Source organism: Asterias rubens, chromosome 6 (genome assembly GCF_902459465.1).
Source record: "Asterias rubens chromosome 6, eAstRub1.3, whole genome shotgun sequence".
Taxonomy (NCBI): Eukaryota; Metazoa; Echinodermata; class Asteroidea; order Forcipulatida; family Asteriidae; genus Asterias; species Asterias rubens.
In genome coordinates this window covers 14,260,733-14,393,767 of record NC_047067.1, presented here as the reverse complement: position 1 = coordinate 14,393,767, position 133,035 = coordinate 14,260,733, and the positions used below count along the sequence as shown (strand labels likewise).

At 38.7% G+C, this 133,035-nt stretch overlaps 4 protein-coding genes across 13 annotated transcripts; 2 read left to right on the top strand and 2 right to left on the bottom strand.

Annotated features, from left to right (window-relative positions):
* Positions 1 to 56,459: 56,459 nt before the first annotated feature.
* On the bottom strand, positions 56,460 to 77,639 carry LOC117291146. 4 transcript variants are annotated; one of them, XM_033772696.1, is made up of 12 exons: positions 77,626 to 77,639; positions 76,203 to 76,272; positions 74,156 to 74,211; positions 72,303 to 72,469; positions 71,002 to 71,307; positions 68,126 to 69,352; positions 66,936 to 67,079; positions 65,445 to 65,678; positions 63,967 to 64,124; positions 63,392 to 63,585; positions 61,284 to 61,397; positions 56,460 to 57,397 (listed from the first exon to the last, which is right to left on the bottom strand). In XM_033772696.1, exons 2-12 carry the CDS (start codon positions 76,260 to 76,262, stop codon positions 56,542 to 56,544), a joined length of 3,516 nt encoding a protein of 1,171 aa, XP_033628587.1. In that variant the 5' UTR covers positions 76,263 to 76,272; positions 77,626 to 77,639; the 3' UTR covers positions 56,460 to 56,541. The 4 variants fall into 4 exon arrangements, with proteins under 4 accessions (XP_033628587.1, XP_033628586.1, XP_033628584.1 ...); XM_033772695.1 differs by lacking the exon at positions 77,626 to 77,639 and adding an exon at positions 77,243 to 77,281; XM_033772693.1 differs by lacking the exon at positions 77,626 to 77,639 and having other exon boundaries at positions 76,203 to 76,398.
* Positions 77,640 to 77,691: 52 nt separating this feature from the next.
* LOC117291737 (RWD domain-containing protein 3-like) lies at positions 77,692 to 80,622 on the top strand. Of its 2 annotated transcripts, none has more exons than XM_033773609.1 (5): positions 77,692 to 77,881; positions 78,165 to 78,497; positions 79,086 to 79,252; positions 79,647 to 79,750; positions 80,243 to 80,622. In XM_033773609.1, exons 1-5 carry the CDS (start codon positions 77,800 to 77,802, stop codon positions 80,370 to 80,372), a joined length of 816 nt encoding a protein of 271 aa, XP_033629500.1. In that variant the 5' UTR covers positions 77,692 to 77,799; the 3' UTR covers positions 80,373 to 80,622. The 2 variants fall into 2 exon arrangements, with proteins under 2 accessions (XP_033629500.1, XP_033629498.1); XM_033773607.1 differs by having other exon boundaries at positions 79,620 to 79,750.
* A 472-nt stretch (positions 80,623 to 81,094) lies between these two features.
* Positions 81,095 to 88,304, top strand: LOC117291956. Of its 2 annotated transcripts, none has more exons than XM_033773974.1 (7): positions 81,095 to 81,246; positions 82,904 to 83,070; positions 84,750 to 85,019; positions 86,034 to 86,173; positions 86,532 to 86,606; positions 87,269 to 87,390; positions 88,100 to 88,304. In XM_033773974.1, exons 2-7 carry the CDS (start codon positions 82,968 to 82,970, stop codon positions 88,293 to 88,295), a joined length of 906 nt encoding a protein of 301 aa, XP_033629865.1. In that variant the 5' UTR covers positions 81,095 to 81,246; positions 82,904 to 82,967; the 3' UTR covers positions 88,296 to 88,304. The 2 variants fall into 2 exon arrangements, with proteins under 2 accessions (XP_033629865.1, XP_033629866.1); XM_033773975.1 differs by having other exon boundaries at positions 81,112 to 81,182.
* A 3,775-nt stretch (positions 88,305 to 92,079) lies between these two features.
* LOC117291580 lies at positions 92,080 to 106,681 on the bottom strand. 5 transcript variants are annotated; one of them, XR_004519164.1, is made up of 12 exons: positions 106,620 to 106,681; positions 103,692 to 103,916; positions 102,129 to 102,271; positions 100,847 to 101,029; positions 99,715 to 99,871; positions 98,984 to 99,058; positions 97,780 to 97,994; positions 95,916 to 96,118; positions 95,033 to 95,211; positions 94,160 to 94,423; positions 92,881 to 93,610; positions 92,080 to 92,791 (listed from the first exon to the last, which is right to left on the bottom strand). XR_004519164.1 is itself a non-coding variant. In XM_033773392.1 (11 exons), the coding sequence occupies exons 2-11, from the start codon at positions 103,810 to 103,812 to the stop codon at positions 93,357 to 93,359; spliced, it is 1,794 nt and encodes a 597-aa protein (XP_033629283.1). In that variant the 5' UTR covers positions 103,813 to 103,916; positions 106,620 to 106,681; the 3' UTR covers positions 92,080 to 93,356. The 5 variants fall into 5 exon arrangements, 2 of the variants coding, with proteins under 2 accessions (XP_033629283.1, XP_033629284.1); XR_004519166.1 differs by having other exon boundaries at positions 92,080 to 92,923; positions 93,012 to 93,610; XR_004519165.1 differs by having other exon boundaries at positions 92,080 to 93,187; positions 93,232 to 93,610.
* Positions 106,682 to 133,035: the final 26,354 nt, after the last annotated feature.

The window sequence follows — 133,035 nt, the reverse complement described above, 5'->3', positions numbered from 1 at the left end:
CGAATATGTTTGAGTTGTCGAAAATTTTATTATACTTTGTCGCATATGTTTAATTAAAATTTCTAATATATATCTGTGGATTTTTAGCATCCAGTCTGATCACGACATCATACTTATTCGCGAATAATTTCTTGACACCGCATACGTATGCGCAAACATTTGCGAATAAATTTGTGACATCGCAAACGTATGCAATCAAAAAGGTACGGTGGCCCAAAAGCACATCGCATAACTGTAAACTTGTCGGCATACGTACATGTATGTCGTGAAAATATTTGGGAATATGTGCGCATGCTTACGTATGCGCTTGCGTATGGTCGGATTTCGTATTCGCGAGTAACGTATGCGAATATTGTTCTGTATCACCCCCAAAACACACACAATTTTCATTTCTCCAAGTGCAACATAAACCATGCAGAATATTATGCTCCACCCCCCGCCGGGCAGAGATACCCGTATTTGCTCAAATACAGCTACCGTGCTTTCTAGTTCTTCTTCTTCTTCTTCTTCTCCTTCTTCTTCTTCTTCAGCTTGCATTTGCAAAACCGTGGCCACATATTGGGCTTGGGCTTAGGCTCCGTCAGTTATTTAGAAAACATGTGCTTTTCTAACGGGGCTTCAAACAGGCAGACGAAGCCCAAGCCGAAGCCCAAGTGACATCCCAAGCTAAAGCCGCGGTTTCGTAAAAAACGGAACCAAAAATTCCAACCTCGTACCTAAAGCTTGTAAGCCGATCAGAATTGCAACGTAAAAATATAACGAGGTTGTTTTATTTACGTGATGAGTGAATCCTCTACGCTGCGCTGCGAGACGATCACCACCGAAGCTTTTCCCCACGTTATTGCAATGGGGGATTTTCCGGTCGCAGTGTGACCTGCACCGTGAACGTTAAAAACACTCTGCCGTGGTCTGGAGCTTATTCACGGCATACGGGTTCGGTGAAAACCCGGAGAGCCAACGGATGTTAACCGTGCTAACCGTGTATGGTTGTTAGTTACATGAGCTTTAGTTTGAGTGAGGAAACTTCGCAATCGTCACCGTTAATCCATAAGTCAATAGTCATTCAATAACGGAGCATTTTTATAGAAAAATTGTTTTAAATTAGCTTATTAGCTTTTACAAATTATTCTTTTCACAGTGCATCTTAAGAAAAGGTTTTGAATGTTTTTGGAATTTATGTGAGATTCATTACCTTGCCAAATGTCTTTGCAATGAAATATGTTGTAAAACAACTGCATGATACTGTTGGTAACAGTACCAAACTTAAGTGTTTCTTAGTAAAAGTTGGACACTTGATATTAATAGTGTTATCACTTGTCCATGTAATAATAGGCAGCTGACTTTTACCTAATCAAAAAGGTACGGTGGCCCAAAAGGACATCGCATAACTGTAAACTTGTCGGCATACGTATGCCGTGAAAATATTTGGGAATATGTGCGCATGCTTACGTATGCGCTTGCGTATGGTGGGATTTCGTTAAGATATTCGCGAGTAACGTATGCGAATATGTTTGAGTTGTCGAAAATTTTATTATACTTTGTCGCATATGTTTAAGTAAAATTTCTAATATATATCTGTGGATTTTTAGCATCCAGTCTGATCGCGACATCATACTTATTCGCGAATAATTTCTTGACACCGCATACGTATGCGCAAACATTTGCGAATAAATTTGTGACATCGCAAACGTATGCAATCAAAAAGGTACGGTGGCCCAAAAGCACATCGCATAACTGTAAACTTGTCGGCATACGTACATGTATGTCGTGCGCAGCTGACTTTTACCTAATCAAATAGGTACGGTAACTGTAAACTTGTCGGCATACGTATGCCGTGAAAATATTTGGGAATATGTGCACATGCTTAGGTATGCGCTTGCGTATGGTGGGATTTCGTTAAGATATTCGCGAGTAACGTATGCGAATATGTTTGAGTTGTCGAAAATTTTATTATACTTTGTCGCATATGTTTAATTAAAATTTCTAATATATATCTGTGGATTTTTAGCATCCAGTCTGATCGCGACATCATACTTATTCGCGAATAATTTCTTGACACCGCATACGTATGCGCAAACATTTGCGAATAAATTTGTGACATCGCAAACGTATGCAATCAAAAAGGTACGGTGGCCCAAAAGCACATCGCATAACTGTAAACTTGTCGGCATACGTACATGTATGTCGTGAAAATATTTGGGAATATGTGCGCATGCTTACGTATGCGCTTGCGTATGGTCGGATTTCGTATTCGCGAGTAACGTATGCGAATATTGTTCTGTATCACCCCCAAAACACACACAATTTTCATTTCTCCAAGTGCAACATAAACCATGCAGAATATTATGCTCCACCCCCCGCCGGGCAGAGATACCCGTATTTGCTCAAATACAGCTACCGTGCTTTCTAGTTCTTCTTCTTCTTCTTCTTCTCCTTCTTCTTCTTCTTCAGCTTGCATTTGCAAAACCGTGGCCACATATTGGGCTTGGGCTTAGGCTCCGTCAGTTATTTAGAAAACATGTGCTTTTCTAACGGGGCTTCAAACAGGCAGACGAAGCCCAAGCCGAAGCCCAAGTGACATCCCAAGCTAAAGCCGCGGTTTCGTAAAAAACGGAACCAAAAATTCCAACCTCGTACCTAAAGCTTGTAAGCCGATCAGAATTGCAACGTAAAAATATAACGAGGTTGTTTTATTTACGTGATGAGTGAATCCTCTACGCTGCGCTGCGAGACGATCACCACCGAAGCTTTTCCCCACGTTATTGCAATGGGGGATTTTCCGGTCGCAGTGTGACCTGCACCGTGAACGTTAAAAACACTCTGCCGTGGTCTGGAGCTTATTCACGGCATACGGGTTCGGTGAAAACCCGGAGAGCCAACGGATGTTAACCGTGCTAACCGTGTATGGTTGTTAGTTACATGAGCTTTAGTTTGAGTGAGGAAACTTCGCAATCGTCACCGTTAATCCATAAGTCAATAGTCATTCAATAACGGAGCATTTTTATAGAAAAATTGTTTTAAATTAGCTTATTAGCTTTTACAAATTATTCTTTTCACAGTGCATCTTAAAAAAAGGTTTTGAATGTTTTTGGAATTTATGTGAGATTCATTACCTTGCCAAATGTCTTTGCAATGAAATATGTTGTAAAACAACTGCATGATACTGTTGGTAACAGTACCAAACTTAAGTGTTTCTTAGTAAAAGTTGGACACTTGATATTAATAGTGTTATCACTTGTCCATGTAATAATAGGCAGCTGACTTTTACCTAATCAAAAAGGTACGGTGGCCCAAAAGGACATCGCATAACTGTAAACTTGTCGGCATACGTATGCCGTGAAAATATTTGGGAATATGTGCGCATGCTTACGTATGCGCTTGCGTATGGTGGGATTTCGTTAAGATATTCGCGAGTAACGTATGCGAATATGTTTGAGTTGTCGAAAATTTTATTATACTTTGTCGCATATGTTTAAGTAAAATTTCTAATATATATCTGTGGATTTTTAGCATCCAGTCTGATCGCGACATCATACTTATTCGCGAATAATTTCTTGACACCGCATACGTATGCGCAAACATTTGCGAATAAATTTGTGACATCGCAAACGTATGCAATCAAAAAGGTACGGTGGCCCAAAAGCACATCGCATAACTGTAAACTTGTCGGCATACGTACATGTATGTCGTGCGCAGCTGACTTTTACCTAATCAAATAGGTACGGTAACTGTAAACTTGTCGGCATACGTATGCCGTGAAAATATTTGGGAATATGTGCACATGCTTAGGTATGCGCTTGCGTATGGTGGGATTTCGTTAAGATATTCGCGAGTAACGTATGCGAATATGTTTGAGTTGTCGAAAATTTTATTATACTTTGTCGCATATGTTTAATTAAAATTTCTAATATATATCTGTGGATTTTTAGCATCCAGTCTGATCACGACATCATACTTATTCGCGAATAATTTCTTGACACCGCATACGTATGCGCAAACATTTGCGAATAAATTTGTGACATCGCAAACGTATGCAATCAAAAAGGTACGGTGGCCCAAAAGCACATCGCATAACTGTAAACTTGTCGGCATACGTACATGTATGTCGTGAAAATATTTGGGAATATGTGCGCATGCTTACGTATGCGCTTGCGTATGGTCGGATTTCGTATTCGCGAGTAACGTATGCGAATATTGTTCTGTATCACCCCCAAAACACACACAATTTTCATTTCTCCAAGTGCAACATAAACCATGCAGAATGTTATGCTCCACCCCCCGCCGGGCAGAGATACCCGTATTTGCTCAAATACAGCTACCGTGCTTTCTAGTTCTTATCTCTGCCCGTGCAACGGCAGAGATATCTTCTTCTTCTTCTCCTTCTTCTTCTTCTTCAGCTTGCATTTGCAAAACCGTGGCCACATATTGGGCTTGGGCTTAGGCTCCGTCAGTTATTTAGAAAACATGTGCTTTTCTAACGGGGCTTCAAACAGGCAGACGAAGCCCAAGCCGAAGCCCAAGTGACATCCCAAGCTAAAGCCGCGGTTTCGTAAAAAACGGAACCAAAAATTCCAACCTCGTACCTAAAGCTTGTAAGCCGATCAGAATTGCAACGTAAAAATATAACGAGGTTGTTTTATTTACGTGATGAGTGAATCCTCTACGCTGCGCTGCGAGACGATCACCACCGAAGCTTTTCCCCACGTTATTGCAATGGGGGATTTTCCGGTCGCAGTGTGACCTGCACCGTGAACGTTAAAAACACTCTGCCGTGGTCTGGAGCTTATTCACGGCATACGGGTTCGGTGAAAACCCGGAGAGCCAACGGATGTTAACCGTGCTAACCGTGTATGGTTGTTAGTTACATGAGCTTTAGTTTGAGTGAGGAAACTTCGCAATCGTCACCGTTAATCCATAAGTCAATAGTCATTCAATAACGGAGCATTTTTATAGAAAAATTGTTTTAAATTAGCTTATTAGCTTTTACAAATTATTCTTTTCACAGTGCATCTTAAAAAAAGGTTTTGAATGTTTTTGGAATTTATGTGAGATTCATTACCTTGCCAAATGTCTTTGCAATGAAATATGTTGTAAAACAACTGCATGATACTGTTGGTAACAGTACCAAACTTAAGTGTTTCTTAGTAAAAGTTGGACACTTGATATTAATAGTGTTATCACTTGTCCATGTAATAATAGGCAGCTGACTTTTACCTAATCAAAAAGGTACGGTGGCCCAAAAGGACATCGCATAACTGTAAACTTGTCGGCATACGTATGCCGTGAAAATATTTGGGAATATGTGCGCATGCTTACGTATGCGCTTGCGTATGGTGGGATTTCGTTAAGATATTCGCGAGTAACGTATGCGAATATGTTTGAGTTGTCGAAAATTTTATTATACTTTGTCGCATATGTTTAAGTAAAATTTCTAATATATATCTGTGGATTTTTAGCATCCAGTCTGATCGCGACATCATACTTATTCGCGAATAATTTCTTGACACCGCATACGTATGCGCAAACATTTGCGAATAAATTTGTGACATCGCAAACGTATGCAATCAAAAAGGTACGGTGGCCCAAAAGCACATCGCATAACTGTAAACTTGTCGGCATACGTACATGTATGTCGTGCGCAGCTGACTTTTACCTAATCAAATAGGTACGGTAACTGTAAACTTGTCGGCATACGTATGCCGTGAAAATATTTGGGAATATGTGCACATGCTTAGGTATGCGCTTGCGTATGGTGGGATTTCGTTAAGATATTCGCGAGTAACGTATGCGAATATGTTTGAGTTGTCGAAAATTTTATTATACTTTGTCGCATATGTTTAATTAAAATTTCTAATATATATCTGTGGATTTTTAGCATCCAGTCTGATCACGACATCATACTTATTCGCGAATAATTTCTTGACACCGCATACGTATGCGCAAACATTTGCGAATAAATTTGTGACATCGCAAACGTATGCAATCAAAAAGGTACGGTGGCCCAAAAGCACATCGCATAACTGTAAACTTGTCGGCATACGTACATGTATGTCGTGAAAATATTTGGGAATATGTGCGCATGCTTACGTATGCGCTTGCGTATGGTCGGATTTCGTATTCGCGAGTAACGTATGCGAATATTGTTCTGTATCACCCCCAAAACACACACAATTTTCATTTCTCCAAGTGCAACATAAACCATGCAGAATGTTATGCTCCACCCCCCGCCGGGCAGAGATACCCGTATTTGCTCAAATACAGCTACCGTGCTTTCTAGTTCTTCTTCTTCTTCTTCTCCTTCTTCTTCTTCTTCAGCTTGCATTTGCAAAACCGTGGCCACATATTGGGCTTGGGCTTAGGCTCCGTCAGTTATTTAGAAAACATGTGCTTTTCTAACGGGGCTTCAAACAGGCAGACGAAGCCCAAGCCGAAGCCCAAGTGACATCCCAAGCTAAAGCCGCGGTTTCGTAAAAAACGGAACCAAAAATTCCAACCTCGTACCTAAAGCTTGTAAGCCGATCAGAATTGCAACGTAAAAATATAACGAGGTTGTTTTATTTACGTGATGAGTGAATCCTCTACGCTGCGCTGCGAGACGATCACCACCGAAGCTTTTCCCCACGTTATTGCAATGGGGGATTTTCCGGTCGCAGTGTGACCTGCACCGTGAACGTTAAAAACACTCTGCCGTGGTCTGGAGCTTATTCACGGCATACGGGTTCGGTGAAAACCCGGAGAGCCAACGGATGTTAACCGTGCTAACCGTGTATGGTTGTTAGTTACATGAGCTTTAGTTTGAGTGAGGAAACTTCGCAATCGTCACCGTTAATCCATAAGTCAATAGTCATTCAATAACGGAGCATTTTTATAGAAAAATTGTTTTAAATTAGCTTATTAGCTTTTACAAATTATTCTTTTCACAGTGCATCTTAAAAAAAGGTTTTGAATGTTTTTGGAATTTATGTGAGATTCATTACCTTGCCAAATGTCTTTGCAATGAAATATGTTGTAAAACAACTGCATGATACTGTTGGTAACAGTACCAAACTTAAGTGTTTCTTAGTAAAAGTTGGACACTTGATATTAATAGTGTTATCACTTGTCCATGTAATAATAGGCAGCTGACTTTTACCTAATCAAAAAGGTACGGTGGCCCAAAAGGACATCGCATAACTGTAAACTTGTCGGCATACGTATGCCGTGAAAATATTTGGGAATATGTGCGCATGCTTACGTATGCGCTTGCGTATGGTGGGATTTCGTTAAGATATTCGCGAGTAACGTATGCGAATATGTTTGAGTTGTCGAAAATTTTATTATACTTTGTCGCATATGTTTAAGTAAAATTTCTAATATATATCTGTGGATTTTTAGCATCCAGTCTGATCGCGACATCATACTTATTCGCGAATAATTTCTTGACACCGCATACGTATGCGCAAACATTTGCGAATAAATTTGTGACATCGCAAACGTATGCAATCAAAAAGGTACGGTGGCCCAAAAGCACATCGCATAACTGTAAACTTGTCGGCATACGTACATGTATGTCGTGCGCAGCTGACTTTTACCTAATCAAATAGGTACGGTAACTGTAAACTTGTCGGCATACGTATGCCGTGAAAATATTTGGGAATATGTGCACATGCTTAGGTATGCGCTTGCGTATGGTGGGATTTCGTTAAGATATTCGCGAGTAACGTATGCGAATATGTTTGAGTTGTCGAAAATTTTATTATACTTTGTCGCATATGTTTAATTAAAATTTCTAATATATATCTGTGGATTTTTAGCATCCAGTCTGATCACGACATCATACTTATTCGCGAATAATTTCTTGACACCGCATACGTATGCGCAAACATTTGCGAATAAATTTGTGACATCGCAAACGTATGCAATCAAAAAGGTACGGTGGCCCAAAAGCACATCGCATAACTGTAAACTTGTCGGCATACGTACATGTATGTCGTGAAAATATTTGGGAATATGTGCGCATGCTTACGTATGCGCTTGCGTATGGTCGGATTTCGTATTCGCGAGTAACGTATGCGAATATTGTTCTGTATCACCCCCAAAACACACACAATTTTCATTTCTCCAAGTGCAACATAAACCATGCAGAATGTTATGCTCCACCCCCCGCCGGGCAGAGATACCCGTATTTGCTCAAATACAGCTACCGTGCTTTCTAGTTCTTCTTCTTCTTCTTCTCCTTCTTCTTCTTCTTCAGCTTGCATTTGCAAAACCGTGGCCACATATTGGGCTTGGGCTTAGGCTCCGTCAGTTATTTAGAAAACATGTGCTTTTCTAACGGGGCTTCAAACAGGCAGACGAAGCCCAAGCCGAAGCCCAAGTGACATCCCAAGCTAAAGCCGCGGTTTCGTAAAAAACGGAACCAAAAATTCCAACCTCGTACCTAAAGCTTGTAAGCCGATCAGAATTGCAACGTAAAAATATAACGAGGTTGTTTTATTTACGTGATGAGTGAATCCTCTACGCTGCGCTGCGAGACGATCACCACCGAAGCTTTTCCCCACGTTATTGCAATGGGGGATTTTCCGGTCGCAGTGTGACCTGCACCGTGAACGTTAAAAACACTCTGCCGTGGTCTGGAGCTTATTCACGGCATACGGGTTCGGTGAAAACCCGGAGAGCCAACGGATGTTAACCGTGCTAACCGTGTATGGTTGTTAGTTACATGAGCTTTAGTTTGAGTGAGGAAACTTCGCAATCGTCACCGTTAATCCATAAGTCAATAGTCATTCAATAACGGAGCATTTTTATAGAAAAATTGTTTTAAATTAGCTTATTAGCTTTTACAAATTATTCTTTTCACAGTGCATCTTAAGAAAAGGTTTTGAATGTTTTTGGAATTTATGTGAGATTCATTACCTTGCCAAATGTCTTTGCAATGAAATATGTTGTAAAACAACTGCATGATACTGTTGGTAACAGTACCAAACTTAAGTGTTTCTTAGTAAAAGTTGGACACTTGATATTAATAGTGTTATCACTTGTCCATGTAATAATAGGCAGCTGACTTTTACCTAATCAAAAAGGTACGGTGGCCCAAAAGGACATCGCATAACTGTAAACTTGTCGGCATACGTATGCCGTGAAAATATTTGGGAATATGTGCGCATGCTTACGTATGCGCTTGCGTATGGTGGGATTTCGTTAAGATATTCGCGAGTAACGTATGCGAATATGTTTGAGTTGTCGAAAATTTTATTATACTTTGTCGCATATGTTTAATTAAAATTTCTAATATATATCTGTGGATTTTTAGCATCCAGTCTGATCGCGACATCATACTTATTCGCGAATAATTTCTTGACACCGCATACGTATGCGCAAACATTTGCGAATAAATTTGTGACATCGCAAACGTATGCAATCAAAAAGGTACGGTGGCCCAAAAGCACATCGCATAACTGTAAACTTGTCGGCATACGTACATGTATGTCGTGCGCAGCTGACTTTTACCTAATCAAATAGGTACGGTAACTGTAAACTTGTCGGCATACGTATGCCGTGAAAATATTTGGGAATATGTGCGCATGCTTACGTATGCGCTTGCGTATGGTGGGATTTCGTTAAGATATTCGCGAGTAACGTATGCGAATATGTTTGAGTTGTCGAAAATTTTATTATACTTTGTCGCATATGTTTAATTAAAATTTCTAATATATATCTGTGGATTTTTAGCATCCAGTCTGATCGCGACATCATACTTATTCGCGAATAATTTCTTGACACCGCATACGTATGCGCAAACATTTGCGAATAAATTTGTGACATCGCAAACGTATGCAATCAAAAAGGTACGGTGGCCCAAAAGCACATCGCATAACTGTAAACTTGTCGGCATACGTACATGTATGTCGTGAAAATATTTGGGAATATGTGCGCATGCTTACGTATGCGCTTGCGTATGGTCGGATTTCGTATTCGCGAGTAACGTATGCGAATATGTTTGAGTTGTCGAAAATTTTATTGCATACTTTGTCGCATACGTTTAAATAAAATTTCTAATATATATCTGTGGATTTTTAGCATCCAGTCTGATCGCGACATCGTACTTATTCGCGAATAATTTCACGACACCGCATACGTATGCGCAAACATTTGCAAATAAATTTGTGACATCGCAATTGTATGCGCACCTGTTAGCGATATGTCCCTTCAGGGCCCCCATACAAAGGTGAAGTTGGAGCACCAATAAATTAAAATAGTGGGCGTTTGTGGTGCATGGAGGAAGGACTTTTTTTTCCTTCCTCCATGGTTGGTGTCAAAGAGAACTTATCGTGCAATATTCTAATAATTTAAATACACAGAATCAGGTGCAGTATTTTAAATGTGTCAGGTCGTTAAGATTAATATTAATGGAAACTTCTTAATGTGTAACAAGAATATGGAGCATCAACATACAATAGTGAACAACGCAACACATTTTGATAACTGCACCAAATGCGTATGGACCAAAAGCAAAGGGGCTACCAATATGAAAACACCAATAGCAATTCTGTGCATTTCTAGGTTTTAATTGTTTACACGCTGTCCTGCCGGGAGTGTAGGTTTATCATAGCGGAGACAGAGCAGCCCAAGCCAGGGGCGGCCCAAGCTCAAACCTGGGTTTCGTACACATTTTAATTTAGCACTCCAAACTAATGCTAAAAATAGAAGCAAGTTCCCGGATCTCAGACAAAGTGTCAAAAATTTCACTGGTAATACGCGCGCGTACAAAACCTAAACTGCCTTATCTGACAACAATACGTTTATACTTAAACACACAACCGATATTTGAAGACAAAAACTAGCTCTGTTAAAACACGTCGCCCTCATAACAAATACCTTATGTACCCACTAAACAAACCCCAAAAATTGTATACTGGTATATTTTAATATGTATCTCAATTTTAAACAAAACTTTTCCCTGATAAGACAAGAATTAACATGATTTTGTTTCATCCATCTGTGGCAAGGACCTACCTCGAATTCAAAGAATCTATCTCGACATAAAGAAAATGTGTGAACTTGAAAAAAAAATGTAATAAAGTTACTATTTTCCGAACTCTTGACTTATTTTCATGTAGTTATTCTATTGATGGTTGTGTGTACTTTCATATAAATATATTGCTATTGTTACACGCTGTGCCTGCCGGAGTTATAAGCTTCATGTTACAGATTGTTCTGTATCACCCCCAAAACACACACAATTTTCATTTCTCCAAGTGCAACATAAACCATGCAGAATATTATGCTCCACCCCCCGCCGGGCAGAGATACCCGTATTTGCTCAAATACAGCTACCGTGCTTTCTAGTTCTTCTTATCTCTGCCCGTGCAACGGCAGAGATATTGTCCTTGTGGTGGATATTCTTCTTCTTCTTCTTCTTCTTCTTCTTCTTCTCCTTCTCCTTCTTCTTCAGCTTGCATTTGCAAAACCGTGGCCACATATTGGGCTTGGGCTTAGGCTCCGTCAGTTATTTAGAAAACATGTGCTTTTCTAACGGGGCTTCAAACAGGCAGACGAAGCCCAAGCCGAAGCCCAAGTGACATCCCAAGCTAAAGCCGCGGTTTCGTAAAAAACGGAACCAAAAATTCCAACCTCGTACCTAAAGCTTGTAAGCCGATCAGAATTGCAACGTAAAAATATAACGAGGTTGTTTTATTTACGTGATGAGTGACTCCTCTACGCTGCGCTGCGAGACGATCACCACCGAAGCTTTTCCCCACGTTATTGCAATGGGGGATTTTCCGGTCGCAGTGTGACCTGCACCGTGAACGTTAAAAACACTCTGCCGTGGTCTGGAGCTTATTCACGGCATACGGGTTCGGTGAAAACCCGGAGAGCCAACGGATGTTAACCGTGCTAACCGTGTATGGTTGTTAGTTACATGAGCTTTAGTTTGAGTGAGGAAACTTCGCAATCGTCACCGTTAATCCATAAGTCAATAGTCATTCAATAACGGAGCATTTTTATAGAAAAATTGTTTTAAATTAGCTTATTAGCTTTTACAAATTATTCTTTTCACAGTGCATCTTAAGAAAAGGTTTTGAATGTTTTTGGAATTTATGTGAGATTCATTACCTTGCCAAATGTCTTTGCAATGAAATATGTTGTAAAACAACTGCATGATACTGTTGGTAACAGTACCAAACTTAAGTGTTTCTTAGTAAAAGTTGGACACTTGATATTAATAGTGTTATCACTTGTCCATGTAATAATAGGCAGCTGACTTTTACCTAATCAAAAAGGTACGGTGGCCCAAAAGGACATCGCATAACTGTAAACTTGTCGGCATACGTATGCCGTGAAAATATTTGGGAATATGTGCGCATGCTTACGTATGCGCTTGCGTATGGTGGGATTTCGTTAAGATATTCGCGAGTAACGTATGCGAATATGTTTGAGTTGTCGAAAATTTTATTATACTTTGTCGCATATGTTTAATTAAAATTTCTAATATATATCTGTGGATTTTTAGCATCCAGTCTGATCGTGACATCATACTTATTCGCGAATAATTTCTTGACACCGCATACGTATGCGCAAACATTTGCGAATAAATTTGTGACATCGCAAACGTATGCAATCAAAAAGGTACGGTGGCCCAAAAGCACATCGCATAACTGTAAACTTGTCGGCATACGTACATGTATGTCGTGAAAATATTTGGGAATATGTGCGCATGCTTACGTATGCGCTTGCGTATGGTCGGATTTCGTATTCGCGAGTAACGTATGCGAATATTGTTCTGTATCACCCCCAAAACACACACAATTTTCATTTCTCCAAGTGCAACATAAACCATGCAGAATATTATGCTCCACCCCCCGCCGGGCAGAGATACCCGTATTTGCTCAAATACAGCTACCGTGCTTTCTAGTTCTTCTTCTCCTTCTTCTTCAGCTTGCATTTGCAAAACCGTGGCCACATATTGGGCTTGGGCTTAGGCTCCGTCAGTTATTTAGAAAACATGTGCTTTTCTAACGGGGCTTCAAACAGGCAGACGAAGCCCAAGCCGAAGCCCAAGTGACATCCCAAGCTAAAGCCGCGGTTTCGTAAAAAACGGAACCAAAAATTCCAACCTCGTACCTAAAGCTTGTAAGCCGATCAGAATTGCAACGTAAAAATATAACGAGGTTGTTTTATTTACGTGATGAGTGAATCCTCTACGCTGCGCTGCGAGACGATCACCACCGAAGCTTTTCCCCACGTTATTGCAATGGGGAATTTTCCGGTCGCAGTGTGACCTGCACCGTGAACGTTAAAAACACTCTGCCGTGGTCTGGAGCTTATTCACGGCATACGGGTTCGGTGAAAACCCGGAGAGCCAACGGATGTTAACCGTGCTAACCGTGTATGGTTGTTAGTTACATGAGCTTTAGTTTGAGTGAGGAAACTTCGCAATCGTCACCGTTAATCCGTAAGTCAATAGTCATTCAATAACGGAGCATTTTTATAGAAAAATTGTTTTAAATTAGCTTATTAGCTTTTACAAATTATTCTTTTCACAGTGCATCTTAAGAAAAGGTTTTGAATGTTTTTGGAATTTATGTGAGATTCATTACCTTGCCAAATGTCTTTGCAATGAAATATGTTGTAAAACAACTGCATGATACTGTTGGTAACAGTACCAAACTTAAGTGTTTCTTAGTAAAAGTTGGACACTTGATATTAATAGTGTTATCACTTGTCCATGTAATAATAGGCAGCTGACTTTTACCTAATCAAAAAGGTACGGTAACTGTAAACTTGTCGGCATACGTATGCCGTGAAAATATTTGGGAATATGTGCGCATGCTTACGTATGCGCTTGCGTATGGTGGGATTTCGTTAAGATATTCGCGAGTAACGTATGCGAATATGTTTGAGTTGTCGAAAATTTTATTATACTTTGTCGCATATGTTTAATTAAAATTTCTAATATATATCTGTGGATTTTTAGCATCCAGTCTGATCGCGACATCATACTTATTCGCGAATAATTTCTTGACACCGCATACGTATGCGCAAACATTTGCGAATAAATTTGTGACATCGCAAACGTATGCAATCAAAAAGGTACGGTGGCCCAAAAGCACATCGCATAACTGTAAACTTGTCGGCATACGTACATGTATGTCGTGAAAATATTTGGGAATATGTGCGCATGCTTACGTATGCGCTTGCGTATGGTCGGATTTCGTATTCGCGAGTAACGTATGCGAATATTGTTCTGTATCACCCCCAAAACACACACAATTTTCATTTCTCCAAGTGCAACATAAACCATGCAGAATATTATGCTCCACCCCCCGCCGGGCAGAGATACCCGTATTTGCTCAAATACAGCTACCGTGCTTTCTAGTTCTTCTTCTTCTTCTTCTTCTCCTTCTCCTTCTTCTTCAGCTTGCATTTGCAAAACCGTGGCCACATATTGGGCTTGGGCTTAGGCTCCGTCAGTTATTTAGAAAACATGTGCTTTTCTAACGGGGCTTCAAACAGGCAGACGAAGCCCAAGCCGAAGCCCAAGTGACATCCCAAGCTAAAGCCGCGGTTTCGTAAAAAACGGAACCAAAAATTCCAACCTCGTACCTAAAGCTTGTAAGCCGATCAGAATTGCAACGTAAAAATATAACGAGGTTGTTTTATTTACGTGATGAGTGAATCCTCTACGCTGCGCTGCGAGACGATCACCACCGAAGCTTTTCCCCACGTTATTGCAATGGGGGATTTTCCGGTCGCAGTGTGACCTGCACCGTGAACGTTAAAAACACTCTGCCGTGGTCTGGAGCTTATTCACGGCATACGGGTTCGGTGAAAACCCGGAGAGCCAACGGATGTTAACCGTGCTAACCGTGTATGGTTGTTAGTTACATGAGCTTTAGTTTGAGTGAGGAAACTTCGCAATCGTCACCGTTAATCCATAAGTCAATAGTCATTCAATAACGGAGCATTTTTATAGAAAAATTGTTTTAAATTAGCTTATTAGCTTTTACAAATTATTCTTTTCACAGTGCATCTTAAGAAAAGGTTTTGAATGTTTTTGGAATTTATGTGAGATTCATTACCTTGCCAATGTCTTTGCAATGAAATATGTTGTAAAACAACTGCATGATACTGTTGGTAACAGTACCAAACTTAAGTGTTTCTTAGTAAAAGTTGGACACTTGATATTAATAGTGTTATAACTTGTCCATGTAATAATAGGCAGCTGACTTTTACCTAATCAAAAAGGTACGGTGGCCCAAAAGGACATCGCATAACTGTAACCTTGTCGGCATACGTATGCCGTGAAAATATTTGGGAATATGTGCGCATGCTTACGTATGCGCTTGCGTATGGTGGGATTTCGTTAAGATATTCGCGAGTAACGTATGCGAATATGTTTGAGTTGTCGAAAATTTTATTATACTTTGTCGCATATGTTTAATTAAAATTTCTAATATATATCTGTGGATTTTTAGCATCCAGTCTGATCGCGACATCATACTTATTCGCGAATAATTTCTTGACACCGCATACGTATGCGCAAACATTTGCGAATAAATTTGTGACATCGCAAACGTATGCAATCAAAAGGTACGGTGGCCCAAAAGCACATCGCATAACTGTAAACTTGTCGGCATACGTACATGTATGTCGTGAAAATATTTGGGAATATGTGCGCATGCTTACGTATGCGCTTGCGTATGGTCGGATTTCGTATTCGCGAGTAACGTATGCGAATATTGTTCTGTATCACCCCCAAAACACACACAATTTTCATTTCTCCAAGTGCAACATAAACCATGCAGAATTATTGCTCCACCCCCCGCCGGGCAGGAGATACCCGTATTTGCTCAAATACAGCTACCGTGCTTCTAGTTATCTCTGCCCGTGCAACGGCAGAGATATTGTCCTTGTGGTGGATATTCTTCTTCTTCTTCTTCTTCTTCTTCTCATTCTTCTTCTTCTTCAGCTTGCATTTGCAAAACCGTGGCCACATATTGGGCTTGGGCTTAGGCTCCGTCAGTTATTTAGAAAACATGTGCTTTTCTAACGGGGCTTCAAACAGGCAGACGAAGCCCAAGCCGAAGCCAAGTGACATCCCAAGCTAAAGCCCGCGGTTTCGTAAAAAACGGAACCAAAAATTCCAACCTCGTACCTAAAGCTTGTAAGCCGATCAGAATTGCAACGTAAAAATATAACGAGGTTGTTTTATTTACGTGATGAGTGAATCCTCTACGCTGCGCTGCGAGGACGATCACCACCGACGCTTTTCCCCACGTTATTGCAATGGGGGATTTTCGGTCGCAGTGTGACCTGCACCGTGAACGTTAAAAACACTCTGCCGTGGTCTGGAGCTTATTCACGGCATACGGGTTCGGTGAAAACCCGGAGAGCCAACGGATGTTAACCGTTGCTAACCGTGTATGGTTGTTAGTTACATGAGCTTTAGTTGAGTGAGGAAACTTCGCAATCGTCACCGTTAATCCATAAGTCAATAGTCATTCAATAACGGAGCATTTTTATAGAAAAATTGTTTTAAATTAGCTTATTAGCTTTTACAAATTATTCTTTTCACAGTGCATCTTAAAAAAGGTTTTGAATGTTTTTGGAATTTATGTGAGATTCATTACCTTGCCAAATGTCTTTGCAATGAAATATGTTGTAAACAACTGCATGATACTGTTGGTAACAGTACCAAACTTAAGTGTTTCTTAGTAAAAGTTGGACACTTGATATTAATAGTGTTATCACTTGTCCATGTAATAATAGGCAGCTGACTTTTACCTAATCAAAAAGGTACGGTGGCCCAAAAGGACATCGCATAACTGTAAACTTGTCGGCATACGTATGCCGTGAAAATATTTGGGAATATGTGCGCATGCTTACGTATGCGCTTGCGTATGGTGGGATTTCGTTAAGATATTCGCGAGTAACGTATGCGAATATGTTTGAGTTGTCGAAAATTTTATTATACTTTGTCGCATATGTTTAAGTAAAATTTCTAATATATATCTGGGATTTTTAGCATCCAGTCTGATCGCGACATCATACTTATTCGCGAATAATTTCTTGACACCGCATACGTATGCGCAAACATTTGCGAATAAATTTGTGACATCGCAAACGTATGCAATCAAAAGGTACGGTTGGCCCAAAAGCACATCGCATAACTGTAAACTTGTCGGCATACGTACATGTATGTCGTGCGCAGCTGACTTTTACCTAATCAAATAGGTACGGTAACTGTAAACTTGTCGGCATTACGTATGCCGTGAAAATATTTGGGAATATGTGCACATGCTTAGGTATGCGCTTGCGTATGGTGGGATTTCGTTAAGATATTCGCGAGTAACGTATGCGAATATGTTTGAGTTGTCGAAAATTTTATTATACTTTGTCGCATATGTTTAATTAAAATTTCTAATATATATCTGTGGATTTTTAGCATCCAGTCTGATCACGACATCATACTTATTCGCGAATAATTTCTTGACACCGCATACGTATGCGCAAACATTTGCGAATAAATTTGTGACATCGCAAACGTATGCAATTAAAAAGGTACGGTGGCCCAAAAGCACATCGCATAACTGTAAACTTGTCGGCATACGTACATGTATGTCGTGAAAATATTTGGGAATATGTGCGCATGCTTACGTATGCGCTTGCGTATGGTCGGATTTCGTATTCGCGAGTAACGTATGCGAATATTGTTCTGTATCACCCCCAAAACACACACAATTTTCATTTCTCCAAGTGCAACATAAACCATGCAGAATATTATGCTCCACCCCCCGCCGGGCAGAGATACCCGTATTTGCTCAAATACAGCTACCGTGCTTTCTAGTTCTTCTTCTTCTTCTTCTTCTTCTTCTTCTTCTTCAGCTTGCATTTGCAAAACCGTGGCCACATATTGGGCTTGGGCTTAGGCTCCGTCAGTTATTTAGAAAACATGTGCTTTTCTAACGGGGCTTCAAACAGGCAGACGAAGCCCAAGCCGAAGCCCAAGTGACATCCCAAGCTAAAGCCGCGGTTTCGTAAAAAACGGAACCAAAAATTCCAACCTCGTACCTAAAGCTTGTAAGCCGATCAGAATTGCAACGTAAAAATATAACGAGGTTGTTTTATTTACGTGATGAGTGAATCCTCTACGCTGCGCTGCGAGACGATCACCACCGAAGCTTTTCCCCACGTTATTGCAATGGGGGATTTTCCGGTCGCAGTGTGACCTGCACCGTGAACGTTAAAAACCTCTGCCGTGGTCTGGAGCTTATTCACGGCATACGGGTTCGGTGAAAACCGGAGAGCCAACGGATGTTAACCGTGCTAACCGTGTATGGTTGTTAGTTACATGAGCTTTAGTTTGAGTGAGGAAACTTCGCAATCGTCACCGTTAATCCATAAGTCAATAGTCATTCAATAACGGAGCATTTTTATAGAAAAATTGTTTTAAATTAGCTTATTAGCTTTTACAAATTATTCTTTTCACAGTGCATCTTAAGAAAAGGTTTTGAATGTTTTTGGAATTTATGTGAGATTCATTACCTTGCCAAATGTCTTTGCAATGAAATATGTTGTAAAACAACTGCATGATACTGTTGGTAACAGTACCAAACTTAAGTGTTTCTTAGTAAAAGTTGGACACTTGATATTAATAGTGTTATCACTTGTCCATGTAATAATAGGCAGCTGACTTTTACCTAATCAAAAAGGTACGGTGCTAACTGTAAACTTGTCGGCATACGTATGCCGTGAAAATATTTGGGAATATGTGCGCATGCTTACGTATGCGCTTGCGTATGGTGGGATTTCGTTAAGATATTTGCGGAGTAACGTATGCGAATATGTTTGAGTTGTCGAAAATTTTATTATACTTTGTCGCATATGTTTAATTAAAATTTCTAATATATATCTGTGGATTTTTAGCATCCAGTCTGATCGCGACATCATACTTATTCGCGAATAATTTCTTGACACCGCATACGTATGCGCAAACATTTGCGAATAAATTTGTGACATCGCAAACGTATGCAATCAAAAAGGTACGGTGGCCCAAAAGCACATCGCATAACTGTAAACTTGTCGGCATACGTACATGTATGTCGTGCGCAGCTGACTTTTACCTAATCAAAAAGGTTACGGTAACTGTAAACTTGTCGGCATACGTATGCCGTGAAAATATTTGGGAATATGTGCGCATGCTTACGTATGCGCTTGCGTATGGTGGGATTTCGTTAAGATATTCGCGAGTAACGTATGCGAATATGTTTGAGTTGTCGAAAATTTTATTATACTTTGTCGCATATGTTTAATTAAAATTTCTAATATATATCTGTGGATTTTTAGCATCCAGTCTGATCGCGACATCATACTTATTCGCGAATAATTTCTTGACACCGCATACGTATGCGCAAACATTTGCGAATAAATTTGTGACATCGCAAACGTATGCAATCAAAAAGGTACGGTGGCCCAAAAGCACATCGCATAACTGTAAACTTGTCGGCATACGTACATGTATGTCGTAAAATATTTGGGAATATGTGCGCATGCTTACGTATGCGCTTGCGTATGGTCGGATTTCGTATTCGCGAGTAACGTATGCGAATATGTTTGAGTTGTCGAAAATTTTATTGCATACTTTGTCGCATACGTTTAAATAAAATTTCTAATATATATCTGTGGATTTTTAGCATCCAGTCTGATCGCGACATCGTACTTATTCGCGAATAATTTCACGACACCGCATACGTATGCGCAAACATTTGCAAATAAATTTGTGACATCGCATTGTATGCGCACCTGTTAGCGATATGTCCCTTCAGGGCCCCCATACAAAGGTGAAGTTGGAGCACCAATAAATTAAAATAGTGGGCGTTTGTGGTGCATGGAGGAAGGACTTTTTTTTCCTTCCTCCATGGTTGGTGTCAAAGAGAACTTATCGTGCAATATTCTAATAATTTAAATACACAGAATCAGGTGCAGTATTTTAAATGTGTCAGGTCGTTAAGATTAATATTAATGGAACTTCTTAATGTGTAACAAGAATATGGAGCATCAACATACAATAGTGAACAACGCAACACATTTTGATAACTGCACCAAATGCGTATGGACCAAAAGCAAAGGGGCTACCAATATGAAAACACCAATAGCAATTCTGTGCATTTCTAGGTTTTAATTGTTTACACGCTGTCCTGCCGGGAGTGTAGGTTTATCATAGCGGAGACAGAGCAGCCCAAGCCAGGGGCGGCCCAAGCTCAAACCTGGGTTTCGTACACATTTTAATTTAGCACTCCAAACTAATGCTAAAAATAGAAGCAAGTTCCCGGATCTCAGACAAAGTGTCAAAAATTTCACTGGTAATACGCGCGCGTACAAAACCTAAACTGCCTTATCTGACAACAATACGTTTATACTTAAACACACAACCGATATTTGAAGACAAAAACTAGCTCTGTTAAAACACGTCGCCCTCATAACAAATACCTTATGTACCCACTAAACAAACCCCAAAAATTGTATACTGGTATATTTTAATATGTATCTCAATTTTAAACAAAACTTTTCCCTGATAAGACAAGAATTAACATGATTTTGTTTCATCCATCTGTGGCAAGGACCTACCTCGAATTCAAAGAATCTATCTCGACATAAAGAAAATGTGTGAACTTGAAAAAAAAATGTAATAAAGTTACTATTTTCCGAACTCTTGACTTATTTTCATGTAGTTATTCTATTGATGGTTGTGTGTACTTTCATATAAATATATTGCTATTGTTACACGCTGTGCCTGCCGGAGTTATAAGCTTCATGTTACAGATTGTTCTGTATCACCCCCAAAACACACACAATTTTCATTTCTCCAAGTGCAACATAAACCATGCAGAATATTATGCTCCACCCCCCGCCGGGCAGAGATACCCGTATTTGCTCAATACAGCTACCGTGCTTTCTAGTTCTTCTTATCTCTGCCCGTGCAACGGCAGAGATATTGTCCTTGTGGTGGATATTCTTCTTCTTCTTCTTCTTCTTCTTCTTCTCCTTCTCCTTCTTCTTCAGCTTGCATTTGCAAAACCGTGGCCACATATTGGGCTTGGGCTTAGGCTCCGTCAGTTATTTAGAAAACATGTGCTTTTCTAACGGGGCTTCAAACAGGCAGACGAAGCCCAAGCCGAAGCCCAAGTGACATCCCAAGCTAAAGCCGCGGTTTCGTAAAAAACGGAACCAAAAATTCCAACCTCGTACCTAAAGCTTGTAAGCCGATCAGAATTGCAACGTAAAAATATAACGAGGTTGTTTTATTTACGTGATGAGTGACTCCTCTACGCTGCGCTGCGAGACGATCACCACCGAAGCTTTTCCCCACGTTATTGCAATGGGGGATTTTCCGGTCGCAGTGTGACCTGCACCGTGAACGTTAAAAACACTCTGCCGTGGTCTGGAGCTTATTCACGGCATACGGGTTCGGTGAAAACCCGGAGAGCCAACGGATGTTAACCGTGCTAACCGTGTATGGTTGTTAGTTACATGAGCTTTAGTTTGAGTGAGGAAACTTCGCAATCGTCACCGTTAATCCATAAGTCAATAGTCATTCAATAACGGAGCATTTTTATAGAAAAATTGTTTTAAATTAGCTTATTAGCTTTTACAAATTATTCTTTTCACAGTGCATCTTAAGAAAAGGTTTTGAATGTTTTTGGAATTTATGTGAGATTCATTACCTTGCCAAATGTCTTTGCAATGAAATATGTTGTAAAACAACTGCATGATACTGTTGGTAACAGTACCAAACTTAAGTGTTTCTTAGTAAAAGTTGGACACTTGATATTAATAGTGTTATCACTTGTCCATGTAATAATAGGCAGCTGACTTTTACCTAATCAAAAAGGTACGGTGGCCCAAAAGGACATCGCATAACTGTAAACTTGTCGGCATACGTATGCCGTGAAAATATTTGGGAATATGTGCGCATGCTTACGTATGCGCTTGCGTATGGTGGGATTTCGTTAAGATATTCGCGAGTAACGTATGCGAATATGTTTGAGTTGTCGAAAATTTTATTATACTTTGTCGCATATGTTTAATTAAAATTTCTAATATATATCTGTGGATTTTTAGCATCCAGTCTGATCGTGACATCATACTTATTCGCGAATAATTTCTTGACACCGCATACGTATGCGCAAACATTTGCGAATAAATTTGTGACATCGCAAACGTATGCAATCAAAAAGGTACGGTGGCCCAAAAGCACATCGCATAACTGTAAACTTGTCGGCATACGTACATGTATGTCGTGAAAATATTTGGGAATATGTGCGCATGCTTACGTATGCGCTTGCGTATGGTCGGATTTCGTATTCGCGAGTAACGTATGCGAATATTGTTCTGTATCACCCCCAAAACACACACAATTTTCATTTCTCCAAGTGCAACATAAACCATGCAGAATATTATGCTCCACCCCCCGCCGGGCAGAGATACCCGTATTTGCTCAAATACAGCTACCGTGCTTTCTAGTTCTTCTTCTCCTTCTTCTTCAGCTTGCATTTGCAAAACCGTGGCCACATATTGGGCTTGGGCTTAGGCTCCGTCAGTTATTTAGAAAACATGTGCTTTTCTAACGGGGCTTCAAACAGGCAGACGAAGCCCAAGCCGAAGCCCAAGTGACATCCCAAGCTAAAGCCGCGGTTTCGTAAAAAACGGAACCAAAAATTCCAACCTCGTACCTAAAGCTTGTAAGCCGATCAGAATTGCAACGTAAAAATATAACGAGGTTGTTTTATTTACGTGATGAGTGAATCCTCTACGCTGCGCTGCGAGACGATCACCACCGAAGCTTTTCCCCACGTTATTGCAATGGGGAATTTTCCGGTCGCAGTGTGACCTGCACCGTGAACGTTAAAAACACTCTGCCGTGGTCTGGAGCTTATTCACGGCATACGGGTTCGGTGAAAACCCGGAGAGCCAACGGATGTTAACCGTGCTAACCGTGTATTGTTGTTAGTTACATGAGCTTTAGTTTGAGTGAGGAAACTTCGCAATCGTCACCGTTAATCCGTAAGTCAATAGTCATTCAATAACGGAGCATTTTTATAGAAAAATTGTTTTAAATTAGCTTATTAGCTTTTACAGATTATTCTTTTCACAGTGCATCTTAAGAAAAGGTTTTGAATGTTTTTGGAATTTATGTGAGATTCATTACCTTGCCAAATGTCTTTGCAATGAAATATGTTGTAAAACAACTGCATGATACTGTTGGTAACAGTACCAAACTTAAGTGTTTCTTAGTAAAAGTTGGACACTTGATATTAATAGTGTTATCACTTGTCCATGTAATAATAGGCAGCTGACTTTTACCTAATCAAAAAGGTACGGTGGCCCAAAAGGACATCGCATAACTGTAAACTTGTCGGCATACGTATGCCGTGAAAATATTTGGGAATATGTGCGCATGCTTACGTATGCGCTTGCGTATGGTGGGATTTCGTTAAGATATTCGCGAGTAACGTATGCGAATATGTTTGAGTTGTCGAAAATTTTATTATACTTTGTCGCATATGTTTAATTAAAATTTATAATATATATCTGTGGATTTTTAGCATCCAGTCTGATCGCGACATCATACTTATTCGCGAATAATTTCTTGACACCGCATACGTATGCGCAAACATTTGCGAATAAATTTGTGACATCGCAAACGTATGCAATCAAAAAGGTACGGTGGCCCAAAAGCACATCGCATAACTGTAAACTTGTCGGCATACGTACATGTATGTCGTGAAAATATTTGGGAATATGTGCGCATGCTTACGTATGCGCTTGCGTATGGTCGGATTTCGTATTCGCGAGTAACGTATGCGAATATTGTTCTGTATCACCCCCAAAACACACACAATTTTCATTTCTCCAAGTGCAACATAAACCATGCAGAATATTATGCTCCACCCCCCGCCGGGCAGAGATACCCGTATTTGCTCAAATACAGCTACCGTGCTTTCTAGTTCTTCTTCTTCTTCTCCTTCTCCTTCTTCTTCAGCTTGCATTTGCAAAACCGTGGCCACATATTGGGCTTGGGCTTAGGCTCCGTCAGTTATTTAGAAAACATGTGCTTTTCTAACGGGGCTTCAAACAGGCAGACGAAGCCCAAGCCGAAGCCCAAGTGACATCCCAAGCTAAAGCCGCGGTTTCGTAAAAAACGGAACCAAAAATTCCAACCTCGTACCTAAAGCTTGTAAGCCGATCAGAATTGCAACGTAAAAATATAACGAGGTTGTTTTATTTACGTGATGAGTGAATCCTCTACGCTGCGCTGCGAGACGATCACCACCGAAGCTTTTCCCCACGTTATTGCAATGGGGGATTTTCCGGTCGCAGTGTGACCTGCACCGTGAACGTTAAAAACACTCTGCCGTGGTCTGGAGCTTATTCACGGCATACGGGTTCGGTGAAAACCCGGAGAGCCAACGGATGTTAACCGTGCTAACCGTGTATGGTTGTTAGTTACATGAGCTTTAGTTTGAGTGAGGAAACTTCGCAATCGTCACCGTTAATCCGTAAGTCAATAGTCATTCAATAACGGAGCATTTTTATAGAAAAATTGTTTTAAATTAGCTTATTAGCTTTTACAAATTATTCTTTTCACAGTGCATCTTAAGAAAAGGTTTTGAATGTTTTTGGAATTTATGTGAGATTCATTACCTTGCCAAATGTCTTTGCAATGAAATATGTTGTAAAACAACTGCATGATACTGTTGGTAACAGTACCAAACTTAAGTGTTTCTTAGTAAAAGTTGGACACTTGATATTAATAGTGTTATCACTTTTACCTAATCAAAAAGGTACGGTAACTGTAAACTTGTCGGCATACGTATGCCGTGAAAATATTTGGGAATATGTGCGCATGCTTACGTATGCGCTTGCGTATGGTGGGATTTCGTTAAGATATTCGCGAGTAACGTATGCGAATATGTTTGAGTTGTCGAAAATTTTATTATACTTTGTCGCATATGTTTAATTAAAATTTCTAATATATATCTGTGGATTTTTAGCATCCAGTCTGATCGCGACATCATACTTATTCGCGAATAATTTCTTGACACCGCATACGTATGCGCAAACATTTGCGAATAAATTTGTGACATCGCAAACGTATGCAATCAAAAAGGTACGGTGGCCCAAAAGCACATCGCATAAATGTAAACTTGTCGGCATACGTACATGTATGTCGTGAAAATATTTGGGAATATGTGCGCATGCTTACGTATGCGCTTGCGTATGGTCGGATTTCGTATTCGCGAGTAACGTATGCGAATATTGTTCTGTATCACCCCCAAAACACACACAATTTTCATTTCTCCAAGTGCAACATAAACCATGCAGAATATTATGCTCCACCCCCCGCCGGGCAGAGATACCCGTATTTGCTCAAATACAGCTACCGTGCTTTCTAGTTGTCCTTGTGGTGGATATTCTTCTTATCTCTGCCCGTGCAACGGCAGAGATATTGTCCTTGTGGTGGATATTCTTCTTATCTCTGCCCGTGCAACGGCAGAGATATTGTCCTTGTGGTGGATATTCTTCTTCTTCTTCTTCTTCTTCTCCTTCTTCTTCTTCTTCAGCTTGCATTTGCAAAACCGTGGCCACATATTGGGCTTGGGCTTAGGCTCCGTCAGTTATTTAGAAAACATGTGCTTTTCTAACGGGGCTTCAAACAGGCAGACGAAGCCCAAGCCGAAGCCCAAGTGACATCCCAAGCTAAAGCCGCGGTTTCGTAAAAAACGGAACCAAAAATTCCAACCTCGTACCTAAAGCTTGTAAGCCGATCAGAATTGCAACGTAAAAATATAACGAGGTTGTTTTATTTACGTGATGAGTGAATCCTCTACGCTGCGCTGCGAGACGATCACCACCGAAGCTTTTCCCCACGTTATTGCAATGGGGGATTTTCCGGTCGCAGTGTGACCTGCACCGTGAACGTTAAAAACACTCTGCCGTGGTCTGGAGCTTATTCACGGCATACGGGTTCGGTGAAAACCCGGAGAGCCAACGGATGTTAACCGTGCTAACCGTGTATGGTTGTTAGTTACATGAGCTTTAGTTTGAGTGAGGAAACTTCGCAATCGTCACCGTTAATCCATAAGTCAATAGTCATTCAATAACGGAGCATTTTTATAGAAAAATTGTTTTAAATTAGCTTATTAGCTTTTACAAATTATTCTTTTCACAGTGCATCTTAAAAAAAGGTTTTGAATGTTTTTGGAATTTATGTGAGATTCATTACCTTGCCAAATGTCTTTGCAATGAAATATGTTGTAAAACAACTGCATGATACTGTTGGTAACAGTACCAAACTTAAGTGTTTCTTAGTAAAAGTTGGACACTTGATATTAATAGTGTTATCACTTGTCCATGTAATAATAGGCAGCTGACTTTTACCTAATCAAAAAGGTACGGTGGCCCAAAAGGACATCGCATAACTGTAAACTTGTCGGCATACGTATGCCGTGAAAATATTTGGGAATATGTGCGCATGCTTACGTATGCGCTTGCGTATGGTGGGATTTCGTTAAGATATTCGCGAGTAACGTATGCGAATATGTTTGAGTTGTCGAAAATTTTATTATACTTTGTCGCATATGTTTAAGTAAAATTTCTAATATATATCTGTGGATTTTTAGCATCCAGTCTGATCGCGACATCATACTTATTCGCGAATAATTTCTTGACACCGCATACGTATGCGCAAACATTTGCGAATAAATTTGTGACATCGCAAACGTATGCAATCAAAAAGGTACGGTGGCCCAAAAGCACATCGCATAACTGTAAACTTGTCGGCATACGTACATGTATGTCGTGCGCAGCTGACTTTTACCTAATCAAATAGGTACGGTAACTGTAAACTTGTCGGCATACGTATGCCGTGAAAATATTTGGGAATATGTGCACATGCTTAGGTATGCGCTTGCGTATGGTGGGATTTCGTTAAGATATTCGCGAGTAACGTATGCGAATATGTTTGAGTTGTCGAAAATTTTATTATACTTTGTCGCATATGTTTAATTAAAATTTCTAATATATATCTGTGGATTTTTAGCATCCAGTCTGATCACGACATCATACTTATTCGCGAATAATTTCTTGACACCGCATACGTATGCGCAAACATTTGCGAATAAATTTGTGACATCGCAAACGTATGCAATCAAAAAGGTACGGTGGCCCAAAAGCACATCGCATAACTGTAAACTTGTCGGCATACGTACATGTATGTCGTGAAAATATTTGGGAATATGTGCGCATGCTTACGTATGCGCTTGCGTATGGTCGGATTTCGTATTCGCGAGTAACGTATGCGAATATTGTTCTGTATCACCCCCAAAACACACACAATTTTCATTTCTCCAAGTGCAACATAAACCATGCAGAATGTTATGCTCCACCCCCCGCCGGGCAGAGATACCCGTATTTGCTCAAATACAGCTACCGTGCTTTCTAGTTCTTCTTCTTCTTCTTCTCCTTCTTCTTCTTCTTCAGCTTGCATTTGCAAAACCGTGGCCACATATTGGGCTTGGGCTTAGGCTCCGTCAGTTATTTAGAAAACATGTGCTTTTCTAACGGGGCTTCAAACAGGCAGACGAAGCCCAAGCCGAAGCCCAAGTGACATCCCAAGCTAAAGCCGCGGTTTCGTAAAAAACGGAACCAAAAATTCCAACCTTGTACCTAAAGCTTGTAAGCCGATCAGAATTGCAACGTAAAAATATAACGAGGTTGTTTTATTTACGTGATGAGTGAATCCTCTACGCTGCGCTGCGAGACGATCACCACCGAAGCTTTTCCCCACGTTATTGCAATGGGGGATTTTCCGGTCGCAGTGTGACCTGCACCGTGAACGTTAAAAACACTCTGCCGTGGTCTGGAGCTTATTCACGGCATACGGGTTCGGTGAAAACCCGGAGAGCCAACGGATGTTAACCGTGCTAACCGTGTATGGTTGTTAGTTACATGAGCTTTAGTTTGAGTGAGGAAACTTCGCAATCGTCACCGTTAATCCATAAGTCAATAGTCATTCAATAACGGAGCATTTTTATAGAAAAATTGTTTTAAATTAGCTTATTAGCTTTTACAAATTATTCTTTTCACAGTGCATCTTAAGAAAAGGTTTTGAATGTTTTTGGAATTTATGTGAGATTCATTACCTTGCCAAATGTCTTTGCAATGAAATATGTTGTAAAACAACTGCATGATACTGTTGGTAACAGTACCAAACTTAAGTGTTTCTTAGTAAAAGTTGGACACTTGATATTAATAGTGTTATCACTTGTCCATGTAATAATAGGCAGCTGACTTTTACCTAATCAAAAAGGTACGGTAACTGTAAACTTGTCGGCATACGTATGCCGTGAAAATATTTGGGAATATGTGCGCATGCTTACGTATGCGCTTGCGTATGGTGGGATTTCGTTAAGATATTTGCGAGTAACGTATGCGAATATGTTTGAGTTGTCGAAAATTTTATTATACTTTGTCGCATATGTTTAATTAAAATTTCTAATATATATCTGTGGATTTTTAGCATCCAGTCTGATCGCGACATCATACTTATTCGCGAATAATTTCTTGACACCGCATACGTATGCGCAAACATTTGCGAATAAATTTGTGACATCGCAAACGTATGCAATCAAAAAGGTACGGTGGCCCAAAAGCACATCGCATAACTGTAAACTTGTCGGCATACGTACATGTATGTCGTGCGCAGCTGACTTTTACCTAATCAAAAAGGTACGGTAACTGTAAACTTGTCGGCATACGTATGCCGTGAAAATATTTGGGAATATGTGCGCATGCTTACGTATGCGCTTGCGTATGGTGGGATTTCGTTAAGATATTCGCGAGTAACGTATGCGAATATGTTTGAGTTGTCGAAAATTTTATTATACTTTGTCGCATATGTTTAATTAAAATTTCTAATATATATCTGTGGATTTTTAGCATCCAGTCTGATCGCGACATCATACTTATTCGCGAATAATTTCTTGACACCGCATACGTATGCGCAAACATTTGCGAATAAATTTGTGACATCGCAAACGTATGCAATCAAAAAGGTACGGTGGCCCAAAAGCACATCGCATAACTGTAAACTTGTCGGCATACGTACATGTATGTCGTAAAAATATTTGGGAATATGTGCGCATGCTTACGTATGCGCTTGCGTATGGTCGGATTTCGTATTCGCGAGTAACGTATGCGAATATGTTTGAGTTGTCGAAAATTTTATTGCATACTTTGTCGCATACGTTTAAATAAAATTTCTAATATATATCTGTGGATTTTTAGCATCCAGTCTGATCGCGACATCGTACTTATTCGCGAATAATTTCACGACACCGCATACGTATGCGCAAACATTTGCAAATAAATTTGTGACATCGCAATTGTATGCGCACCTGTTAGCGATATGTCCCTTCAGGGCCCCCATACAAAGGTGAAGTTGGAGCACCAATAAATTAAAATAGTGGGCGTTTGTGGTGCATGGAGGAAGGACTTTTTTTTCCTTCCTCCATGGTTGGTGTCAAAGAGAACTTATCGTGCAATATTCTAATAATTTAAATACACAGAATCAGGTGCAGTATTTTAAATGTGTCAGGTCGTTAAGATTAATATTAATGGAAACTTCTTAATGTGTAACAAGAATATGGAGCATCAACATACAATAGTGAACAACGCAACACATTTTGATAACTGCACCAAATGCGTATGGACCAAAAGCAAAGGGGCTACCAATATGAAAACACCAATAGCAATTCTGTGCATTTCTAGGTTTTAATTGTTTACACGCTGTCCTGCCGGGAGTGTAGGTTTATCATAGCGGAGACAGAGCAGCCCAAGCCAGGGGCGGCCCAAGCTCAAACCTGGGTTTCGTACACATTTTAATTTAGCACTCCAAACTAATGCTAAAAATAGAAGCAAGTTCCCGGATCTCAGACAAAGTGTCAAAAATTTCACTGGTAATACGCGCGCGTACAAAACCTAAACTGCCTTATCTGACAACAATACGTTTATACTTAAACACACAACCGATATTTGAAGACAAAAACTAGCTCTGTTAAAACACGTCGCCCTCATAACAAATACCTTATGTACCCACTAAACAAACCCCAAAAATTGTATACTGGTATATTTTAATATGTATCTCAATTTTAAACAAAACTTTTCCCTGATAAGACAAGAATTAACATGATTTTGTTTCATCCATCTGTGGCAAGGACCTACCTCGAATTCAAAGAATCTATCTCGACATAAAGAAAATGTGTGAACTTGAAAAAAAAATGTAATAAAGTTACTATTTTCCGAACTCTTGACTTATTTTCATGTAGTTATTCTATTGATGGTTGTGTGTACTTTCATATAAATATATTGCTATTGTTACACGCTGTGCCTGCCGGAGTTATAAGCTTCATGTTACAGATTGTTCTGTATCACCCCCAAAACACACACAATTTTCATTTCTCCAAGTGCAACATAAACCATGCAGAATATTATGCTCCACCCCCCGCCGGGCAGAGATACCCGTATTTGCTCAAATACAGCTACCGTGCTTTCTAGTTATCTCTGCCCGTGCAACGGCAGAGATATTGTCCTTGTGGTGGATATTCTTCTTCTTCTTCTTCTCCTTCTTCTTCAGCTTGCATTTGCAAAACCGTGGCCACATATTGGGCTTGGGCTTAGGCTCCGTCAGTTATTTAGAAAACATGTGCTTTTCTAACGGGGCTTCAAACAGGCAGACGAAGCCCAAGCCGAAGCCCAAAGTGACATCCCAAGCTAAAGCCGCGGTTTCGTAAAAAACGGAACCAAAAATTCCAACCTCGTACCTAAAGCTTGTAAGCCGATCAGAATTGCAACGTAAAAATATAACGAGGTTGTTTTATTTACGTGATGAGTGAATCCTCTACGCTGCGCTGCGAGACGATCACCACCGAAGCTTTTCCCCACGTTATTGCAATGGGGGATTTTCCGGTCGCAGTGTGACCTGCACCGTGAACGTTAAAAACACTCTGCCGTGGTCTGGAGCTTATTCACGGCATACGGGTTCGGTGAAAACCCGGAGAGCCAACGGATGTTAACCGTGCTAACCGTGTATGGTAAGTTACATGAGCTTTAGTTTGAGCATGGAGGTAGGGAGGAAACTTCGCAATCGTCACCGTTAATCCATAAGTCAATAGTCATTCAATAACGGAGCATTTTTATAGAAAAATTGTTTTAAATTAGCTTATTAGCTTTTACAAATTATTCTTTTCACAGTGCATCTTAAGAAAAGGTTTTGAATGTTTTTGGAATTTATGTGAGATTCATTACCTTGCCAAATGTCTTTGCAATGAAATATGTTGTAAAACAACTGCATGATACTGTTGGTAACAGTACCAAACTTAAGTGTTTCTTAGTAAAAGTTGGACACTTGATATTAATAGTGTTATCACTTGTCCATGTAATAATAGGCAGCTGACTTTTACCTAATCAAAAAGGTACGGTAACTGTAAACTTGTCGGCATACATATGCCGTGAAAATATTTGGGAATATGTGCGCATGCTTACGTATGCGCTTGCGTATGGTGGGATTTCGTTAAGATATTCGCGAGTAACGTATGCGAATATGTTTGAGTTGTCGAAAATTTTATTATACTTTGTCGCATATGTTTAATTAAAATTTCTAATATATATCTGTGGATTTTTAGCATCCAGTCTGATCGCGACATCATACTTATTCGCGAATAATTTCTTGACACCGCATACGTATGCGCAAACATTTGCGAATAAATTTGTGACATCGCAAACGTATGCAATCAAAAAGGTACGGTGGCCCAAAAGCACATCGCATAACTGTAAACTTGTCGGCATACGTACATGTATGTCGTGCGCAGCTGACTTTTACCTAATCAAAAAGGTACGGTAACTGTAAACTTGTCGGCATACGTATGCCGTGAAAATATTTGGGAATATGTGCGCATGCTTACGTATGCGCTTGCGTATGGTGGGATTTCGTTAAGATATTCGCGAGTAACGTATGCGAATATGTTTGAGTTGTCGAAAATTTTATTATACTTTGTCGCATATGTTTAATTAAAATTTCTAATATATATCTGTGGATTTTTAGCATCCAGTCTGATCGCGACATCATACTTATTCGCGAATAATTTCTTGACACCGCATACGTATGCGCAAACATTTGCGAATAAATTTGTGACATCGCAAACGTATGCAATCAAAAAGGTACGGTGGCCCAAAAGCACATCGCATAACTGTAAACTTGTCGGCATACGTACATGTATGTCGTGAAAATATTTGGGAATATGTGCGCATGCTTACGTATGCGCTTGCGTATGGTCGGATTTCGTATTCGCGAGTAACGTATGCGAATATTGTTCTGTATCACCCCCAAAACACACACAATTTTCATTTCTCCAAGTGCAACATAAACCATGCAGAATATTATGCTCCACCCCCCGCCGGGCAGAGATACCCGTATTTGCTCAAATACAGCTACCGTGCTTTCTAGTTCTTCTTCTCCTTCTTCTTCAGCTTGCATTTGCAAAACCGTGGCCACATATTGGGCTTGGGCTTAGGCTCCGTCAGTTATTTAGAAAACATGTGCTTTTCTAACGGGGCTTCAAACAGGCAGACGAAGCCCAAGCCGAAGCCCAAGTGACATCCCAAGCTAAAGCCGCGGTTTCGTAAAAAACGGAACCAAAAATTCCAACCTCGTACCTAAAGCTTGTAAGCCGATCAGAATTGCAACGTAAAAATATAACGAGGTTGTTTTATTTACGTGATGAGTGAATCCTCTACGCTGCGCTGCGAGACGATCACCACCGAAGCTTTTCCCCACGTTATTGCAATGGGGAATTTTCCGGTCGCAGTGTGACCTGCACCGTGAACGTTAAAAACACTCTGCCGTGGTCTGGAGCTTATTCACGGCATACGGGTTCGGTGAAAACCCGGAGAGCCAACGGATGTTAACCGTGCTAACCGTGTATGGTTGTTAGTTACATGAGCTTTAGTTTGAGTGAGGAAACTTCGCAATCGTCACCGTTAATCCGTAAGTCAATAGTCATTCAATAACGGAGCATTTTTATAGAAAAATTGTTTTAAATTAGCTTATTAGCTTTTACAGATTATTCTTTTCACAGTGCATCTTAAGAAAAGGTTTTGAATGTTTTTGGAATTTATGTGAGATTCATTACCTTGCCAAATGTCTTTGCAATGAAATATGTTGTAAAACAACTGCATGATACTGTTGGTAACAGTACCAAACTTAAGTGTTTCTTAGTAAAAGTTGGACACTTGATATTAATAGTGTTATCACTTGTCCATGTAATAATAGGCAGCTGACTTTTACCTAATCAAAAAGGTACGGTGACCCAAAAGGACATCGCATAACTGTAAACTTGTCGGCATACGTATGCCGTGAAAATATTTGGGAATATGTGCGCATGCTTACGTATGCGCTTGCGTATGGTGGGATTTCGTTAAGATATTCGCGAGTAACGTATGCGAATATGTTTGAGTTGTCGAAAATTTTATTATACTTTGTCGCATATGTTTAATTAAAATTTCTAATATATATCTGTGGATTTTTAGCATCCAGTCTGATCGCGACATCATACTTATTCGCGAATAATTTCTTGACACCGCATACGTATGCGCAAACATTTGCGAATAAATTTGTGACATCGCAAACGTATGCAATCAAAAAGGTACGGTGGCCCAAAAGCACATCGCATAACTGTAAACTTGTCGGCATACGTACATGTATGTCGTGAAATTATTTGGGAATATGTGCGCATGCTTACGTATGCGCTTGCGTATGGTCGGATTTCGTATTCGCGAGTAACGTATGCGAATATGTTTATTTTATTTATTTATTTACATGTATTCATTTTTTGAAAACAAAAGCTTCCTCCCTTGCTAACAATAAGCATGTGTATTTTATTTTCTTAGTTTATGAGCAACAGATTTTAGAAGAAAATACTCTCCATTTATTCAGAACCAGACATGTATCTGCCTGTTTGTTCACAAGTACATTTCCCTTATGAGTCTAGTCGTATCTGAGTTTTTCTTTGATTTATGTACAACTAAGTGTTGAAGAAACAAACTGTTTACTTCACCTCATACCCCCATGATGATTTGTTCAAAACCTAAACTGCCTTATCTGACAACAATACGTTTATACTTAAACACACAACCGATATTTGAAGACAAAAACTAGCTCTGTTAAAACACGTCGCCCTCATAACAAATACCTTATGTACCCACTAAACAAACCCCAAAAATTGTATACTGGTATATTTTAATATGTATCTCAATTTTAAATAAAACTTTTCCCTGATAAGACAAGAATTAACATGATTTTGTTTCATCCATCTGTGGCAAGGACCTACCTCGAATTCAAAGAATCTATCTCAAGAAAATGTGTGAACTTGAAAAAAACATGTAATAAAGTTACTATTTTCCGAACTCTTGACTTATTTTCATGTAGTTATTCTATTGATGGTTGTGTGTACTTTCATATAAATATATTGCTATTGTTACACGCTGTGCCTGCCGGAGTTATAAGCTTCATGTTACAGATTGTTCTGTATCACCCCCAAAACACACACAATTTTCATTTCTCCAAGTGCAACATAAATCATGCAGAATATTATGCTCCACCCCCCGCCGGGCAGAGATACCCGTATTTGCTCAAATACAGCTACCGTGCTTTCTAGTTCTTCTTCTTCTTCTTCTCCTTCTTCTTCTTCTTCAGCTTGCATTTGCAAAACCGTGGCCACATATTGGGCTTGGGCTTAGGCTCCGTCAGTTATTTAGAAAACATGTGCTTTTCTAACGGGGCTTCAAACAGGCAGACGAAGCCCAAGCCGAAGCCCAAGTGACATCCCAAGCTAAAGCCGCGGTTTCGTAAAAAACGGAACCAAAAATTCCAACCTCGTACCTAAAGCTTGTAAGCCGATCAGAATTGCAACGTAAAAATATAACGAGGTTGTTTTATTTACGTGATGAGTGAATCCTCTACGCTGCGCTGCGAGACGATCACCACCGAAGCTTTTCCCCACGTTATTGCAATGGGGGATTTTCCGGTCGCAGTGTGACCTGCACCGTGAACGTTAAAAACACTCTGCCGTGGTCTGGAGCTTATTCACGGCATACGGGTTCGGTGAAAACCCTGAGAGCCAACGGATGTTAAGTGTGCTAACCGTGTATGGTTGTTAGTTACATGAGCTTTAGTTTGAGTGAGGAAACTTCGCAATCGTCACCGTTAATCCATAAGTCAATAGTCATTCAATAACGGAGCATTTTTATAGAAAAATTGTTTTAAATTAGCTTATTAGCTTTTACAAATTATTCTTTTCACAGTGCATCTTAAGAAAAGGTTTTGAATGTTTTTGGAATTTATGTGAGATTCATTACCTTGCCAAATGTCTTTGCAATGAAATATGTTGTAAAACAACTGCATGATACTGTTGGTAACAGTACCAAACTTAAGTGTTTCTTAGTAAAAGTTGGACACTTGATATTAATAGTGTTATCACTTGTCCATGTAATAATAGGCAGCTGACTTTTACCTAATCAAAAAGGTACGGTGACCCAAAAGGACATCGCATAACTGTAAACTTGTCGGCATACGTATGCCGTGAAAATATTTGGGAATATGTGCGCATGCTTACGTATGCGCTTGCGTATGGTGGGATTTCGTTAAGATATTCGCGAGTAACGTATGCGAATATGTTTGAGTTGTCGAAAATTTTATTATACTTTGTCGCATATGTTTAATTAAAATTTCTAATATATATCTGTGGATTTTTAGCATCCAGTCTGATCGCGACATCATACTTATTCGCGAATAATTTCTTGACACCGCATACGTATGCGCAAACATTTGCGAATAAATTTGTGACATCGCAAACGTATGCAATCAAAAAGGTACGGTGGCCCAAAAGCACATCGCATAACTGTAAACTTGTCGGCATACGTACATGTATGTCGTGAAAATATTTGGGAATATGTGCGCATGCTTACGTATGCGCTTGCGTATGGTCGGATTTCGTATTCGCGAGTAACGTATGCGAATATGTTTGAGTTGTCGAAAATTTTATTGCATACTTTGTCGCATACGTTTAAATAAAATTTCTAATATATATCTGTGGATTTTTAGCATCCAGTCTGATCGCGACATCGTACTTATTCGCGAATAATTTCACGACACCGCATACGTATGCGCAAACATTTGCAAATAAATTTGTGACATCGCAATTGTATGCGCACCTGTTAGCGATATGTCCCTTCAGGGCCCCCATGCCTGCCGGAGTTATAAGCTTCATGTTACAGATTGTTCTGTATCACCCCCAAAACACACACAATTTTCATTTCTCCAAGTGCAACATAAACCATGCAGAATATTATGCTCCACCCCCCGCCGGGCAGAGATACCCGTATTTGCTCAAATACAGCTACCGTGCTTTCTAGTTCTTCTTCTTCTTCTTCTTCTCCTTCTTCTTCTTCTTCAGCTTGCATTTGCAAAACCGTGGCCACATATTGGGCTTGGGCTTAGGCTCCGTCAGTTATTTAGAAAACATGTGCTTTTCTAACGGGGCTTCAAACAGGCAGACGAAGCCCAAGCCGAAGCCCAAGTGACATCCCAAGCTAAAGCCGCGGTTTCGTAAAAAACGGAACCAAAAATTCCAACCTCGTACCTAAAGCTTGTAAGCCGATCAGAATTGCAACGTAAAAATATAACGAGGTTGTTTTATTTACGTGATGAGTGAATCCTCTACGCTGCGCTGCGAGACGATCACCACCGAAGCTTTTCCCCACGTTATTGCAATGGGGAATTTTCCGGTCGCAGTGTGACCTGCACCGTGAACGTTAAAAACACTCTGCCGTGGTCTGGAGCTTATTCACGGCATACGGGTTCGGTGAAAACCCGGAGAGCCAACGGATGTTAACCGTGCTAACCGTGTATTGTTGTTAGTTACATGAGCTTTAGTTTGAGTGAGGAAACTTCGCAATCGTCACCGTTAATCCGTAAGTCAATAGTCATTCAATAACGGAGCATTTTTATAGAAAAATTGTTTTAAATTAGCTTATTAGCTTTTACAGATTATTCTTTTCACAGTGCATCTTAAGAAAAGGTTTTGAATGTTTTTGGAATTTATGTGAGATTCATTACCTTGCCAAATGTCTTTGCAATGAAATATGTTGTAAAACAACTGCATGATACTGTTGGTAACAGTACCAAACTTAAGTGTTTCTTAGTAAAAGTTGGACACTTGATATTAATAGTGTTATCACTTGTCCATGTAATAATAGGCAGCTGACTTTTACCTAATCAAAAAGGTACGGTGGCCCAAAAGGACATCGCATAACTGTAAACTTGTCGGCATACGTATGCCGTGAAAATATTTGGGAATATGTGCGCATGCTTACGTATGCGCTTGCGTATGGTGGGATTTCGTTAAGATATTCGCGAGTAACGTATGCGAATATGTTTGAGTTGTCGAAAATTTTATTATACTTTGTCGCATATGTTTAATTAAAATTTCTAATATATATCTGTGGATTTTTAGCATCCAGTCTGATCGCGACATCATACTTATTCGCGAATAATTTCTTGACACCGCATACGTATGCGCAAACATTTGCGAATAAATTTGTGACATCGCAAACGTATGCAATCAAAAAGGTACGGTGGCCCAAAAGCACATCGCATAACTGTAAACTTGTCGGCATACGTACATGTATGTCGTGAAAATATTTGGGAATATGTGCGCATGCTTACGTATGCGCTTGCGTATGGTCGGATTTCGTATTCGCGAGTAACGTATGCGAATATTGTTCTGTATCACCCCCAAAACACACACAATTTTCATTTCTCCAAGTGCAACATAAACCATGCAGAATATTATGCTCCACCCCCCGCCGGGCAGAGATACCCGTATTTGCTCAAATACAGCTACCGTGCTTTCTAGTTCTTCTTCTTCTTCTTCTTCTTCTTCTCCTTCTCCTTCTTCTTCAGCTTGCATTTGCAAAACCGTGGCCACATATTGGGCTTGGGCTTAGGCTCCGTCAGTTATTTAGAAAACATGTGCTTTTCTAACGGGGCTTCAAACAGGCAGACGAAGCCCAAGCCGAAGCCCAAGTGACATCCCAAGCTAAAGCCGCGGTTTCGTAAAAAACGGAACCAAAAATTCCAACCTCGTACCTAAAGCTTGTAAGCCGATCAGAATTGCAACGTAAAAATATAACGAGGTTGTTTTATTTACGTGATGAGTGACTCCTCTACGCTGCGCTGCGAGACGATCACCACCGAAGCTTTTCCCCACGTTATTGCAATGGGGGATTTTCCGGTCGCAGTGTGACCTGCACCGTGAACGTTAAAAACACTCTGCCGTGGTCTGGAGCTTATTCACGGCATACGGGTTCGGTGAAAACCCGGAGAGCCAACGGATGTTAACCGTGCTAACCGTGTATGGTTGTTAGTTACATGAGCTTTAGTTTGAGTGAGGAAACTTCGCAATCGTCACCGTTAATCCATAAGTCAATAGTCATTCAATAACGGAGCATTTTTATAGAAAAATTGTTTTAAATTAGCTTATTAGCTTTTACAAATTATTCTTTTCACAGTGCATCTTAAGAAAAGGTTTTGAATGTTTTTGGAATTTATGTGAGATTCATTACCTTGCCAAATGTCTTTGCAATGAAATATGTTGTAAAACAACTGCATGATACTGTTGGTAACAGTACCAAACTTAAGTGTTTCTTAGTAAAAGTTGGACACTTGATATTAATAGTGTTATCACTTGTCCATGTAATAATAGGCAGCTGACTTTTACCTAATCAAAAAGGTACGGTAACTGTAAACTTGTCGGCATACGTATGCCGTGAAAATATTTGGGAATATGTGCGCATGCTTACGTATGCGCTTGCGTATGGTGGGATTTCGTTAAGATATTCGCGAGTAACGTATGCGAATATGTTTGAGTTGTCGAAAATTTTATTATACTTTGTCGCATATGTTTAATTAAAATTTCTAATATATATCTGTGGATTTTTAGCATCCAGTCTGATCGCGACATCATACTTATTCGCGAATAATTTCTTGACACCGCATACGTATGCGCAAACATTTGCGAATAAATTTGTGACATCGCAAACGTATGCAATCAAAAAGGTACGGTGGCCCAAAAGCACATCGCATAACTGTAAACTTGTCGGCATATGTACATGTATGTCGTGCGCAGCTGACTTTTACCTAATCAAAAAGGTACGGTAACTGTAAACTTGTCGGCATACGTATGCCGTGAAAATATTTGGGAATATGTGCGCATGCTTACGTATGCGCTTGCGTATGGTGGGATTTCGTTAAGATATTCGCGAGTAACGTATGCGAATATGTTTGAGTTGTCGAAAATTTTATTATACTTTGTCGCATATGTTTAATTAAAATTTCTAATATATATCTGTGGATTTTTAGCATCCAGTCTGATCGCGACATCATACTTATTCGCGAATAATTTCTTGACACCGCATACGTATGCGCAAACATTTGCGAATAAATTTGTGACATCGCAAACGTATGCAATCAAAAAGGTACGGTGGCCCAAAAGCACATCGCATAACTGTAAACTTGTCGGCATACGTACATGTATGTCGTGCGCAGCTGACTTTTACCTAATCAAAAAGGTACGGTAACTGTAAACTTGTCGGCATACGTATGCCGTGAAAATATTTGGGAATATGTGCGCATGCTTACGTATGCGCTTGCGTATGGTGGGATTTCGTTAAGATATTCGCGAGTAACGTATGCGAATATGTTTGAGTTGTCGAAAATTTTATTATACTTTGTCGCATATGTTTAATTAAAATTTCTAATATATATCTGTGGATTTTTAGCATCCAGTCTGATCGCGACATCATACTTATTCGCGAATAATTTCTTGACACCGCATACGTATGCGCAAACATTTGCGAATAAATTTGTGACATCGCAAACGTATGCAATCAAAAAGGTACGGTGGCCCAAAAGCACATCGCATAACTGTAAACTTGTCGGCATACGTACATGTATGTCGTGAAAATATTTGGGAATATGTGCGCATGCTTACGTATGCGCTTGCGTATGGTCGGATTTCGTATTCGCGAGTAACGTATGCGAATATTGTTCTGTATCACCCCCAAAACACACACAATTTTCATTTCTCCAAGTGCAACATAAACCATGCAGAATATTATGCTCCACCCCCCGCCGGGCAGAGATACCCGTATTTGCTCAAATACAGCTACCGTGCTTTCTAGTTCTTCTTCTTCTTCTCCTTCTTCTTCTTCTTCAGCTTGCATTTGCAAAACCGTGGCCACATATTGGGCTTGGGCTTAGGCTCCGTCAGTTATTTAGAAAACATGTGCTTTTCTAACGGGGCTTCAAACAGGCAGACGAAGCCCAAGCCGAAGCCCAAGTGACATCCCAAGCTAAAGCCGCGGTTTCGTAAAAAACGGAACCAAAAATTCCAACCTCGTACCTAAAGCTTGTAAGCCGATCAGAATTGCAACGTAAAAATATAACGAGGTTGTTTTATTTACGTGATGAGTGAATCCTCTACGCTGCGCTGCGAGACGATCACCACCGAAGCTTTTCCCCACGTTATTGCAATGGGGAATTTTCCGGTCGCAGTGTGACCTGCACCGTGAACGTTAAAAACACTCTGCCGTGGTCTGGAGCTTATTCACGGCATACGGGTTCGGTGAAAACCCGGAGAGCCAACGGATGTTAACCGTGCTAACCGTGTATTGTTGTTAGTTACATGAGCTTTAGTTTGAGTGAGGAAACTTCGCAATCGTCACCGTTAATCCGTAAGTCAATAGTCATTCAATAACGGAGCATTTTTATAGAAAAATTGTTTTAAATTAGCTTATTAGCTTTTACAGATTATTCTTTTCACAGTGCATCTTAAGAAAAGGTTTTGAATGTTTTTGGAATTTATGTGAGATTCATTACCTTGCCAAATGTCTTTGCAATGAAATATGTTGTAAAACAACTGCATGATACTGTTGGTAACAGTACCAAACTTAAGTGTTTCTTAGTAAAAGTTGGACACTTGATATTAATAGTGTTATCACTTGTCCATGTAATAATAGGCAGCTGACTTTTACCTAATCAAAAAGGTACGGTGGCCCAAAAGGACATCGCATAACTGTAAACTTGTCGGCATACGTATGCCGTGAAAATATTTGGGAATATGTGCGCATGCTTACGTATGCGCTTGCGTATGGTGGGATTTCGTTAAGATATTCGCGAGTAACGTATGCGAATATGTTTGAGTTGTCGAAAATTTTATTATACTTTGTCGCATATGTTTAATTAAAATTTCTAATATATATCTGTGGATTTTTAGCATCCAGTCTGATCGCGACATCATACTTATTCGCGAATAATTTCTTGACACCGCATACGTATGCGCAAACATTTGCGAATAAATTTGTGACATCGCAAACGTATGCAATCAAAAAGGTACGGTGGCCCAAAAGCACATCGCATAACTGTAAACTTGTCGGCATACGTACATGTATGTCGTGAAAATATTTGGGAATATGTGCGCATGCTTACGTATGCGCTTGCGTATGGTCGGATTTCGTATTCGCGAGTAACGTATGCGAATATTGTTCTGTATCACCCCCAAAACACACACAATTTTCATTTCTCCAAGTGCAACATAAACCATGCAGAATATTATGCTCCACCCCCCGCCGGGCAGAGATACCCGTATTTGCTCAAATACAGCTACCGTGCTTTCTAGTTATCTCTGCCCGTGCAACGGCAGAGATATTGTCCTTGTGGTGGATATTCTTCTTCTTCTTCTTCTTCTCCTTCTTCTTCTTCTTCAGCTTGCATTTGCAAAACCGTGGCCACATATTGGGCTTGGGCTTAGGCTCCGTCAGTTATTTAGAAAACATGTGCTTTTCTAACGGGGCTTCAAACAGGCAGACGAAGCCCAAGCCGAAGCCCAAGTGACATCCCAAGCTAAAGCCGCGGTTTCGTAAAAAACGGAACCAAAAATTCCAACCTCGTACCTAAAGCTTGTAAGCCGATCAGAATTGCAACGTAAAAATATAACGAGGTTGTTTTATTTACGTGATGAGTGAATCCTCTACGCTGCGCTGCGAGACGATCACCACCGAAGCTTTTCCCCACGTTATTGCAATGGGGGATTTTCCGGTCGCAGTGTGACCTGCACCGTGAACGTTAAAAACACTCTGCCGTGGTCTGGAGCTTATTCACGGCATACGGGTTCGGTGAAAACCCTGAGAGCCAACGGATGTTAAGTGTGCTAACCGTGTATGGTTGTTAGTTACATGAGCTTTAGTTTGAGTGAGGAAACTTCGCAATCGTCACCGTTAATCCATAAGTCAATAGTCATTCAATAACGGAGCATTTTTATAGAAAAATTGTTTTAAATTAGCTTATTAGCTTTTACAAATTATTCTTTTCACAGTGCATCTTAAGAAAAGGTTTTGAATGTTTTTGGAATTTATGTGAGATTCATTACCTTGCCAAATGTCTTTGCAATGAAATATGTTGTAAAACAACTGCATGATACTGTTGGTAACAGTACCAAACTTAAGTGTTTCTTAGTAAAAGTTGGACACTTGATATTAATAGTGTTATCACTTGTCCATGTAATAATAGGCAGCTGACTTTTACCTAATCAAAAAGGTACGGTGACCCAAAAGGACATCGCATAACTGTAAACTTGTCGGCATACGTATGCCGTGAAAATATTTGGGAATATGTGCGCATGCTTACGTATGCGCTTGCGTATGGTGGGATTTCGTTAAGATATTCGCGAGTAACGTATGCGAATATGTTTGAGTTGTCGAAAATTTTATTATACTTTGTCGCATATGTTTAATTAAAATTTCTAATATATATCTGTGGATTTTTAGCATCCAGTCTGATCGCGACATCATACTTATTCGCGAATAATTTCTTGACACCGCATACGTATGCGCAAACATTTGCGAATAAATTTGTGACATCGCAAACGTATGCAATCAAAAAGGTACGGTGGCCCAAAAGCACATCGCATAACTGTAAACTTGTCGGCATACGTACATGTATGTCGTGAAAATATTTGGGAATATGTGCGCATGCTTACGTATGCGCTTGCGTATGGTCGGATTTCGTATTCGCGAGTAACGTATGCGAATATGTTTGAGTTGTCGAAAATTTTATTGCATACTTTGTCGCATACGTTTAAATAAAATTTCTAATTTATTATATATCTGTGGATTTTTAGCATCCAGTCTGATCGCGACATCGTACTTATTCGCGAATAATTTCACGACACCGCATACGTATGCGCAAACATTTGCAAATAAATTTGTGACATCGCAATTGTATGCGCACCTGTTAGCGATATGTCCCTTCAGGGCCCCCATGCCTGCCGGAGTTATAAGCTTCATGTTACAGATTGTTCTGTATCACCCCCAAAACACACACAATTTTCATTTCTCCAAGTGCAACATAAACCATGCAGAATATTATGCTCCACCCCCCGCCGGGCAGAGATACCCGTATTTGCTCAAATACAGCTACCGTGCTTTCTAGTTATCTCTGCCCGTGCAACGGCAGAGATATTGTCCTTGTGGTGGATATTATCTCTGCCCGTGCAACGGCAGAGATATTGTCCTTGTGGTGGATATTCTTCTTATCTCTGCCCGTGCAACGGCAGAGATATTGTCCTTGTGGTGGATATTCTTCTTCTTCTTCTTCTTCTTCTCCTTCTTCTTCTTCTTCAGCTTGCATTTGCAAAACCGTGGCCACATATTGGGCTTGGGCTTAGGCTCCGTCAGTTATTTAGAAAACATGTGCTTTTCTAACGGGGCTTCAAACAGGCAGACGAAGCCCAAGCCGAAGCCCAAGTGACATCCCAAGCTAAAGCCGCGGTTTCGTAAAAAACGGAACCAAAAATTCCAACCTCGTACCTAAAGCTTGTAAGCCGATCAGAATTGCAACGTAAAAATATAACGAGGTTGTTTTATTTACGTGATGAGTGAATCCTCTACGCTGCGCTGCGAGACGATCACCACCGAAGCTTTTCCCCACGTTATTGCAATGGGGGATTTTCCGGTCGCAGTGTGACCTGCACCGTGAACGTTAAAAACACTCTGCCGTGGTCTGGAGCTTATTCACGGCATACGGGTTCGGTGAAAACCCGGAGAGCCAACGGATGTTAACCGTGCTAACCGTGTATGGTTGTTAGTTACATGAGCTTTAGTTTGAGTGAGGAAACTTCGCAATCGTCACCGTTAATCCATAAGTCAATAGTCATTCAATAACGGAGCATTTTTATAGAAAAATTGTTTTAAATTAGCTTATTAGCTTTTACAAATTATTCTTTTCACAGTGCATCTTAAGAAAAGGTTTTGAATGTTTTTGGAATTTATGTGAGATTCATTACCTTGCCAAATGTCTTTGCAATGAAATATGTTGTAAAACAACTGCATGATACTGTTGGTAACAGTACCAAACTTAAGTGTTTCTTAGTAAAAGTTGGACACTTGATATTAATAGTGTTATCACTTGTCCATGTAATAATAGGCAGCTGACTTTTACCTAATCAAAAAGGTACGGTAACTGTAAACTTGTCGGCATACGTATGCCGTGAAAATATTTGGGAATATGTGCGCATGCTTACGTATGCGCTTGCGTATGGTGGGATTTCGTTAAGATATTTGCGAGTAACGTATGCGAATATGTTTGAGTTGTCGAAAATTTTATTATACTTTGTCGCATATGTTTAATTAAAATTTCTAATATATATCTGTGGATTTTTAGCATCCAGTCTGATCGCGACATCATACTTATTCGCGAATAATTTCTTGACACCGCATACGTATGCGCAAACATTTGCGAATAAATTTGTGACATCGCAAACGTATGCAATCAAAAAGGTACGGTGGCCCAAAAGCACATCGCATAACTGTAAACTTGTCGGCATACGTACATGTATGTCGTGCGCAGCTGACTTTTACCTAATCAAAAAGGTACGGTAACTGTAAACTTGTCGGCATACGTATGCCGTGAAAATATTTGGGAATATGTGCGCATGCTTACGTATGCGCTTGCGTATGGTGGGATTTCGTTAAGATATTCGCGAGTAACGTATGCGAATATGTTTGAGTTGTCGAAAATTTTATTATACTTTGTCGCATATGTTTAATTAAAATTTCTAATATATATCTGTGGATTTTTAGCATCCAGTCTGATCGCGACATCATACTTATTCGCGAATAATTTCTTGACACCGCATACGTATGCGCAAACATTTGCGAATAAATTTGTGACATCGCAAACGTATGCAATCAAAAAGGTACGGTGGCCCAAAAGCACATCGCATAACTGTAAACTTGTCGGCATACGTACATGTATGTCGTAAAAATATTTGGGAATATGTGCGCATGCTTACGTATGCGCTTGCGTATGGTCGGATTTCGTATTCGCGAGTAACGTATGCGAATATGTTTGAGTTGTCGAAAATTTTATTGCATACTTTGTCGCATACGTTTAAATAAAATTTCTAATATATATCTGTGGATTTTTAGCATCCAGTCTGATCGCGACATCGTACTTATTCGCGAATAATTTCACGACACCGCATACGTATGCGCAAACATTTGCAAATAAATTTGTGACATCGCAATTGTATGCGCACCTGTTAGCGATATGTCCCTTCAGGGCCCCCATACAAAGGTGAAGTTGGAGCACCAATAAATTAAAATAGTGGGCGTTTGTGGTGCATGGAGGAAGGACTTTTTTTTCCTTCCTCCATGGTTGGTGTCAAAGAGAACTTATCGTGCAATATTCTAATAATTTAAATACACAGAATCAGGTGCAGTATTTTAAATGTGTCAGGTCGTTAAGATTAATATTAATGGAAACTTCTTAATGTGTAACAAGAATATGGAGCATCAACATACAATAGTGAACAACGCAACACATTTTGATAACTGCACCAAATGCGTATGGACCAAAAGCAAAGGGGCTACCAATATGAAAACACCAATAGCAATTCTGTGCATTTCTAGGTTTTAATTGTTTACACGCTGTCCTGCCGGGAGTGTAGGTTTATCATAGCGGAGACAGAGCAGCCCAAGCCAGGGGCGGCCCAAGCTCAAACCTGGGTTTCGTACACATTTTAATTTAGCACTCCAAACTAATGCTAAAAATAGAAGCAAGTTCCCGGATCTCAGACAAAGTGTCAAAAATTTCACTGGTAATACGCGCGCGTACAAAACCTAAACTGCCTTATCTGACAACAATACGTTTATACTTAAACACACAACCGATATTTGAAGACAAAAACTAGCTCTGTTAAAACACGTCGCCCTCATAACAAATACCTTATGTACCCACTAAACAAACCCCAAAAATTGTATACTGGTATATTTTAATATGTATCTCAATTTTAAACAAAACTTTTCCCTGATAAGACAAGAATTAACATGATTTTGTTTCATCCATCTGTGGCAAGGACCTACCTCGAATTCAAAGAATCTATCTCGACATAAAGAAAATGTGTGAACTTGAAAAAAAAATGTAATAAAGTTACTATTTTCCGAACTCTTGACTTATTTTCATGTAGTTATTCTATTGATGGTTGTGTGTACTTTCATATAAATATATTGCTATTGTTACACGCTGTGCCTGCCGGAGTTATAAGCTTCATGTTACAGATTGTTCTGTATCACCCCCAAAACACACACAATTTTCATTTCTCCAAGTGCAACATAAACCATGCAGAATATTATGCTCCACCCCCCGCCGGGCAGAGATACCCGTATTTGCTCAAATACAGCTACCGTGCTTTCTAGTTCTTCTTCTTCTTCTTCTCCTTCTTCTTCTTCTTCAGCTTGCATTTGCAAAACCGTGGCCACATATTGGGCTTGGGCTTAGGCTCCGTCAGTTATTTAGAAAACATGTGCTTTTCTAACGGGGCTTCAAACAGGCAGACGAAGCCCAAGCCGAAGCCCAAGTGACATCCCAAGCTAAAGCCGCGGTTTCGTAAAAAACGGAACCAAAAATTCCAACCTCGTACCTAAAGCTTGTAAGCCGATCAGAATTGCAACGTAAAAATATAACGAGGTTGTTTTATTTACGTGATGAGTGAATCCTCTACGCTGCGCTGCGAGACGATCACCACCGAAGCTTTTCCCCACGTTATTGCAATGGGGGATTTTCCGGTCGCAGTGTGACCTGCACCGTGAACGTTAAAAACACTCTGCCGTGGTCTGGAGCTTATTCACGGCATACGGGTTCGGTGAAAACCCGGAGAGCCAACGGATGTTAACCGTGCTAACCGTGTATGGTTGTTAGTTACATGAGCTTTAGTTTGAGTGAGGAAACTTCGCAATCGTCACCGTTAATCCATAAGTCAATAGTCATTCAATAACGGAGCATTTTTATAGAAAAATTGTTTTAAATTAGCTTATTAGCTTTTACAAATTATTCTTTTCACAGTGCATCTTAAAAAAAGGTTTTGAATGTTTTTGGAATTTATGTGAGATTCATTACCTTGCCAAATGTCTTTGCAATGAAATATGTTGTAAAACAACTGCATGATACTGTTGGTAACAGTACCAAACTTAAGTGTTTCTTAGTAAAAGTTGGACACTTGATATTAATAGTGTTATCACTTGTCCATGTAATAATAGGCAGCTGACTTTTACCTAATCAAAAAGGTACGGTGGCCCAAAAGGACATCGCATAACTGTAAACTTGTCGGCATACGTATGCCGTGAAAATATTTGGGAATATGTGCGCATGCTTACGTATGCGCTTGCGTATGGTGGGATTTCGTTAAGATATTCGCGAGTAACGTATGCGAATATGTTTGAGTTGTCGAAAATTTTATTATACTTTGTCGCATATGTTTAAGTAAAATTTCTAATATATATCTGTGGATTTTTAGCATCCAGTCTGATCGCGACATCATACTTATTCGCGAATAATTTCTTGACACCGCATACGTATGCGCAAACATTTGCGAATAAATTTGTGACATCGCAAACGTATGCAATCAAAAAGGTACGGTGGCCCAAAAGCACATCGCATAACTGTAAACTTGTCGGCATACGTACATGTATGTCGTGCGCAGCTGACTTTTACCTAATCAAATAGGTACGGTAACTGTAAACTTGTCGGCATACGTATGCCGTGAAAATATTTGGGAATATGTGCACATGCTTAGGTATGCGCTTGCGTATGGTGGGATTTCGTTAAGATATTCGCGAGTAACGTATGCGAATATGTTTGAGTTGTCGAAAATTTTATTATACTTTGTCGCATATGTTTAATTAAAATTTCTAATATATATCTGTGGATTTTTAGCATCCAGTCTGATCACGACATCATACTTATTCGCGAATAATTTCTTGACACCGCATACGTATGCGCAAACATTTGCGAATAAATTTGTGACATCGCAAACGTATGCAATCAAAAAGGTACGGTGGCCCAAAAGCACATCGCATAACTGTAAACTTGTCGGCATACGTACATGTATGTCGTGAAAATATTTGGGAATATGTGCGCATGCTTACGTATGCGCTTGCGTATGGTCGGATTTCGTATTCGCGAGTAACGTATGCGAATATTGTTCTGTATCACCCCCAAAACACACACAATTTTCATTTCTCCAAGTGCAACATAAACCATGCAGAATGTTATGCTCCACCCCCCGCCGGGCAGAGATACCCGTATTTGCTCAAATACAGCTACCGTGCTTTCTAGTTCTTCTTCTTCTTCTTCTTCTTCTCCTTCTTCTTCTTCTTCAGCTTGCATTTGCAAAACCGTGGCCACATATTGGGCTTGGGCTTAGGCTCCGTCAGTTATTTAGAAAACATGTGCTTTTCTAACGGGGCTTCAAACAGGCAGACGAAGCCCAAGCCGAAGCCCAAGTGACATCCCAAGCTAAAGCCGCGGTTTCGTAAAAAACGGAACCAAAAATTCCAACCTCGTACCTAAAGCTTGTAAGCCGATCAGAATTGCAACGTAAAAATATAACGAGGTTGTTTTATTTACGTGATGAGTGAATCCTCTACGCTGCGCTGCGAGACGATCACCACCGAAGCTTTTCCCCACGTTATTGCAATGGGGGATTTTCCGGTCGCAGTGTGACCTGCACCGTGAACGTTAAAAACACTCTGCCGTGGTCTGGAGCTTATTCACGGCATACGGGTTCGGTGAAAACCCGGAGAGCCAACGGATGTTAACCGTGCTAACCGTGTATGGTTGTTAGTTACATGAGCTTTAGTTTGAGTGAGGAAACTTCGCAATCGTCACCGTTAATCCATAAGTCAATAGTCATTCAATAACGGAGCATTTTTATAGAAAAATTGTTTTAAATTAGCTTATTAGCTTTTACAAATTATTCTTTTCACAGTGCATCTTAAAAAAAGGTTTTGAATGTTTTTGGAATTTATGTGAGATTCATTACCTTGCCAAATGTCTTTGCAATGAAATATGTTGTAAAACAACTGCATGATACTGTTGGTAACAGTACCAAACTTAAGTGTTTCTTAGTAAAAGTTGGACACTTGATATTAATAGTGTTATCACTTGTCCATGTAATAATAGGCAGCTGACTTTTACCTAATCAAAAAGGTACGGTGGCCCAAAAGGACATCGCATAACTGTAAACTTGTCGGCATACGTATGCCGTGAAAATATTTGGGAATATGTGCGCATGCTTACGTATGCGCTTGCGTATGGTGGGATTTCGTTAAGATATTCGCGAGTAACGTATGCGAATATGTTTGAGTTGTCGAAAATTTTATTATACTTTGTCGCATATGTTTAAGTAAAATTTCTAATATATATCTGTGGATTTTTAGCATCCAGTCTGATCGCGACATCATACTTATTCGCGAATAATTTCTTGACACCGCATACGTATGCGCAAACATTTGCGAATAAATTTGTGACATCGCAAACGTATGCAATCAAAAAGGTACGGTGGCCCAAAAGCACATCGCATAACTGTAAACTTGTCGGCATACGTACATGTATGTCGTGCGCAGCTGACTTTTACCTAATCAAATAGGTACGGTAACTGTAAACTTGTCGGCATACGTATGCCGTGAAAATATTTGGGAATATGTGCACATGCTTAGGTATGCGCTTGCGTATGGTGGGATTTCGTTAAGATATTCGCGAGTAACGTATGCGAATATGTTTGAGTTGTCGAAAATTTTATTATACTTTGTCGCATATGTTTAATTAAAATTTCTAATATATATCTGTGGATTTTTAGCATCCAGTCTGATCACGACATCATACTTATTCGCGAATAATTTCTTGACACCGCATACGTATGCGCAAACATTTGCGAATAAATTTGTGACATCGCAAACGTATGCAATCAAAAAGGTACGGTGGCCCAAAAGCACATCGCATAACTGTAAACTTGTCGGCATACGTACATGTATGTCGTGAAAATATTTGGGAATATGTGCGCATGCTTACGTATGCGCTTGCGTATGGTCGGATTTCGTATTCGCGAGTAACGTATGCGAATATTGTTCTGTATCACCCCCAAAACACACACAATTTTCATTTCTCCAAGTGCAACATAAACCATGCAGAATGTTATGCTCCACCCCCCGCCGGGCAGAGATACCCGTATTTGCTCAAATACAGCTACCGTGCTTTCTAGTTCTTCTTCTTCTTCTTCTCCTTCTTCTTCTTCTTCAGCTTGCATTTGCAAAACCGTGGCCACATATTGGGCTTGGGCTTAGGCTCCGTCAGTTATTTAGAAAACATGTGCTTTTCTAACGGGGCTTCAAACAGGCAGACGAAGCCCAAGCCGAAGCCCAAGTGACATCCCAAGCTAAAGCCGCGGTTTCGTAAAAAACGGAACCAAAAATTCCAACCTCGTACCTAAAGCTTGTAAGCCGATCAGAATTGCAACGTAAAAATATAACGAGGTTGTTTTATTACGTGATGAGTGAATCCTCTACGCTGCGCTGCGAGACGATCACCACCGAAGCTTTTCCCCACGTTATTGCAATGGGGAATTTTCCGGTCGCAGTGTGACCTGCACCGTGAACGTTAAAAACACTCTGCCGTGGTCTGGAGCTTATTCACGGCATACGGGTTCGGTGAAAACCCGGAGAGCCAACGGATGTTAACCGTGCTAACCGTGTATTGTTGTTAGTTACATGAGCTTTAGTTTGAGTGAGGAAACTTCGCAATCGTCACCGTTAATCCGTAAGTCAATAGTCATTCAATAACGGAGCATTTTTATAGAAAAATTGTTTTAAATTAGCTTATTAGCTTTTACAGATTATTCTTTTCACAGTGCATCTTAAGAAAAGGTTTTGAATGTTTTTGGAATTTATGTGAGATTCATTACCTTGCCAAATGTCTTTGCAATGAAATATGTTGTAAAACAACTGCATGATACTGTTGGTAACAGTACCAAACTTAAGTGTTTCTTAGTAAAAGTTGGACACTTGATATTAATAGTGTTATCACTTGTCCATGTAATAATAGGCAGCTGACTTTTACCTAATCAAAAAGGTACGGTGGCCCAAAAGGACATCGCATAACTGTAAACTTGTCGGCATACGTATGCCGTGAAAATATTTGGGAATATGTGCGCATGCTTACGTATGCGCTTGCGTATGGTGGGATTTCGTTAAGATATTCGCGAGTAACGTATGCGAATATGTTTGAGTTGTCGAAAATTTTATTATACTTTGTCGCATATGTTTAATTAAAATTTCTAATATATATCTGTGGATTTTTAGCATCCAGTCTGATCGCGACATCATACTTATTCGCGAATAATTTCTTGACACCGCATACGTATGCGCAAACATTTGCGAATAAATTTGTGACATCGCAAACGTATGCAATCAAAAAGGTACGGTGGCCCAAAAGCACATCGCATAACTGTAAACTTGTCGGCATACGTACATGTATGTCGTGAAAATATTTGGGAATATGTGCGCATGCTTACGTATGCGCTTGCGTATGGTCGGATTTCGTATTCGCGAGTAACGTATGCGAATATTGTTCTGTATCACCCCCAAAACACACACAATTTTCATTTCTCCAAGTGCAACATAAACCATGCAGAATATTATGCTCCACCCCCCGCCGGGCAGAGATACCCGTATTTGCTCAAATACAGCTACCGTGCTTTCTAGTTATTCTTATTCTTATTCTTATTCTTATTCTTATTCTTATTCTTATTCTTATTCTTATTCTTATTCTTAATTATAATTTGTGCAAAAAAATAGTTAATGGCCTGACGTTTTGACCCTATCAGAGTCTTTCTCGAAGGCTAAAAAAAAAGATTTAAAAAAGAAAAACCTTCACCAAGTCATAAGTCATCATTGTGGTTATAGTTTTCTAAAATGTTACAATAAAGCTTCCAAAATCCTCTTCTCCTATGTCATTTCACACCAAGTTGTTTGGACGTTATAAAATTGAAGTGAATGACCTAATAATTAGCCCTCTTTGAGGGCATACCGGCCCCTATCCTTCCAAAGCCCTCACTTTAGTAGTTTATGAAAGTTTTAAAAGGACAACACTGATACTAGAAAGAATGGAAATTCAAAGTCATAACTATGACTTTTAATTACTCATAATTATGACTCAGTACAAGTCCTTGTTATGACTTAAATGATGATTTCTCACTAAAATAATAAAAGACTTTCTGGTCCGAAGCCTTTTATTCCTATCTGAAAGCACACTACAACAGTTGTGATTTTCTTTCATCATTTTCTTGCAACTTCAATGACCAATTGAGTCCACATTTTCACAGCCTTGTTATTTTATGCATAATGTTGAGATACACCAAGTGAGAATACTGGTCTTTGACAATTACCAAACGCGTCCAGTGCCTTTAAATAGTACTAGTCATAATTAAGAGATCAATATTTCATAGTTATGATCACGATCATATGCCGAGCTATGACACAAGTCATAAACTCTATCATCACTATGAGATACATGTATAAACCATAATAAATGAATTGTATAACTACACAGGAATCCGATCTCAGTCATATGTCGTAATTACAACTTCCTTCCTTTTGTTTTCAATGTCCCTTTACACTTCCCACAATTGGACAAACAAATAATTATTCAGACTGATATTGTATTGTATTGTATTTATTGTTCAAAACCAACAGCGGACGAACCACCAGTAACAGGAATGTATGTAAACTCATAGAGTTTGTAATGATTCTTAATGGGTTTTTACCAATTATTTTTTTATCATATGGCTTGTGGGAGAGAGGTTTAGCCAGTTTTTGCACATGTGGTGTCTTTCTGTTTGGTTCTTTTGTCTTTTATTTTATCTTTTATCATTGTATGTTTAAATGTAGTTTTATCATTCTTTCCGTATTCTTTTAGTGTTATGTTTTGGAGCTTTTTATCAATGTTTTGACATGTATATCTTCCATTTTTACCTTTGTGTTGGACAAATAAGTTATTGAATTGAATTGAAATGTATGTTACAATATAAAATTCCCACTCCATAAAAAATACAAAATTTTTTTACAGATGCTTTGCATACAATAAAATTTTATATTCAATAAAATAGACATGTGTAGTGTTTTTTCAGTTTTCTTAGCGTGACAGGTGATAAATGAATGGTTTTGTTCTCTCTGCTTCAGTTGTTTAGCTCCATTTGATTTTAACAAAGCTTAATCATATGCACCCAGAGACCCTTAAAGGAACATTACAGAATTGGTTTTGCTAGCAAAAACGTTGCTGGCAGTGTAAGCACATTATGTAATCCACAATGTACATAAACTGACAATCCTGTAGAAGTTTGAGATCGATCGGCCATCTGGCTCACGAGAGAATAGTGAAAAACCGATTACAAATTCTGCATTGCATCGATGCCAAAACAAAAAATTGATAAAACGCTTACTGAGCGATAAACTCCAAATGCGAAGTTAGATTATTTATTTCTCATCAAATATGAAATTTCAGACAGAATTATTTCAAGGGATGTTTTCTACTATCATTATCATTAGACCGTGTAAGTTTTATGTAAATCTGTGATCTTCACGATTCTTGTTTCTTACCAATTCTGTAACGTTCCTTTAAATAAATGTTCATATAGATCCGATTATCTGTGTTTTTTTTTTTAAAATGTAATGGAATGAATGAAAAAGAAAACTATCGTAAATTATAACAGAGTAAAACCATGGAGGTCTACCTCTTTGCTTTAATCAAAGGGAATTAAACAACTTAAACAGAGAAAAACAAAACCATAAATTACCACCTGTCACAGTAGGACACTATTATTAATAGATACGAAAACCCAGGAAATAGCTGGGCCCAATGTCATAGAACTGCTTAGCACAAAAATTTGCTTAGCAATAAATGTCTTCCTTGATAAAAACAGGATAACCAGCCCAATTTCCGTGTGTTGCATATTGTTGTTACTTGTATTCACCTGTTGTTTGCTTATTCTGAAAATAATTGTGAAATTTTATCCTGTTTTTATCAAGGCAAGAATTTCATGCTAAAGCAAATTTTTGTGTTTAGCAGCTCTATGAAATTTGACCCTGATGAGCTGAAAAGCTTCCTTTTGTCCAAATGTCAAACTGAAGGTATGCCCATAGGGAGTAGGTGTGAAAAAACATATTGTATTGTGTTTACAATTCAATGTATACGTTGAAGCATACATAATAAATAACATTATCATTTTGTTCAATAATAGATTTATTACAATGGATATTATATTGCTACTGGGATAGAACACTCTACACAGCACTGTAGTCCATATGTTGCAGGCAATATAACTGCTTCATTGACCTTGGGGAACGACAAGCAGAAACAATGCATCGAGGAAGTAAATTATATTTTAATTAGTCTTAATTAATATTCAATGCCAAAGGAGATAAAATTTCAATGAAATTTCAATAGTATGTGTATAATTTAATAGTATGTTAAATTTGCATTGTAAAAAGGAATATTCATGCTGGTTTTACCCATCTACACCAATTCAATTTGTGTTAGCACTGTAAACCGAGTACTTTCCCGGGTTCTGTAAAAAAAATCACAGGCATAATTATTACTGGGACGGGATTCAAACTCATGAAGTGTATAACTAAGGGAATCATGTGTGGTGAAGAGGTTTTCAACTAGTGGTTTAATCCCAACGAGGCCTGGTTCTTGATAATTTTACCGAGACGAAGTGGAGGTAAATTATAAAGAACCAGGCCTAGGCGGGTTTAAACCATTAGTTGAAAACCGATTCAACACACTTTGATTCCCATTCATAAATACCTTTTCGGTCAAAACATCATCACTTTTTGGTCAAAAAGTAAAAATAAATGCAAAAATTATATAATTGTTAAATGATTTCTTTCAACACAACACCCCTCTAGCTATGAAATGGTAAAGCCCTCCGCCGCCCTCGGGTAAACAACTCCTTATAAGGGAATGCTGTGCGCGTCGCGTGATGTGGCACAACTGTTTCAGCCGTTGCTCTCGACCAATAGGAATGTCTTAAAAGGTATTTATGAATGATTTTGTATGAAATTCCATAGGCAAATCTTGGATGGGATTCGAGCCCACAACCTTTTCATAGAGTTACCACTAACCATCAAGCTAGCCCAGGTTTGAATCCCACTTGTAATTTGGCCGTGGATTTTGTTCACAGAACTTGGGTAAGACTGAGTATACAGTGCTTAAAGATGCTTTGTCAGATTTTTGGCCCCAAACATAAAAAAATATTTTTTTTTTGAGTGAATGGTACTTCAAAGAGTATCACCCGCTCTAACGAAAAAAAGTTTAACTTTTACTTTTAATGGTCAGGAACCATGACAAAATATTAAAACATTTCTTATAAAACACATAAGAATTGGTCACGTGATATATTGTCGGGATACCGACAAAAACAAATTTTGAGCTCTTTATTTCACTGCTACTAATAACTTGTGGACTTTTTCGAGCAATGGCTCAAATGAAAGCTTGTAACTTTCTCAAACCCCATCAAAGTACCTATTGAATTTTAAATCAAAATTTTTGGGTCAAATCGGCCAAAAATCTGACATAGCATCTTTAATACAAATTGATGTAAGGGTAAGAACAAATTATATTCATTACCCCAATGCCAAAATGAACACCTACTAAAGTCACTGGACACTATTGGTAATTGTCAAAGACCAGTCTTCTTACTTGGTGTATCTCAACATATGATCAAATAACAAAACGGTGAACAATTGAGCTCGATTGGTCGTCGAAGTTGCGAGATAAAATGAAAGAAAAAACACCCTTGTAACACGAAGTTGTGTGCTTTCAGAGGCTTGATTTCGAGACCTCAAAATCTAAATTTTCTGAGGTCTCGAAATCAAATGTTATATACAATCAACCTCTCCCCATTACTCCTTACCAAGTAAGGTTTGATGCTAATAATTATTTTGAGTAATTACCAATAGTGTCCAGTGCCTTTAAATACATAGTACTAACTATAAAGACTTGAAGTTGGAATATTTCAGACTAGCTTGCAATTTTCCAATCTCCGAATCCAGATTCCTGAGCCCCATTTGAAACTGAGCTTCATACTGAGAAGTTACGGACGACATGGTAGAATCCGAAACAACTGACCCTGTCTCGACCTTAGACAACACCTCATGGGGATATTTGTACGGTCTAAGTCGGATAGGGGATTGTAAGTCGGACTTGGGTCTGAAGTTGTCTTCCGATGCTGAATGAGATTTCTCTCGAACGGGGTGATCATATGGCTTATTGGTTTGCTCAACTATGGATCCAACAAAGTCATCATCTTCACGTTGATAAGGATCTTGAAGTGTCTTAGCTTCGGATTGTTGAGATGCTCCTTCTCTCATTGAGACATAATTGCCTTTAACGAGCTGTCTTGCGGACGCACCTGCTAACTGCGTAGCGTCAAGGTCTTCAGGTATTGGACTCAACCATATAGAGAGGTTCTTCTCAGTGGTCGATGATGTTTCATGTGGAACATCCAGAGTATGTTGCCTGCTTCTTTCCGATGCGGCGTAATCCCCAGTGGAAATCTGCTGGCCTTTCCAGAGTGTATCTGTCCTCGCCCAGCCACTGACGTCTTTCGCGATCAGATTGTCATCATCGGTGCTCCTTTGAAATGTGACGTGCCGATTTGGACTCTTCTTCTTTGTAGGTGATTTTGGAGACTTTGCAAAGTGGTTTTTTGGTGGATTGGGATCCGATCTTGGATCTGAGGTTTGTTTGGTATTGATTTGTTGATACATCTTAGAGGGCTGCATCAAGGATAATGACTGATCATCTGACCAACAAGGCTGATTCTCTTTATCTGCTTTTGGACTTCTGAAGATAAAGTGACAAAAAATTAAAAGTTTACTTCAAAAGATTTTTCAAAGAACCTAAAGACAATTATTGAAGCCTAAGGTTTTCATTTAAAGCCATTGGACACTTTCGGAAAAAAGTATTGTCCAAAGGCACCACCTCGTGTATCACAACTTATATATAAAATTAAAAACCTGTGAAAATTTGGGCTCAATCAGTCATCAGAGTCGGGAGAAAATAACGGGAAAACCCACCCTTGTTTCCACACGTTTCGCCATGTCATGACATGTGTTTAAAATAAATCCATAATTCTAGATATCGAGAATTGATAATTGTTTTAATAGTTTCTCAAAAAGTAAAGCATTTCATGGACTAATATTTCAAGGGAAGTCTTTCACCATTACCTTACTGTAAACCCTGTAGGTTACTTGTAAATCTGTGAACTTTTTTCTTTTTTTTCTGTTCCGAAAGTGTCCAATAGCTAACACTGTGATGGCGCGATCTTCACTGCATGGTTACGACCTTGGTTGGTGGCTGGCAACTTTTAATGGACCAAGCCGAAGGCCAGCCAGCCACCAACCAGAGGTCATTACTACACAATGAAGACAGGGTCATCATACTGTAGTTCCCATTGAGAACTACCTAAATGCCAAAATATATCTTATTTTGTATTGCCACCTTTCTTCCGATAAATAACATCCAAAACAGCCTAAAATTAGCATTGAAAGAAAATGTGCTGATGTACGTTCATTAAACAACTCGACTTTAAACTCCCTTTTCTAAGTTTCATTGTCTGTTATCTCTTGGCATTTCAACCTTCACAACTGTTGAACCAAAGAAGGTATCAACACCAGTTTTCAAGCATAAGACTATAATATGCTCTTTTAGTCTAGACCCGATTTCAAAAAAACCAACTTCGAGCGACATTTTTGAGTAAAAGTTGGTAACATACCTGATTTAACTAATTTGGGGGTGCTGAATCCGAAAATGATGGATACCAAGGCTAATTTTTAGTCCTTCACCCTGAAAAATCAAATTTTAAACAATACAGAAAACCTAGCAGACGACGGACTTCTCACATGAAAAATAGTCAGGTTCTGCTGTGGTTCCATATTGATGTTGTCAGGATACCACACAGGGCAGGTACCCGGGTGCAGGTCAGGTATCCGTAACAAGCTTTTGGGTGTACTGGATAGATCTGCAATCAAATTGCACTTTCAGAGGGACCAACAGGTGCTTTCAATGTCATTTTGAAAGTATTTGAGTTAGTGTTTTTTCTAATAAAGAGTTATTTATTATTTGAACATAATTTCTCTGTTGTTAAAAGCACAAACCGTTGATTATTTTCTCTTATAATGTAGACCTATATACGCTACTTAAACAGGTAGGCCTACCAGGTGTAGTCTAGACTCAACAATCATACTTCATGGCTTGAAATTATCTTACCAGTCAAAAAAAAAAAGATTTTAAAGGATTTTAAAGTAACTAATTTTTTGATTACAATTCTCCCTCGTTTTAAAAAGTATTCTCCACAGTTTACGAACCAATCTTATTGTTGTAGGCTAACAATTGAATAAAACTTAGTTTGTTTGTTTGTTGGCAGTTTAACGCATTGTTAGTCGTGTTTGTACACACGGACAAATTTCACACAAGAAGACGATAGTAAGATTCAGAAACAAAGGACAACAAAACATGTATCCCCTCCATTGATAAAACAATCCCCCCCCTCTCTTTTCAGCTAGGTGTGAAGAACAAAGAAAAAACAAATGTCTCTTTATTCATTATTACCGCTCAATCCACAAGTATAGACTCCTACTTTATTTTTGTATGTCAGCTTTTTTTTGGTCAGAATAGTTCAAGATACTTAGAGTGCGAAAATCAAGCGATATTTTGAAGTGTTTCAGTTTGATGTCACTTTAAATATTATGTCCAATAAATAACCCAATGTATATAAATTATAAACAAATGTTTTGTAGTATTTGGGCTCCCATCCCTGTCCTTACAGAGACATTTCTATAAAAGAAAATACAGAATTAATAGTACACAACACATTGCAATTCGATTGAATAGTGACTTGCTAAAAAACACAAATCATCATGCAGATGGACTTGCATTCAGGAAACTGATTCAAGCAAACATGCAATTTTACAAACATGTTAATTTCCTTTGGGGAGATACAATTACATGACATTACAAAAATGCCTCTACTATGGAATCGACGCATCAAAGCATTCCATTCAAGCTGATATTTCCCAAAATCCAATAGTGTTTTTCCTAAATTTAACCTGATTTTATGTTATATTATGATAGAAGTATACCGGAGAAGGTATCCTTGTAGTACTGAAACATTACTGAAACACATACAACAGCTTGGTGCAAGGAGGCATCTTCTTTTCAGTGTATGTCATCCTTTCCAGCATCCACTTAAACCCTATACTATAACATGTACAGAGTCATCTAAATCAAAAATCATATACTATCACATTGCAAAGAAGTCCACTGGGTATTAGACATTTTTACGATTAGGTCCATTTTTAACTTACTATTTTCATTTTTGGGGGGTTTAAGAATTTTCTTGAAGTTGGTTTTAAAAGTTTAAACTCCTGTTGTTCTTCCCAAATAAAATATTGCTGGAAAAGCAAAGTAAGAGTCTGGGGTACCTGGCCAAAATTAAAACAGTCTTTTGACTTAAGCTTTTTGCCTCAGATTGTACTCCAAACTATGATTGCTAATATCGAAGAAACGCACACCTTTCATGAATGATTCATTGCTGGGAACCAGCCTAGCTGACTTACAAAAATAAATTAGGAGTCTATACTTGTGGATTGAGCGGTAATAATGAATAAAGAGATATTTGTTTTTTCCTTGTTCTTCACAGCCAGCTGAAAAGAGAGGGGTGGATTGTTTTGTCAATGGAGGGGATACATATTTTGTTGTCCTATGTTTCGGAATCTTACTATCGTCTTCTTGTGTGCAATTTGTCCATGTGTGTACAAACACGACTAACAATGCGTTATACTGCCAACAAACAAACAAACTGGAATTTATTTTTTCAATTGTTAGCCTACAACAGTGACATTGGTTCGTCAACTGTGGAGAATACTTTCTAAAACGGGGGAGGATTGTAATCGAAAAATGAGTTACTTTAAAATCCTCTAAAATCAAATGTTTTGACTGGTAAGATAATTTCAAGCCATGAGTGTGAACACTAAAAGCTAACCTACTCAAAAACAGGGAGCACTGCAAAGTTGATATACAATACAATTTTCTGTATCATTGTTGAGTCTAGACTACACCTGGTAGGCCTACCTGTTTAAGTAGTGTAGGCCTACATTATAAGAGAAAATAATCAACGGTTTGTGCTTTTAACAACAGAGAAATTATGTTCAAATAATAAATAACTCTTTATTAGAAAAAACACCAACTCAAATACTTTCAAAATGACATTGAAAGCACCTGTTGGTCGCTCTGAAAGTGCAATTTGGTTGTAGATCTATCCAGTACACCCAAAAGCTTGTTACAGATACCTGACCTGCACCCGGGTACCTGCCCTGTGTGGTATCCTGACAACATCAATATGGAACCACAGCAGAACCTGACTTTTTTTCACGTGAGAAGTCCGTAGCTACTAGGTTTTCTGTATTGTTTTAAATTTGATTTTTCAGGGTGAAGGACTAACAGTTAGCCTTGGTATCCACCATTTTTGGATTCAGCACCCCCAAATTAGTTAAATCAGGTATGTTACCAACTTTTACTCAAAAATGCCGCTCACTTCCTTAACTAGAGCCCTTTTTGGAAATCTGGTCTAGACTATTTTCAAATGTTTTACAAAATACCTGGGTCCACAAACGACTCATTTTGCTTGATCACATCACATTTAGATTTACAAAAGTAGAACTCCACTGACCTTGACATGAGCAGTCGATTCATTCTCTGTAGACTGATTCCATCCAATGTCTTTAAAGATGAGGCAACTTCATTTCCTGGCTGTGGAAGTTTCCTCAACTGCTCATGGAGACTCCTTGAAGAGACAACAACAAATCATAACAACCTTGTTAAAAAGGGTCGGTATCTGTTTGGTAATCACTCTTAAAGGCAGTGGACACTATTGGTAATTGTCAAAGACTAGCCTTCACAGTTGGTGCATCTCAACATATGCACAAAATAACACACCTGTGAAAATTTGAGCTCAATCGGGTAACGAACTTGCAAGATAATCATGAAAGAAGAAAACACCCCTGTCACACGAAGTTGTGTGCATTTAGATGGTTGATTTTGAGACCTCAAGTTCAAAATCCGAGGTCTCGAAATCAAATTCGTGTAAAAATACTTCTTTCTCAAAAACTATGGCACTTCAGAGGGAGCCGTTTCTCACAAAGAAAAGTTCTATGCTAATAATTTATTTTGAGTAATTACCAATAGTGTCCACTGCCTTTACAATTAATGTGGTAAGAAGTACAGTCGCTTTGGATAGTATAATATATTTTAAGAAGCATTTCACATTTCAATAATGTAGTCATGGAAAAATATAACGCTTTTTATCCCCCAAAATTGTGTATTCTAATTATAGGAACATTACAGAATTAGTTTTTGCAAACAAAACAGTTGCTGGCAGTGTGAGCACTTTATAAAATCCACCATGTACATAAACTGACAAACTTGTAGAAGTTTGAGATCGTTCGGCCATCTGGGTCACGAGAGAATAGTGAAAAACCGATTACAAATATTGCATTGTATCGACGCCAAAACAAAATGAATAAAACGCTCACTGAGCAATAAACTCCAAACGCAAAGTTCGTTTATTTATTTCTCATCAAACATGACATTTCAGATAGAAATATTTCAAGGGATGTTTTCAACTATCATCATGATTAGACTGTGTAAGTTTTATGTAAATCTGTGATCTTCACGATTTTTGTTTCTTACCAATTCTGTAACATTCCTTTAAGGATAATTCTCCGTGCCTGGAGATAATCACCCTGGATTGGCAATATCCCCAAAACAAAGCACCTTCAAACATTCTTTGGACCAATTTGGTCAGATGTACATTACTTTGAATTGTACAGGAATAAACTCACCAACTTTGAAGGAACACGTTGCCTTGGACCGGTCGAGTTGGTCTTTGAAAAGCATTTTTAATCGTTTGTTATAAAATGCATAAGGTTGGAAAGATGTTTTAAAAGCAGAATACAATGATCCACACAAATATGCCTCGAAATTGCGTGGTTTTCCTTTAACCTTGTCGACTAACACGGTCGGCCATAAATGGTCGACCGTGTTAGTTCGCAAAGCAAAAGGAAAGCCACCAATATCGAGGCATATTTGTGTGGATCAGTGTATGCTACTTTTAAAACATATGCATTTCATAACAAACGGTTACAACCGCTTTTTATAGACCCACATGTCCGATCCGAGGCAATGTGGTCCAATGCACACAGGCATGTTAGCACATCCTAGCGCCTTTAAATGGTGCACTTGGACCAAGCAAAAACATTGCTGTGAATAAAATTATTTTTAAGATGGTCACACAGAGGCATCTAATCCTTAAAGACACTGGACACTATTGGTAAATGTCAAAGACCAATCTACTCACATCATGTATCTCAACATATGCATAGAATAACAAACCTGTGAAAATTTGAGCTCAAATGGTCATTGAAGTTGCAAGATAATAATGAAAGAAAAAACACCCTTGTCACACAAAGTTGTGCTTTCGGATGCTTGATTTCTGGACCTCAAAATCTAATTATAAGGTCACGAAATCAAAATCGTGGAAAATTACTTCTTTCTCGAAAACTACGTCACTTCAGAGGGAGCCGTTTCTCACAATGTTTTAGACCATCAACCTCTCCCCATTACTCGTCACCAAGAAAGGTTCTATGCTAATAATTATTTTGAGTAATTACCAATAGTGTTCACTGCCTTTAAAGAAGATTTAATCCTAGGCTTAGGGATTTGAGGCTATGATTAAACCTACAGCAATCTGAACGATCCATCTGGACAGAATGTACTCACTGTGTAAGATTCTTCAATCTTGTAATCTCTTTGTCTCGCTGATCCAGACTCAGTTGCAGAATTTTAGTTTCTTTGTTGGTGCCCTCTACCTGTAGCTCAAGATAGCCGACGCGCGATTGCAAGTCGGTACGCGCACTACGCAACTCTTGTAACTCCTTGATGCAATCCTGGCGAGATTTCAGCAAATTTGTGTCCTATTGAGTAATACAAACAAATCAAGATTTGAAATCATTCTAATATTAACGATAGTGGCTTCTTATAAAGCGCTCATATACATCACTTCAAGAAAAAATAGTTGTAAAAGGAAAAATAAAGACTGCACAGCCACATAGTTTTCAGAATGGGAAACAGGACTCTTGAGGGTGACATTGTGACCTGGTTTTTTTTTTTTTTGGGGGGGTCGCCATTTGCATACTAAACAAGCAAGAAGTTCATCATATTAAACAAGTAAGAAGCTCATGTGGACAGACGATCAACTTATCAATAAACAAAAATGCGGCATGAAAGGGTTAAGGGATAAAGCTGGTTGTAATGTTTTTTTTCTGAAAAAGTATATTTGTCAGATGTCCTCAAACCTTGTCGTCCATGATCCTGAGCATATCCTTGTGCTGTTGTTCCTTCTCATCCAGTGTTTTACTCAGTTCAAGTTTGGATTTCAGAAGTTCCTCTTTTTCTCGCCTCTCCTCCCGAAGCTGTTTTTGAAGATTGGCGTTGAGAGCCTGAGTTGTCAGCACTTGGGTGTAAAACAAAAAAAGAAAATTAATTTAATAAAATCATCTGGATTGTTTATAATCATGGATTAAGTGGTTAATTTTTTCAATTTCAAATATAATGTGGTTTATTTTAGTTCTGCCATTTCACTCCTTAGCTAGGAGCTTCTTCAGACTGGTGACCATGTCCAACGCTCAACTGCCTTTTACACCCTTTCTTGGGGGTCATAGAGGGCATTGTAGGCCTGGTGTGGACTAATTGGTCATAAATGTTCTGGAGCTTGTATGCCCAAAGATCTATGTTGAGAGTGTTCTTCCCCCTGCGTCCGATCCAAATGGCCTCCCTAAGCCATCTAGTGGTTTTGCAAGGTTCTGTGTCAGACCATGGCATCGGCCACTTTATTCTGTGGTTGATGGCTGCAACGTGGTCGTTGCTCAGTAATGGAGGAATGATTTTTAATTTGGATCAGAAGCAGGGGTAGAACACTTTCAAAGACGGGGCATGCAAAATCCAGAACATTTATGATCAACTAGTCCCAAACACGCCTACAACGCCCTCTATGACCACAAAAAAAAGTAAACAAGGCAGTACAGCATTGGACATGGTCACCAGTCTGAAGAAGCTCCTAGCTTAGGAGCGAAACATATAGTAAATCCTTTTCACCTTCGATCCGTGTCAAACTTTATCCGGATAGGGTCCATGTTGGTTCTGTAAAATTTCAACACGGATACAAACAGCTTCGCTTTCACACTAGCTCTGCACGAAATCAGCGTTTTTGTTACACGTGTTACTTTCAATCCAGACTGTTTCACACTGCAAGGTCTAACACGGGTCGAAGCAGGCCGCGGTTTCTTTTTCTTTTGTACGCAGCGCCTTTTGTACGCGTTTTTTCTTTACGCGGATGGCGCCATGCACACTCAACACAGATCAAAAATTAACCCGGAGGTGTTCACAACACGCCCTTCAATCCGTTTTGGAATCTTCGACACAGATAGAGATTTATCAACCCACCTTCCGGGCAGGGTTGGTTTCGACACGGATAATGCGCCATATCCGGATCGACACCTTGTTGAAAAGTTGTAGTGTGAAAAGGTCAGTGAACATTATCCGGATCGTATCCGTGTCCAATTTTTTGTAGTGTGAAAAGGCCTTTAGTTACATGTATGTTAGCTAAGATAACATGTAGGTCACATCTTCATTATTTGTGGATTTCAAAAGAAAAGAAAGAAAAAAATCTTAATCCCCAAAACAACATTGATTACATTTTTAATCTAACCAATTGTGTACTATTATTTTCCTGATTTTATTTTCACAGATCTAGGGATTGAATTTACAAGCTCACACTCTAAGCTGACAGTCGCTGCGTCAGTCTTGTCCTTCTCGATCGTCTCACGCCTCTTTAGTTGATGATTGACGATGCGAAGGCGTCTTCGAAGCTGACTATTCTCAGATTGCAGAGGCTGGAAAGCTAGCAGGACCTCCGTGTTGAGGTCTAATAGCTGCTTCTGTGTTGTGTATGGGAGAGTGTTGCATGTCTCATCAATTTCACCCAGCAGCCTATTTACCTCCAAGTCACCTGTTTCAAATCAAATAAGATAATAATAATAATAATAATAATTATAACCAGATTTGTATAGCGCCATTCCATCTAGATCATGGCACTCAGCAACAAATGAAAAACAAATGCTCTCTGACGTTTTCACTACCATCTGTCAACGATCTGGGATGTACAGTCGATCGAAGCCTCAGTAAAAGATGGAATTCTATGGAGAGTCTTATCTCGAGTTTTGACGAGTTACTCGTCCTAACTTAGGACTTAGGTTTTTAATAGTATGATAGTATGACAGTATAAAACATTGTGGGAAACGACTCCCTCTGAAGTAATGTAATTTTTGAGAAAGAGGTAATTTCTCACTAAAACATTAAAAGACTTCTAGCTAGAAGTCTTTTATTCCTATCTGAAAGCACACAAATTCATCCAAAAAGGGTGGTTTTTTTTACATCATTTTCTCGCAAGTTTGATGACCGATTCAGCCCGAATTTTCACAGGCTTGTTATTTTATGCTTATGATGGGATACACCAAGTGAAAACACTGGTCTGTGACAATTACCAAATGTGTACAGTGCCTTTAAAGGGTCTGTACACGCTTGTTAATGACTCCGAAAGTTAACAGCAATATAAAAATTTAGTTGGTAAGAAGTACAGCAGCTTGAGACAGTAAATGCATTTTGAGAAAATATTCACTTCGAAGAGGGTACTTCCATTGGACCATCCTAAAGTCTATGAGAAACTTCCGAAGGAGCAGTAAGGCCGAGACCAGGGAGCAGATGCCTTGGCCTCCATGTTATTTAAGGCCTGTGTTCATTACTTGTTTTTTGTTATCTCATGAGACCATTTCTCCTGACTCCATAAAGTGGATCATTCTTTTAAATATTGAAATCTTTGAAGTTTATAAATAAGAGATGTTAAATTTGCATCGGGGACAAAGAATACTATATATTTTTTTCCCATCAACTGATGTGTGTTAGCACTGTATACTCAGTACTTTCCCCGAGTCCTGTGGAAAAATATCACAGGCATGTTACTCAGGTGGGATTCGAACCCACGACCCTTGCAATTCTAGAGCAGTGCCTTACCAACCAGGCTACCGAGGTTGCCCGGCAGCTAGAGGCACTTCAAATCCTATGTTTTGGCAGCGGGTACCGCAACGATTATAAGAGACGTTAAACTTTTTTTTTTTTTTTTTTACCCATACACCGATGTGTGTTAGCACTGTATACTCAGAGTCCTGTGAAAAAATATCATAGGCATGTTAATTTTGCAGGAACTTACCGTGGTCTGCAAGTACAGCCTGCAGCTCTCTGATCAAATATTTCATAGTTGTGATTTGCTGCATTGCTCTCTGTCTGATAGCCGTTCCTCTTGGGTCCATCAACAACGGCTCTGAGCTCCTACGAGGACTTGAAATGCCTTGTTCTGATATAAAGGAAGGGTTAGGGGTAAAGGGTTTAGTTATCATCAGATTGAATATAGCCTTCAAGAAAGACTCTGCTAGGGTTGAAGTGTCATGTCATTAACTATTTTTGTGCATGTACCATAGGTCCTTTTGGTTGATAAGCAGCTTGCAAAAGCTAGGCTTAAAGGCAGTGGACACTATTGGTAATTACTGAAAACGATTATTAGCATAAAACCTTACTTGGTAACGAGTAATGGGGAGAGGTTGATAGTATAAAACATTGTGAGAAACGGTTCCCTCTGAAGGGGCGTAATTTTCCACGAATTTGATTTCGAGACCTCAAAATTAAAAATTGCGGTCTCGAAATTAAGCATCTGAAAGCACACAACTTCGTGTGACAAGGGAGATTTTTCTTTCATTCTTATCTTGCAACTTCGACGACCAATTGAGCTCAAGGTTTGTTACTTTAAAGGCATATGTTGAGATACACCAAGACTGGTCTTTGACAATTACCAATAGTGTCCAGTGTCTTTAAGGCTTTTCAACCACAAAATCAACCCCTACCTTTCTTGCAGGTACCCATTCGTGAAGTGTGAAGAGAAGAACTTACAGTGAAGCATCTTACTCGAGGATAACTTGAAATGAATATTCCATAGACTTGATATAGCGTTCATATCCGTCACTCAGTGACTCAGTGACGCTCAAGGCGCTTCACCTGCAAGGTATGTGGGACTGAAACCCTTTTCGAAACCACGGCTTCGGCTCCGGATGCTAGCTTGGCCCCGCGGTTGTTTTGGCAATTGTGCGTGCTTTGCGTACGCGCTCAGTCGGGGCTTCAGACGAGATAAGGGAGCCTGAAGCTGAATCCAACGCAGACGCCGTCGTTTCGAAAAGGGCTTATGTTTGAGACCTACTCCTTTTAAACATAATGTAGCACCATGCAATGGTTTACAAGGTGCTGTGGCGCAATACGCAGCCAATCAAACCAGGAGCACTGGGTTCTTTAACAAAGCACACAGGACCAACGGCCTGAAAAAAACCCGAAAAAAAAAACAAATGTACTAACCTACTGGCAAGTTCTGCATGTCTGTCTCAACAGTTGGAATTCTCTGGCCATCTTGATGGGGGTAAGGTGTTGACCCCTGACCTACTATCTCATTCTCATCATGTTGAGCTTTAGAAGGCGTTAAAAATGTGACTCGTTGTGGCGATCCCTCGTTACCTTTCATCTCCTCAGAAGACACTAGGTTATCATTACCCCTCAACAGTTCTGGTGTGTGTCTATCAGCAGGTCCTTCGTCGACCCTTCTTGGGTCCAGGACAGGGTGAACTGACCGACTTGTTTCTTCTCGCCTACCGACTGAAACCACGGGGTGAATTTTTCTGAAATCAGACAGGAGCTGTCTCAGGGATGGATCGCCGTTCTGGTCAACGTCTAGTCGAGTGTCTTGTTTTACACAACTTCCCTCATTAGTGTGAAGCTGGTCTTCCCCTACGTGACGTCCAGTCGACACGTTTACATCTTCAGTTTCCCGGACAGCAAGTCTGTCTACCTCAGCAAGTCTGTCTACCTGGACAGGCCCACCACCGTCCTGAATCAAACCTTGTAGAAGATCCTGAGTGTTGACGTCAGAATGTTTGTGGCTCTGGTTGTGGACTGTCAACTGCTGCACGAGGTCTCTGAGTATATCTTGACTGTTCTTTAGGGGTGGGTGAACCCTCTTGATATAGTCTTGATCGCTCACAGGGACAAGAGAAGGATGCTGTGTTGTGGGGGAAGATCGCGGACCATTTCTCATTGCTTGGTATGTTGGCATTGAGTCCACCTTTTGTTCACCCTTTTGGGCTGGCAAGTTTGAATAACTCTCCTCTCTGTGACCTTGATATAAGTTTTTGTCAATAACAGAACCTTGATGATACCTTCGCCTGTAATCTATATCTGGTTCCAGAACTCTACTACCAGAGAATCTTGCAAAAGCCAAGGATTCCTCTGCTTCTCTTGGAATCTCTTCAACTGACTCGCCTCTTATTTTGTGAGGTACTTTGTCTTCTTGGGTGGTCGGTGCGACTGAATATTTCGTAAGCCTTAAAGGGTTAGCAGACCTCTGCACCTCTGGTTTGCCATTACGCTCCAGAGACTTTGCACTTTCAGCTGAACCGAGTTTAGAAGGCGACTCTCTCAGCTCTGGTGTAGAGGACATTAAGCAGTCCTGGAATCCTGGAGCTGATGGATGCGACTTGATCCTGGGATTTAATTTGTGGACTGAAGCCACAAGCTTGGCACCAGATCTCTCTGTGGGTGAGTAAACAAAACAATATAAGACTCCAAATAACGTTAATAACTTAAAGCAGACTGCCTCTTTAACCACAAGTAGATAATTAGATCTTTGTAAGGAGTAGCCACATTGCAGGCATTGCACTGGGGCTTAGATGCATTTCAATATACCAGACCATCTGCCAGCTTACATCACTCACTTGGGGGAGGTCATACGTATGTACACAGTTCTTCTCACTTGGGGGAGGTCATACATGTACACAGTTCTTCTCACTTGGGAGAGGTCATACATGTACACAGTTCTTCTCACTTGGGAGAGGTCATACATGTACACAGTTCTTCTCACTTGGGAGAGGTCATACATGTACACAGTTCTTCTCACTTGGGGGAGGTCATACATGTGCACAGTTCTTCTCACTTTGGGGAGGTCATACATGTACACAGTTCTTCTCACTTGGGGGAGGTCATACATGTACACAGTTCTTCTCACTTGGGGGAGGTCATACATGTACACAGTTCTTCTCACTTGGGGGAGGTCATACATGTACACAGTTCTTCTCACTTGGGGGAGGTCATACATGTACACAGTTCTTCTCACTTGGGGGAGGTCATACATGTACACAGTTCTTCTCACTTGGGAGAGGTCATACATGTGCACAGTTCTTCTCACTTGGGGGAGGTCATACATGTACACAGTTCTTCTCACTTTGGGGAGGTCATACATGTGCACAGTTCTTCTCGTCATTATTTTCATCAATAAGAGAGTTTGTTTGTTTGTTTGTTTGTTTGTTTGTTTGTTTGTTTGTTTGTTTGTTTGTTTGTTTTATTTCCATTTGTACAACAACAAAATTACAGGAATATTGGTAACAAGTAAATAAATAAAGTTATGAATACTATGAACGTACAAATGGGGGTTGCAACCAGAGGAGGTAACCCTCCAGTGTTGGAGCACCTAAACTGCTGTAAAATGATTGTTTACCCTATCTTCATCAGTTCATTCACATAACACTCGTGGTGCATCAAAGGGTGATTTTCATATTTACTTCAGCCGAACTTCATATTCTAAAAATAGTCTTATTTCAAATGGTATAATATTTTGGAACAACCTCCAAACCAGCATTAAGCAATCCCTCACGCTTGAAAGTTTCTCAAGGAAAATTAAAACGTCTTTCTTAAATATATGTATTTACTAGGCCAATAGTGATAACTGTTAAATGTCATTGTAACCATCTTGTTTCACTCAAAACAATGTACCTATTTACTTATCTGGCTGGTCTCGTCCGTCTGTCTGTCCTTGTCTAGTCCTAGTCTTGTCTGTCCCAGGGTAAATTTTTAAAAAGCACTATGCTTCAAATTCTCCCTGCATGTTGGTAATAACTTAACGGAGTATCTTTAGCCATGTTGTAATTATGTCTCAATTCTGTAGACTGTATAATGCTTGTATTACATTTGATGCTTTTGTTGTTGTTGCCAATATTGAAATAAATGTCTACTACTAAACTAAATGCTGCACTGGTTCAACGGATGACAAAGTAAGTTAAAGTGTCCCGAAACGCACATTTATAAAGAAAGAAAATAAAGCATGCAAGGGTCAATGTGACAGTCTTTTTGTTTTGGAAATACCTCGACTTCTTTTGCAAAAACGAAATACTGTCACAAGTACATACCTGCCGAAGAGCTACTACCAGTAGGAATGACATGTACAGATGACAGCCCTTTTCGGGATGCCTCTGCCGTCTCAACTCCTCTGCGTTTGGCCTGAGTAGATACAGATGTTGAAGACGTTGGCGCATCTTTCCTCCTGTGATTCTTGGCGCTACTTTTGTTGGTATGAGAAGATGTCTTGACATTTTGCCCAGGCTTCTTCCGGCTACCTTGGGTGAGTTTGGATTCCTGAGCACTGGACACACTTTTGCGAGCTTTGCTGGTTGTCTTCGGCCTCTGTGTCTGGTGTTTGTAAGTTGCTCTGCCAACTATAAAAGCATACCAGTGAAAAATATTAATACCAAATTGCTACACTGGATTTGAGGCATTACATGATGAGGTATCAATGCATATTTGATTTGCGGTATCATCACATGTGTATCTATTTGATTGGCAGATTATGTTCTTCTAGGATCTTGTTTCTGCTTTATTTTCTACTACCGCAGAGTAGATTTTTGATTTTTGGGAGACCTCTAAGTTCAAAAACAGCTCTCCTGCTTTTAAACTTTTACCCGGGCAGAAGGTAGGAAGTCAGCCGGGACTACTCTTTTGGCTTTAGTGGATTGAGGGGACTTCTCGTTGTAACTACCACGGAGTGAGTTCTTGATTGGTCTCAACATTTCGACTAGCTTGCTCTTGTCATTGTCAGTAGTGAAGTATTTATCAAAATGGTTTATACCGTAGAAAGCAACAGCTTTCGTTGGTATAAAGCATTTTGAGAAGTATTTCACTTTGAAGTACATTGTAATGTGGTTATAACACATCACTTTTATGATAAAAAATTTGAATCTGAGAAGTGTGACTGTCAGTGATGTTTCTCAGATGAAGAGATTATTCTTCCTGAATAGACATCTTCACTCTGGATTTTCGGCAATATATCAAAAACGTGACCTTTTCATATGAGATTTTCACATGTTAGTTTTATTGTATTACATCTTCATTATAATACACCGACCCCTTGCACGCGCGTCACACGCAGCGACTGATGCCACACTCACCATGATGGTGGGCAAGTTTACGTGTATTAACGCCGCGTCGCCTAAAATGCGCACTTTCACTGCATAACGCACAGCATAGAGTTATATATAAACAACGCACAGTGAAATTGCCCACCAGTATGGCGCATTGAATATTGTTCTGATGATGATGTCAGGTGAAATGGGTCAATGGGGTTAAAACACTTGAACGGTTCCATAAACCAAAGGTATATTTTGTCTTAAAGGAATCGGAAGATGATACCTGCAATATTTATAAGCTAACTTACTCTCCACAGGGCCACCTTGGTCAGTGTCTAACATGTTAGCCAAGAGTTTGGAGCATCGATTGAGCCCTCTGTTGACATCTACAGCTGTATTATCCGTAGAGTCCGAAGAGTAGAGAGAGAAGCCTGACTGAACAGAAGGTGGGCTGCTGCAGTCATCACCATTGCATCTGATCAGAAAATAACAATAATATAATAATAGGAATATTAATTCTGGTTTTACCCGCACTGCATGTGTGTTAGCACTGTATACTCAGTGCTTTCCCGAGCTATGTGAAAATAAAAATCACAAGCTTATTACTCTGGTGGGATTCTAACCCAAGACATTTACAACTCTAGAGCAGTGTCATACCAACTAGACGACCGTGATTGCCCGGTAGCTACATTGAAACCCTATGTTTTAGCAGCGGGTACAACAAGGATTTAATCAATGTTAAACTTGCATCGGGGATACAGAATATTAATTTTGTGTGTTAACACTGTATTCTCAGTACTTTCCGAACTCTATGAAAAAAAGCACAAGCATAAAACAGACCTTTGCAATTCTAGAGCACTGTCTAATATTAAGTAGGCATTTTGTAAAGCGCAATATCGATGTACATTATTTAGGTCAAAGTTTACAGCTCTCCTCAGATTGATTAAAATTGACGACTTAAATTAATTTCGAAACTTTACAAAAAGTGGAAAGTCTATTTCCCCTAGACACGATGACAGGATGCCAGTCCATCGCAGGTTACTCCCCAGATCTCACTGGTACCCATTTGTACTCCTGGGTGGAGAGAAGCAATTATGATAACATGTCCGGCTCAAGGACACAAGTGTCACAACTGACAAGGCCAATGTTTGAACCTACATTCTGTAAATTACAGAACTTGAGTCTGACACTGCCCTAGACCATTCGGCCATGACGCCCTTAAAGACTCTGGACACTATTGGTAATTGTCAAAGACCAGTCTTCTCACTTGGTGTGTCTCAACGTATGCATAAAATAACAAATCTGTAAATATCTGAGCTCAATTGGTCGTCGAAGTTGCGAGATAATAATGAAATAAAAAACACCCTTGTCACACGAATTTGTGTGCTTTTAGATGGGACCTCAAATTCTAAATCTGAGGTCTCAGAATCAAATTCGTGGAAAATTACTTCTTTCTCGAAAACTATGTCACTTCAGAGGGAGCCGTTTCGTACAATGTTTTATACTACCAACCTCTCATTACTCGTCACCAAGTTAGGTTTGATGCTAGTAATTATTTTGAGTAATTACCAATAGTGTCCACTGCCTTTAACACACCAGTGCGGTTTCATTGCAATTATCCATTTCAAATTACAAAATTCATATTTGAACTGTTTAAAAGAATACTTTATAAAAAGAAATTAATAAAATGCTGAAGTTAAAGGGACACATTGCCTTGGATCGGTCGAGTTGGTCTTTGAAAAGCGTTTGTAACCGTCTTTTATAAAATGCATATGGGTAGAAAGATGTTGTAAAAGTAGAATACAATGATCCACACAAACATGCCTCGAAATTGCATGGTTTTCCTTTTACCTCGACGACTAACACGTCGGCCATTTATGGGGGTCAAAATTTTGACTCCCATAAATGGCTGACCGTGTTAGTTCGCACAGTAGAAGAAAAACCACGCAATTTCGAGGCAAACTTGTGTGGATCATTGTATTCTACTTTTAAAACATCTTCCCAACCATATGCATTATATAAAAAACGGTTACAGACGCTTTTGTTTTGACCAACTCGTCCGTTCCAAGGCAACGTGTTCCTTTAATATCAAACACTTATCGATAGCAGAAAGACAATAAAGAAAAGTCGCATCCATATAACATGCATATTATAACTTTACCTCACATGGGTAGACTTTACTGCCAGTCCTCTTGATATCAGCGAGGCTTGACTCGGCTGACGTTATGAAGGAAAAAAAATGGGGAGAAAAAAGGGGGAAAAATGGTAAGTAAGTGATCACAGGCCTGGAAGTACACAGGCAGGACTGTCGCAATTGCTTTTATAACAATAATAATAATATCGAAGTCTTAGCGCACGTATCTACCAACAAGGCGCTCAATGCGCTGAGTATATATACATTTGTACAGAAAGAGAGGTTATTGAAAGTTATGAATTCTGAGACCCAATTATGTAGCACCTTATAAGGGTTTACAAGGTGCTACGGCGCATAAAGCAGCCACAGCCAGGAACACCGGGGCGAACCCCTTCTCTTTTCGATAAGTGCACTGGGTTCTTTCACATGCGTTACACAACAAATGGGACCAAGGGCTTTACGTCCCATCCGAAGGACAAAGCAATGGTCAAGTGTCTTGCTAAGGACACAAGTGTCACGGCTGGGTACTCCAACCCACACTCTGCTGATCAGAAACACCAGAGTTTGAATTCGGTGCTCTTTACCGCTCGGCCAGGACACTTTCGTTTAAAGCCATTGGACATTTTCGGTACGGAAATTTTTATTTTTTTTACAGATTTACAAATAACCTACAGGGTTTACAGAAGGTAGTGGTGAAAGACTTCTCTTGAAATATTATTCCATGAAATGGAAACACTATAACATTATCAATTTTCGATATCGAGAATTACGGATTGTTTTAAAACACATGTCATGACACGGCGAAACATGCGGATACAAGGGTGGGTTTTTCCCATTATTTTCTCCCGACTCCGATGACCGATTGAGCCTAAATTTTCTCAGGTTTGTTATTTTATATAGAAGTTGTGATACACGAAGTGTGGGCCTTGGACAATACTGTTTACCAAAAGTGTCCAATGGCTTTAAAGGGATCAGTATACATTTTGGCAATCACTCTTAAAATTAATGGCAATAAAAGCTATTGGTTAGAAGCCTACAGCAGCTTTCGGTAGTACAAAGAATTTTGAGAAACACCTCATTCCAATTTCGAAGTGATGTGGATATGTAACAAGATATCAGTTTTTATGCCCCCAAATTTGAATCTGAGAAGCGTTACTGCAGTATGTTTCTCAGAATGTGTATTTCTATAGGGCTTATTCTTCCTGCGTGGACATACCAGCTCCTTTTGGGGGCGATATCTCATAGAGACGCGACCACTTTTTGAAATGAAATTTGCACAGGTTAATTTTGTTGTATGCAACTCTACTATCCTATGGATTAAAACAATCAAGCGGCTCACTTTAAATACACTTGCATCAGTGGAGCAAATAAGTCCTTTTCTTTCAAATGTCTAATTAGGAACATGGAAATAAGACACTGTATGCAATTTTATTATACCTCATATTGTTTGCTGTTAAAGGCAGTGGACACTATTGGTAATTACTCAAAATAATTATTAGCATAAAAACTTACTTGGTAACGAGTAATTGAGAGCTGTTGATAGAATAAACATTGTGAAAAACAGCTCCCTCTGAAGTAACGTAGTTTTCGAGAAAGAAGTAATTTTTTACGAATTTGATTTTGAGACCTCAATATTAGATTTTGAGGTCTCGAAATCAAGCATCGGAAAGCACACAACTTCGTGTGACAAGGGTGTTTTTTATTTCATTCATATCTCGCAACTTCGACGATCGATTGAGCTAAAATTTTCACAGGTTTGTTATTTTATGTATACAATGAGATACACCAAGTGAGAAGACTGGTCTTTGGCAATTACCAATAGTGGCCAGTGTCTTTAACTTTATCCCGGGCAGAAGGTGTAGAAATTGGCTGGGACTACTACTTTAGCCTATATGATCGTACTTAAATGCACTAACGCAGAGTCAGTTCTTGAATTGGTCTCATTGTTTCGACTAGCTTGCTCTAAATGTCTAGTCATCGTCAGGAGACTTAGGTTCTAGGTATAATCATGAACAAATAACAGTTAGGCCAGTTGAGGAAAAAACAGCAATCCTAAATTCCGAAGTTCCCTTACCTTGCTTCTCTCCACTCCAACTTGAGTTCTTTGTTTTTTGACACCTGATGTTGATTTCATGGCTGAATTCCTGCTGAGTAACATAATATTTTAATATAATGCTTTACAATAAACTATGGGTTTGTCATTATTCATCCAGTTACGTTTTAATGCTGTTATTTTAGTCATTACAATAATGCACAATTGTGAAGACATTTAAAAACTTTACAATAAGAAATAGAATGCGATTTGATACTCTATTTATAAGCAGCAAATAATAAACCATGTCATTCCATTTGTGGAGACGGTAGCAGAATGAGTTGACGGAGGCATTGCAATTGCATGGTGAGGTATCAATATTTATGGGCCTCGTTAATGAGTGACAAGCCTAACAGAAGCTAAAAATTAAATAATAGACTTTGACTGGATTGATTGATTGATGAGTGTAAATAATCCATCAACCATCCATCCTACTCTTAGAACTATGAGGTTTGTTCCGCTATCAGACAAGAGCGGAACAAACCTCATAGTTCTAGGAGTACATCCATTCCCACATTTAAAATTAATGAAAACAAATTGCATAAAAAAGGAATAATTAGATGAAAACAACAAAGCAACAATGTTATTTATAAACCTTGTTCCAAATACAAAACATACGCTTGAATTATAATCCTATATAAGTATTTACAATTAAAGGCAGTGGACACTTTTGGTAATTGTCAAAGACTAGCCTTCACAGTTGGTGTGATCTCAACATAATGCATAAAAAAACAAACCTTTGAGCTCAATCGGTCATCGAAGTTGCAAGATAAAATACCGAAAGAAAAAAACACCCTTGTCACACGAAGTTGTGTGCGTTTAGATGGTTGATTTCGAGACCTCGAGTTCTAAATTTGAGGTCTTGAAATCAAATTCGTGGAAAAATACTTCTTTCTCGAAAACTATGGCACTTCAGAGGGAGCCGTTTCTCACAATGTTTTATAGTTATACCATCAACCTCTCCCCATTACTCGTCACCAAGAAAGGTTTTATGCTAATAATTATTTTGAGTAATTAATTACCAATAGTGTCCACTGCCTTTAAGTCAACGGAGACCAATAATATTTCTTTCACAATGCCTTAGGCTTTGTTGTGTTGTGTATTGTGGTCCTGTACTGATCTTCAATCCACATTCATTGCTTGGCACACATCATCGACTGAGGTTGTGGACCATCCCACAGTGACGACGCGTCGTCACTCCATGGGTGGGATGTCGCGACGTGACTCTATTTGAAAATTTTAATTTCAGGCTTAAATTATCATTTGTCCAGCTCTCCCCCTCATCAGCGGTTTAACTTCTCATTAGACAACTAACTGAGAACCTAAGCAATATATAGATTCTAGAAAGTATACTTTGAAACCGTTTAAATAAACCGCCATTATGGTTTCCTGCCGGTGGGCTTACCTTCTTCTGTTATGATCAGCCATTGTCGAATGAGAAATTAATTGGATAGAGGGCGCTATACAACAACAACGGTCGGTCGTCTTCACACACATGGCTCTTTTTAAAATAACATCAACACGGACAATCATTAATCAAATAATTTTAATTTTAGGCAGTAGACTGCCTAGCTAGACTATGGACGCTGTAAATGATGAAGTGCAGGCGCTCCAGGGAATCTTCTGTGGACAAGGAGAGTTTGAAATGCTTGAACATACAGGTGATGTGCCTTTTTATATGAATTGAATGTTGACAAAAATACAGGCTAATTAAGTGTGTACACTCAGAATGGATGAGCTATTTCTTCCTCCATGCACTCATAGTGGAGTGTTGTTGGTGCCCCTTCGAAAAGTTTCCACTTTGAAAATGAAATATTATGGCTTGCCATCTCGAAGATTAAATGTCATGCCTGCTATATAAATATAATAGAGGCTAAAATGGTTTTAGTAAGTTATTTAAACGGTTTTTAAAAATGTAAAATAAACATTATAATTTCTCAACAGATTCTATGTGCAGTTTCTGCATGCAAGTGCGTTGCCAAGTGGCCCAAGCTTTGGACCAATCAGAGGACTCCTTAGAGATTTGCATTCAGTTCAACCTTCCCATTGGCTACCCACTTGTACTTCCATCCATCTCATTATCATGCAGTGACTTAACCAAGAATTCAACCAATCAGCTGAGAGAAAAGCTTCATCAGTATGCAAAGACTCTAGAAGGCCAACCAATGATATTGGACCTTGTTTACTGGGTGAAACAAAATACATGGAAGTTCAGAACACTGCCATCATCAACCCAGAAGAAAGAAAAGGAAGATGCAGCCAGGCAGAAAGAAAAAGGTATGAATGTGACGCTTCAAGAGTATGGTCAAAACTCTGGTGCTTCTGATCAGCAGAGTGTGGGTGCGAATCCCCAGCCGTGACACTTGTGTCCTTAACCAAGACATTTAACCATTGCTTCGTCCTTCGGATGGGAAGTTGAGCCGTTGGTCCCATGTGTTGTGTAACGCATGTTAAAGAACCCAGTGCACTTATCGAAAAGAGAAGAGGTTCGCCCGGTGTTCCTGGTCCGATCGGCAGCAAATTGCGCCACAGCACCTTGTAAAGCATTACATGGTGCTATCAGAATTAGGTCTCATAATTCTAGCGTAGTCCAACATCTGGCAGGAAATACTGTATGTTACAGCGCCAGGAGCGTCACTGGGTGACGGACATGTGCGCTATATAAGAAGCCACAATTATTATTATTATTATTATTATTATTATTATTTGCAGGATACTAAAGTTTGTCAAAAGTGCTTTGCTGTTTTGCTTTTTCAGTTAATTTAAAAAGAAGTTCAAATAGTTATTCGTACGAATTTCGTAGATATTTGTCTTCAGCTTATGTTTACCAGATTTCATGATGTTTTCCCATTATCCTTTCTTTAGATCTACAACCGTATGTGGCAATTCTACACATTGATCATATGCGTTCTCGGCTCCGTTATATAAAGACACTCGTCAGCTGGGCAACTGAACTCTCGATTGCTGGGCGTCTTCTTTTTCTTCATCATTTAATTTTGGTTTTATTACTTGGAACAGAAAACTCAGTCAAGGTAAAGCTCACTATTTGAAAAAATTACCACATTTTAATTTGTTTCTCCGAATCGCAAAAACCATTTGTGGTTGTTGTTTTCAATTCTTAACAAATTTAACTTAAATTGTATTCAGTATGTACGTGTTTTTTAATAAAAATCTTATTAAAAGGGTTTGGGTACTTTTTGTTCGACACAAAACACAAACGTCCACAGATTTACATTAAACTTGCATGGTTTAAAGATAATGATGGTAGAAATCTTCCCTTAAAATATAACTTGCTTAGGTATTGCAGTGTTTTTTTTTAAATTGATCTACAAAATGTATTTAAAAACCCTTTATTACCAATACATTTTTACTTACTTTTCTAATACAAATGTTTTTAAGGAATTTCTTGTCCGACTTCGAACTCAGAAAGTTGATGTTGATTCTAATGGGAGGAGCTGTAAGGAAAGAATGATGGCAGTATTGATGCAGAGATCGCATCCAAGACTCTCTGAATACTCTGATGAAAAAAGGTACATACTATTTTTGTGTTTTCTTAATTAATCTTGGTCTCCCCTGCTTTTAAGGCCAGCAACTGCTCTACCGGCCAGGCTTCGGACTGATGATACCCAAGCCTACATCCGTATGGACTGTAAAAGGGGTTTCCCTGTTTCAGCCCTAGGAGTAGGTGGCAACGGCCTCTGGAAAAAATAATTGTAGCCCACACCTTGAAGTGGCCTTCAGGCCTTGTGTGTCTGGCGACTTGCATAACAAAAATTAAAAAACATTTAACTTTTTTTCATCAGGGCCCATTTTCATAAAGCTGTTAACAGAGGTGAGAAATGTCAGTCTCTTATCTGTATTCAGACTTATTGAGTTAGCCTGTTTAAGAAAATCAGCCGTAATTTTGTCCACATGTAAAGAATACATGCTCTTTGATCTACTTGTGCTGAGGGTATACTGTACTGTGAAACCCAAGTTGACACTGAAGCTAAAACTAAAGTCGTTTTTATGTCTATTTCCAGGGTGAGTGATTTCCAAGTCGCTGAATGTTCATCTCCTTTGGACATTAAAAGTATCTTCAAGAAAGCAGATTTGATAGACGTCTATGTGGAAGCAGTTGTGCCAAAGTTTAATTTGTTGAAAGCTACTTAGCAAAGCCTAAACTAATGTGCACCCCCCCCCCCACTTCCCTGTCCCCCAAAAAGTATATTTCTTGTACTTCATCATGGGTTGAAAATGGTCTTTTGTATGGTGGCAGAGTGTAGAATATGGAATTCTCATGCCCCTGATATTTATGTTTGATATGAATTACGTTATGTACTATTTGTCTTCAAATTTATATTTTGTTAACCTAATCCATCTCAAATATTCTGTTGGATACAATAAACTAAATTGAATTGAATTGATGGTTTACTTTTAACTTTATTGGGTTGCGTGTTCTGCATGTGGGTTTTTGGATGGACAATATCACAATATTAAAATATGGCATATAAATAGAACAATGAGGGTACAGTTGGTAAGCCACCTTAGTGTCTAATATAAATTTGCCAAAGAAGTTACTGCCTGGCCCTTGAGAATGCCATAAGTTATAGAAATAGAACAAGTGCATATGCATCTAATTACTGAAGTTATACCCCAAAAAAATAGTGTGGGGTGTGTGGTTGACAACCCTTTTTGAAACGGTGGTTCCAGCTCAGGCTCCGTCTGCCTGTATATGAAGCACAATACCAAAAGCACACATTCTCAAAACAACTAATGGGGTATATAAGCCGTAAGCCTACACACGGTGGTTTCGAAAAGGGCCACACGGTTGTGCAATAGAGAAACAGCGCCCTCCGTTGTTTGATCCCAGGATTGCCGTGGTGTGACGTGTGTACACACAAAATTACATTGTTGACTCCGTTCTCGAGTCGAAAAACGGAACTCTGTGGCATATTTCGTCAACAACACTTCATTCCTTAGGTAAGGAGCCGAGGGAAACTGTTTCATGGTTTGAAAGAGAGGCACTTCATTCTATTACAGAAAGGCAAGTTTAGTTTTGAATATCTTTTGCTTTGGTCCTCAAAGAATTGAACGGAGAAGACTGACCACGTTCCGGGTGGGGTTGGTCTTTTGTTGACATGTTTGTTTGAACGTAATATAATTGATTGATGCATTGATTAGTGCACGATGTTGAGGCCTGATGATGATGGATAGTGCAAATAGTGGATGGCAATCAACATTTGGGAACCAAAGTACAGTTCGATATAAATGTGTAACTTTGTACTGTTTATATTGAATAGTTCTTTTTTTCTTCAGTGATGGTTTTGTTCTATTTTGCCTTGCCTACGTACCACTGTACCAGTACCATGCCATATGGCTACGCTATTTTAGACAAACTGGCTGGGGTCTCTGGACATAGGCCTACTTCTTGCAATTTTAGCAACTTTGATGTTTGCATCTTCGTATAAATGTATTCCTCCATGTTTGTACCATATAGCAAATACGTAGTTGCGATAGCGAAACTCTCCTCCGTTGGGTAGGGAGGGTTAAGTTATCAGAGATGCAATTGCAAATGTAAAAAAACAAAATTAATGAGTATACGAGCCCCAGTTACTTGGTCTATAAATTTGTTTGAGTTTAAGTCAACCCAAAAGTGATACGTGCATTGTGACAGTTAAGTTGGATGTGGTGTGTCATACTGTATCCCTTTTTATAATATCCTGCTTTCTGAAGGAAACTATAAACTTGTAGAAGGTTGGCCAGGAAATGAATGAACTTGGGTTAAATATCCGGCCATACTGATTAACTTGTTAAAGGGTACATTTCCTGCAGGGCTGTAAAATTCATTTGTGATGTTATGAGCAAGGTTGGAAAGAAATTTTAAAAGTAGGCCTATCTAATAATAATAACAAATTCTCATATAGCGCGTTTCACAATAAACCCTATCAATACACTTCACAATAGTGCCCTGGGCATTGGGCCAAAAACATCCCTTTAATCTTTCTCAGCTCCCTAGGGAGTATACAGCCCCGAGCTGCCGTGGCGCTCTGAAGGCATTTTTTAAAGAGAAGCAATTATAGTAAAGTATCTTGCTCAAGGACACAAGTGCCATGACCGGGATTCCAACCCACACTCCGGTGACTTAACACCAAAACTTGAATTCCCTAATAATGACTCCCTTTAAAATAGCCTACATGTATTTTGTAGCTAACCAAATTGTTGGCTGGAAATGGAAGACCATTTGTTCGGCTGGTTGTATTTCCACAGGCAAATATAAAAGTTTTGTTATCACTTGTCACTAATTACAATACACTGTAGGTGTTTTTGTGCATAAACAACAAGGATTTTAAAGGGAGTAATTCTTAACAGCAAAGTTTTGAGCGATTTGAAGAAGGCATTTTTGTTAAAGCTGTTTGCGATTAAAGACCCTTTTTGGTTCTCCTATGTCCTACAAAAATAACCAACCATGTAATGAATATATTGCTGTTTTAGAACCGTATATGTACATGTAGCATACTTGTGTTTGTAACAACCTTTCGGGTCTATGCTGTGCAGCACAAGGCTCATGGCTTTATCATTACTAATAATAATAACAAATAATTTATTTTTGATAAAGCGTCTTAAATAAAAAAAATCTCAAAACGCTAATCAATCTATTTTGTAATGTTCTTTTCTTATTTTCCCTTTTTTTATGACAACAGGAAGTTCATGTGTGAGCAGCGAACAATTAAGTCGACCAAAAAAGGATTTTGAACACATAGCAAGATGAAGTCGGGTGTGGCTGTTGTTCTTGGAGTGATATTTGCCTTGGTGGTCGGTATCATTGTTCTTATTGTTGTGTCACTCAAGACGCTACAATCAGATGAAAGTAAGAGTTATTTGAAGAAATTTCAGGGGAGCTTTAAAGGGTTAGGTACTTTTTGTAGGACACAAAGCACAATGTCCACAGATTTACATTAAACTTACACGGTCTAAAGATAATGATGGTAGTAAGCTTTCCCTTAAAATATTACTTGCTGAGATGCTGGTTTTTTTTAAAGAAATGAGTAAGTCAATTTCACGAAAGAAATGTTGTCTCAGTGAGGCGAAAATTAATTTAGCATCTGTACAACAGATTTTTTTTCTCAAAAACGTGACGACTAATGAAGCTGAAAGTTCTACAGGAAAATTATATCACATACATCTATGTGCACAGTGAGTAGGGATTCATGTCTTGGTCAAACACTTGATCTACAAAAGGTATCAAAACCCTTTGAAGGGAAGGTACACGTTTGGTTATTACTCAAAACAAGTATTAACTTAAAACTGACTCGGTAACGAGCATTGGAGAGCTGTTGATAGTATAAAACATTGTGGGAAACAAATCCCGTTGCACTAAAGTAGTTTTTGAGAAAGAGGTAATTTCTCACTAAAATAATAAAAGACTTCTAGCTAGAAGTCTTTTATTCCTATCTGAAAGCACACAAATTCGTCCAGCAAGTTTTTTTTTTCTTTCATCATTTTCTCGCAACTTCGATGACCGATTGAGCCCAAATTTTCACAGGCTTGTTGTTTTATGCTTCATGATTGGATACACCAAGTGAGAAGACTGGTCTTTGACAGTTCCCAAACGTGTACCTTCCCTTTAAAAGGAATGTAGGGGGCCTAAGTGTTTTGTATCACTCTTAACATTAATGTTGATAAAAACTGACTTGATTAGAAGTACAGCAGCGTTCAATAGTATACGTAACATGTAAAGCATTGTGTGAATAATTTCACTTTGACGTAATGTGGTTAATAGAAAAATGTTATAGCTTTTATTCACCCCCAAACTTTGAATATAAGGTGTGTTACTTACAGTTAACTATGTTTCTCAGATTGTGATTTCCAATTAGGGATTGTTCTTCCTGCGTGGACATATTTTTAAAAACGCGACCACCTTTTGAAATGAGATTTGTACACATTGAGTTTTATTACAAGTGTACATAAACAATGCTTCCAAAAACCAAAGGTATGCTTTCCTTTCAAAACTGAAGGTCTGTTTCATGAATACCAGACCTCAACAGAACTGTTTTTTATTTTTTAAATGAATGGCTCTGTTACATGTTTTTCTCAATTGGAAGCTTAAAGTCAGTGGACACTATTGGTAATTGTCAAAGACTAGTCTTCACAGTTGGTGTATCTCAACATATGCATAAAATAACAAATCTGTGAAATGTTGAGCTCAATCGGTCGTCGAAGTTGCGAGATAATAATGAATGAAAAAACACCCTTGTCACACAAAGTTGTGTGCGTTTAGATGGTTGATTTCGAGACCTCAAGTTCTAAAGTTGAGGTCTTGAAATCAAATTCGTGGAAAATAACTTCTTTCTCGAAAACTATGGCACTTAAGAGGGAGCCGTTTCTCACAGTGTTTTATACCATCAACCTCTCCCCATTACTCGTCACCAAGAAAGGTTTTATGCTAATAATTATTCTGAGTAATCACCTTTAAGATCTTGCGCTAAAATATACTGTATCAAGTCTAAAATAGTTCATACAAATGCAATTTTTGTTTTTGATTCAAAGTGGCGGTGATGTACAACTCCATCTCTCGAGAGCTATACCCTGACGTCAAGCAAGAAGGTCTCCACAACGGACCTCCTGGGTTTAGTTTCATCGTCTTTCCCTCAGTGTTCCGAACGATCCAATACCCCAATCTACGCTGTCTCAACAAGGATGGGGTGATCATCGAGCTGGATATTGCCTTCCAGTACATGATCGTCTCTCGGGATCTTCGAGAGATCGTTGTACAGTTCAGGGATCATGAGAACTTTGAGAAGGTTCTTAGGAGCTCAGGTAAGTCACCTTCCCTCACCTGAATATGGCTTAAATCATCTTAGTACAAACCTCCCAGACAGTTTCACTCCTTAAATAACCTGGGTTGGATATCACCTAGCCTTAAGTTTTATATTACTCGTAAAGAGTCCAAATCAACCCCTGCTCCTTAACATCCCACATGCACTGCACTCCATGGATCGCTGCTTTTCACATGCCAGACCATCTCTTAGGAAAAGTGTCAAACTTCAACTCAGACAAGCAGAAACTTGTTCGGAATTTAAAACACATCTCAAAACCTATCTACTTCAGAAAACATAGCTTCCGACCTTTGGTTGTCTTTGTTGTATTAGCAGAGTTCTTGTTTTGCATTTAAAACACATCTCAAAACCTATCTACTTCAGAAAACATAGCTTCCGACCTTTGGTTGTCTTTGTTGTATTAGCAGAGTTCTTGTTTTTGCGCCAGGAGTGTCATCCTTGATCGACATGGCACACTAGAAATGTTAAACATTATTATTATAAGTGGCTCCATTAAGTTAATAGTCTAAGAATTGGTTCTTGAACAAAAAGATCAGCTTGTAAGAGGATTGATACAGTACGAAAGATATTAAAAACCATTTTATTCGTGTGAAATATTTTCCAAAGACCTGTGATCTTTGCAGCTGGGTTTTGATTTTTTTGATTTTTTTGGTTAAAGCCAGTGGACACTATTGGTAATTGTCAAAGACCAATCTTCTCACTTGGTGTATCTCAACATATGCATAAAATAACAAACCTATGCAAATTTGAGCTTGATTGGTCGTCGTACATGTAGTTGCGAGATAACTATGAAAGAAAAAATCACCCTTGTCACCTGAAGTTGTGTGCTTTCAGATGCTTGATTTCGAGACCTCAAATTCTAAACTTGAGGTCTCGAAATCAAATTCTTGGAAAATTACTTCTTTCTCGAAAACTACTCCCCATTACTCGTTACAAAGTTTACATTATTTTGAGTAATTACCAATAGTGTCTCCCGCCTTTAAATTTCTCACAGGTGAGTCTGCTATCCATGAAGCTTGTAGTAAATACAACACAACCGAGTTCCAAGCTATGAGACAAGAGTTTCAAGGGTCCGTCAGAGAGGCTCTCAGTGCCCGCTACCAATCCCTAAGCACAAGAATAGATGACTTACAGGTAAATAAATACATATGGGATTGGATTGGAGGCATTGCATGGCGAGGTATCAATATATATTTGGTTTGCAGTAACACCATGTGTGTGTCTACTTGCCAGGTAGGGTTTGCTTTTTAGAAAACTGTCTTGCTATATACATGTATTCTACTACCGCGGAGTAGATATGCGGAATTCGGGAGACTTCTCAGTTCTCAGTTCTGAAAAGAAATGTCCTGCTTTTTAACTACTACCTGGGCGGAAGATAGAAAATCGGCCGGGACTACTACTTTAGCTTTTAGTGGGTCTTTATTAACTTCAATACTGCGGAGTGAGTTTTTAATTGTGTTATTAACTATGTTTTTTTTTTTTTTAATGACAGGTGAATAACATTGCTCGCCCTTCAGCTTATGAACAGGCGGTCAGAAACAAAGAAGCTGCGAGAGAAAACATACAGGTAAGAAGTGTTGCGCATTTATCTTTATTTTAACTTATGACTTCAGTTAAAATAGTTTTTACCGTTTCTACTTATGCGGAACTATGAGCCCATCTGTAATAGGAGCAGATCTCAACACACTTTCCAGTTTGCAAAACCACAAGCCACAGTGAGGTGAGCGTACAAAGACAAATGTATAACAAATCGTATGAACTGAAAAGCAACATGTAAAACATTGTAGGGGAGTAAAAATGATGTGTTACATTTGTTGGGGAGAAAGATCAGAAAAATTACACCAACAAAAGGGGTGTCAATCTCTGGATATAGGGTGGGGCTAACATTGCAAAGAACTTTTTTTTTCTTACCATTTTCTTTGTTAAAGCCATTATACACTTTCGGTACAGAAACAAAAATTTAAAGTTCACGGATTTACAAATAATTTACAGGGTTTACAGAAGGTATTGGTGAAAGACTTATCTTGAAATATTATTCCATGAAATGCTTTACTTTTTGAGAAAACATTAAAACAATATAAATTCTCGATTTATTTTAATTCGGATTTATTTTAAACACATGTCATGACACGGCAAAACGTGGGGAAACAAGGGTGGGTTTTCTCGTTATTTTCTCCCGACTCCGATGACCGATTACCGATTGAGCCTTTTACGTTCACACACTTAAAGGTAGCAGAAAGTGAACGACCCCGGTTAGTCACACAAGCCGAGACGTTACTGAAAGAAGCCGAGACATCATCGATCATCACCATCAATAAAGCCAACTCCGAGGCTAGAATCTCTCTCAATAGGTATGTCTAAATATAATAATAATAATAAATAATTTTGGGGACTAATCGTCCTTACTCGCAGCTAGAGCTGAATTGCGAAGGACGCAGCTACAATGGTTCGAGAAGCAGGCATGCAAGGGCGCATTCAGCCTTAGCCACATCGACCCATTATGACCACGGAGCACAGCCAAGATCGAAAGTGTTTTTTTTCCTGAGGGAGGAAAACCGGATAGTCTGGAAAACCCACGTGGCACAGCAGAGAACCAACGCACAACTCAACTCACATATAGCCCCGACCGGGAATAACCGGGGTCACCTTGGTGAGCGGTGAGCGCTTTACGCACAAGCCAACCGTGCCACCCAAAATGGCATATCACGCTTTTTACAATCAAAGGGCTTCTCAAAGCGTTCCAACATCATTACCCCTAGTCACTTGGCCATTTAAATGATTCCTTAAACCATCTCAGCTCCCTTGGGATGAACAGCCTGTGCAACATGCGCTACTAAGCTGAATCAATCACATGAACCATCTCTGACCTCACAGGTAGCCATTTACCCCTGGGTGGAGAGAAGCAATTATAGTTAAGTGTCTTGCTCAGGGACACAAGTGTCGCAACCGGGACTCGAACCAAGACTATGCTGAACACAAACACCAGAATTGGTGCTCTTATCAGATCAGCCACGATACCCATGTTAATATTTTCCAATGGCCCTCTTGTTTGCCTTGCAGAGCGGATGCCGAGGCTGAAGCAATCTTCAATCAGTATGAGACAGAAGCTCAGACCTACGTGCAGATCATAGACGAACAAGGACTTACAACTGAGGGTTTCTTGGCTTACATGGGTGTTCGTACCATTGGCCTCGCTAAAAACCCTGTCTACGCTGGTGTGGATGCGCCTGCTAAGACCTCATACACTACCCCTTAGGTTGCCTTTATTTTATAGGAATACCATGATGACCTCATTATGGGCTCCTTAGTTTGCAAGTACTAAATTGTGTTCTGATTGACCGTGCCCGTTTGCATGGCAGTGCTTACCAGTCTAGTAGCCATTTTGAGAAAGAAACCATTTTGAGAAATGGTGGATGGACAGTATAGACCATATCGAGTAATGATGTTTCTCTTCAAATACCTGTACCACAACATGGCATCTGTGACCTGTTACATTAGTGCCCTGGTCATTGGGCCAATAACATACCTTTAACCTTTCAAATACCTGTACCACAACATGGCATCTGTGACCTGTTACATTAGTGCCCTGGTCATTGGGCCAATAACATACCTTTAACCTTTCAAATACCTGTACCACAACATGGCATCTGTGACCTGTTACATTAGTGCCCTGGTCATTGGGCCAATAACATACCTTTAACCTTTCTCAGCTCCCTTGGGAGTATACATGTACATGTACAGCCTGTTGTGGGCCCAAAAGACTTTTTCATACACAATATCAACCTCTACAATCTCAGATACACATATACCCCAGGTGAAGAGAAGCAATTATAGTAAAGGATCTTGCTCAAGGACACAAGTGCCGATGACTTAACCATCAGAACTTGAATTCAATGCTCTTAACCACTCGGCCATGACACCCTTCTTGCTTGACTTGCTTTCTTTAAAGGCAGTGGACACTATTGGTAATTACTCAAAATAATTATGAGCATAAAACCTTTCTTGGTGACGAGTAATGGTATTAAACATTGTGAGAAACGGCTCCCTCTGCAGTGCCTTAGTTTTTGAGAAAGAAGTAATTTTCCACGAATTTGATTTCGAGACCTCAAGTTTAGAATTTGAGGTCTCAAAATCAACCATCTAAACGCACACAACTTCGTGTGACAAGGGTGTTTTTTTTCTCATTATTATCTCGCAACTGCGATGACCGGTTGAGCTAAAATTTTAACAGGTTTGTTATTTTATGCATATGTTGAGATACACCAACTGTGAAGGCTAGTCTTTGACAATTACCAATAGTGTCCACTGCCTTTAAAAGTCGCCTCTTGTGGCAAACTTTTGGTGGTATTGAGAATTCCCACTGGCAGGCAGTAAAAAAACAATCAATAAGGATTTGAAGGTTGGGAAACAAAATAGTCGGGCGTCAGTTTTTTTTAAATGTGTTTAAGAAAATAATGTTGTGTCTTTTCATGACTTGAATCCTCAGCGTCTTTGTTGTAATGCCTTAGAATATTATTTCTATTGTATATGAATATATTTGTAATTTTGTATTATTTTTCTACTCTTTTCAGTAAAAATTTGTTATCGAGTGAAATCATGGTTTAAGTAAATTGTCAAGATTTTCAGGAATAGTTACCGTAAATTTATATGTTGAAGTTGTGTACTGTAATATGTTTTGTATATATTTCTCTTCACAGCAATACTACCCCCTTTAAGCATGTAAAGCACCATTCTTCATCAAATGACTGGTGTTCTTCTGAAAATCATTTCAATAGTTACAATAAACCCCAGAGTCTTATGTACAGTTTTAATGGCAGAGTTTTGTACGTTATATTTTTTAAATCTGGAATTTATTCTATCAGTATGCCTACAAATTTTTCAGACCGTTTACAACGATCGAGCAAAGCTGATTTGAAAAGGCCTGTTACAACACGATTACCTGTTTAACATGTTACAAAAAATGCAGACAACAATCTGCATTTTGTGTAATCCACTTTCTGCGTGACATAAAAACATTCAAGACAGTTTAAGCTCAACCAGTCACGAGTCTTGAGAAAAAAGAGAGGGGAAAAAAAAACCATTATGGTGGTTTCTTTTTTCAGACTTGCAAGAGCAATTGGTATACTTATTTGTCAAAATACATGTAGATAGGATTCCGGGCAGTATTATTTCAAGGGATGTTTTCCCCTCATTACTATATTATACCCAAGTTATGTAAACATTTTTGAACATTTTTGTCTTCAATCTTACCAGGTTATGCACATCCTTTTAAAGAAGGTTGAAATTAAATTAAACAAACAAATACCACTGATGTTAAAAGTATTATGAAGTCATGAACAATTTTAATAACTTGGTATCATAACATAGTTTAGTATGGGTTTACAAAAGTAAAAAGTATAGCAGAATTAGATATAAAATATATGTATATTTATAATCTAGCTAAACATATAGACCATGTAACCTTTATAAAAAACCTTGTACATTCCAGAGCCAGTTAAAAAACGAGACATGATATTCTTTCCAGTTTAGTCTGATTTAAAATCTAAAGATTTGTAAAAGTAAAAACACCTTTGTCACATGTAGTTGTGTGCTTTCAGATGCTTGATTTCGATACCTCAAAATCTAAATCGGAGGTCTCGAAATCTAATTTGCGTACTACTCAATACCAACTAAGGCTTTATGCTAATGATTATTTTGAGTAATTACCAATAGTGTCCACTGCCTTCAATACAACAACAGTGACCATTCCTGTGCCTTTCTGGCAGGCAAGATACTACACACTTTTTGTGTAATAAATTCCTTATAAAAACCTGACATGATATTTTACCTAGTAAGCACACAACTTCATGTGACAAGGGTGTTTTTTCTTTCATAGTTATCTCGCAACTCCGAAGACCAATCGAGCTCAACATTTCACAGGTTTGTTATTTTATGCCGATGTTGAGATACACCAAGTGTGAAGACTGGTCTTTGACAATTACCAATAGTGTCCAATGTCTTTAAAGCCAACACCATGTGAACATCAAGCCCTTGTACTTGATAAAATGTTCCTACTTTTTTTCCAGTGGCCAAATATCATGCCTGAACAGCTAAACAAGTTTTGAGGTGTGCCCTTTTCTTCATATAAAAGTTGATACAAATCAGACACTGCAACCGCAATACAAATCTTGCCTGCCGAAAGTCCATGGTTTGTGGCCCTTTTGTAATTAATAATAATAATAATGAACATTTCTAGTGCGCCAAGTCTGTCGATGGCGCGAAAAAAAAAGGACTCTGCTATATACAAACAGACAGCCAAAGTTCAAAAGCTATGGTTCCTGAAATAGATATGTTTTGAGATGTGTCTTGAATTGAAACCAAGTACATGTATATGCTTGTCCGGGTTGGAAGTGTGATGTCAAAGGTTACATGGTCTAAACCTCAATGTGAAAGTCTATTATGTTATCTTTTCAAATACTAATCTCTTTCTCAAAATTTAACACATTTAATGTTTTTCTCATTATTTCCTCTTTTGGTAACTCCATTTTAACATACTTCTAGAAATCATACAACTACTTTGTACAGGTATTATGTTTTGTACAAATTTACACCAAGTTTTAAAATAAATATTCCAGTGTCACAATAAGAAACGTATTGTCACTTATTTTTATTTTTAAAAGTAATTTAGAACGGCAGGGAAATATTGCAAACCTAGTCAATCTCTCCACTTGTGATTTGTACATTTCCACCTTAAAAACAAACTCAATCAGCTGGACATGGTTAAAGGAACGATACAGAATTGGTTTTTGCTAACAAAACAGTTGCTGGCTGTGTAAGCACTTTATGTAAACCACCATATACATAAACTGACAAACCTGTAGAAGGTTGAGATCGATCGGCCGTCTGGGTCACGAGAGAATAGTGAAAACCCATTACAAATTTCGCATTGCATCTATGCCAAAATAAAAACGAATAAAACGTCACTGAGCTATAAACTCCAAATGCGAAGTTATGTTATTTCTTTCTCAACAAATATGACATTTCAGACATTTCAACATTAGACCGTGTAAGTTTTATGTAAATCTGTGATCTTCACGATTTTTGTTTCTTACCAATTCTGTAACGTTCCTTTAAGGTTTTGTGAAATGCAACCAATGTACAAAACATGATGTTGCATACTGAAGTAAATTTTACATTTGTACACATTTAATTGCACTGCTCTATATACAACTTCCACATGCATTCTTCAACTCTGGACAATAACTAGGTGATCTGGGATCATCAACATGGAGTTTATAGATCAGTTATTTTTGCATTGTGATAAAGAATATTACTATTTCTTTTGGCAAATCACTCGGGTGGGATTCAAACCCACAAGCTTTGCATTAAGCCTGGCCGCCTAGTGTCAAAGTCGCGACTATTAATTGCAAGTTAGTCGGGTTACCTCTTAGCCCATTCTATTCACCGATTTCACAAAGATCGAAGATTGATCGTAACTGCAAATCAATCGTAGTTGCTTAATAAAGTGTGATGTCACAACACAAATCACTATGGTAATACTGAAAATTTGTCTTGCGATGTGAAATCGGCCTCTGTACCCAAATTACACCCATCCCCTCAAAGGCCATCCAATACACGCAAGCTTGTAAACGCCTGCAACCGTGGACCTCCTATTGCCCTCTTTTGTTATACCTACTCACTGGTGCCCATTAAACCAAGTCGCTTCTGAGCTCATGATCCTATGCACCTGTACCCAATACTCCTGAACTCATCCTGTACCCATTACACCCATCTCCCTCTGAGCCGCCCACCTTATACACGTGTACCTAATTGCACCTTCCTTCCAAGCCCATCCTATACACCTGTACCCATTACACCCATCCCCTCTGAGCCAATCCAACACACCTGTACCCATTCACACCCATCAACTCCAAGGCAATCCAACACACCTGTACCCATTTACACCCATCCACTCCAAGGCAATCCAACACACCTGTACCCAATTACACCCATCAACTCCAAGGCAATCCAACACACCTGTACCCATTTACACCCATCAACTCCAAGGCAATCCAACACACCTGTACCCATTTACACCCATCAACTCCAAGGCAATCCAACACACCTGTACCCAATTACACCCATCAACTCCAAGGCAATCCAACACACCTGTACCCAATTACACCCATCCCCTCTGAGCCAATCCAACACACCTGTACCCAATTACACCCATCAACTCCAAGGCAATCCAACACACCTGTACCCATTTACACCCATCAACTCCAAGGCAATCCAACACACCTGTACCCATTTACACCCATCATCTTTGATGTCTATCCTATGTGATGGTGTAATTTTTCATGAGCTGCAAGTACTCTTCGAAGCTTACACCCATGACCAGCATCTCATGCTGTCCTAACATTCTCAGCCAATGTAACGATGCTTTGTGTTGGTCGGTAACCACACCCATTCTATCATACATCAGAGCCAGACCTCGACTGTTTGCTGCTTCCATCTTGGCACGTGCTTCTGCCTCGCCCATCGACAGGATTAAGTCAGCCGCAGCTGTACCATTAGTCAGGACCTCCGCAGCTGATGATAAAAAATATAAAATATCTTAATCTTTATAAATACGTCTCAGTAAAATTATCAAGAACCAGGCCTCATTGGGATTAAACCACTAGTTGAAAACCTCTTCACCACACATTGATTCCCTTATTTATAACGAATGTTCATTTTTGGTTGTATCCATATATATACACCAATGTACATGTATGTTAACACTGTATACTCAGTACTTTCCCAAGCTCTGTGAAAACAGTACCAGGCCTTGCTCGGGTGGGATTCGAACCCAGGGCCTTTGCAATTCTAGAGCAGTGTCATACCAACTAAAAATGAAAAAAAAAATGATAGTCGACCCTTGAGGTCTGTGACCCTTGAGGTCTGTGACCCTTGAGGTCTGTGACCCTTGAGGTCTGTGACCCTTGAGGTCTGTGACCCTTGAGGTCTGTGACCCTTGAGGTCTGTGACCCTTGAGGTCTGTGACCCTTGAGGTCTGTGGTTGAGTTGAGCCACCAATGAACAATAAATATGAAAGTAGGCCTCAATGTTCACTAATAACTCCCCTGTTTTACTCCTTACCTTTGTTTGAAATTAAGGCCGTTGCTTTCTCAATATTTTTCCTGGTCAGCAGTTCAGCTTGGATGTACGTTTCCATCTCAGCCTGTTCGCTCATCAGTTGCACCTCAAGATTATTATTGACGATGACGTCGGGTAGATTGATGGTAAGAAGTTGAAAGAACGGAATATCTACATGATAACCCTGGTTGCAATTGACTGTGGAGTTACTACAGAGATGACATGTATTGTCCAGTAAGCATTTCTCTCTGTTTGAACAGCAATTACCTAGTGAGAAAGAGAAAAAAAATGTTTAGTTCAGATGAATTATCATGAGATTATAGGTTTTGACTCAAATTGAAATCCTTTCATAAAGAAGCGATTTTTTCCCCAAAAATCTTCAGGATTCATTTCGATTTTGTTCAATTCAGAGATATTCTTTTTCCATTTCCATTTCACTGGTTAACAATAAATATAGGTATACAAATTAATCATAACAATAATAATCACAAGTGTTTTATATATAGCGCTGTCTCAAAGCGCTTCCAACATTTTAACCCCTGGTCACTGGGCCATTTTCTTCATTCCTCAAAACATCTCAGTTCCCTGGGGAGTATGTAATAGGATTACCTATAAGGGGAATGGAGGCAAACCCCGATCCTTAGGACAAGTGACTATGGTCCAAACAGAAAATTCAAATACTTTGTTTAGGTATTACGACTAAACTTAACAAAATTATTGAGTATAAAATTAACATAATTATTGAGTATAAAGACTTATCTTTTTCTATTTTTGTTCCAACAATTGAAACCCAAAGTGTTTGTTTAGTTAATACAAACACAGGTCTAGTTTATTATTGCCTTTCAACATCTTTTTAGACCTCGCATTTATTCTCACCTCCTAGCTTTGTTCTGAGTGTCTCGTGAAAGGAAACCTCGACATCCCTTCTTCTTTCTAGATACATGTCCAAGCCGGTGGATGCAGCAATATTCTTAATGGCTGCCTGAGCAACAAACTCGATAACATCGTGATAACCCAAATCAAATCGTTGCTCCAATAAACCCAGCTCATCCTCCCTGTGTTTGTAGAAACGGAAAGATATGCCATTTTGTTAATATGCATCTACCGGTCCGGTAATACATAGGACCCACAGCTTACCGTCTCATCTGTTTCTTGCTCAAAAACACAAGTGCCACAAACAGGAATCAAACCTGTGTACGCAGCTCGGCCTTTAACCTGCTTTTCAGCGCGTATTGCTGATTGTACCAGCACGCGGAGCCTGAGCCAAAGCGCGTATTGCTGATTGTACCAGCACGCGGAGCCTGAGCCAAAGCGTGTATTGCTGATTGTACCAGCACGCGGAGCCTGAGCCAAAGCGCGTATTGATGATTGTACCAGCACGCGGAGCCTGAGCCAAAGCCTAAGCCGAGGTTTGAGAAAAGCCCCTGGTGCTCTTAACTACAAGGTCAGACCAATCCACCATTAGAGCCATACTTTAAAAAAATTTCTTAAACTAAAAAATAATCACAATAAGTGCTTCGATATGACTGTAGATAAAGCAATAGATAAACAAAATGTTTTAATATTAATTCATTTTATCATAATAGTATGAAAAAGAAAAATAAGAAAATAGAATTGGCTGTTGCCAACTGCTTACCAACCAAAATGACACTATGGTACAAATAAACAAATTACTTACTGGCCTGACGTTTCGCCCTGAGCAGAGCCTTTCTGGAAAAAGGAAAACAGGAAAAAGAAAAAAATCTAAATAATCGCCTACCTTATAAAGTACTGGAAACTGCATGAGAAACTGATGGCTAATCCAGACGTTGTAGTCACGGCAACGTTCTCAAGAAGGATGTTAGTAGCCCACGATGGATACTTCTTGAAGGTATAATCTGGTCCAAGGGCGTGCCTTCCTGACTCAAACGCAGACTCACCGAAAAAGATCCTGCCTGTTGATCTTTGCTCCCTCAGACCGAGCTAGAGTCATAATAATAATTATAATAATAATAACGTAAAATTATAAAATAATGATGATATAATAATAACAATACGACACTTTTATATGCCGCATAATGCAGGCGCCTCTATGCTTAACACAAAACATAAAACAATGAAAAAACAATTAGGCCTAACTAAAAGCAATTGTTACAAAAGATAGATTCAAACAAATGAGTCTTTAAAAGTGCACAGTATTACTTAAATGGTGAGCACAACATAGTACAACAAGTAACTGTTGACAGATTTGCACATAACCTACATGGTTACCTACATGGTATATTAGGATGGTCATGTATAGTGCCAAAGACTGCCTAAAAGACACTCAAGGCGCTTTACAGAGATACAATTAAAAAGCTTAGGCCAAATACAACTTATCTAAGTAATTACCCAAGTAATCCATAACAAAATTTAAGAAATTCTAGAACAGCGAAATTGTAAAACCACTAAAAGTCTTTAAAACAACCCCAACCAAAATACAACACCAAAACCTTGACCTGCCATTAAAAACAAAAACAAACAATTAATCAAAGAAGCCAAATAATAGGCAATATAAATTTCAATTATCATTTCATTATATATATTGCATATTCATTTAATTTATTGGGCAGATAAAAAAGTACACAAAATTTACATTGGTAAAAACAAGTGCAATTAAAGTACAGCGAAAGGAAAAAGAAACAGTTGGAGCCCGAAGGATTGCCTAAAAGAAACAAAGTTCCTGTCTAAAGACTCTTCTCTCCAGCTGGTTTTAAAAAAGAACAACAGTAATTTACAAATATGCACACTACACACAAGAGACCATTCATAAAACTGGTACAACATTAGTAATAACAAAACTTTTCAAAATGGCATTATTATTAGAAAGCATGTTAATCAAAACATAGAACAGTTAGTTGAACAAAATAAAATGTATATTTAATAATTTACCAAAATACATTAATAATACACACACAAGATCATTCATGAAACTGATACAAAATGTGTAATATAAACCTTTTACAATGATATGATTAGGAAGCACATTGATCAAAACACAGAAAACAAGCGAGTACCAAATACAATAAGATAAGGAGAAACATTACCTGAGATTGATTAAAGGCTATAAAGCTTGAGTAATGGATGGTAGAAAGGAAGGTACACATTTGATAACCACCTTTTAAAATTTATGGCAATAAAAGCTGATTTGGAATATAGCAGCTTTTGATAGTAAAGCATTTTGAGAATCATTTCACTTTGATGAAATGGCAACGAATGGGAAAATTTGAATCTGAGAACGTTACTGTCAGTTACATTTCTCAGTTTTTTATTCCAATTGGACATAACCGCTCTGGAATTTTCGGCGATTTTCAAAAACTCTACCACCTTTTGAACTGAACTTTTCACATCGGATTAAAACAATCAAGTGGTTAAAAACAAAACAAGGTATACGCTCCCTTGTTATTTCTTTCAAAAACTGAAATACACAAAGTGTAGATACTGGTCTTTGACAATTACCAATGGTGTCTGCAAGCTTTACAAAGACAATAATGTAGTCAGAGCCCTTTTCAAATTAGTTTTGTTCGTTCTGTTTAATGGTCTAAAAAATTACTACAGAAATGTTTTCCTATTTTAAATGTATAAAATACAAGAGAAGAACCAACCTCATAGTATTCCAGGTAGGAGAATGACAACGGTAGCAAGACGATGATTAATACAGCAAAGATAGCAATGAGAACGCTGAATAGAATGATGAGAAGATGTCTGGAGCTGATCTCAGTCACCCTCTTATGGAAGATATCCACCCACGAAGACTGAGGCTGATCCTGACTCTCCATCTCGGGCAACTCCCAGTTCGGCTGATCGGGCATCTCATAGCCTAGAGGATAACGCAAGGTAGAGGCAGGTTATTAAAGAGGAAGGTGTACGTTTGGTAATCACTCAGTCTTATAATTCATCAGGTCGAGTGTTCTCGGCTTAATAAGCAGGGCCCAATTTTACCAACCAAATTACCAACCAAATTTTATTTTGTTGCATTTTGCTTGTTACTGGCATTCAGCTGTTGTTTGCCTATCCTGAAAATCACGTGGAAATTTGGTTGGTAATCCTGTTTTTATTAAGGAAGAAATGTCATGCTCAAGCAAATTTTTGTGCTTACAGGCTTTATTCAATTGGGCCCTGTTGTTTGGGGAGTACTGATACAGTGAGCGAATAAATGCATCCACGTTGCCTAAAATGTGCATTGCAACAAAATGGTACAACCAAAATTCTGGTACGGTGAATTGGGTCAATAAGTTGCACATGATGAAAGTTGCCTTGGCTCATAGATCCTTGTAGGCAGGGCTAGGCACCTTGGTAACTTTGATAGGGAAACTAAGTTAGTGCATTCTGCTCTACCAGCCAGGCTCCAAGTGGATTATACACATGCCTCCATCCTTACGGACTGGGAAAGGGGTAACTCTGTTTCAGCCCAAGGTGTAGTGGGTGGCAACGTACCCCTGGGCCCAATTTCATAAAGCTGCTAAGCACAAAAATTTGCTAAGCATGAAATTGTTGCCTTCATAAAAACAGGTTTTCCAACCAAATTTCCATGTGGTTTTCAGGATAAGCCAACAACAGCTGAATACATGTACCAGTAACAGGCAATATCCATCAAATCGAAATTTTGTTGGTAATACTGTTTTTATCAAGGAAGAAAATTTCATGCTAAGCAAGTTTTAGTGCTTAGCAGCCCAAATCAATTAAGTGTAGCCCTCACGTTGAAGTGGCCATCTGGCTGGCCTTGTGAGTCGGCCCGTTTCTTATAAAATCACAAAATATATAAAAACTAATGCAAGGCAAGGGGTTACTACATTTATGTATACATACGCTGATCTCTGAAGTCGGTTTGGCTGGGAACTATTAAACTGGTCTCCATGATTTCTGATGAGCTAGGTGATTTACCTTTAAACAGAGAAGACAGTTTAGATACAATAATAGTAATAATACATAGTTCTTATATATCGCTTTATCACACCTGATGGGCGTCTCTTAGCACACTTACTTTTCCCTGCAATGTATGCGGAGCTACATTTCGAAGTATAAGACCTTTTTCCTTTACACACAATTTTTAAATGATCCTCAGGAGCAAAATACCAGACACATGGCACCCGACTTAAACAGACTTAATCAACACTAGCAGAAAATGGACTAACCTCACACAACATAAATTTCATGGAGCTACATGTACCATCGTCCAAAAACACAATTTAAGTGCTACACCAAGTCAAGCTAGATAAATTATAGTCACATCAATAAGGCTACACCCAACACATGTATACAGACTACCCCAAGCACAGACAAGTCTGGCTTACCAGAAACAAGTTACCAGCCAACTTTCAACAGAACAAGGTGGCATAAAGCACCCATACTGCTTACAGACATCTTTATTTTATTCCATTCCAACTCATTGTAACCAAACTGAGGCTGGATGAAAAAAATAGTCTGGTGCCATGCACAATGAATTTTAGCATTCATTACTGTTATTGGAAATAGGGAACATGACCAAGATGGTGACAGCGGGATAAAGGTCTATTGATCTCTGACCTTGGATTACTAACCTGCCATCTCAGACATCTCAATCTCTTCATCTGCTCTGTCTGTACGACGCCTCACTGATCTCGACGCTTGATCCTCTAGCTCCGTATCCAAGGGATTAACCACGATATGAGGCTCCACTGATTCATCTTGATCCCATTCTAAATTCTCAGCATCATCCTGAAACGGGTTAAAGTGTATTGAACCAAAATTAAACCAAATTTTTGCCTTAAGGCACTGGTTGGACACTATTGGTAATTACTCATTGTTAGCATAAAAATGTACTTGGTAACGAGCAGTGGAGAGCTGTTGAAAGTATAAAACATTGTGAGAAACGGCTCCCTCTGAGGTAACATAGTTTTTTGGAAGCTCACTCAAATAATAAAACTTCAGGCCTGATGCCTTTCATGCATCTGAAAGCACACAAATTTGTGCAACAAGGGTGTTTTGTCTTTCATTTTTCTCTTGCAACTTTGATGACAAATGGAGTCACAGTTTTCACAGATTTTTTGTATGCATATGTTGGGATACGCACCAACTGTCTTTGACAATACTATCAAAGGTGTCCAGGGGTCGATTTCACAAAGCAATAAAATTCATCGCAAGACCAATTTTCAGTATCGCCATTGTGATTTGTATTGTGACATCACATTTTTACTTAATAGCATCTGCGATTGAATTGCAGTTAATATCAATCTTAGATCTTTGTGAAATCGGCCCGTGTCTTCAAAGGCAGTGGACACTATTGGTAATTTCTCAAAATAATTGTTAGCATAAAAACTTACTTGGTAACAAGAAATGGGGAGAGGTTAATAGTATAAAACATTGTGAGAAACGGCTCCCTCTGAAGTGACGTAGTTTTCAAGAAAGAAGTAATTTCCACCAATTTGATTTTGATACTTCAGATTTAAAACTTGAGGTCTCGAAATCAAGCATCCGAAAGCACACAACTTCGTGTGACAAGGTTGTTTTTTCTTTCATCATTATCTCGCTACTCCGATTACCGATTGAGCTGAATTTTCACAGGTTTGTTATTTTATGCATATGTTGAGATACACCAAGTGAGAAGACTGGTCTTTGACAATTACCAATAGTGTCCACTGTCTTTACGCAGCTCAATGAAACTAGGCCCTGAAAGCTCCTATTTCGACTTACCTCTTTGTGTTTCTCCTCCGAGCTGTCAACAGCAGAAAACTTCATACAACTGTTATAAGACGGAGGATCCTTGTAGCCAGGAGGCGGTGTTGAAGGAGTTAATCTTATATCTGTCATACCTTCGTCTCTAATGCCTGGCGTAGCATCATCGTCGACACCAACGATGGAGACTGATAAGCCAGTCTAGAAATGAAACAATAATAATATAATATTGGCTTCTTATAATAGCGCTCATAAGACATATCCGTCACTCAGTGATGCACAAGGCGCTTCATAATAACATGGGCAATTCCACGGTAACGGAAGGGCGTTTTGACTCATTAATGGTGTCAATGGTGTCCTTCCGTTACCGACCTTATTTTATAAACTAAAAGTTTTTCAGCCAAAAAGAGGAGGCCATTTTGAAGGCAGTCATTAATAAAAGAAGCTGTGACATTTGCTTGATGAAACTAATTAAACTGTTAATGATATCCATGATTTAAATGTTGTTTAACGAGTCAAAACGTCCATCCGTTACCGTGGAATTGCCCACATTCAGTATTTTGCAAGGTATGTGGGCAGGTGACAGGACTATGTTTGAATCATGAGACCTAAACCTTAACATAGCACCATGTAATGTTTTTACAAAGTGCTGTGGCGCAATATGCTGCCAATCAAACCATGAACACCGAGGTGAACCCCTTCTCTTCAGCGATAAGGCGTGACTTTTAATAATATCGCTCATATCCGTCAAGGCACTTCAACATTCAGTATTTTCCTGCAAGGTATGTGGGACTACTTTTGAATTATGAGACCTACTCTTTTACATAGCACCATGTAATGGTGGGTGCTGTGGTGCAATATGCTGCCAATTAAACCAGGAACAATGGGGGTGAACCCCTTCTCTTTTGGATAAGTTCTTTTACATGGATCACACAAACACAGGACCAAATATGTACATCTCAATCAAAGGACAAAGCATGGTTAAGTGTCTTGCTGATCAGAAACACCAGCGCTTGAGTTGAGTGCTCTTATAACCGCAGCCTTAGGCCACGACACGCCACATCAACAAAGACTTGGTTCATTACCAAGTTTAACATTCTGTGTTTCTTCATTCGAATTTTGTTAGGCCTTCAATCATTTCTGTGATTTTCTGACGATCTGTGGTAGTTTTGTTTTGGTACAACTATGCCCTTTCTTGCCTCATGTTTAATGGCTCTGAAAATTATTCATAGGAACAAAGTCCCTGTGCAAAAAAAAGTCACTTTCTTGACAAGTTGCGAGTATTGCAAGTCCAATTTACCTCATTTGCAGTAGTACTTTCTGAGTGTGTGATACCATTACTAGCAGGCACAGTTGGGGGGGAGTCACCATCATCATGGGCAGTGTCTTCTGTCAGCTCACTTACACTATCAGGTGCAGGGTCTGCCATGTTGCTATCCGAATCTTAAGGTTTAGTAAAGACAATCAGAGATTTGCCGGTCAACAACAGTTAAGAGCCAAGGACATGTTACTTTGTTTTTAACTTTTTGGATCAGAGAGCAAGGCAACTGATTTCCTGAAACGATAGGATTAATCTTATCTTGAGTTAGGAGAAGTAACCTGTCCTAACGTAGGGTTCAATGCGTCCTACTGTAACATCTATGCAAACGGAACTTAACTCGTCCAAAGTCCTAAGATTAATTTCAAGTTAGGAAGAGTTTGGTGAAATCAACCGCACATACATCGTTCAAGGATGTTTTTCTGAGTGTTGTAAAAACCAACAGCAGTGAAGAAGTAGGAAGCATGTATACCATTTCCTGCTCGTGTTAACCCGGAAAGCTATCTGGTTTCATGGTAAACGTGCTACCAGTGTGTCCGACCATGGAGGTAGAACCAGGGTCTGACCTCGCTCTTCCTGTCAGAATGTCAAGCCTGGAATTTCATCTTTGAAAGGGCAAAATTTTTCATTTTATTACTCTCTCTCTCTTTTCATGTATTTCCACTTAACTGCTTCCCAGGTCGAAATTCCAGTTGAACCTAGTTAAACTGGGTTTAACTGGAACTAGTTGAAACCAGTTGATTAAATAGTTAAACACAGTTAAAACCAGTTGGTTTAATATGGAAAATGGACAGAGACCAACTGGTTTATAATTTCAACCTAGTTGAACACAGTTAAACCTAGTCCAAACCAGTTGGTTAATATGGAAAATGGACGAGTTTGATCACTATCCAGTTGAACCAGTTGACCCCAGTTAACTAGGTTCAACTGGAATTTTGACCTGGGTTATGTTACACTTAAAAAAGAAAATTAATGTTGCGCAATATCCACCTAATAAGGTGCTCAATGCACCTGAAAAGAAGAAGACAAAAACATAAGCAACAGAGGGAACAAAGGGAAACAAATGAAAGAAACAAACTACTGAAAAACTGTTTGAAACAAATGAAATTTCAATTTGTCTTTAAATGTTTCCATGGTGCTACTATCCCAAATGTGTCAGGGCAACTGATTCCAAAGGAATAGTCCAGCATGTGTGACAGACCTGTCCCTCTGTTGCATGTGCGACAGACCTGTCCCTCTGTTAAGCCTGGTTCATACTTCATGCGAATGCGAAGCGACTTTGACGTGAATTTGACGTCACAACCCTCCTTTCGCAGCGATATTCGCAAGTGAGTTGAAGGGAGTTGAATTGCTGCGAATTGTTCGCATTCGCAGGAAGTATGAACCGGTGTGCATTTTGGGCACAGCAAGTAATACTGTTCATGTTAGTTGTGATGTTAATTTAGCCTTCGAGAAAGACTCTGCTAGTGTTGAAACGTCAGGCCATCAAATGTTTTTTGTACACAAAAAGTTATCATAAAAGATTCCTTTTTTAAATGAGTGTACCTTGTTCATCAGTAAATGTATCACTCATCATGGATGTCTCCTCATTAGCCTCTTCCTCTGCGTCCTCGTCTTCCTCGCTGATCCTCGCTAGTTTGTACTTGATCCTTCGTCTGCGATCCATTGTAAGTACAGGTCATTGAACAGGTCAGAGGTCAGCGAGTGGAAAATTGTGGATTTTTTTTTATAGATTCTTGGGGTCATGCAGTGCAGGGTTAGGATGAACAACTAAAACCACCAAACACAAGTTATTAGAGAAGCCAAAGAAATTGAGTTAGAAAAAAAAAGATATAAACGCATACATGGCTGGGAGATGGGAGCACTACAAATTAAGATTACACTTACAATGGATTGGAAGTAAAAGAAATTAAAAGGATTTTGCTCAGAGATATTGTGAAATATTGCGCAGGGAACGATTTCATTTGACAGCAGTTATGTTTAGCAGGGATGGACTTCACAAAGAGTTAGGACTAGTCCTATCTCGTCCTTACTTTGGACTAGTTTTTATGATAACACACCTCTTGCTGGTTCTGTTTCCTGGTTGGCTGAAATACGGTCATGTGGTATGAACTATTGTAGTCTAGTGATTGCGCGCATGTGTTTTGCGGGACTAGTACCCGGGCGGGCACTAGTCTTTGAAAATAGTGCCTGGTTACAGCGCCCTCTCTTGACCTGAACCGTGAACAGCAACTACTAAACTTCCTTTCTTTTCCAGATTTCTGTTCTTATTTCACATTTAAGATCGAGTGTGTTACAAAACACATAATTATTGACTGGCATAATTCGGTAACTAGTGTACGTCTATTCCCGCTTGGGCCTGTGAGTGACCAGAAGAGGGGCCTATTTCCCGAGGCCGAAGGAAATGTTAAAACATCTCCTAGTAGGACTAGTCCTAAGTTTGGACTAGTCCTAACTCTTTGTGAAATCAACCCCAGAACATTTATACTTAAAAAAAATTGTACACACAGAATGCTAACATTGAGTAGAATTTTTTATTTTTTTTTTATAGTTTTTTAGTAGCAACCAAGATATTTTGTCTAGCAATTTGCTCTGCTACACAATGGAAATCGTTCGCTGAATCCTCTGCAATGAAGCACAGTGAGTGTAGTGACAATCTGGGTTCTTTATTTTACACACTACACCTCAGAAAGTAGTCAGGTAAAAAAACATATAATTATTCAACATTTTAATGTATTAATGAAATAAAACATGGCAAAAATTACTGAGATGAATCAAAGACAGGCAGATATTAGGCTGTGAGTTTAGTAAATTTACAAAACTGTTAGTTTTGTGTATTTGTCAATGAACCACAAATATTTTCTTGCGATACATTGAAGTAAAATGTAAGAAAATAATTAAGCAACTATCGTTCCTTTGGCCAAAAATAAAAGAGAAATTAATCACAGAAAAATTTAACAGCACAAAAGGGAAAATGTACAACATCCAAAACAAAAGCAGCCAGCCAATATTAAAAGGAAAATATAAATGGAAACCTAAACAATACAACTGTAAATAAAAACAATCGCACACAAGTTCACATACATTGAAAAATATATGATCACAGAAAACAGTGGACAATTTATGGGGCTAGATCTTGTTCAGTCTCGTGGTAAACCAGTTGCTTTAATCGAGATGATGAGGGGTTACCATTTATAGGCATCAACAGGATTCAATCAAAATGGTGGATTTAAAATAAAAGTGGATTGAAAATACAAGTTGAACAAAGATTTAACAGAATGAAGATAGTTTTTAATCATGTGTTAAATGTTAGGATGTCCTCTTCTATCTACTTCTAAATTCTAGCCCACCGTGTTGGGCTGTTATTATATGGCTCTCTGTTAAAGTGTTGATCTTATTTAATAAGAGAATAAAAGGGTAGCGACGAGGTTCATGGCCGTTTAAAACCGGCAGGGTCGTGGCAGTGTGATAAAGGTCTGAGCCGAAGGCGAGGGACTTTATCGCATGGCCACAACACTGCAAGGTTTTAAACGGCAGTTTAAGAAAGAGTCACTACTCTTTTATTCTCATTCATGAATACCTTTTTGGTTAAAAGGCGTAGTAAAGTAAGAAACTCTGTCAAACTTATCCGTTTCCCAATGTCCTTGAGCTCTGCTGAGCCTCTGTACATGGGTTGCATTTTTATTATGCGCGTAGTTAGTCTTGGTGCAAGATGTCTCTTGTTTTCCTTTCACATACAGTGCAGCTATCTCACCAACAGCGCCCGCATCGCCCGTAACGAGAAACGTCTTGCACCAAGACTAGCGCGTAGTATCCGAAAACAACAGGTTATAAACAGAGCTCCAGCTGGTCATTATCAACCGTTAAACACCCCCACATAGCGCTCTCCACCAATAGAGGAATAGCGAAACTGTCTGAGGTATTTATGAATACTTGATAAAAGACCATGGGATGGTGAAAGAGAGCCATAACAAACAAATTCAAAAAACACACAGGACATCTCAACATTATCAGATTGTGATCTATCTACTAGTCTACTTCTTGTAAGTTGTAGTTGTAATTTTTTGACCTAATTTTTCCCTTTCCTCCCCCATGTCCCCCCATCATCCCCATGACCAAAATAGTCCCGTTTACATAGTCATGAAAGGCCATAGAAAAAGAAGTATTGTCCAGGCTGTAGTCCTTTTAATAATGGATCTCAGTCTTGTCTACCTCCATGGGTACATCATCTTCCTTCCCAGTAAAACACAAAATGGAAATCGGAAGTCCAACGCCCAACCAATTGCCTCAACCAATTGCAACCACAACCAGGGCTAATTTTTTAATACGAAAAAGTAGCTGGTCAGGTCAGCTGGTGTATTTTATTTCTTGTAAATTATCATTCAATCATTATTAAACGTAACTTTCATACAACAACTTTCGACAATGCTATGAAATTAAATGTTGTGTTCATTATTTTACAAAGTTCTTTACCTTTCAAAAATCGATAGCAATCATCCCGACATTGTTGTCATCGAGAGCATCAAAAAGTCAATGAACCAACAAAGTGTACAACAATTTTCAATACCGCCCTCATGTGGCAAGACCTCGTGTGCAGTGGGGGCGCTCTGCTGCTGCTCCACCGCTCGATCGCCAGACTGCTTGCCATCGTCACATCGAATACAGTTCTACACATTAAAGATGCTATGTCAGATTTTTGGCCGATTTGACACAAAAATTTTGATTTAAAATACAATAGGTATTTTGATAGCGGTCGAGAAAGTTGAAAGCTTTCATTTGAGCCATTGCTCGAAAAAGTCCGCAAATTATTAGTAGCAGTGAAATAAAGTGCTCAAAATTAGTTTTTGTCGGGATCCCGACAATAATAATTATTATGTGACCAATTCGTATGTGTGTTATAAGAAACGTTTTAAATTTTTGTCATGGTTCCTGACCATTATCAGTAAAAGTTAAACTTGTTTTCGTTAGAGCGCATGATACTCTTTGAAATACCATTCACTCAAAAAAATATATTTTGTAATGTTTGGGGCCAAAAATCTGATATAGCATCTTTAATGCTATTACAAAAATTATATGGAAGTCTCATCACAGTAAAGGGAAAATTATTCTTGACTTTTGAACGTTTATACTCTGCTCAGTCAAAGGATCCGTCGAGTTATTTTCCCTCTAAATAAAAAACACACCGGATAAAAACAAATCAAACTTTAAAGTTTCCCTACACCTCACGGCAAATAAGAGACCAATAATTATTTCATGGCCTTCTTCGTCCAAAATACCTGAAGTTTGAAACAACACCAAGGTTAAATTTGGCAAATTAACACATAGGGTAGGGGTATTCTTTTTATTGGCTCTCAAATCTGTCTATAATATAATATTTTGAGGGTCTACAAAATATTAATGAGGCTGACGCCCTGGCATGGTGCATCCTTCTCGAAAAAAGGGGGAAAGGAACGCAAAATATTGGCCCCCTTATTCTACCATTCTACCCTACCAAAAGTTGTGGTTTTAACCGGTTTATTTCATAATAAAACTATTCAATCAATAAATCAGGCAATTTTCAGTGATGTGAATAATAAATTTAATTGAAATTGAATAGAATTGAAACAAGTCAAGTTTAAAGTCAGAAGTAAAACTTCCCTTCGTCCATGCTAATCTGCCGGGTAAACCAATCAGGGTGATATAGTGGGGATGGATGGACGGATGAAAGAAACAAAATTGATGATAACAAAGAAGAAAAGTCTCTACACAAAAAAAGTCACTTTATTGGCGAGTTATGCGCATTACAAGACAAAATGAATAGCAATGAAAGAGATCAATGAGTCCACAATAATGAAAGATCATTAGAAGAGAAGATGGGGGGCAATGGGCATGTCACTTCAAGGGGGCATGGACTTGAAGAAGGACCAACCAAGGAACCCTGAGAACAGAACTGTATACAAAAGACTGAGCCAAATAGAAGACGGGAAGATGAATTGGCAACATTATCAACTGAGCAATTCGGACGGGCAACAGATCAAGATAGAGTGAAAGGGAGAATTGGTGAAGAGGTTGCAGTGCGTTGGAGTGAAGCGTAGACTAGACTAGAAGAAAGAAGAAGGAAAAAAGAAAACCCCAAACAATATTGACAACATAATAATATTTATAAAGGGAGACTGCCAATTAGGGCTTGCGGCACCGTTGGTAGCATCAGCTGTTTGGACGGACATCACAGGCTCAAATCCCGCTAAACCATATTTTTTTCCTCAAAAGTAGTGCACATGAAAAAAACAATCTGCCAATGACAACTTAATGATGACAACTAACAGTCAAAAATAATTATTGTCTGGTAGTAGAACATTTTCTAACGTCCATCAGCCAGGCCTAAAAACGTTTTGCAAAAGACATTTTGCAAAACATTGTGTGAATAACTTTCACAAAGTTCGTTCTAAGAAAACATTTAAAAAGAAAACAATGTCAATTTTAAGTGGTGGTTGTGTTTGTTGTTGTTGTTGTTGTTGTTGTTGTTGTTGTTGTTGTTGTTGAATTTGCCCCATCACACCCAAAATAATTGGCTTTTCGACACTTTCTAGGTTTTGTATAGTCGCCTCATTCTTTCACTCATTATTATCGTGTCTCATCAGATGTAGGGCCTACACAATGATTGCATTTATTTTAAGCATATAAATTGCGTAATGTGTATCAATTCAATGTCCTTGGCAACTAGAAACCTTATTCCATGCTAAAAACGAAAGGAATTGTAATATAATTTTCTGGAATGTTATGGGCGCAGTGTAACGCAGAACATTGATAAGGGGCGTGACCACAGTGCTCGCATACAGAACATCGGTAATAAAAAGTAAACACAAAGCTTCGGCCAATGTCGATACTGTACGCTATTTCTATTAACAAAATGGACCGATACATTTGATAACTAGGGGTGTTGCACTTCCATTCAACAAGTAAATCATGCAAATGATTAATATTATAATCAACCCAATAATAAACAATGATAATATGCAAGTCTTGTATTTACTGGAAATGTATTGAACTCTTTAGAGCGGCTGGTTGTTGACAAAATGTTAATTGTGGGCAAAGTTGTAGAGGCAATACAACCCCAAATAGAAATGTAGGTGTCGCTAACTTCACGTGGGCTGCATAGGCATGCAGCATGTAGTTTGAGCAGGCGGTGTCGTCAATGGGAATCACACGCATGCTGTACCACACACACAGCGCGAAACTTGCGTCTGGTAATTTTGTGTAAAATCAATACTTTGGATGTGTTATCTCGGGGAGCCAGTCGAGGTCCGCCCTTTATCTTACTGTTTCTTCTCAAAAAGTCCCTTTTAGGACCAAGTTTTGAGATCGTTTGATAGGTAGGGACGCTGTTAAACTGGTCCAGTGAGCTCTACAAACTTCGCTGAGTGAGAGTGCTAAAGAAATGTGTCGTACGTAGAAAGATAAACTTCTTGGATATTTTGACGTCAACTTTGCCTTTTTCGGAGACGAACGTCAGAGTCGTCTGCTCTGAAGATAGACTACAAAAAGCCGGGTGAGTGACACATTTTTTATTAACTGTTTTTCACTTGGTGTTTGATGAAAATGTAGGCCTACATTGCCTAGACCATGGAGCACAGACCATGGAGCTACATTCTGTGGTTTTGGAGTTAATTAACGGCGGATAAATTGGTGGCGACGTGCGGAAGATTATCCCAATTCTGACATTTGTATATGTATTTAGTTCAAAAAATTAGTATGGAGAGGCCAAAGTCACCAATGGTGACACTATACTATTGACGGACAGACACAAAAGGAGGACGACACTCGACAGTGACACGGGCTGACATAGTTTATTGCCTTAAGAACAAGGTTAAATTCCACTGCCTAGCTCTTTAAATCGTTTTTCCGTTATTTGCTTTAGAAAAAGCTTTACCAATCAATGGAGATTATTATTTATAATATTTAACTTCTTGGAAAATTAGTCAGTAATTTACCTAGCCCAACTTGTGTGGCATGGCCAACACTCTTAATCCTTGTTCAGAGTTGGCCACACAAATGGGGTTGTAAATTTAATTTCCTATCATGTAATTTTTTAAAATATATTATTAGCACCTTAGGTTATGCTTGTCATAACATAAAGAAATGGTAAACTATAAACTCAAATAGACATGACACAATGGAAGGTAGTTACTTTATCGTTATCGCAACTAGTAAATGGAAGGATAATCTAAATTTCTGTGTCTAACTTCATGTTTGCTTTAGTTCATCTCGTCATTTATGATTTAGCCTCAAACTTTTATTATCCTTTTTCATCCACGCTTGAAAGCCTCGGTTAGGAGAGGAATTTATATTACACCATAACAGTTCCCTAAGGTGGTATGGTCATTGAACCGGTTTCCATTCACACCCTATTCATTAACAAAGTAGTCTTTCCGGATTTACGGCCAGCCAACCATGACACTAGATCCTATTTTAAATTACTTGCCTCAGTACATAATTAACACCTTCCATGATGCCCAAAACACCCCCCTGCAACCACTGATGGAATGTGTTTATTGGTTTGGTTCAAAGTCGAATGATAGTTGTAGCTCCATGGTTGATACATTGTAGTATTTATTATCTCAAGATATCTGTGCTAAGCTCTTGCTAATCTATTAAGTAACCTTGAGTCCTGCTTTTGTTGGTCACATTTTAATTGGAACTGTGCCTTAATTCAAACCATGTAATTTGTAGCAACATTTTGTGAGAGCTGTCCTGCAATCCTGCAAAGAACACATTTCTTTAGTTGCTATTTGTAATCGTATACCGTCAGGAGGAGGGTTCAGATTATCACAACTACATTTCTATCTGTATTTAAAAATGGTTTGGATCTTTTGGTTAAGGTGGACTTAATTTCTGAATAGTTGGAAACAAATTCATTCCCTGTGCTTAAAGGCAGTGGACACTATTGGTAATTACTCAAAATAATTATTATCAGAAACAGCTCCCTCTGCACTGCCATAGTTTTAGAGAAAGAAGTAATTTTCCACGAATTTGATTTCGAGACCTCAGATTTAGAATTTGAGGTCTCGAAAAAGAGTCGAAATCAAGCATCTGAAAGCACACAACTTCGTGTGACCATGGTGCAACAAGGGTGTTTTTTCTTTCATATATCTCGCAACTTCGACGACCAATTGAGCTCTTCACAGGTTTGTTATTTTATGCATTTTGAGATACACCAACTGTGAAGACTAGTCTTTGACAATTTACCAATAGTGTCCAGTGTCTTTAATATAACATGGATGTAGAAATATAACCCTTAATGTTTTAGCAGGTGTTTTTGTTTGGCCTTTTTCTTTGGGGGGGGGGGGGGGGGGGGACACGGGACGGGTTGGGGTGGGGTCTGTTCATCAACAACATGACAACTTAACTAATTGTTTAGAAGTTCTGTTAACTAATTTGGTTCCCAGCATGCAGGAAGTAGGACTAGACCTGACTGGGCTTGTTATATTATGGAGGAATGTACATCCATTAGTTAACATCCATGGTCATCAATGATTAAATACAACCAAAACATGCAATGAAGCAACAACTGGCAATCTCTGTTGCATAAGTTGATTCAATGGAACATAGTTGGGACACATCATGCTGTGAGACTTCCAGACTTACCATGTAATCTTCCAAAAGAATTTCCACTCTGGCCTTTGGTCGATTTGTTGGAGTCGGTTTGCTTGCATCTGTCAAATGCTTGAATTTATCATACTATAGTTCTTTTGTGTTAATTATGTGCTTACTTGAAAGGAGCACTGTCATTTGTTTTAATTAGGGGGTGGTGATGAGGTCTTTCGTCTTATGGCTGTTTAAAACTGGTAGGCCTATGTTCATGGCCATGTGATGATAAAGGACTGAACTGAGCAAAGGTGACTTCCTTTATTGCATGGCCATAACCATGCAAGGGTTTTAAATTTATAAGGTAATAAAAGGGTAGCGACAAGTTCTTAAACGGCCGTTTAATACCAGCAGGGTTGTTGCTGTGTGTTTATCGCACTGCAACGAGCCTGCAAGTTTTAAACGGACGTTTAAGAACGTACAATTCCCATTCATAAATGCCCCTTTTTTAAAAAACATTAACAGATACAATTATAGATACTTTGACAATTGAAAATTTGAGGTTTGAAATATTTTTTTTCAAAAACTTTGTGAAGAATTTGTTTGATGCGCATGGGTTGCGTGTTACTAATAGCTATGAATTGCGTTCTACGTGATAATATTGGTGTACGTTAGCATACACGCAGAAGCCAGCCGGTTATAAACAGCTCCAGCTGGTCATTATCAACCGTTTAAACACCCCCATGTGACGCGCTCTCCACCAATAGGAGTAGCGAAACTGCCTTGGGTATTTATGAATGGTTGTTGAAGATTGAGTCACTACTCTTTAATCACAGTGCCCTTTTGTTAAAAAGGGTAATCAAGGAACATCTGTAATTGAAGTCAAGTCTCTTTTAAAACTTCTATTCCTGGGTATCTATGAATAATAATTGAAAAAAAAAAATAATAATCAGTGTCCTATTATAATTCTTTTCACTCTGGGGTATAGATGGTTCCCTGTGAGGATAGAGGTGTTGATATTATGCTTGAAAGGTCTTCAGATTAGAAAATAAATGTTTTAAGGGTGTTAATATTGATGAACTCTCTTGTTCCTGTAGGCATTATGGAGAAACGTACAACAGTACATGCTCTAAGGCCACTGGTGCTGATTGCATGCTTGTGTGCTGGTTTGATCATCAGCGTAGGACCGATGCAGACAGAAGCTGGAACTGGAAGACAAAGTAAGTACAAAGCTTCTTTCTGATTATCAAAACACCCACATACTCTATTTAACAGATTATCTTGCTTACTGCTACGAAAGCCTGCATGGTTCATACTTCATATAATATACGAATGCGAATGCAAAGCGAGTTTTGACGTCACAAATTCTCAACAAACAAATCTCATCAGTTGAAATGTGCCCAACTTCTGCGAAACATTCGCTGGTTAAATGTTATTTTTACTTTGTCACATTAGTTTTCATCAGAATTAAGAACTAAGTCATCCTTTGAATTGAATTGAATTGAGGTAGGTGTGCAGTTTCACCTTGTAGCCAGTGAATCACCTCTGTTTTTTTGAATATGTGGTTCAATTTAACCTGTAGGCTTTATTTGTCATCAGGAGAACAAGTGATGAATGAGAAGTGAGTAATGGAAACTTTAATCTACTGAAAGAAATTTATTGTTGTCCTTGGCAAATTTCTTCATCAGAGAAGATGATTAGATTGAGGTTTTACACAAAACAGGTGTTTACGTTTGTTAGAGCAGCTGTGCAGCGCAGAAGAACAAGGGCTGCTTCTGACTGACAGAAGCTCATCCCCCTCACTTAAAAGTGACTAGCTAGGTGTCTTAAAGAGTAATCTTTCAACTGTTGAACATATTGTCACCTCTCCCTTATTCTGTAGAAAGTTCCCTGAAAATAAACCAATCTTTAAATTTTCCCATTATGAGCAAACTTGAATGTAATTCCAAATATCTCCAGGATTGTGGTACAAAATCTCCCTGATTACAAGATTCAAATGTTGGCAGCTCTGTACTCTGTCAAAGCTCTTGGGGTATTTAGGTTCCTTGATTCAGGTTTTCTCTTTAATAAGAAATTACATTGAAAATATTACTCATCGTATTACTTGAGACATTCTGCACTTCACAAGTTTCACTGCCAGTACCTGTTCCACAAGTAGAGTCTCTGGTCTTGTCGCCTGGTGATACAAAATTTGCAAAAACAAAAAGTCCTTGGAGGCTACTGCAGCTTCGGAAGTTTTGTGTCACCCAGTAAGGAAACAATTAAAAATCTTATCATTCATCTGTATCAACTAAGGTCCCCAATGAATTGTATTCATGTTAACTGATAACATCTTGATTGCAATAGAATGTTTAAAAGTTTGTGTTTGTACATACAATGTCTGCAACTGTTCCTTCCTTAAAACTTCCTGGAGGCGTGAGACAGAACATAGTTCATTTGAAAGTCAGTCAACTCCATGGTCACTCCAAGTCAACGACTTTGAAGATATGTAACAAGAATGGAGCTGAAACAATAAAAAAAATTAAAAAATGGCATGCATACACCTTTTCACCAGCTGGTGTTTTGAAATATTAAGATACCCCCTTTTCTAAGTGTTTGAGAATTTGAAATGAACTTGGAGTCATTCTTGGAGTAAAACAACTTTGGGCTTACCCATAACAATGACCTCGAACGCTCAGCTACCAATTCTAGTTAAAATAAAAATCTAGTCTCCTCTTGCTGGAATCTAACCCATAACCTACGGCTGTTGCTAAGAAGAACGTTCTATACCTCAACACATGACAAAGCATAAATCTAGCTGTAGCTGCCAATTCGGACACGGCCTTACATTTTAGTAAAATGGCTCCTTAAATCCCCGTGGTCATTGGGCTGGTGATGGAAGTAGAAAATAAAACCATCTCAGCTTCCTTGGGAGTATACAGCCTGTTCTGCCAAATATGTAGCGCACCGGGCTAACTCAATCACAAGATTTAAGAACCATCTCAGCCCTGAGAGGTAGCCTACCTGTACTGTTACTGCCAGTAACGCTTCTCAGATTCAAATTAATTTGGGGGATAAAAACTAATACATTTTCCCATAAACACATTACTTAAAAGGGAAATGATTCTCGAAATGCTTTATACTATCAAAATTTGCTGTAGTTCTAACCAAGCAAGGTTTTATGGCCATTATACTTCTAAGAATGGTTATTAAACATACACATGTACCTTCCCTTTAAGTAGATAATAATGAGGAGGAAACATCCTTATGGTCTCTTATGAATGAGACAACAAACATAATTTAGTGTGTCATTCACACCGTGATACAATAGTATTGAAATTGTAAGAGACAAGCAAAGTGTGAAAGTGAGTTATGTCTTTGTCTGAGATTTCTGCCAATTAATTTGGAGTAGTTCCTTCCGTGTTGGTTTTACTGTTTATTTTGTGGTTATATTTGTTGAACATTCAAGAAGACAATGCAAGACAGTTTGTGAGATGTCTGCACACGTGATGTCGTCAAAGATCTAAATGTATGATAAATGTGTGAAAAGTGCTTTGCCCTGCTCCTGCCTATATTACATTTTTATCCTGTTTTTAAGTTTGACATAGTTTAACTGTTAGCCCCGCCCACCTCACACAAACTCGCTCCATTGATTGCCAGAAGCCCAGAGGAGTTGCATTGAGCTAGTTTTTCATTGATGCAAGAAAAGTTTAATAAATGAACTGGGGTGAACAGTTTTCTTTAAAGACTCGAAGGTCTGCTCAGAACCAGAACTAAAAGCTTCTTTCGAGAGAAATGCTTTCTGACAATGAAATTGGTCATTTGTGGTAAAATTACACACAAATGTATGCCAGCTATGAAAACTTTGGGTATACAGCTGATATGCCCATTTGGTGCGTTGACTTTCCAAAAGAATCTTCCACGCTTGCAATTTATTTTATAGAATTGAAACATTTTATGTTGTTACTAGATCGACTTATTTGATGCGTGAAAATTCAATATTTTTGAGGAGGTTTTTTATAATAGGCAAAGGAATAAATTAAATGTGTTCCATGGTTACTCTTTGTTTATTGGGACAAAAATGTTAAAATTGCAAAGTTTGATGAACACTCAGACATATCACTCAGTAGGCTAGTATTCATGAATGGCTTATCGCAAAAAGTAATGAATAAGAGTTCGCCTCATTGCCAATGTTGATATAAGATGTCCCAGACATCAAACATTCATACAACACAGGTAAAGTAACTAAACGTGTACCACACTTTCATCAAGGCCTACCTCCTATTGTGATCGCAGTAGTTGTATACCCTATTCCATTGTACGCTATTTCAATAGACTCAAGTACGTGTGAAATTTCTTTGTGCTAAAACCAAGACCCGGTTTCCTCTGCATTGTACGTGCCTGTCTGCGTCCTTTACCGGGCTTCTTTTCAAGTGATTTTTATTTTTAAGTATTTCATTTGTGATTTGTGCAAAACGGGAGTCTGGCAAATTGGGATTTTGTTTGTTTGTTTTCAAGTAAATAAAGTGGAATGGTAAAGAACGTGTTCGATTGAACTTCCTGTTGTGTCATTTGCACTTCCTTCCTTAATTACACAGCATTTTTGAATGAGAAAAAAAAACCTAAAAGAAAATTCACACACTGATGTGTTCACAGTTTAGGCCAGTGGGCATGAGACCTTCAATACCATTGCTGATCGTACCTTGCCAAAACCTATGCCAAAAATTTAATCATCACTTAAATACCAACATATACTAGCCTTGACCCATAGTTCCAGCATTGTGTATGATGTACAATATTGACATATCACTTAGGAAGTTACCTAAAAAAGGTCTACATTTTACCTTGTACCAACAATTTGTTTAAATGTATTTCACCGAAATATTGCTTTAAAAACCACAGCGTCTTATTTCATGTAGGTCTAACAAATGGTTTAGTGAAATTTGAAACACATGTGTATGTACAACAAATCAAAATCTCAAATTTCAAATGGGTTATGGTAACCATGGTCTATTATTACTTGCGGTGGTCTTGGTTTGGGACTTGTGGTGTGTCCCACTGCCTTTGCCCCGTTAAAAATTTCCCCAATTTCCTCAATTTTTTCCCCACGCAAGCCCTGGAATTTATACCACATTATTAAATACGTGAATGGAGAACTATTGGACCGATTTGTATAATTTCATACAATTTTTGCTCCAAGCTCATGATCTTTTGAACACCCACACAAGATCACTATCACGAGATGAGAGTTATAGAGGTTCATGTATTGAAGTTGTCAATTGCAGGCATACCTACTGGGAAGGATCTATAGGGTACAATAATGGTATTTTAATAGCTTTAAATACCTCAGTGAGCCAACATTTGTACACTTTTGAAATTGAAGCATAAAAGATTGTACTACAGTATTGTACTTCCACCAGAAGTTATGTATTTGAAAGAACTATACAATTATGAATACTCCAGCATTGCCTAATCTCATAGTTAACATGTTTACTTTTCCAAAAATATAGTAAGTTCCGACTCTATCATCAGAGTCTTTCTTTTTTAGCCTTTAGTAAGGAAACGTCAGCCCATCCTGATTTTGGCTATTATGTGTTAGCTGATGGTCCTATTCTGATGCATTCAGGATATTTATTGATTTCTTTGTATTTTTAAATCGTTGTAAGGGTCCTTTCATCTGGTCACTGGTGGTAGTAATCTTACAAATGGTCTTTGAGTATTTGTTGGTGAAAAAAAAGAAACATCTGCTGGAAGAATCATAATCTAAGGTCTTATGGACTGTTGGGATTTGCTGATTTATCGATTGTCCAGGGTATAAACCAGAGAATGGTTCAACAAAAACAGTTGATTTGGGACGGTATTCAGGTCAAAATCCTAATATCCTTTTTGTGAAGTACAAGTTATAGATCTCCTGGAGAGGGAATTAAGCTTTTCAATATTTCTGCCGCCATGCTTTCATTGTTCAAATGTACAGACGTGATATTCTTCTGGCTTTAGTCTGATTTCTGAGTTTGTTGCCCTTGGAAAAATCAGAGAAGTCGTGATTGTAACCTGTTAAGTCCATTAGAGCCTACACCCATATGCACATGATGTAGGTCAGCCCTTGTAATCAAAAAAATGTTCCTACCTTTTTTGCAAGGAACAAATATCATGCCTGACTGTAATAAACAAATCCAAATTAGCAACAGATTTCAAAACATTCCATTCTAAATAACGGGGGACTTGATGGAGCTCTTTAGAGACCGACCATTCATCCTTGATGTTCAGGAAGGTTTAAATCGACTCAATACGGGAATATTTTTTGGGTGAAGCCATGGGCATTTTGTTAAATAAATAGTGACTGTGTTGATCATTGGTGGTTTAACCCAGTTTTACCATAATCGATGTGTTCACCATGCCAAGCCCTGTGGCATCATTCCTACATGATCCACTCACACAGGATTTACTGGAAAGTGCCAGAGCAGTCTAAAGAGCTGCATTGTACAAATACATGTGTGTAGTTTCACCCACAACTTTTAAAAATGAAACTTGTGTACCATGTGTAAGTAAATAACCAATGACCTACTGTCCAAAATGAGCCATTCAGAGTTTCTCTGTTTACAATATGTAGCAGTGTAATCAATGTTTAAAAGTTTCATTTTTTTTCCCCAAAATTGTTTCCATGGACCCAGCAACCACCCACTCACACCAAATTTTGATTTTTGAATATTGATATAGGTGACTTTATAGTACATTGAAGAACTACTATTTCACCTTAAATTTTTTGTTTTTCTTCATATTTTAATTGTACTCTGGATTCGATTTTCAGTTATTTATTTTCACCCACCTAGCACCCACTCAAATTCTGGGGAAAAAGGCTGTTTTTAACATTGATTATTCTGAATGGCCCCTATTTATACTCATTTAGTACAATGCTTTCAATTGTTCTGTATTGATTACCACAGCTACCTGCGTCTGTATTTAAACGAGTGATTTTTAGTGACTGGGTTCACTTGATCTATTGACCTGCTTCCAACAACTTTCAACTTTCTTTAGCATAGCCAAAGAATATCCAAAGGATTACAGTCTTTCAGGAAGACTGATTACCCACAAGTTGTCCCCAATTATTTGGCAAGCCTCAAAATCCTGTGGCTAAACCAAGAATTCCGGACCAGACTGATCTAAAAACAGAAAGATTTTCAGCTTCTAATTCCCATTATTCAGATGCTGTTATTTAAAGGCCACAGTACAAGAGGAAATTTCCAATGAGGAAATTCATTCACATTTCAATCTTCTCGTGATTTTCCTGAGGATAATGAGTTACAGGTAGAAGAATGTCTCTTGAACTTCTTTAGTGTTCCTTGTTCATGCTGTGCAGTAAGTTGCCTCCAAGTTGTCTGCGAAAAAAATTGCCCTGTGTGATAGCTCCATGGTGATATGGCCTTAAAAGATCATGATACCATGTGTCACCATCAGGGCAGTGTTTCAAGCCATTTTGATACTTAGCATTTATAATTTTATTTACTCAGTTTTCCTGATAACTTGTGCACATATTACCAGAGTTTAAGTACACAAATTGATTTAATCCTCATGTGTTTGCAATTGACTTTACATGTTCACAGTGGAGATTTTTCTACCATTTTAGATATTAAACAAAGTCTTAGTCATTATTGATTGTCAACCAAAAACTTTTCTAACACACGTTTTAAGGGAAATGTTCTTGATTGATTGATTAATTGTGTTGTGTTGTTTCGACATTGTTTCAAGAACTTCTAAAAACTAGTTGAGTGCCACTCTAATACAACCATTGGTAACCTTCAATGCCTAAATCTGTCCATTTTCTGCTGTCTGTACGTAATTGCCCCATTTCATGCATTTCCTCCCCTCAATGTATTGAAAGCACTGGGCCCTTCTTGCACTTATGAAGGTAACTCTCATGTGGTATGACATCACAAGGGGAAATTAAAAAGTCTGCAGTGATGAGTGACATTTTGTCATGTGGAAGTCTTATCACCCACTGTCAACTGTCATTGCATAAACTCACTCTGTAGCCTTTAACCTCACCGTATGTACATGCCATTGGTACATGTTACAGTGCATAGTTTAAAGGCATTGGACACTTTTGGTAATTGTCAAAAGACCAGTATTCTCACTTGGTGTATCCCATCATATGCATTAAATAACAAATGCGTCCAAGTTGCAAGAAAATAATGCAAGAAAAACATCCTTGTTGCACAATTTGTGTGCTTTCAGATTCCAAGAAAAGGTTTCAGGCCTGAAGTCTTTTTTTTTTAGTGAGAAATTACCTCTTTCTCAAAAACTACATTACTTCAGATGGAGCCAGTTCTCACAATGTTTTATATTATGTATTAACAATCCTCCAATGCTCCTTATGCTAACAATTATTTTGAGTATTTACCTTTAAGTGGGTAATTCCAAAGTTTCAAAATTCAAAGTTGGTACTAATCTTTTAGAAGCTTTTCTTCACTCTATCCTTTGAATTTAAGTAGTTTTAAAAAGTATGTTTAAAACCTTTTAAGCCTTTCTGAAAATTATAATAATCATTGTTTAAACTTGTTCAAAAGAAGCAAATAATGGGTTGGTCGGGTTGCGTAGTTGGTATCTTTTCTCGCATCTCAACACTGGCACTAGGATCCAGGTTAGAATCCCACTGGGGGCACTATGTGGATTGGGTTTTCAATCTTTACCTGATGTGTTGGTTTTTTTGTGGAATAATTCTCTGGGTTTTCTAATTTGTAGGGTAGTCTGGGTGGTGTAGTGGTTTCTTTACTCGTGTCTCACTGCTAGGATCCGGGTTCGAATCCCACTGGGGGCACTTTGTGGATTGGGTTTTCAATCCCTACCTGATGTGTGTTTTCTTTCCTGGAATATCTCTGAGGGTGTTCAAATTTAAAGGGTAGTTGGGGTGGCGTAGTGGTATCTTTCCTCGTATCTCATTGCTCTGATCCGGGTTTGAGTCCCACCGGGGCTCTATGTGGATTGGCTTTTCAAGATCTACCTGATGTGTGGGTTTTTCCTGGAATAATTCTCTGGGGGTTTTCCTCAAAGATCTGAAACCGATGCTTCCTTCCTTGTCTTCTCTTATCTCCAAGGTGGTGCTTGGCTAGTCTAGTGATTAAGTTCCATTTTTTGAGAATCCTTGGCTTCCCGGACGGAATTGATCAAATAAGTAGTTAATAAATAATCAATCAATACTTGTGTAATATCAGAAGTTTGCTGCAAAGCTTTAGTGCAAATCAAGAGTTCAATGGATGCAAATCCTTTTTTATGACAATAGAATGTGATTATGTACAGCCCTAAACTTTGTTAAGTGTTTGTATTTTAAGAACCATAAGCGCTGTGTGGGCTTTCACATTATTTCTAGAAGACTTAAGCCCAGTTCATACTGCCTGCGAATGCAAATGCAATACAAATGTTGACGTCACAAACGAATAATTTGCAGCAGTTCAACTTTGCTCAACTCACTTGTGAATATCGGTGCGAAAGGAGGTTTGTGACGTCAAATTCACATCAATTTCGCTTCGCATTCGCAGGAAGTATGAATCGGGCTTTACGGTAATATTTATATATTGTGCAATAATTTGTTTTGAAATAGTCTAGGGTCTTCTAGAAACAGGAACTGTGGTTTATTTTAAGGAACAAAATCGCTCTTTGGGGCTTAACATTATTTTAAGAAGACTTACGGTAATATTTGTATGTTGTGTACAAAAATTAAATATTTAATTTGAAATATAAATTGTGGGGCTTCTAAAATACTTTTAAAGAAAACCGGAACTGCGGTTATCAACAACGATAATGACCTCCCATTGGCAAAATTATAATTAGTATGCCTGTCTTTGGCTTGAGTGCAGTGGGCTGTACGTTATTGCAAGTACCAATTTAGGGTTAATTGAGGTCAATGAATTGGTGGTACCCTTCTTGGCTGAGGAGTGTCTGACCATTTCCTGCAACTTGGAGGGGGTTCTGTATGTGCCAAGGATTTGAAAACAAATGTCAGGGGGTCGTTTAGGATGTGATTATATTACTGAGCTTGGTATTGCAACCATTTCCTTCATTCATCCTATAACCATGGAGGTAGAAATTGCTATAAATTACCTAAAAACATGCCTTTAAAATAAATCATACTTTAATCTGAAAATTGTCCTTCTGCAAGCAATGAAATTATAGTTTATCAGGTTTATTACACACAGCGTCCTTGAGGAAGACAAAACCTGTCTTAAAAATGTTTCTCTTTGAAGGCGACTTGAGTACCTTAATAATAAAAATATCAGAGCACTTTTTAAGGCTTCAGTATTATTCTTTTTATATAGTAATAAGTTTCACGTTGCTGTGAATGGGGTAAATGTTTCTCAAAAGCAAAGTATACTTCGTTTTCGAAGGGGTTACCTGCTTGTCCTCTGTGACCTTACAGTCGTGACATTATTTTAAGTAGAACATGGAAGCACTCACAGCTAATTTACTCCCAGTGGTTGGTATTTAAGCACAACTTAGGCGCCACCACCATGGTCAAGTATCGGTGCAGTAACTGTAGATTTTTACTAGAAATCAGCAGTTTGTTCAGGTGTATTTAAGGGCCCCAAGGCAAGTTTGAACTTGTGAAAGTTGATTTTAAGAACCATTTTTTTCTATGAAAGTTGGTTTGTGTTACATACATAGTTTTTCTTATTTGTGGTGACTTTTATCTTTGCTAGTTTGTATTTTTTAGAGGGTGTAGTAGTGTTTGATTAATTTCTGATTTCTGGCTGTCCAGATTTTTTATTTTCTTTGCAAAACTTAATTGTTTATATTGTATAAACAATTAAGTATGACTAGATCTCATGGCATACAATCTTTAAAAGATATTTTCTAGAGGTATTCTCGTAACCTGTATGAACTTTACATGTATGTGAGAGCCACAGGAGAAGTTTGATACTGTTCTGGGCTTCATTCCCCCAGGATGAATGAAATCAACATTGGTTAGTCGTTTGATCTCCAGAGAACACAGTTCAGGGCTTGGTATACATGATACAATGATACAGACAAAGGTTATTATGGCTAGCCCTGTCAATATAAACCTAACCTGGAGAATAACAGTGATAACGTTCATTGGGAACTGAAGATTCTGTGTATGGGAGTCCATTTTTTGGAATAGAAAACAGGATGTCACCGAGGCCAATGTTTACCCTGGATATTTCAACTTTACCACACCAGGCAAAATTTCAGCAATCATTAAAGGAATCATGATTAGACCGTGTTAATTTTATGTAATCTTATTACCTTAGATAATTGTTTTACCAATTCTGTAATAAAACAATAGCAAACAGTAATTTAACATCTGCCTTGTCCATGTCACAAATAACACTTTCTTGGCACTGAATTATCAAATCTGGTGGAGATTTGTAAGGATAATGGTAAGAGAGGAAGCAGCCATACACAACACCTTGAAAGTTATACCAAGAAAACGTACATGTATGGGCAAACCCAGCCCCTTCTCTTTACGTGGAGTGATTTTCTGGGCTCTTTTAGGTGCATACACAATACAATAGACCAACAACAATGGTTCTTGTGAGAGTAAAGTGCCTGACTGTATGAAAGGTTTTAAAAACTACCCAAATGTTGTACCTTGGGTTGCCCCTTTAAAATAAAAAGCTTTCCCTAGAGTTGAACTGTAAGGTCAGTTATTAACTAATCCTGCTTGAATGACGTAATTATTTGTAATTGATAAGATTTGTGATGTATCAAGAAATTACACGTAGGTCGGGTAGACGCCGCTGTCTTGTTGGTTGTGAAGAAATGCCATGAGTTCACTAGCTTGAGCCTTGAACTGTGAAGTAAAGTTCATGTCCTGGCTCCCTGTGATCTGTGATAGAGCACACTGTAGAATTGCTCTCTAATCTAAATCCTATCAATCTCTTCTGATGTCTGATCTGTCTGAGGAGATTAGTCTGATGATCAACTGGCTGGAACTTGAATAGTTGGTACCTGCTTTTAAGATGATACCAATGATACAATGAATGTGTGTATTCACCCAAGCTGACTGATAAATCAGATAACCTATTATATGGTACAATGTGGACACAAACGAAATTAAGCCGCTTACTAAGTCCTTAAGTTTGAGTAGATCTTAATTGAAGCTTAAGCCGCAGATCTGTAATCCCAACTGTGGTAACATTTGGGCTCATATTTAATATTTATTTATTTTATCTTGAAGCTTAAGCCGCAGATCTGTAATTCCAACTGTGGGAACATTTGGGCTCATATTTAATATTTATTTATTTTATCTCAAATCTTTAGACATTTACAACAAGGAATATGCCTACAAGTTGAACAGTGGCTATCAAAGTTATCCCAAAGTATAAAAAGTGTCATTGTTTGAAACTTTGTGCAGAACCAGACCCCTGCCAATGATTTACTATGGAGACCAAGGACAAAGCAAACAGAATCTGCAGAAATTTAAATCTCTGAAACTCTCCTTGTTGAGGGGAGTTTCAGAGATTCAAATTTGTCGACAGACTTTTATTGGTTTTTAATCAACCGGGACATATTTTTTTATGAAATAATTTCAAAGGAAACTTACTACCATCATCATCTTTATAACAAAGAGACTTTCAGATTAGAAATTACAACAATTTGTCAGGGTCATGACATAACCAAAGTATGAGCTTCCCTAAAACAAATCTGAATTGCTTGAAATATTTAGAATAGTTTTAAACAAAAAGTGTTGAATCCATGATTGAACCAGTGCTCCACATTCATGAAATAGCTACATGTAGGGCCTAATGTGTTGAACTTGTTATGTACCCAGTCCACAGTTTCATGTACACTGTACGCCTACACCTTTTTATCCAAGAATATAAAAATTACACGTGTACACGTTCAAGTACAAACCCAATCTGGGTATCACCTGTGTGTCACTTGAACATTTAATCCCTCGCTAATTAGTAAAACATTAGCAAGGCATCAGCAGAGCATGTCGCTTAGAGAGCATTGCCCTACCCTGAAGGAGTCGGTTAGTTGTGGATGTACTATTAATGTACTGGCAGTGAGGTTGTTGTGCTGTTTTTACCATTAATGTACATCCTGCTATACCTGCATCATGGAAAATGACCCCCCCCCCCCCCCCCTCAACACTTAAATTTTAAACTTAAGTTATGCTTTCAAAGTTACTTTCAAGACTATTCTTTTCCTTTTGTTGTTATTTATTGTTGAATGTTTTACTCTTGTTTGTTTTGCCATCTTGTTGTTGCTTTCTTTTCACTTGTTTTTTGTAATTTGTATCATTGTCTGCTTTTCTCTGTGCCTTGAACATCTATTTTGATTGATTTGGATCATTATGCTTATTATTATATTTCATTATAAAGTACTGAGTACTTTATGACTACTGCTAACTATGTCAAGCTTGATCGTGATGCAAAGTCATGGTTAAATTGGAACAAGCTCTCTCATTTACTTCTTTGTGATTTTAGGGGTTCATCCGAATGGGGGGGGGGGTTGTTTCTGCAAATTGAGTGTTTGCTAGCGTATGCTTGGCACGCACGGCAGAGTTGTGCGGAAAAGCATTGGAGAGGCTCACGTGTTCTTGCTCACACGTGCGGATCGGTCTATTGCATGTTAACTACCTTATTATCAACACTAACATGATTTGTAGGGACTATGTTAATTGATCATTGATGTTCCTTTTAAAACAAACACATTCATGCATTTTGAGAGGATAACCCTCCTGTCAAATTAACAATTTTATTCACTTCCTGTAGCATTAGTCACTTGCAGTATTTTTATCATACAGCCTGGTTACTCCAAGGTTCCACCTCGCTCCATACACCAACACCCTGAAACTCAATTACAAGTTTGGTTTACTTAAAGTCTTTATGGCGGTGTGAAGAGTTAAGGCTTTTGGCCGCAGAAGTTTTGCCCTTTGCTCTCCCAAAAGAGACATCATATATTTTAGATCTGGGAAAGTCAACAAACTATAACATTCTTTTGGATCAAGAGGGAATTCTCAGTTACTCTAGAAAGCTTACGATTAGCACCTTTAACCCGTAGTGGTATAAAAAATGGTCTGGATACAAAACATTTCTGATCTGTTTTCACGGAGTGGGTCAAATATCTCCCATGTGGGTTGGGCATTTTATTCTTGCTGGGCAAAAAGTTAATTTTGTTCTGAATGGCCTTGGAATATCTTGGGGGGAAATATTGTAAAGTCATCTAGAAGCTGGTAGGTTCAATTGAATAATCAAATGGACAAATTTTCCAGGTTGGCTCTATGGTTTCTTCATTCCAGGTGACGTCTATTTCCATACTTGACATACACGCTTTGGTATGACGTGTGTTACTTTGTAGATAGCCTGAAATACTTATCCACATTTGTAAGACAAGATATTCGGAGGACCTCTCAATAATGTCAGGTAGAAACTCTTAGACCAACTTGACATTGAACTTGTATTGGCTAGGGTTGGGTTTACGTGCTTGGGATTTACCTTGCATATCGAGCCAATGTGTGAACCTGTGCATGATGTAGGCCTGTATGGAAAATGTAGGCCTGCAGGAATAATCATAATCTGTATTTGGAAAAGGCCCTGCACAATCTGATTTCAGATTTAAATTATTTTTATCTCTACAACCACTCTTCTTAGAAGGGAATCACATCTCAAACTGTTATTATGCCAGCTGCCATGCTTCTTACCAAGTAAGTTTTTTGGGCCATTAATTTTTGGAGTAATTACCAAAGGTTATACCCTGCCCTTTTAAAATAACAAAAGGCATCCTTCTCAGTTTCATGAATGTCCCCAAAATAAAGGTTTTAAAAATTGGCATTTGACTATTGTCAACACGAATTTATTTATAGTTCAACTTTGTGGTTTTTACTGACCGTGAAAATGAAAAGAACCAGGTGACAGTCACAACAATATTTTCAGGAGAACTCAAGTGTACGGTTCACTCTATCAATAGCCTGAAGTTCCCCTGTCAACCTGCCGGTAGACACAATAGCCCCTGTTTTGTAAGGCAGGATTTTCTATTTTGATAACTAAATATTTTGACACCTTAAAATGCAACAGTAATAAAGTTCCTTGTTGATTCTTGACCATGTTGAAAGGACTCGGTGACCTTGTTCAGTAGTTGACTGATGTGTTGCCTGCATGTGGTTGTGCGAACGCAGAATCTGAACTGCCATGCAGCATGTTTGAAGGCAGCCCGCATGCTGGGGGAATCGCACGATATTGGAAATAACCCCAAAGTTGGAGTTGTTTGGGACCTTCCTTGCTCTAGTTTTTCATTCAAATAGGTCTTTATCCCTGATTCAAAATTAACACAAATCATTGCAGTACCCTCTGCTAACAATACACATAGGATTCAAACTTCCTCTATAACCACTGGGCTAGCTCAGTGGTATAACCATGGACTGGTAGTGACTTAAATGGTAGACACAGCCTACTCTTGCATTGAAAAGGTCATGAGTTCGAATCCCAGTGATTTGCCTGATATTTGTTTTGTCACAAAACTCGGGAAAGTACTGAGTATACAGTGCCTAATAGGCGTCAGTGTGAGAGTAAAACAAATAATTAAAAGGGTTAAGCCCGGTTCATACTTCCTGCGAATGCAATGTGAATTTTGACAACGCAGTTTCGCAACAAATAATTTGCATCGGTTGACTTGTGCTTAACTCTGCGAAACATTCACTACGAAAACAGCCTTGTGACGTCAAAATTTGTCACCAATGTAATACAGATCTAAGTCAGAAATTTTAAAGAGCTCTGTCGATTAACAGTTGTTTCTCAAGACAATTCCAAGTCATCCTAATGAAGTGTCCCTGAACTAATACAAGGTCTTGTTCTTTCAAGTCCAGACTATTGTAATTCGGATACACTACTGATGTCTAGCTGAGTTAGAAACTTGATCCCTGGGATTTGTTCATCCAGGGCTGGCTACAAACAGCTGGACTGAAGGCTAACAGTTATGATCTCCCATATTTAACACCTGTGCTGTGTCCTACCAGAAGCCTATACTCCTGTGATTATATTATTCATTATTCCTCATGCATGTACATTGTACAGTACATAAAGTATGATGGTCTTAACTAGCATTCCAAGGAATTGTGAAGTTAACTATGTAGGCCTATAGGAACTTTAATGTGAAGTGATGTAGTGAGTCTATTTTTTTATGGAACAGGGCTTGCTTTAAATATTTTAATAACTGGCCAGCAGAACCAGTTGGTTTTTTAACATGGAATTATCTCTGAGAGAATTTTGACTGGTTTTCTGGTGTTTTTGTTAACTGGTAGGCCTATATTGACCAGGAGAGGTTGAAAATAGAGCTATGGGTTTATGCACAGTTTTCTTCAGTTTCCTTTTTTCAGCCAGATTGTCCAGTGTTTGGTGTTGTGCTGTCCCATACTCCCCACTGCTTACCCCCTCTACTCAAGTTCCAGTACCAGAATTCTTCTTTTTCTTTTGCCGAAGAGATTTGAAAAAAATACATCCATAGTTCAAAAAAAGGCCAACCATTCCATTTTGTCATGAATAGAGTTGGTTAAGGTTTTGTGCAGGTTCTCATGAACTGTTTTTGGAATAGGCATTTTTTGTACATTTACTTTATTTATTAAATAATGCTCATTTGAATCTCCCCGATCAGTAGGCCTACTATTAGTACCATTAGTACTATTATGAAGCATAGTCAAGAAAGAAATAGTCACTATGCAGGGTTCTCCCTTAACATCTTTGGCAGTCCGCTGTGGTTAAAATACCTGAGGACCAGTCAAATTTCAAGTTCATGTAGTGGGCTGGCTAGTCCAGTGTTGAAAAGCATCCTATTCAATACAAATTATGGACTATTAAAAAGCATACAGCCTAGTGAAATGACAAGCTAACTGGTCCTGCTGGCTAGTCACTGAAACAGTTTGGGGAAAACTCTGCTTTGGTACAAACTCTGCACAGCCCCGAAATTGCCAGAAACCATGCTAAACTAATAGATTTGCCTGCTCTCTGCACTGATGGATGGACTGTAGACATGCCCCAAGGTGCACACTAGGAGCTAAAAGTGATGACATAGTCAACCCATGGGTTAACCATCATGGAGTCAGTTATTGTCTAGAGTCCCACAGAGGTCACTGTTAGGTCAATCACTGTGAAATGAACCAGGAATGGGTGGTCTGGGCGTAGACCCTTGGAGTATGGCCGACTGGACTCTAAAAATTATAGACCTGCAAAAATATAAAATGTGGTTGGACCATTGAGAAAGAAATTTCGAAAATCCTCCTCCATGGAGGAAGAATGGACCATGGTTGTCTTATTGTGTTAGTCAAACATTTCTATTGCAGTGGTGTCTCTGATTTATTGTTTCAGATAGACATACCAACATTTTCTTCAATTTTGTTTCAATGACACTGGCTACTGTGGTCTATGCTGTGACCTTTTACTGAACCCCTGATGTTTCATTTTAAAATACATGAAAGTTCAAGGTATTATTCTAATATACTCAAATCCTGTATAATACCTATTTGGCTTCAACAGTTTTGGTGGTGATTTCCTAAATCAAGATCTTATGAGCACAAATATGTGGAGTAGAGTCAAGCATGAACAAATTCAGCTGACTGTAAAGGATATTAAATTGCCTTGTCAGCTGGTTTTTGCCATGGCATCTCATTTTGACCAAAAGACTGAGATTGAATATCAATGACCCTTTGCCTACAACAACTTCTGTTTAGAATTTGTGTGTGTGTTGAAGGTGATGGTGCCACAGAGTACCTGTTCTAAGTTGTCATGACATACCACACAGTTTGTAACAGTGTTGTAACCAAGCTAAGCTTCCTCAAGTCAAGTTATAGTTCAAACTTTCTTTAAAGTTAAGTCAACTAAGTAACTATGAGTTATTTTTTCTCCAACTATTGGTAATTACTCAAAATAATTATTAGCATGAAACCTTACTTGGTAATGAGTTAATGGAGAGCTGTTGAAACATTGTGAGAAACGGCTCCCTCTGAAGTAACAGAGTTTTTGAGAAAGAAGTTATTATCCACAAAGTTGATTTTGAGACCTCAGAATTAGATTTTGAGGTCTCAAAATCGAGCATCTGAAAGCACACAACTTCATCTGACAAGGGTGTTTTTTCAAACATTTTTTATTATCTTGCAACTTCGAACAACCAATTGAGCTCAAATTTTCACAGCTTAGTTATTTGATGCATATGTTGAGATACACCAAGTGAGAAGACCGGTCTTTGACAATTACCAAATAGTGTCCAGTGCCTTTAATGATACACCTATGACCAGAAGTTGATACCTGTCTGTACCCAGAATTCCGCGTATATTTCTTCCGTGTTTTCATTCATCGTATAAGGCTACATGTATACAACTTAATAAAATGGTACACATCTGTGGTAGGCCTATTTATACAACTATTTCCTACAATCCCTGGCCACTGCAGAGTGGCAGGGATCTTGTCTCACTTTAAGGGTTTGAACTGAAATCGGATCATCTGGCGATGTGATTATCTCTCTTAATAACAAAGAAATGACAATGAAGTGTTCCGTCCTGTCAATCACAGCATATGGTAAAGTCATTTAATACAGGAACTTCAGTTCAGCTTCCACACATACAGGTACCTTAGGGAGTGATAAGTTTACCAATCAGTGGACATTCCGTGAGAACACTTTTCCTGGTTGAAGACATTTTGTATGTACCCTACGCCCCCACTTTGCACATGTTCAGAACATGTTTGCCATTAGTGTTTGTTCAGTGTCAGTTCCTTGCTCTATTTTCAGTTTTCAACTGGACGCGTTTGGTTATTTTCAAAGACCAGTATTCTCACTTGGTGTATCCATAGAGTGTCCTTACTCTATGGTGTATCCCAACATTATGCATTTAAATCAACAAACCTGTGAAAATTTGGTCTCAATTTTGTCACTGAAGTTGCAAGAGAATAATAAATGAAAACACACCCTTGTTGCACAGCTTTTTGTGTGCTTTCAGATGCATAATAAAAGGCTTCAGTTGAGTGAAAAAATTACTCTTTCTCAAAAACTATGTGACTCCAGAGGGATCCGTTTCTCATAATGTTTCCATTGCTCATTACCAACTAAGTTTGTATGGCAATAATTATTTGGAGTAATTACCAATAATATCAGGCCTTTATAATAGAGCTCAGGACAACTAGTATTTTATTAATAGTACCTCAATGAATAGACGCACTTGATTGAACAAGTTAATCATTACGGTACAGATTAACACTTTGTTTTTTCCCAAGTGTAGTCAGCCATTTTACACCAACTGTAATATGAGTCCCTGTAGTAATGCAGCTCTGGACTGTACATGTGCAATGTACATGGAAATTCTTGTAGTACACACAAACGCCACAGTCAACTGAATAACTCTTGGCGTGTTGTGTAAGCATCTTGAGATGTTAGCATCTTGAGATGTTAGCATCCAGCTGTGCTACCCTTTAGTCCATACACCATAGCTCAGGATGAAATTTAGTATAATTTATAACCCCCTGAAGACTAGTACAAAGTATCCAGTAACTGTCTAGGGCTTATGTTTTTTCCCAAAGAGCTAAAATTTATTTTAACTTCAAATCACTCTTTTGTCAAACAGTATAGTGTCAAAATACAAGTAAATATGGCAATATTGATAACTCATATAAATATGGCAGTATTGATAACTCATATAAATATGGCAGTATTGATAACTCATATTCAAGGCAGGGTCATAGATTGGTTTATATGCAAGATGGTAGCAGAAGGTATAGTTCAATAAACGTCACAATTGAGGTAAAAACTGTCTTGCTGAGAAAACACCAGACAATTGTCACAGCTGTAGTTTCACAAGAACAATAAATCCATCCACATTTAGTGAGGTGACAGCGGGTACCAACCGCATTGAAATCTACACCAAACCCATAAGAAATCTGAGAACTTAACTCCCACATGAAATTTGTTGGCAGATGCAGGGTGAAAATCATCCAAACCATATTACTTCGAAGGAAATCATTTCTCAAAAGTGTTTATACTATTAACAGTTGTAGTGCTTCAAACCCATGTTATCACAGCGGAAGTTTTTATGGTCAGTAAATTTTTGAGAAGTTACAAATCTATGAATCATATTGCTGTGTGAAATCGGTCCCAGTGTACGAAAAGGAACAAAACTTGCTTGTGGTGTAAATGTTTGTTTCCCAGGTGTACAGGACATTGTTGGTGGTGAAAGTCATAAAACAGCTCTAAATTGCAGTTGTTATCTCTTTTTTGAGTTACATTCGCTGTGATTTACAGTGTGTTTTTCTTGAGAGTGCATTTTTTTATGTCAATTTCTGAAAGTGCTACATTCTGAAGTGTGGGAACTGTTTTGAGTCCGCTCCCTTGAGGAACATAAAAGGACTTGTCTCAAGTAAAAGATGTAAAAATGTGTGAGTGGTACAGGGCTGATGCATCATGAAGACAACAAAGGCGATTGTCTCCATGCCCCCCATGTCATTGCCTTGGTGCCCTTGACAGATCCAGTAAAGTTTTATTTCCTCATAGGGTGTCCTTTACCATGGAGAAAATGCCTTGTGGTGCCCTTTTAAAAACGAAACATACAGGACTGCATAGGGTGTTTAACTTGTATCAAATCAATGGAAGAATAGCCTTGTTTCTTTTGCAAACAAATGCAAACAAATTCAAAGTCTTTACAACACTGTAGATTGTTTTCCTAGTTGTACATGTATGTATGTGACCCACATTTTACCCTTTCGTCTGGACGGAAGGGTAAAATGTCGGTCACACAGCAATTTGAAGCTGTTTTATGACTTTCCCCACCATTATAATGCCAAACAATCACACCAAAAGTGTAAGTTCAAGTATTAAAATAAAAATGGGTAAATTTAATAATGTCTGCAACAAAATTTGACCTTCTTGGTAATATGGAAGTAGGTCAGATCTAGCATTCAATTGCAGCCTCTATTTTGGTACAAGCCATTTCCGGCCACTATGGTTTCTAAAGGATTGATTAACAATAGTGAACACTCTACATTAGGTCACTATGTGGCATCATACATTTATCAATAGTTCATTTTGTTACAAGCGAAACCTCTGAGTTTGTTTTTCAAGGAACACAAACAATCTAGTGACTGTTATTCCTACTTCATCACAAAATGTATGTAGCCGATCACTTCAGCAGTGTATTCAGATAGCTCTGTTGGACGATCAAATACTGTTTTACTGATCAATTCAGGAGAACTTGCATCTTCATCAAAAGACAATCATCATTTCATATTATTGATGTCGTTAAATTGCCATTCAGCTAAAGTGCCTTTGTTAATCATCTTCTTTTTTTTGGGGTGGGGATTGGAACTTTGTGATCTTCCTCAGTTTTCTTCAGTTTGTCTTTCTTCTGTTTTGA

Coding starts and splice junctions, on each gene's coding strand:
- LOC117291580 (XM_033773392.1), bottom strand. CDS start 103,812: ATGGATCGCAGACGAAGGATCAAGTACAAACTAGCGAGGATCAGCGAG. Junction 101,030..102,128: donor AAAGTACTACTGCAAATGAG/GTAAATTGGACT, acceptor TTTCATTTCTAG/ACTGGCTTATCAGTCTCCAT. Junction 96,119..97,779: donor CCTACCTGGAATACTATGAG/GTTGGTTCTTCT, acceptor TTATGACTCTAG/CTCGGTCTGAGGGAGCAAAG.
- LOC117291737 (XM_033773607.1), top strand. CDS start 77,800: ATGGACGCTGTAAATGATGAAGTGCAGGCGCTCCAGGGAATCTTCTGT. Junction 78,498..79,085: donor AGCCAGGCAGAAAGAAAAAG/GTATGAATGTGA, acceptor TCCTTTCTTTAG/ATCTACAACCGTATGTGGCA. Junction 79,751..80,242: donor GAATACTCTGATGAAAAAAG/GTACATACTATT, acceptor GTCTATTTCCAG/GGTGAGTGATTTCCAAGTCG.
- LOC117291956 (XM_033773974.1), top strand. CDS start 82,968: ATGAAGTCGGGTGTGGCTGTTGTTCTTGGAGTGATATTTGCCTTGGTG. Junction 83,071..84,749: donor GACGCTACAATCAGATGAAA/GTAAGAGTTATT, acceptor TTTGATTCAAAG/TGGCGGTGATGTACAACTCC. Junction 87,391..88,099: donor GCTAGAATCTCTCTCAATAG/GTATGTCTAAAT, acceptor TTTGCCTTGCAG/AGCGGATGCCGAGGCTGAAG.
- LOC117291146 (XM_033772693.1), bottom strand. CDS start 76,286: ATGTTACTCAGCAGGAATTCAGCCATGAAATCAACATCAGGTGTCAAA. Junction 65,679..66,935: donor GGCTGTACTTGCAGACCACG/GTAAGTTCCTGC, acceptor GATTTGAAACAG/GTGACTTGGAGGTAAATAGG. Junction 57,398..61,283: donor AATCGACTGCTCATGTCAAG/GTCAGTGGAGTT, acceptor CTTTATCTTCAG/AAGTCCAAAAGCAGATAAAG.